At 41.9% G+C, this 144,179-nt stretch overlaps 4 protein-coding genes across 7 annotated transcripts in view; 2 read left to right on the top strand and 2 right to left on the bottom strand.

Annotated features, from left to right (window-relative positions):
- The first annotated feature begins 1,334 nt into the window (after positions 1-1,334).
- RNF32 (ring finger protein 32) lies at positions 1,335-21,916 on the top strand. 4 transcript variants are annotated; one of them, XM_083406726.1, is made up of 9 exons: positions 1,335-1,512; positions 4,811-4,891; positions 5,439-5,709; positions 8,214-8,356; positions 9,238-9,270; positions 10,437-10,561; positions 11,952-12,060; positions 18,268-18,435; positions 21,264-21,916. In XM_083406726.1, exons 2-9 carry the CDS (start codon positions 4,868-4,870, stop codon positions 21,501-21,503), a joined length of 1,113 nt encoding a protein of 370 aa, XP_083262852.1. In that variant the 5' UTR covers positions 1,335-1,512; positions 4,811-4,867; the 3' UTR covers positions 21,504-21,916. The 4 variants fall into 4 exon arrangements, with proteins under 4 accessions (XP_083262852.1, XP_083262853.1, XP_083262851.1 ...); XM_083406727.1 differs by having other exon boundaries at positions 1,499-1,812; XM_083406725.1 differs by lacking the exon at positions 1,335-1,512 and having other exon boundaries at positions 4,798-4,891.
- Positions 21,917-23,450: 1,534 nt separating this feature from the next.
- Positions 23,451-83,569, bottom strand: LMBR1 (limb development membrane protein 1). The gene is made up of 17 exons (XM_083406614.1): positions 83,005-83,569; positions 68,147-68,219; positions 64,635-64,674; positions 63,246-63,385; positions 57,788-57,891; positions 47,477-47,603; positions 47,026-47,094; positions 44,885-44,949; positions 43,183-43,255; positions 38,891-38,971; positions 37,693-37,769; positions 37,048-37,125; positions 36,083-36,156; positions 35,734-35,824; positions 33,645-33,711; positions 28,631-28,792; positions 23,451-27,213 (listed from the first exon to the last, which is right to left on the bottom strand). The coding sequence occupies exons 1-17, from the start codon at positions 83,065-83,067 to the stop codon at positions 27,128-27,130; spliced, it is 1,470 nt and encodes a 489-aa protein (XP_083262740.1). The 5' UTR covers positions 83,068-83,569; the 3' UTR covers positions 23,451-27,127.
- Positions 83,570-103,199: 19,630 nt separating this feature from the next.
- On the top strand, positions 103,200-120,189 carry NOM1 (nucleolar protein with MIF4G domain 1). Its single transcript, XM_083406263.1, has 11 exons — positions 103,200-104,280; positions 104,893-105,017; positions 105,683-105,878; positions 107,569-107,892; positions 108,588-108,698; positions 109,035-109,202; positions 110,379-110,500; positions 116,390-116,522; positions 117,812-117,943; positions 118,541-118,650; positions 119,751-120,189. Exons 1-11 carry the CDS (start codon positions 103,333-103,335, stop codon positions 119,926-119,928), a joined length of 2,547 nt encoding a protein of 848 aa, XP_083262389.1. The 5' UTR covers positions 103,200-103,332; the 3' UTR covers positions 119,929-120,189.
- Positions 120,190-139,329: 19,140 nt separating this feature from the next.
- The window catches only part of MNX1 (motor neuron and pancreas homeobox 1), a 10,922-nt gene continuing 6,072 nt past the window's right edge, over positions 139,330-144,179 (bottom strand). Inside the window, exon 3 of the mRNA XM_083406703.1 lies at positions 139,330-140,577. Within this exon, the coding sequence (XP_083262829.1) occupies positions 140,203-140,577 (375 nt within the window). The 3' untranslated portion in view covers positions 139,330-140,202. The remainder of the gene's footprint in view (positions 140,578-144,179) is intronic.

Here is a 144,179-nt window from a genome sequence, read left to right as displayed (position 1 = left end):
GAATAAAGCAAATAACAGTTTCATAATAACCCTGCTTTGAAGTTCCATCTGCAACATGTATACCAATGTTGCAGGCCATGGCCCTCTTGTTGTACTGCTGGCCACACAGCTAATCTGTCTATTTAGCTAGCAGGGTTGCATGTCTACACTTAGTTGTCACAGGCATGCCATTTAAGCCAGGAGTATCAAAGGGTGTGGCCTGCAAGCTCAACCCAACTCTCCCTTTGGTCCAGTGAACATATGAGGGGCTCATCTTCACACTAATGATATATGGGATTGTGTGCATGAGCAGGGAAGAATATAAAGCAGTGTGATGCTCTCTTTTGGTTACTGTATTTTTATTCTCTTTATTCTACACATTTGGATAATGTGCTTTATGTGCTTTTTATTTTGTTTCCTTGGCACTGGTCACTTACTGCAGCAATCAAGGTTTGATTTGAATTTATATCCCATACTTTCAACATCAACCCATGTTCCCATGGCAAACAGCAAAATAGTAAGAAAGCAAAAGTACAATTTTAAATAGTAGTAATGAAAATATAATGCATACAAATTATCACAGCGAACAACCTGGTTAAATAGAGTAAAATTAAATTGTCCTAAGTGCCATAACTCAATGGCAGGGGACCTGCTTTGCATGCACAAAGTCCCAGGTTCAACCCAAGAGACCCCAGTTGAAAACCCTGAAGGATGTCACAGCCAGTCGGTGTAGACTTTCGAGAGGACCCAGTGCAGTATAACACAGAATCAGTCTGCAATGAAGTTTTATATTCGGAATGAAATCAGTTTTTCAAGAAGCGCTTTTCAGAGGCAAAAAATGTGCCATGGCTCTCGATCGTGGGTAGACTACATAGAAAAAACAAAGACTGTCTCCACGGAGTCTTGGAGGATGCGCGTGCATACAGCCTTAGTATAAGGCAGAATCCTATGTTCCTTAAAATGCTTACTTTGGTAACTCTTAAAAACCTGAGGAAACAGAAATAGGGAGCGTCTACAAAGCAGGTGCTCACTATTGGCTACTCCGAACTAGGAGAATGAGGGGTCTCGTAGACCGACCACCCTCCATCTCTCCTCCAATCGAACCACGTTCTACTGCGGTCTCCTAACAAAATAAGCAGCAGCAGCATTTAATGTAAACCACGCGCCGGATCCACCTGAGCCGCCCACCGCCAGAGGTGCGTACGCGCCTGCGCCTTCCCTCTTCCTCGCCGCTTTGCGTCTTCTCCCGCGCGCCGCGGACGTTCGTTTCGTCGGAGGCGCGCGCGCGCGCTGAAACCTCCAATCACAACGAATCTCTCTCGCTCGCGCTCAACTGTCTCCGTCGCCGGTGGGCCCCCGCGCGCGCGCGCGCCGCGCTCTTCGCTAAAACACACGCGCGCGGGCACAGAGTCTGTTTGGGCGAGCCTGGTCGCTTAGCAACGGGGCGCGTGGCCGAGCCTGAGGGGGGAAAAGAGCGGTTGACCAGGTCGGAGTGTTGGAAGGGGCGAGGGAGAGAAACGTCGCGGGAGGCAGGCAAGCTGGGGGGGGGGGGGAATCTGGAGCGGGGGCAACTACTGTTAATCTGTTTATTACATCATTCATATCCAAGAGTTTGCTGCTTTCCTCCTCCCTCCTGACCCTTTTTCCTTTTCTTTTATGTAGCACAAGCCTGAGGGCAGGGACTTTTCTTTGGCCGTTTGTAAGCCGCTCTGGAGCCTTCCCTCCACAAATTAGTTAAATAAAATAAAACCAACATTTCGCTTTTCTTCCAAGAATGCTTCAAGTAGCGCACGTCGTCCTCTTTCCTCATTATCCTAACGAAAAGCCTGTGAGGTAACTTCAGTAGATTGGTCACCATCAGTGAGCTGCTTGGCTGATGGTGGAAGTTTGATACAGTCTCCCTTGCCCTGAGTGGACACTCTTAACCAGGGGTCAGCAAACTTTTTCAGCAGGGGGCCGGTCCACTGTCCCTCAGACCTTGGGGGGGGCGGACTATATATTTTTTTGGGGGGGGGGGGAGAACGAATTCCTATGCCCCACAAATAAGCCAGAGATGCATTTTAAATAAAAGGACACATTCTACCCATGTAAAAACACACTGATTCCTGGACTGTCCGCAGGCCGGATTTCAAAGGTGATTGGGCCAGATTCGGCCCCTGGGCCTTAGTTTGCCTACCCATGCCAACTTGAATAAAATACAGTATTCCGGGGGGCAGTTAATCCCTGCCCTGCATAATCGATCACTTGAAACGATGCATGCACAAACCATTCGAAAGGCAATTCCCATCAACTTTGGGGGGGAGCAAAGGGCCCTTGACCCCTAGGAGTTTGCTCCTATGACACCACTGGACTCTTTGTAAAGTTTTTCTGTTTCATTTATGCTATGCGTTTCATGCTCAAAGTGCTTTACAATAATTTTAAACTGGGATGCGAAAATATGTAGCCCTCTATTTTTATTTATTGAATTTATATACCGCCCTTTACCTGTGGGTCTTGGGGCAGTTCACAGAATAAAATCAAGATATAAAACCACAAAATACATAATAAAAATCAAAACAACAAGCCAGTAGCCCCCCCCCTCCAAAAAAAAACACACATTTTATAAGGGCATAGCAACTCCCCTCACCATTAGCTGAGGTGGTGTCCAACTACACCTAGAGAGATCCCCGATTTAAAATGACAAGATACCAAATCAGGGGTGAGACTCACCTTTTGGAATCACAGCAAGGGACCTGTGAGAATGATCAGTAAAAACATTATTTTTTGAAAGTTGGTTGGCGTTGAATTCCAACAACAACCAGAGGGAGCCCTGATTTAAAACAACCAGCTGTTAAACCAGGGGTGGATAACTTTTTGCATTCATGGTCAGCGCTCCAGAGGCTGTGTGTCAAAATGCACAGGGCCAATTCTTGATTTATTTTTAAAAGGACAAATTTAGAAGTACAGGTCACAACACAGATTGGCATAACAGTGACCTTTCCTTAAATGGAGAGATTCTAGATCTAGAGGACTGGATTTTTTAATAATAATAAACCTTTTAGCACCACAGTATTAGAGCTGGGGCCCTATGGGATCAGTGAGTAAAAACATTTAAATTTAATTTTTAATTTTTAAAAGATGGAAAAGTTGGGAGGAGCATGCAAAACCTTCTGGCATTATTATATCCAAGTGAGGAACCCAGAGGAAGAATCAGTTTTATAAAAAGCAAATCAAACTTTTATTTGGTATCACAGTAAAATGAAGAGTCCCCTGCACCAAAGAAGTTATATACTGTATTCCAAAGTTTGCTATAGAAGAGGAAGATGGCAAAGGAAGATTACACATCCATTTCAGATGTCCTTATTTAGGCTTAGCTTCAGTAGGAAGATGTAGATTAAAGGGCTGTGATGAAAAATATGAACAGGTAGAAGTAGTATAGAGCACAGCTCGGAAACCTATTGCCCTATAGATGTTGTGGACTACAATTCTCATGTCCCCTGACTAGAGGCCTTTTAGACGTGAGGATGATGGGAGTGAGAGTACACCAATATTTAGAAGGCCACTGGCTTCCCAGCATTCATCTGGACAGAGCCTGGCCCAGCCAGTCTGGCAGGTGCATAATGCAATACTAGTTACCTGCCAGACAATGTTTTTGCTGGTCAGTTTAGTGAAAGTTAGAGGAGAGCTACATTGTACTTGAGCTTTTGAAAAATCAGGATAAAATTAAATTCTTGTTAATGCATCTTATGTGTTCATAAGATTAAGAGGTTGTATATAGAGAGAAGTGGAGGGGGGTGATTGAAGTAGGAATCATAAATAAAGCACAGTGTTATGGGGTGTTGGGTGCCAGTAGAGGGAAAACCACAATGGACACAATCACACAATCCACTAACAGTCTGTTCTGAAGTCCCCCTAAAAGAAATGATGCCTAGCTTAGTTACAACAAACTCACATCCCGTTGCTTTCAAAGGGATTTAGTTGCAATTATCTTTTACTAGATTTTGTCTAATTAAATGTTGCTGCTCAGTCCTGTCCATGCTTTGGAGCACGTCCTGTTGATTTAAAGTAATAATTACTTCAAGTAACTATGCTTGGAATTATATCCTTAAGATAGTAATGTGGTTGAATATTTACAGATAATTCGCAAAAAAAGGTAAGATTTTTGGTTATAGCAAAGATTAGCAAATGGGGAGGCCAAGGTTTCTGATTAATAAGAAGATACCATAAGTGAGTGTAGAGGTAGTACTGGGAGACAATTAGAAACAGAAGATGACCAAGAAAGAAGATTTTTATATTGTGGAAGAATAAAGGAACTAGTAGCTCATCTAGTCAGTTATGCTTTGAATATTATTAAAGAAGTCAAGAGGAAATCTTAAGTTAATAAATTGTTTTTTATGTAATAGAAAATGTAGACTATTTGAAACATTTTAGAAGAAAGCAGCTTTCTTCAGGTTTTGGTCAACCATCTAGGATGGCCAAGCAACAATGAAAAATAATGTTAAACCTGTGACATGGAAACTGTTGGAACAATTGAAGAACTGAGAAATGTATTTTATAAGAGCTCACTTAAGTCTTTGAGAGATCAGCTCTTCCAAATATATTCCTGAAGACTTTTTGTCTACCACATATGTCACCAGAAATAGGCATGCCTGTTTTATAGCATTCAGCTGTGACGCTGAAACTGACTCATGGCATAATAGACTGGCCCCACCTGTCTCATAGAGCAACTTCAACATGTGCCAGTGTGCTACATACACATTATATTTTGGGTTATCATTCCAATTACTTCTCCAGTGTTTGTATTTGTTGTTTTAGGACACAATTTTGACAGTCTGTTCTATCAAATGTTTAGATCAGTGAAGCATCCTTCCATACTGAAGATAACGAAATCATCATTGCCTCCAGTTCCATGATGCAAACAAAGTATAGCAAGGTGCATGAATTGTATGGTTGTAAAACATGCTAAAAATTGTAACTTTTACAATAAGGTATTATAAATAGGCCCATTTGATGTATGTAGAATATTATCTACTGACATGGGGTTTTTTTAATGTGTAGTTGCTTTGGAAGGCAAGAGTAGCCTAAGGTTTGGTTTTTAATTACATCGAAACAAAATATGTTTAGGCATGTCAAACTTTTATAGTTCATAATGAGTTTATTGCACATAATAATTATGGGTTCAGTAATTAAAAGTTTAAAAATTGCTGCTATTTTATTTAATATAAATGATAAATCAAAGATTTCTTTTGCCTTTATATAAGTAAAAGTTAGGATGTGTCAAACATCAATCTTATGTTTCATATTATGGTAATTGTATATTAGTAAGACTTCAAGCATGGGAGTTGTAAGAGTATAAAGCCTCTGTCAAGCGAAAAAACCATCATTGGCTAAGGGCTGAATTTCTTTTGTTGTTTAATATGCAGTACATAACGTACACATACAGAAGTAATTTATAATAATAATTATGAAACTTTATTTAGGGGAGTTCCTCCAAACGAGACTCTGTAGCACTTACCGCCGTGGCATTACAAGATCACATTTTACATAATCTTCAGCTGCAGAATCTTTCATTAGCAGATCCTTTTAAGTCAAAGACACAGAGTAAAAAGAATTCATACAAACCTGTGAAGAAGGAGACAGTCAGAGCAGTAGTTGATACTGGACTAAAGAAAACAAGCAGGCACCAACAAAAAAATGAAGATCCAGAAAAGGAGTATGTTCTTGATCCTTGTCCTCAGCCTCTCACGTTAGGTAAATTATGTTACAATGTGTTATTTGACAGAATATTAATTAAATTATAATAAGTATTTTTTTTCCATATTGCAACAAAGCAGAAGAAGACTCCTACTTGTCCTTACAAGTAGACCCATGTAGTCTGCACTGTTTGGAAGCTTATGAGCAGGGCACAAAGACAGCCTGACCTGGTTTGCCTAAGCATCTACTATTCAGAGAAAATACTGTCTCTGAACATGGAGGTTCTAAATATGATAAGTAGAAGGAAACTTTTAAAGACCAAGGCTAATTCATTTCAAGATTTAGGGTAAAAAAAGAAAAAAATGCTAGGGATTTGAAAACCTAATTTGTGAATTGATATGGCTATGATTACCTTCAGTTGAAATGTAATAAATTACAGTGGTTGAGGGGGAAAACCGCATAAGGTGCTGACTATATCTTTGATAATTGTGTTCACTCATTATGTTTGCTAACACAAAGAGGTATCTCACGAAGGCTAGGACTTATTTGCATGCATAATATACTGTGTGACTTCATTCTTTAAAATAGTAGCTCTGGCTTTGGGTTAAGGGGCAATGTCTGTAAAAGAATGTATTGTTTCCTCCTCACCCATATATGTAAATTGCCACTGTGATAAAGAATAGCAAAAGACAATCCTTCCAGAATAAATAACTTTTTGAAAGAGAGTTCTTTATATCAGTGAACTGAAAATACAGTGCAATTAAACTGTATTAGCACCATCTAGAGTTGCATTATTACTGCAGGTGGGATAAGCACTTGGGCAACTATTGCTTTTTCAAAAGGCAGTTACTAGTCTGGGCATAAAACTTTTACTTAACCTTTACCTACCCCTTGCTCAAAACTTTACAAGTTATGTTTTCATAATGATTTTAGGGCAAACCCATGAATAATGCCTGTAGTTAAACACTTCAAATCAAGAAGCAGACGTGTCTCATAATAAAAACACATGGATGCAGAAGCTTAGAATCCTGCCTCAGGAAACAGGAGTTGCACAGGCAACACATAATATTGCCATGAGATAACATGTTATATTATCTGGCAATCAGGAAGGCCTGCCCAGCTCAAATGTCTACACTTTTCTGACTCCTAAAGTTTCTAGCACACTCTTATTAACCCAATAATAGAAAAGCATTTAGCCTTTCTTTCCCTTTCAATCCCTTCCCCCGGCACTTAAAAAATGTGACTCAAGCATTTCCAGAGGTTTAAAACTCTAATCCTGCAAGCACATTAGATACTTACAGGTATGTTTAGAAGTCTGCAACTGGAAGCTCATTAAGATATGTAGGTATGCAATCACATAACTCTCTGGGCAAAGGGACTTCATAGTTCAGCCCTGCCAAAAATTGTTAAGATCTTGGTTTCCGTACATCATCCTACATCTTGGACCTCTTCTGCAGCTTTCTTTCTGCTAATATCTCAACTGCATTTTTAAAAAAGCATCTTACATTTGTTTGTATATTTAAAGCACTTGCACCCCACCTTTAAGCTGCACAGCAAATAAAAAGCCATCAGAATTGGGAGGGATCTAGATTGGACATGCACACAAATCTCTGGCGCAGTCATACTGTATAGGCCCAAATTGGGCTTGCTGCCGCTATTGTGCAATATACGAGGAAAGTCAATTCATAAATGACAAAGGATTTCTCAGAAACATTAAAGCCTGCTACATCTTTCAGAACTGCAAAAAGGATTAATAACTGCCTTCAAATAACACTTCATTGAACTGGCTTGATGACCAAGATACTAGGTGGAAGGGTGAATCACACCTTCTGCTGGTTCAAACAAATAAGCCTCCAAGTTCCAAGAAATTTACAATCAGTTGATCAGTCTGCATTTGTTTAATTGTTCAATGCACTTTCTGTGAGTCATAACATGGAATGGTTTCCGTGCTATTGTAGGTAAATACAAATATACATACAGGGATGGGATCTGAAGTCTACAAACTAAGATGTTCTGACCATCTAATTTTGATTCAGGATTTTGTTTGTTGGCACCCTGCACTGCACATATTCTCTCAGTAACTTCAGTTGAAGAGTTTTCAGAGGTTTTGCTTGCCTAAAAAAACTATAGTTTACCTGTTGCGTGCTGCTTTCAGATGGCACATCTGCCACTCTGAATAAGTGAGACTTAAGGGTTCATAAAACAAATCAATTAATTTTTCATTTAAATGTAGATTTTAATATTCAGATTAGTAATAAATTTAGTATGTGCACATGCACAAAGCATTAATTTTTGGTGGTTTCTTGTGGGACTAAAGCCAGCCTGCACACTGTCTGAAAGAACTCTATCCAACAAAATTCCATTTTAAAAAGGGACAAATAAAGTTTAATTCACTGATTGCCTATTATTCTATTACTTTCATTGAATCCATTATTTTCAAACCTGTGCTGGCATGGTATATGGATGTATGTTTGTATACACAGAAGGAGGAAAGCTTCCATGAGGAAAAAGCTTTAATGTGTGTCAATGTCATTACCATTTTTGGGACTTTGTGTCTATAGCTCAGCAACTTGGGTTGGTGGAACCTCCTGCCATGCCACTAACCATTGAGGAATGGGAACATGTGAAACAACGATCCATAAAACAAGGAGATTCAGTTCAACCTTGTGCCATATGCAGAGAAGAGTTTGCACTTCAGCCACAGGTATTTTGTCTTTCTTAACATTAAGTCAGCTTATCCTTTGAATATGTTGAAATATGGACTGAAATCACAGTCAAAGATAGCAAAACTTAAATTATATCATTTTGCCACTGCACAGGGTCTTTTTGTATCAATGTGTGTTGATAGAATGTATGCTGAAGTTGGGCATAGGAAAAGTTGGACCACTTACCAACGTTTCTGTGAGAATGGAATAGTTTGCTACTCCTGAGCAAGCATTGAATTCCACTTCCCCAAGTAGTCTTCGGTCAACAAAGAGCTGGAACATGCTTTTTAATACAGAGTACCTTGTGTAGCTACTATAAATAGCTCAGGTTTAGGCCTTGTGAAGTAGCTCAAAAATTGCACAATTTTTGTAAACCACGAGCGGGGGGGGGGGGGGGGAGGGAGAAGCAGGCCACAGGAGTTGAAAAACTTTGGAAGAAGATCCTTAAGTTTATTTATTACAGTCAATAATAAAAACTTATTATTATTACCACCACCACCACCACCATTTCCTGAGCAGAGTTCATGATCATTTTTAGGAATTTTGATTGCACTAAGGTAGAATTCCTTAATTGCTTGCAATCACGCTTTTAAGGGAAAGCCAATATAGGTTAGGAAACAACTTTTCCAAGTAGTTACTGCAACTTTTTGTTCTTGGTCTGAAGTTGCAGATTGTTATTCTAGCCAAATCCCCCAAATTGTTAATGTAAGTTTTGCTAGATAAAGAATTACAAATTGTGATTCAGCCCTAAATATTCTATTTCTTCAAGGAAAGCTATTTATCTGACATGCCTTTGGCAATTTTCACTAGTTATACGAAGAGTAGTATATATTTTTTGAATTTTTAAGTTTCACAAGATGTTTTTATTCTCTCCTAACAGGTGCTGCTGTCATGTTCTCATGTGTTTCACAAAGTAAGTAAACCCTACGTTTATTAAAAGTGAAATATGCATCAAAACAGTCTTGTACATTGTAGAACTAATGTGAATTTAAAGTGTTGAAGTCGGGCTTTTATTTCTAAGATTCACAAGTTGAAATAATTTGAGGATATACTGTTCGGAGATAGTTGCTCTTTCTTGTAACACTAAGCCAAGCCGTGGTTTAGCAGGAATACATGAACTCCTGGAGAAAAGATTCTGGCTGTTTTGCTCCTCCTCTGTTCCTGCTGCTTCTGCTTCTGTAAGCTTAGCTGCAGTTCAACATAGTGTGTTGCCCAAACCCAGACTCATGATTTGTCTCCTTAACACAACAATGGCATGTTGTAAATCATGAGCCTATCTTGGTTTACAGCGCATAGCTTGTCTGAAGCAAGATAAACCATGAGCCCAGGTTCAGATGATGTGCTGAATTAAACCATGGCTTAGTTCTCCATGGTAGGACTGGAGAATGAACAAAAAAAATGTGATCTCCAAGAGAGCACACTGAGCCATAGTTTGGCTTAGATTTATATGTGAGATGGATCAGTGTCCTTTATCTTATTATGAAATGTTATCATTCATATATATAAAGGCAAACGTACCACAATTGCATGTAGTTATGCACTCTTGAGGTTCTAGTTATGTCAGTGGACCTAGAGTTGCATTCCATTTAATAGTTAAGTGTATCAGAATCAACAATGTAAAAGATTTAACTGTGTATAAGAATAAACAATTTGCAACATTTAACTATGCATGGCTCTTTTATTTACTCTAGCTGCTTCATATTTATTTTATTACAATAGTTTTATTAATATTATGATATTCCTCTTAAAGAGCCAACACTGTTTATAAAAATAAATCTGGAATTGGCAGTTTAGTAGTGCTCTAATGGCAAAAAGTGCCTAGACAACATGGAAGTATAGGAAGAACAGAAACGGATCAGGAATTGTAGGAACTCCTCTCCTCATTCCAATTCCATTACTTTGAAATAACCTATTTCCAGAATTTTAGCATCATGTACATTCGCTTTCCCCTGCTGCTAGTTCCTATGCAAGCTTTGCATAAATTGTACCCACAAACTCGTATGTATAAAGATGGTGGGGTGGTGGGGGAGAACACATTTCAAGCAGATTTAAAGGTAAAACTGAATGTTATTTTTCTAGGCATGCCTGAAAGCTTTTGAAAGATTTGCAGGTAAAAAGACCTGTCCAATGTGTAGAAAGATCCAGTATCAGACCCGAGTAATTCATGATGGAGCACGCCTATTTAAAATAAAGTGTGCTACAAGGTAAGGATGACTGGCAAATGACAAAACTGTTTTCACTGAGAAACATTTATTGGAAGATCTGCACACACAGAAGACACTCCACAGTGATGGGTGCAATGTTATACCAGAGCTAGAGAATGATACTTTAACTTTTTTATTTACATTTTAATGGTTAACATTTAATTTTTACAATTTAATCGTCTCATATTTAAGCAGAGATGCAAAGCTTCTATGGAAATTTTCACTTTGAGCCAAATCCCAAGTTAATTTTAGAGTAAGGTTGATTTTGCTAAGAAAATGTGTAATCATTTGCCAGGCTCATTCCAGACCATGTGGTTCATGCAAGTGCCTCTACTGGCGCAGTGGAATAGTAGTTAGAAATTATCATTCTTGGGAAATCTTGCTTCTGATCAGGCATGTCCCACCCAAGTCTGTTCCGGGTGCCTAATTCAGCCTGCCGGTTGGTTTAATCAACAACTTCAATCCTAAAAAAAGCTGAACAACTTTGGTCGGCCCCCACTTCATCAAATCTGGCCCTCTTTGAAAAAAGTTTGGACACCACTGCTTTTGATGGTAGATGTATGCGAAACCAAATGACCTGCTAGCAAGATTTTAAAGATAAAAGAAAGACCATAAAAATGTTTCTACTTATAGAAAATCTTTCTAACTTGTAGTAGCAGTAATTGGTGTGAAATAGTAAAAAATGGAAGTGTCTAGTCAGGAGCTCGCAGTCAGGGTTATGTTTTGCTGCTGTAGGAGAGCCTGTCATGTTCTAGTAGTGGTGGAAGACGAAAAACAATAAGTGGTGCAAATGCATTCTGGATGCATGGTGGCCACATAAATTTGCTTAGCAGTTTTGGCTCCATTTAATAGAGAGCCATTCCTCTAAAGTAGCCACCACTGACAGAAATGAGCTCTTTTTTCATCCTGTTTGTTAGTCCCAAGATTTTTATTATTATGTTTTTGGTACCCCTGCCCATACGGGCCAGTCTTGACAGACTCTAGGGTTGTGCGCCCATCTCACTCAAGAGGCCGGGGGCCAGCGCTGTCCAGAGACACTTCCGGGTCACGTGGCCAGCGTGACATCGCTGCTCTGGCGAGCCAGAGCCACACACGGAAACGCCGTTTACCTTCCCGCTAGTAAGCGGTCCCTATTTATCTACTTGCACCCGGGAGTGCTTTTGAACTGCTAGGTTGGCAGGCGCTGGGACCGAACGACGGGAGCGCACCCCGCCGCGGGGATTCGAACCGCCGACCTTTCGATCGGCAAGCCCTAGGCGCTAAGGCTTTTACCCACAGTGCCACCCGCGTCCCAAGATAGGAGCCACCAAAGCTCGCAAAGCCCTATTTCTAGCCTTCATTCTGGGTGTTTTAATCTGGGTGTTTTAATCTGTATCTTTTCTTGCTACAGAATTCAAGCTTTTTGGCGGGGGCATATTGTTAGGAAATGGTATAAAAAGCTAAGAAAAACAGTGCCTCCAAAAGATGCCAAATTAAGAAAGAAATTCTTTGAAGAAAAGGTATGTGTAGCATTTTTTAATTCTTCACAATGTTCCCCAGATTCCTCAACCTCAAATTATAGTGCTATAAAAACAAAACAAGTCCAGCATTTATTAATAAGTTAATACTTTATACATCAGAAACCTAATACACCATGATAACGTTTAAAAAGTATATAATGACTCTGGGTTTTTCCTGGAGATTCTCTTCTGCATGCATTTTATGTTTAGTCAAACTTGCAGGTAGGTGTTCTGTTGTTTTTTCTCCTATACAGTACATGGTGGAAGAGCTGGATAGCTACAGTGCTTCTGATTTAATCTCAGTTTTAGTTTAGACCTTTACCTATGGGATAGTGAGAAGGAAGGTCTCCACTTTGTGTAGCAGTTCACTACACAAAAATATGTTGGGGACACTACCATGTGGAATAATTTCAAATGCCTTTCATAGTTCAATAGCTGAAAACAAAAATGTTTTTCAAATAATTTCAAATAGTTATTCTTAGTTCTGCGGGAATCTTACACTTCGTAGTTTTGTGGAATTTTCTTATTATATTCTCAAAGGATTAATTGTTAGACAAAGTCATGTTTCATACATAAACTGTATCCAATGCCCTTCTAATGATATGATTCAGTTCCCAAAAATCATTCACATATTATCTATTTTTATGGATATCTCTTCTATGTAGAATAACAACAGCGTTCATTCCAGCGTTAGAGACACAAAGTAATTGCAGGTATTAAGAGCATATGTATAAGGAAATAATGATTATGACAGTAAGAAACCATGTCCTCTCACCCATCATGCTCTCTGTCTTTCTGACCTTTCAGGTTCAATCATGTTGCTTTTCAATGCAGCAAAATCACTCCGAGTTGACTTTACTGCATCAGTTACAATCTAAGATGCGTGGTTTGAATCTTCCCACACCTAGTTAAAAAAATTGCTTCAATGCTTTACTGTGTCACAGTAATTACTAGCTCTCACCATGTGAGGGCATATTTAAACAATATATTTGCCTCTCAAAACTGATATGGGGAAATCACCTCAAGGTGACTTTATCACATCAAAACGTAACATGTTAATCAAGCTTCAGTCTTAATCTTAAAATGCAATCTGTACAACTTGAAAATATGCACTTATGGAATTAAAGGTAGAAAGCTAAATATAAAGAAGAGTTGGCTGAGCCACAGCTTGCATAATCGTAGTCGCTGGCCGTGATCTAGAGCAGTGCTTCTCAACCTGTTTTAACTGATGCCCCATTTTAGCTAATACAGTGGTACCTCGGGTTACACATGCTTCAGGTTACAGACTCTACTAACCCAGAAATGGTACCTCAGGTTAAGAACTTTGCTTCACGATGAGAACACAAATCGTGCTCCGGCGGCGCAGCAGCAGCAAGAGGCCCCATTAGCTAAAGTGGTGCTTCAGGTTAAGAAAAGTTTCAGGTTAAGAACGGAGCTCCGGAACGAATTAAGTACTTAACCCGAGGTACCACTGTACAGAAATCCCACCACTAACTTCAAACCCAACTTCCCTAATTATTTTATTTTAACGTTCAAATGGATGGAAATTTCCTGCTGTTCAGTTTTTTACTTATATTGTACATATTTTTTGGGAAATACACCCACACACAGAATATCTTCATACGCCCCTGGAGATGGGATGCCTCCTGGCTGAGAAATACTGAACTACACAGCTCACATACAAGGAAGCTTTCATATTAATTTCAACAAAAACACGACAATAGGTGTTCAGGCCCCTCAGACCCTCCATAAAGTAAACTTTGCCTTTTCCTTCTACAGATTTTCTTCTGTTTTCATTATTTAAAAAAATCTGATCAGTCATACCAACTCTTTCTTAGTTGCCGTATCCTTGCTACTTCTTTCTAACACGGGCACACTACTAAAACCACTCAGATGCCTTGTACATAAGAGGCAGCTTCATTATATTAACAGTGTTACATTGTAACTGTTAACTCTTTAATTCGTTTTTCTTAGTCTCTATTTTTTCCTCAGTCCTAGTACATATTTTTCCTCCTCTCTCTGCACTGCCAGGAAGTTCTCAGGAAGTTGCAAATAGCCATGGAAGGAACGGCAGTTGATCCATGAGCCCCTTGGGGGGGGGAAGGCCTGCTCTAATACCTAGTCTTATTAAAAGGACCAGAATGCAGGACAGTATTTTATACCCTCAATGTGGTCTACACACTGTCCTTGAGCAAAGAGTAAGAAGGCATCCGTTTCCCCCCTCTATCCTGGTCTAGAGCAGAATTCAGTTGACAAGAGAAAATGAAGGAGTGTTCCAGCAACAGTCCTGAGACTAGGAAAGTTGGCATTTGTGTAATTTGTTTTCTTCTGTATATATGAACAGTTCTTTTCTCATGGACTTAATGCTATGCCAAGAGTGGGGTATGAAACACCTGCAACTCACTTTGCTCCATCCATTCAGGTTGCTAGGTTTGATGGACAGATAGGTAGTAATAACCAATCATCCTTGTCTGCAGAAAATAACACATTCGCATTCAGTTCTCCTTATGGAAAACCATTGTTCCTAATCATGTGCTGCCCTCCACTTTTGAATCAGACATTCCACACTACTTTTCAGAGTTATCCAGCCTTGTTGTTCACATGAAATATACAGTGGTGCCTCGCAAGACGAAATTAATTCGTTCTGCGAGTCTCTTCGTCTAGCGGTTTTTTCGTCTTGCAGAGCAACCCTATTAGCGGCTTAGCAGATTAGCGCTATTAGCGGTTTAGCGGCTATTAGCGGCTATTAAAGGCTTAAGGGATTAGCGGATTAGCTGCTAAAAGGCTATTAGCGGTTTAGCGGCTTAGAAAAAGGGGGTGGGGAGCGGAAAAAAATCTCAAGACTTGCAAGACATTTTCGTCTTGCGAAGCAAGCCCATAGGGAAATTCATCCTGCGAAGTGCATCGAAAAGCGGAAAACCCTTTCGTCTAGCGGGTTTTCCGTCTTGCGAGGCATTCGTCTTGCGGGGCACCACTGTACTTTTTAATATGTGTACACTTCAAGGTCTCATGGGCACTCAACTTGATCCTGAAAAATATAAGGATGGAAAAATATAGAGCCATAGCTGCTTGCACCAGTATGAACTTTATCCAGTTAGGTATGGATATAATGGTCACATGGACAATTGGTGTAATAAACTTAGCTATTTATATATTATTAATATATTTAATATTAAATTTAAGGGATTTGAACCCCACTTTCCACTATACAATATGTCTCAAAGCTATGAACAAGCCTTGTGCCCCCTTATGCTCTTCTCTCTTTGTGTCAACATGCAAGCATACCAGAAAGTCATCGGTAAATTATATTTTCCTTTCTGTCAGAAAATCTATGGTTAATGGCTTTAGTTAATGGCTTCAGAGCAAGCTAGGATATCAAGCTGCATTTTGAAGTTGGCTTCATATTTTGGCTTTTTCCAAAGCAGTTAACTGTAGTTTTCTGATTTGAAAGTGACATAGAAAATGGAGAGAGAAACAATAATTAACTGATGACTTCCTGGTATGTTTGCTTGCTCACAAAAGTGGGGGAGTGAAGTGGCTGTATTTGGGGACACAAGACTTGTTCATATATCTGCTACTTATGCAAAGATACAATAATTTAAACACAGGTACTGCCTCCTGCCAACCAGCCCCTCCCAGTCCCTTACCACTTAATCTGTTCCATGAAATCATGATGTTGCCATTGTTGGATACATTCCTGCAGGACCAAAAGAGCATGTGTCCTTATCAGCATCATCTGTGTTGCTCACATTACTTATCTACAAGTACCTACTGATAGATTCAGCAACTTCGAAGATAAAAAACATAGCCTGCAGAAACAACAAGATGGCTTTCATAGTTAAAGAGAAACTTGGTTTATTCATATGTTTTATCATTTATAATTCAAGCACCCAGGAAGATGCACACAGATTTCCATTCGATATATACAAAAAATACTGTAGTATTTTACTAGCAAGTGAAAGCTATGGCTGATTCTGCACGCTGTTAATCACTGTAGGTTCAAAGCTATATAGTACACTTACATGAGAAGTAAGTCCCATCCAAATCAGTGGGGCTTAATTCTGAGTAAACATATAGGATTGCACTGTAAATATCAGTTTCTTAAGGCACTTAGTCTGCAATCCTCTGCACATTTACCTAGAAGTCAGTCCTTGCATGCCTTAGTTTTGAGTAAACATGCATAAGATTGTAATGTCACCCTGTGATCCTCCAAAACTGGTGTTTCTAGATTGCAAAAAAGCATTTTAATATGGAAGTCTTACCTTTTCAAAAGTTAAAGAACCACACAGTTAAAAATGCTACAAAAAGATGGCTGAGTAAAATGTATTAAAATATATATAGACTTCCTTTGGCAGTAGCACACAAAAGAAGGATCAGGTTTTGTACTGGTAAAGAAATTCTACAGTTAGAGCTTGTGTTTAAAATGTCACTGCTAAGTAGAATGTATTTTATTTGTCTGACTGTGGCACAGTAGCCTTTTTATTAATCCATTCAAGATTTTACTAATAAACATCAAAGGGGTTGCAAAAGGTTACTGCAACCAAGCTATGCTAATTTTTAACACCAATGTATACACAGAGTGAAGTGTTGCCTAGAATTCAATGTGCTTGGTAGTGAATTTCTTTGATCCTTATCTAGAACTCTGCTTGTATATGTCATCTAATTGAAGTAAGATATTTTATTGCTGTAATTAAATCTTTTCAAATGCATTGCATTATCTTAAACTTAGCTAAAAATGCCGACAATTGTTTAAGAAGCTAGGTATATTATTTGTAAAACAGTGCAGCTGGTTCTAGTATCCTCCTTCCCCACCATGTGACTTCTTCCCAAAGATTTTAATTTAAATCTCACCAAACAGCATAATGGTCCATGAGTTTGTTTAGCCATTTGACTTCCTTTATCACATAGAGATGGCAAACATTCTGTTGCTAACTTGATGTGGCTCCAGGCAGCAAGGCTATGAGGATTTTAAACCAGTAAAAGCTTATCAACTGATTCATTGATATGCTGTAAATTCCAGTCTTTTCATTTTACTTTAAAGTCAACACATTAGTAAGCAATTTGCTGACATAAAGATGGATTGCTTTAAAAGGGTTCCCCTTGGGTGGACAAAGTTCACCTCAATGCTTTTGTGTGCATCTTTAATTTAATCTCGTTCTTGGGCGTTGCCTAAAACTTGTGACTGATGGTGCTTTACATATTGATAAAAATATTTAGAATGCCTCCACTCTTTGTCATGTTGTTCAAGTTGAAGGGCAGAGAGGTCACAAAGCAGATACAAAATTAATTTCTTAAATATAGCATTCTTTTCCAAACAGCTTTTCTGGGAAATAAAGATATCCCAGTTTTTTCAACAGGATATTTTCCTTTTATCCATTAATTAACTACCTTTCCTTTGAAGAAAACATATAACTGCTTGGATCCTAAGTTGCTTATCCATTCATGTAAATGAAAGGCGTGGTTTCTGCCACCTCTCCTTCTGTTTTCAGCCCACAACACCATATCACAAACCATTCCCAAAAGTTCCCCAGCCCCCAGGAGGGGAAGTGCCGGGGTGAAGGAGACGTGGGAACACTCTATTCAGTCAAGAAAGGAAAACATTAGGATCCCCCAAAATTTATTTTTTAATACAATTTACATTACAAATTTATATTTTTGGCGTCTGTTGAACACCTTCCCTTTTCAACAAGCCTTTTAACTATAGATTTTTTATCAGTATCACATTTGAAATTGTTTTCATAAATGTTTTTATTGCTGAACACTTTGGGATGTTTCATGGGAAGCACTTCATAAATAAAAATAGATGAATTGCAAACCCTGACTTTGGTCTTAGTGACAGGAAGAAAAAACTGCCCTATGCTTCTCAGATGAAGGGCAGTATGGAAATTGAATAAATTAAATAAATAAATAAAATTATTTAGGAAACTTCATTCAGTGTCAAATAGCCAGGCTCAGTTTTAGGTAGAAAACAGCCAAAGGGTCCTAATCCTGATTGAGAGCACCTTCTGGATTGTGGCCCCGCATCCTGGGTGAGAAGCAGATGCAAAGCTAGTAGTGTGCATAGGGAATAGGATTCATTATTTAAGCCATAAGGGTGTGTCTTAGTTCCCTGCAATGGAGGCAACCCTGGCACTGATGCCTCATATACTCTTCAGATCTGCTTCCAACCTATTACAATGGGAGTAAAATCTTTGTCTTACCTTTCAGTTTTCAGAGATCTGCCAACGATTATTGAATTCATACGATACCCGCATAGATGAACTCTTCTCCGAGATTGATTCTAATGTAGCTGAAAGCCAAAACGTGTTTCAGCAGCTAGACAAGAAGCTGGGCCCAGGCATAGATGAAGTTGAATGGGAAAAGATACAGATGCAGGTTGGTTTCAGAGACAAACATGTGCATTACTTCAACCTAGCTAAAAGACTGACTCTGCCTCCTGTGCTTTGTGTTAATTGACTGGTAGCAGCCTTTTTTGTACCTATTATTTGTCCTCCCTTTTCCGGTGGTGTGCATGTGCTACTCCCATGTGGGAGGATTGGCTGGCTGGGCTACTTCTGCATCATTATCTGTGAGCTTAGGAGTTGAACAAAGTGGTGGACTACTTTTTCTGATCCAAGTCCAAAACTGCTTCCACTATACACCACTGCACACAGAATTATCAGTGTGCCCTGTTCAGACAGCTAAGCCAGCTATTGGTGGTTGCCAATGCCAACTCGTTCTTGAAGCTTTAACATAATCTACCTTAGAGTTCTACCACCTGTCCAGCACAAAGCGTAGTTACCTGATTTGCTGCATTAACCCTTCATCCTATTCAGTGTTGGCATCTTAGTGATCTAACCCATTGAGCAAGTTCAGGGAACCATTTTCAGTGCCAGGGCTTGATCAGAACTCACCCGCCCTCCATGGGCTATTTTTGAGGGACCTATCCATCTTACATCATATGATCAGGCAATTCAGATTTCAAGCCAGGAACACGTTCAGGTTAATCTCCGATTTTAAGAGCTGTAGTGCTTAGCACCATAACTTGGAAATAAAGAGACCTCTGTGATCATATAAGGTCAGTTGACAGATCAGTATGTGTGCTCAGAATGGGCCAAATTCAGACGCATGAACGTACCTTAAGGACCTCTTGAACCCTTATACCCCAGCTTGATCAGAGAGATCATCTCAAGGAGCAGTTACCGTATTGGCCTGAATATAAGCCGCACCCGAATATAAGCCACACCTTTAAAAGTCGGGGGGGGGGGGACACAATACCCGGATATAAGCTGCTCCCTTAAAATTCTGTGGGCACTCACACCTGTTCAGTTTTACCGTATGTCTATTTCAGCAGCGATATCATAAAAGCCAATTTTTGTAAGGTTGTGAATTTAAGCCACATTTTAACTTTTCATGGTCAGAATGGGGGGGGGGGGAGTGAGGCTTATATTCAGGCCAATACGGTAGTTGCTGTCCATGTTTCAGAGGCCCAACCAATCTCTGCTAAAAATTAGGTATTTTGTGTCACTGCTACCATGCTATGGCACACTTTCCAGCAGAGATTCGACAGGTATCGTTGCTTGTGACTTTAGACCTTATTATGCCTACAGGTATTTGCAGCTGATTAATTTGATTAGCAAGTCACTTTAAGGATTTTAAAATGTGTTTTATATTTTATAGTTGAGCACCAGGATATTTTATACGATGGTACAGAAATACTTTTATAAATGCAGAAATTAGGCTTGTGGGCCAGAGATTCTTTACCCGATCTTAATAGTCACAACCCACTAGGGCTGTGCAATAAATTGCCATCTCAAATACTGGTATTGAAATGGTATCGTGATAAGTGTTCCAACAAGGCAATATACCAAGAACAAAAGGTGGAGACTTGACAGCTTCCCAGAGGGTAGCTCAGCTGATATTTTGCAGGCATCAGCTCTCCTGCTTTGTTTGCTCTCTCACTCTTCACTCTTTCCAAACCCCTCACACAAACCAGCAAACTCTTTAAGCTTAACCAGTATCTTCCACACCATCTCTCTCTCTCTGCTTTGTTCTCACTCAACCTCACTGAGAAATAAGGAGAGTGGCTGGCTGTTGGTAACCCCTTGCAAACACACAAACCAACTCTTTAAGCCTAACTTCCTGCTCTCGCCCAAGAGGTCTGCTAATTATGCAGAGCCTGCTAACAGTCCAGGAGGAACACACACACCCTCCAGGCTAGACAATCAAAGATCCAGCAGCAAAGTAGACAGAATGTAAAAAAAGAACTGGAAAGCTCTTCTTTCTTCCCTCACACTCACCCCCCACTGGTGAAAAAAAGATGGGGTAGAGTTTTCATTTTTATTTTCTGGTGGTGTTTATGTTGTTGGTTTCCCCTAAGTAGCTTTCCTCCATATTAAAAAGGAAGATTTTAAAATTTGATTTAAAGGAGACAGTCTTTGCTTGCTTGCCCTCCCTCCCTCTCTTTAATAAAAAGGGAGAGATTGGTAGTATGGGGGTTTTGGGGGAGCCCTTCTGTGGAGGGGGATGGAGGGGAGAAGATTAGCTGCCTGCCTTATGCCGAAATGGAAGGTTGGGTACCATGTGAGAATGATGGGGAGTGTGTCTGTAAGCAATGCAAGCAAATGAGTGTCTGCTCACAAGCAAGCCCTACTGAATTCAATGAAACTTACTCCCAGGAAAGTAGAAATTGGGCTTATGCATGCATAGATTCCACTTAGACCTTCGAGTGGGGAAGAAGATGCAACTTGACTAGTAAATCACTTAAACTACTCTTAAATAAGTTGAAAATATATTAAATATATTCTATGGGAGTTTATTTATTTTTATTAAATCTACTTCCTTACATTTTATCATGATATTTAGCTGATGCTGTATCGTGATGTTGAAAACCAGATATTGCCCTACCCTACAAACCCACTAGAACTCTTTCCTACATTTAAATATTTATTTTCTCCATCTTTCATCAGTGAAACATTTTGAGTATTTTTTTATTTGACCAGAAATGACTGACAGACTTTAGTGCTGCAAAAGTTGGTGTAGTCTAGTATAATTCCAGTTTCAACTGTTCTGTCAGCTTAAGAGCTGTTGCAAAAGTGAAGATTTCAAAGCCAATTTTCTTTCTCTTTTTTTCGCGTTCTTTTGGACTTTTTTGTGTATGAATACAAAGTGCTGCTATTAAGCCAGTTCAGTGTTTTCTATGCTTACCATTTTCTTTGTTTCAGGCGTTCCGGCAAGACATAGTTGACTGCCCAATTTGCATTATGCCGCTCATCTACCCCACTCACCTGCAGGACGGAATTGCCCAAGCCAGCTACCCATCATGCTCCAGCAAGACTGTTCTGCTCTCCTGTTCACACATGTTTCATAGTACCTGTGTTCAAGCATTTGAAGACTTCTCCTTGGGAGAAAGACCCATATGTCCTTTATGCCGCTCCCATTATCAGAAGAAAATACTTAACTAATGTTTTAATATAATTGTTCAAGGTAACTGAAAAAAGGCATTGGGTTGTATCCAATGCTGGTCATATTCCTTGGAACAGACCCGTTGAAATTTAAGTCCATTAATTTTAATGGGTCCACTTTGAGTAGGCCTTAGTTGAATGTGTATTATAGAAATATTAATATATTTCAAGTATATATTAATTACTTATCATTTTCAGCAAAAGCTGCCTCACAAGTTTTTCCTTTGTGCATATGTTTATGTCTATAACCAAAGATTGCTGTCACTGGCCTTCTGGCAAGTCAGAGTGGGATGGGCTTTTATAGTATTGGATACAGCATATCTTCCCATAATCGGGAAAGGGGTGGAAGAGATGTCAGATTTATGGGGGAAGGATTTACCAGGCCTTAATTAAAACATAGCCATTGATTTACATCCCTTTCATCCAGTTTCTCGAAACCAGAGACTGAAGGCAGAGGACATTGCAAGTGTGGTAGCAGTAGCAACTAGGCCACCATGTTCAATCTTGTCCCTCACAGACTCCCAAGCAGGAGAGAGGTTTCAATCCCTGCCAAGGAGTAAGCACTGAAACTGGGAAGAAAGGCTCAAACCCTCAAATCTGTAAGCAACCTGGGGGAGTCATTTCATGTGTTTCACTAGTCGGATGTAAATACATGCGAGCTCCATCTCCTCACCATTCCTATTTTTAGAACGGGGTTCTGAAACATACAAGAAACCTCCCTGCTGCAATTGCTCTTCATGAGTCATTCCCATTGTTCCACATTGCAGGCAGTCACATTACAGAACCACCATCTTAATCCCTGAAGAGAGCTTTTCTCTCCCATAAAGTCAGTTCCTCACAAAACAGAAATAATATTATATTACTTGTACCCTACCCATCTGATGGGTTGCCCCAGCCACTCTGGATGGGTTTCAGCAAAATATAAAAGAACCCACAAGGTTGAAGAATTGTTGTGTTTATCCACAGGATAGCCACTTGAAGGATAGTTAACAGGAAGGTAACTTTTGTTTGTGGGTTCTACGGAGTTCCAAATGGGAAGAATAACAAGCTCACCAAGAGATGGGAATAGGAGGCAAGCAAGTAAATAGACAATTGAGGCAGTTCTCAATAGCCTAGAAATGCTTTGTGTGAAGCCAGCAAGCTCCCCCCCCCCCGCCCAATTTCTGGCAATACTTGCAAGATTTGACCATCCTTGCCCAGGTGAGTGAGGCACAAGCCAAATACACTCAAAGGAATTTTATTCCCTACACTCACCATGATTTGAGTATGACAACAGGCTAGAGACGGGCTAAAAAAGACAGCACCAGTATAAAGGCAATGAGGAAATGCTAGAAGAGAATTCCAACTCACTTGGAGATAGAACCAGTGTCGTTCTGCTTAGTTCCTTTCTGACTACTCAAGAAGGAACCTCTTGTGTAAAGAGGTTCCTTCTTGAGTAGTCAGAAAGGAACTAAGTAGGAATACACTGGTTTTATCTCCTTACACTATACATCAAAAAGGTATTGTACAGGAGTGAGGAGAGAAGCCAGCACTCCTAGTCTTCCAGTGCTTTCTACAAGATTCTGCTTGTGGTCAGCTTTCAAATCATGGGATGTATGTCTTCCCCTACCTGGATGTGCTTTTATCCATCCTCTATTTAAAAAGTGTTCCAGGGCACATTAATGGTACACCCCAAATATCTGTAAAGGTGGCGTATCTTATTGTCCATAAACTTCACCCATACATACAAACAACTACATACATTGCTACCCACTCCCCATTTCTTCTGAAGAAAGTTCACAAGTTCCCTAAGAGGAAAACAGAAAAATCTCAGTGCAGAGGCAGAACATCTGTGAGATGTTCTCAATACCAGGCTGTACACAATGTCAAAGTGTTTTAAGTGAACAGAAGACAAGGTGCGCCATTATGAAGCTTGAGCTGAATGAAACACCTCTGAACGAAGTAAGCTGTAGAAGAACATATTGTCAAATCCTTTAATTGACACTGTAAAACAGGCAACTGTGTAAAAGAGATTGGAGAAAGGGGTGAAGGTAAACGTCACATTACAATCTGTAAACAAAGTGTCCTAGTGAAGCCAACTTCTACATAACCCCTCTATGTCTGCTTGACATTAGCTTAAAAAGCTAGAGAGTAAAGATGTGCTCAGACTTTGCAACAACAATTCTGTCACGCTGTGTTAACAGAGTGTACCAGTGGAGGAGAAAGCCAAACAATGGCGCACTTAAGACACTTAACTTGCATACATTTTTGGTCTGATTTGATATACATCTAGCTCATACAAGAAAAGCATATTTGTGCTTTAGCCTCATAACGAGGCAGATGGTTTATGACTGAAGTAGAGGTATTTGTACCTTAAAAAAAGGTACAAAACACTTGACTACACAAGTCAAACCACTAGGAATACATTACTAGTATCCATCAAAGAATTACTAATACCATCTACTTAAACACATTTAAGCCTTTATAACTTTAAGTATTTATGTGTAATTTTTATCACTATATTTGAAAGTAGAACTTCCTCTGTAAAATAATTTTCAACTGAGGGATAAAATGACAATTTTAACAATTTCACATGGACAAAGTCAAGGAACAGGAGACCACCACATATATTTATAATGGGGGGGGGGGGGAGTGCTGAATCTGTCCCCCTTCTAGTGACTCTTATTTCACATGCATCTCCAGGGTGGTGCATTGTGGATTTTTGTGTAAGTTTGGAAGTGGGAGGCAGCAACAGCCAGGTTATACTTCAATTTCACAGGGTGAGATGGCCTGTATTATTATTGTATCACCAGGAAACAATGATTTGCTGCAGTGGCACTGGTCACATTACTAGATAGGTCCCTCCTATTTTCCTGCCAAAGGCATTAAAACTTTACCGAGGGCAGTTTAGACTTTGGCCTAATTTCATGCACGTGGCTGGGAAGGGGTGGGGAATGGAAGGGGAGGAAGAGGTCCTACCCATCACTGGCCTATTTAGCACCACAAATATTGTCCCAAATGTGGCCCTTGAGAGGGAAAGAAAGTACCCCACCCCTGATTGAGATGCAAACCAGTACATAGGATAAGTTGCACACCTGATCCTAAGAAATTACAAGAATTGAGATGGAGCCTTCACTAATCAAATGACTTTTGGGGATGGGGGCAGGTTTCATACCATGTACCATTAATGCAAACCACCCCAGGATAACCAAAGGCAACATTTTCAGGGAAGCATTTCCTCTTGCACAGCTTCTGATTTGAATGGGGCTGTACAGTAGAGCACTTACAGGTGAACTAACCCAAGTTTATTAAGGTACTTATGGAAGATTCCTCATGCCATCTGCATTTATTGTCTTTGATGTTTAATTTGCAAATTTGTCTAAGTCAACTCTCTACCTATGAAGAACATGGATTAAAATTCTCAGTAATTTGGTATAAACTTTGTCCAAAGCATGATAGCCACAGAATCACAAATACTTTCAAATTCAGTTCGATCCATCTATATGTTGACTGCAGTAGCTATGGTAATAAGCATACTGTTGATGTACCTTTACTATACAGAATCCACTTTTTTTTTTTCTGTAGGCATATTGAAACGATTATGTTTCAATGTGGTGTTGAGTGGAGGTGCCAAGCACACTAAAAATCCTAAAACCAATTACTACCATTTCAAAATGAGATACAAGGTATCAATATCTAAACTCTTGGGCCTGGCTCAGATAATAAAATGCTGTGAATGTGAATGGAAAAACAAGTCAGAAAGCAGAAGTTCATTGCAACTTCCCTTGCTAACAGCTTCCAAACAAGCTTATCCACAAGTTGGCTGGTTCAGAAGCCATTAATTTTCCCATTTGCATGTGATGTGAAGTTATAGTTAAATCATAACTACAGCTTCCTGGCTTCTTTCCCCACTTATGTGCAGGGTGCTGTATGTCATGCACAGCACTTGTGCATATCCTGGCTTAATCTGATTACCCTAACAATGTCACTGAGTGAGTCGATTTCTCTACATCTTCCATTGTGGCAAAAAGCCCCCAGTTTACAATTTATTCCAGTTCCCAGAAACAGTTTTATGAAAATAAGTTCTGTCCTGCATCTGTTCTATTTGTCATTTCCACTGACAATATTAGAAAAAATTCTATAATGTATTTACTATAAATGCTACCTTCCAAAATTCAATGCAAGATTAATTTTCATAAGAAATCATATGAAACTTAGAATAGTGTCTATTATCCAGGAACTCTACACTGATTTCAAACAGTGTAGAAAATGCTTGTGAGCCCCAATGAATCTAGTAACATTCTGAACTTTTTTAAAAAGCAGGATAATTTGCAGAATTATTTCAGCATTGTACAACACATCAAAATCCAGTTTTGGACTTAATGAGATTAATATAATACTGATATTTTCAAAGTGAGGTAAAACATTAAAGTTGTGAAGATCCAGTTAACCTTATGGGATCTAACTTATAAAATGTGCTCATCTATGAATGGCCAGTGTCACTTCATCATCCAAGAACTACAAACCTTCAGCAAAGTTTCATAAAATGTCATGCTAGCCTTTACAATCTACCTACCTCTACTCACAGTATGTATGCTAACTTCCTTCAGATTCATATGTTACACACAAGATTTGCTAAAGTGTAACAATATCAATGAAAATTGCATGCCTTAATTGGAATCTATATTTTCATATTTAAAAAACTGGAGTTTATAATCTGCTACCTGATTACTCCATGTTTTTTAAAAAGATAGATCAACAAAGGAAATAATGAAAAAATGGTCTATTCTAATGAACTAGAATGCACTGCACACTTAACCCAGGGCATCTAGAGTGGGATAATTGTTTTAACACTTGTGGAAGTTGTGTGCTATTGTATCCTTTTCTCACTGCTTATGCATATAAGGCGACACATTACACAGAAGGGAATGAACAGAATTCTCTGTGCGTTTAATGGAGTTGTGTGGTTGCCCTAAAATGCATGATTATGTACACAACAATCAGAGGTCTGTGAAATTACAATTTAGCATTGCAACCTAGGGTTACGTTATTGTGTAATTCATGAGTCTCAGTGGAAGTTACCTTTAGTGATAACTGTAGGCCAGTTTGTTATGTAGAACCAGGAACTGCTGGTATCTTAAGACACAATGACCGTGAAAACTCATCAGACGGGCAATGAATGTCCTGATCCTGGATCTTACCATATTCTCTATAAGTTGTCCGTTTTCATAATGCAATTTTACTGAAAAAGCAGCAATTCTAGTAAAGGATTTGCCATTTTCAACTAGCAAGGCTCATCTCAGACACCCAGCCTAATTCTTCAGCAAAAGGTTTATGCTCGGGAGATTCTTGGCCTAATATGTTGATAGATCAATATGGAGGTGTATCCAAAGAGGAATGGAGTTTTCCTTTCCACTTCCAGGTTTCAAGACAATTCTGCGCCAGCTGACACAGTAATTTAACATGGATCAATCTGAGCAAGAAGAGAGGACAGTCTGATACACCCAGCTTTCTTGGGTGCATTTTTTTGTTTTGTTATCAACTTGGACCCAATATACAAACAAGAAAAAGCAATACAAAAACAAGTGCTATGAAGTGACAGGAATGTCATGAAGTCAAAAGGGCTCGGTTCCACCACCTGCTTTTCACAGTGTTTTCTGGTGCCCGTTTACAGATGGCTTTGCAGCCTCAGAGTCTCTTGCATTGTGTGAGAGGTGAAGCTTGTCTAAACCTGCAAAACATTTCAAAAGATAGTCCATTTAAATTTCTTTTTCACTTCTGACAAGTATAGGTGTTTTCAAAATCACATTAGGCTTCGTTCCAGTACATAAATAAATTGAAGATTTTTGTCTGTGGAGACCTGTGGAAAACATGAGAAACTAGACAGGATTATAAATGGCACAAGAACAGCATCTGTGCAACTTAACTGCCCCTTGCAACTGTCTAGTAGAACTTGCAAACACTGTAAAGTCATAATAGGAAGTATTTCCTCTCCCCAGGTCTAAATATTTGGTTGCTGACGGGAGAAGCAGAATGTCATGGCATCATTATACAAATTTAAATTCTATCAGTCATGACAGAGGGGGAGGGGAGCTGTATGTGAACTTTCCATCACATCTCACTTTCTACATGGCTTGTCTATTGATTTCTAATGTGAAGTTGAATTCATACATCTGCAATTTCATTATTACTAAATTTTCAAGTAACAAAATAAGCCTCAAAAACTGTAGAACAATAAACTACATCATGCAGTTTGAAAAGGACAACAGAGCAGAACATTCATCTGCTCAAAACATCTCTGTCCATGAGTCTCTGGTGGTCTTCTAATGTTGCAATTCCTTAATTTCCACCTCAGAGCTTTCCAGCTTTTGCATCATTATCCAAAGCAAACCAATTGGCATGTCAAAACCTGATAAGAAATATCCTGTGCCCACTCTCAGTGTTAGTGGATTTGATTGTGTCAACACATTCCTTAGTTACATCTTATCTGAACTACTGTGATGTGCTGTTCATGACACTGACTGAACAGTGAAAGTTCTACTGCTTCAGAATATTGCAGCCAGGCTATTGACCAAGGCAAGCTGTAGGTGGCATGCAACTCCCATATTACAAGAGCTTCATTTGGTACCAGTCTGCTCCCAGGGAAAATTCAAAAGTACTGGCTGTTAAATCATGAGAACTACTCGGCCTCAAATTGTGTAGGGTTTTGCAGATCACAACTAACATAATAAAAATTTTATTATTTTTATAAATTATTATTATTATTATAACATTCTGATGGTAGATAAAGCTTTTATTCAAACAGGCTTTTGGCTTCATAAGCTGGCTTGCTATGGACACTTAAGCATGCAAAACAATTGGTTCAACTAGTTCTAGTTGTTTTTATTTTTACGTTTGCTTCATTATAAGTTGTCTTGAGACCACTTGACAGAAAGATGGCATAAAAGCAAACAAATAGTTTTCTTAAAAGGAATAAACTAGGTGAACTCAACACAGAACCACTCACCACGTATGTCTTTTTATACCACATGAAGGAAGCTGGAAACCCACACCAGGCAAATTACTCTCCCTGTAACTCTAGAATTCAAATTAAATTAAATTCAAATTATGCACAATATGGCTATCAAACGAAAGAGAGCAAATGTTACCTAATGCTTTGAGAAGCTCCTCTCTAACTGCAGAGGTGAACTTTCTAACCAGACACAGGGTTGTCACAATGGCAAAGAGGATATTGTAGGATAGCACAATGTAGAAATTTCCTAACCAGTTAAACCTTCCAAAGTCTCCAAGGAGATCAAACCTGGTAATACCTGCAGGGGGGGAGAGAATGTGACATAATTCAGAAAAGCGAATGAGGGTGATATCTAAGATTGAAAAATGACCGCCAAGTACTTTAATCGACATAAATTAAAAAATTGTCCAGTAGCACCTTAGAGACCAACTAAGTTTGTTCTGGTATAAGCTTTCTTTTTTTTTTTTTTTTTTTGAAATAATTTTTATTAACAGGCCAATCACATCACATTGTTCAAATCACATTAATTCCAAATTATACAGCCAAATTTTAAAATTTTTTGGGGGTACCCATACATCAAGCTCAGCACGAGTCCAAAATTCCAGATGACTCCAGACATCACTTATTTGCTGCTTTTATTAAACAGTTCCATCCAGTTCGATTCGGATAGATCTTTATTACTTTCTTTCTCTTCTTGTTGTTATCATTTATTCCTTTCTTTGCGATCTCTGATGGTTTTCACAAACAGATTGAAGATTTGGCGTCTCTGTGTGGGTTTTGTGCTCTTCCAAGCGACGACCTCTGTTAGTCTTCGGTCGGTCAATTATTTTTCCTCAGGCTAGCCCAATAAATCAGACATTATCAGGGGCTCTGTCAGGTCAAACTTGCATTCCAGCCTTCTTTCTTTTTCAAAGTCCTGAATCTCCTCCCCTCCTGTCTGTTCTCCTGCCAGCCTGTCTTTGCGAGACGCCATGTTTTTTTAACTGCGTCATAGGAATTTTCCTCCTTCTCGCCTTTCAATCTTCTCGTATTGTAGTCATTTCCCCCACACAGTTTTAAAGTTCTGTTTATGTTTTTTAAAACGCGACGATCTTATTTCTTTCTAGGGTGGAGGATTATTATAGTCATATCATGCAAAGGAGTTTAAGAGAGTTTTTTCCTCCACCCCCCCCCCTTCGTTCCAGCCTTACGTTCTCATGGTGGTAATTCATCAAGAGATTTACTTATCCATCCGTCACTCCCGATCACAGAGATGCATTAGTCAGCAGTCCTTATCTTCGAGCCTTACTTGATATATGTGCTTCAGCCTTCTTCCGATCCGTTATTGCCAATTAGTTCCAATTATAATTCCAGGCTGAAGCAACCAGCACGCGCTGATTGGAATCGGCGTCGGGAAGATCTGATTCCATCGAGGGCTTTTGCCAAGTGTTCCACACCCCCGTCTCTCGGATCAGGGGGTGCATTATGAACACCGCTGGCAGGGCAGCCCCCCCCATACCCTTGGGGGGGGTAGGAAGGCTGCCTACTTCCCATAGCAGCCCCTTAATACCTCGTATGGGTCAGAGAGATGTTATTGTCGGCCATCTTCCAACGCGCCACCTAGTGGCCCCCCCTGTTCTGGTATAAGCTTTCGTGTGCATGCACACTTCTTCAGATACACTGAAACAGAAGTCACCAGACCCTTATGTATAGTGGGAGGGCAGGGTGGGGGTTTTCTCAGAAGGGTAGTAGGATATGGGTGACTGGCTCAATGAGTATGATAAATCTGTTGACTGTTTACGACTGCAATTAGTCCTACAGGAAAAAGCAAGGGATAGGATGCAGATGACCAAAAATAGCTTTAGCATATGTAATGAGACAAGAATCCAATATCTCTATTCAGACCAGGTCTCTCCATAGTTTAGTAATAAGTTGTAAATCAGCAATTTCTCTTTCAAGTCTGTTTCTGAAATTCTTTTGTAATAAGACAGCTGCTTTGAGATCCTGTATTGAATGTCCTGGGAGATTGAAGTGTTCTTCTAGTGGCTTCTCTGTCTTGTGATTCCTGATGTCAGATTTATGTCCATTTATCCTTTGGCGTAGGGTTTGGCCCGTTTGTCCAATATAGAGAGCTGAAGGGCACTGCTGGCATTTGATAGCTTACACAATGTTAGAAGGTGAGCAATTAAATAGGCCTGAGATGGTATGTTTGATGTTGCTGGGCCTAGTGATGGTGTTGTCTGGGTGTATGTGGCAGCAAAATTGGCATCTGGGTTTATTGCAGGTTCTGGTACCAGTGTCCATGTAAAGTCTGGTTGCTGTGTTATTGTGGGTGAGGAATTGTTTAAGATTGGGTGGCTGTCTGTAGGCAAGGAAAGGTCTTCCTCCCAGAGAGAAAGAGAACTGTCATTGTCTAGGAGAGGTTGTAAATCTCTGATGATGCCTTGAACTGTTTTAACTTGGGAGCTGTATATCATTACTAGTGGTGTTCTGTTATTTTCTCTTTTGGGTCTGCCTTGCAGCAAGTTCTCTCTGGGTATCAGTCTGGCTTTGTTGATCTGTTGTTTAACTTCATCAGGCAGATATTTTAGTTCCAAAAAGCTTTGCTGTAGATCTCTTAGGTGACAATCCATGTCTGTAGAGTTGGAACAGATGTGGCTGTAACGTAGAGCCTGGCTATATACAATTGATTGTTTGGGATGGTAACTGGAATTATGTAGATATGTTTGTTGGTCAGTTGGTTTTCGGTATAAGGTGGTGTCTATGTACCCATCCTGTATTTTTATAGAAGTGTCCAGAAAATGTATTTCTTGCAGAGATTGGTTCATTCTAAGGTTGATGGTGGGGTGAAAGTCACTGAATGTTCTAATACAGATAATTTTACTTTCCCATTTGCCATTCCCATTATGACAAGAGCCCTCCTCATTTTATCACCCAGAAGCCTGCTTTACTCATACTATGAAAAGCTTCACAGCATCCAATGTGGTGCGTTTTGAGATTCTGCAAAGCACCACATGACTCACTGTACCCTAATGCACTCCACTAATCCTGTTTGGACAGCTGTGTATGTGCATTTTGTTAGCTGTGTTTTAACTGTTCATCTTTGCAGTTTTAGCCTTCCTTTTATCTCTATGGCAAACAATATAAGAATTTCATTTGTGTCCCTCAGCAGGGAACTACGAAGTCTTGCCTTTAATTTGCTTTTTGTGTAGCAGCAATGACACATCCTCTTGTGTGCAAGTGCGCACACTCATTTTTTCCCTGATTATATTTTCTATAAGAAGGTCATCTTCATGCCAGTTGACAATGAATATAAGGTTTCCCACCCCCCTAGAAAGCCTCAGCAGCAAAAGATTACAGACCTATTTTTACCCCTCACATTTTTTAAGGCTGAAACACCTAATGGCTGCAATTACTCACTTCATTATTTAAATGAATGTGTACTGAAAGTTAAGAAAAATTGCTAAATTGATGAGACTTTCAACAGCAGTTTGTGTAACAGCACAGGGGGCTTGCTCCATTAAAGGGAAAATATGGCTCTAGGCATGATCAAACATTTGAGGGTTCTTCAAGTAGCTCTTTCTAGATTATTGATGCTACTTTCCTTTGGTTTCCCTCATTTTCTCTACTTATCTAGCAAGTGAGTATCATCAGTAGTTATGACGGAAAAGCTCATATTTGCTAACTATTCATAGAGGTCTTATTTATTTATTTGTATTCTGCACTTGAAATGGTCTTCAGAAACCTCAGAATCTAAACATTAAAAGAACAATATGGTACCAGGCAAGTCTCCTGGAGGAGGATATTCCAAACGAGGGCAGTGTGGTCCCACAACTAAAACTGCTCTTGTCCTGCACCTCAGAAGGCCAGGAAATTCGGAGCGGAAGCTCACAAATGATCGTTTCTGTCACTGCACTGCAGCCATGAAGGGCTTTAAAGGGCACCAAGATTCTGAACTGAGCTCAGAAAGAAGACTGAGAACCACTGCAGCCAGTCTAGCACAGGGGACTATGATCCTACCACCCACCCCAGTTAGCCTTGCAGCTGTAACCTGAGCTACTTGCAATTTCCAGACTGTCTGCAAAAGGCAGCACAATGTACCTATGGCCCTAGTATATTAGTTTTGTTATCTGTGGCTGCAGCTGTTTTCCTATTATCGCAATGACAAGGTCATTTGTGTTATGAAACAGTCTGTGTGGCTTTTCAACAAGACCACCTCATTGAGGTTTGTGGCTATGAAGAAACCTGAATCTGGATTTTCCACAACCAACCCCAGACCTATCCATTGTGCTACACTGGCCTCCAAACTGCATGACTGCATTATTGGACAAACCTGATGGTCTACATTCCATTTGACTTCAGGACTAGTTTTAGCACGGAAACTAGCTTGGTTGCCCTGACGCCTGAAGGACACAGGGGTATGGCCTTGTTAATACTGCTAGACTTCTCAGCATCTTTTGATACCCTCAATCAAGGGCAGGCTACTCAGCCTCAGAACTGGGGCACTTTGAATCAGTTGCTCCATTCCTATCACAGAGGCAGATTTCAGGTGCTGGTGGGAAACTACCACTGAGCTCTGTGAAATGTAGACTACAGCTGTGTTTTAGGTTTTTGCTGTCCTGTCCTTTTACTCCTAATAATTATGCCTTGGTTTATTTTTAATCTTTGCTAGCCACACGTGGAGGACAATTTGCTTGAAACCAGGCCATAAAGTCTGTGCACACATCGACACACACAAATCCCAGGGTTTGTCGGTATAAGATTCTTACTGTCTATATTTCCTCCTTGCACTACACAGAAGGCAAGGATGTGCTACTAAGCAAATATATGCTGACTTTTCCCAGGATCTTTCCTCTTAACTCTGTCTCTATAGGGCCTACCACCCAAGTCACAGGCTTACAAGGAAACTTAGGCATTGCTGCTTGTGTTTCTGGAACCCCAGCAGTAGTGCTCAAAGTATGGCGCTGACATGGGAAGAATGATCAGAGTCTGCACTGGCTTAAGAGCTCCAGCAAAGTATGTTCAGAAAGCTGTTTCATAAGACACTCAAGTTGTACCTAGATTTTCTTTCCTGAAAATATGATTGAAACCATTTACTGATCTGTAGGCAATGACACCAAACTACACACACCTCAATAAAGAGTTCTCTAAAAAACAGAAATAAGACTTACCCAGTGTCCTTGACATAACTGGCAAAGCTGAACTGAGGACTAAGATCGAAACGCAGTTCCCAATTATCTGTTTGAACAAAACAAAAAAAAGTATTTCAATAGGATTGATGAGCTCTAAGTCTACCAAGTAAGGCACTGAAAACACACCTCAGGTTCTTCTAATTTGATTTTAAAGTCTGCCCATCCCTAAGGTTAATGTTTCCTCTGCATTTCTCCAATATTGCTCAAGTCTCCTCTAAAAAAAATTATATAGACCACAGGGACTTTAGATATTGGCATATACTGTATCATACAAACACAAAGAAAGCATAAAGGTAAAGGTACCCCTGCCCATACGGGCCAGTCTTGACAGACTCTAGGGTTGTGCGCCCATCTCACTCAAAGAGGCCAAGGGCCAGCGCTGTCCGGAGACACTTCCGGGTCACGTGGCCAGCGTGACATCGCTGCTCGGGCGAGCCAGAGCCGCACACGGAAACGCCGTTTACCTTCCCGCTAGTAAGCGGTCCCTATTTATCTACTTGCACCCAGGGGTGCTTTCGAACTGCTAGGTTGGCAGGCGCTGGGACCGAACAGCGGGAGCGCACCCCGCCGCGGGGATTCGAACCGCCGACCTTTCGATCGGCAAGCCCTAGGCACTGAGGCTTTAACCCACAGCGCCACCCGTGTCCCCTTCAAAGAAAGCATACTAAGCCCCTATTTCTGCCACAGATGCTTTTTAATATAACAGTGAATGTTATGTTGGCTTCCCAGATACAGAGATTCCAGCCTCTGTGCATCCAGAACGGCATTTGGGCTCTGTGCTGAAATGAGCAGCAGGCTGGACTTGCTGCTGTTTTTGGTCCCAAAGGAATCTTTGGGTTCTTTGCTGGTAAGAACCATTGCAGATCAAGAGATAAAACCGTAATGGGCATCCTTCTGTGTGCTGAAGCAGGGGGGCTGAAAGAACACTACAGGTATGCAAATCACTGTATAGTTTATGGCATTTAAGGCCACTTCTATAAACACTTGCTTACATGTTCAAGATTTAGGGGGTAATTCAACACAGCATCCAGGAGACTGTTCCATCAATGCAAATATTTCTCCTTGCCCAGCAGAAGCATATCCCTTCTCCTTCACACTGTTCTTGGAGTCTCCTGAGTCTCCAGAGCAGATTTGAGGGAGTCACAGGGGGAATGAGGGGGAAAAGCCTCACTGAACTAGAGGGAGTCCTTGCACTGGCTTCCGTTTATGCAGTGGGTAGTTGAATCTGACACTCACACATTAATCATGGATTACATAAATATGTGAGGAGCATTTTTCTAACATGCTGTATGTGAAGGGGCTGAGCATATATACTGGGATTCCTCAACATTTTTATTCAAGGATCATCTATAGTTGTTTACTTTCCCACTTTCAAGAATTGCTTGCAAGATGAAAGCAAATATTTTCCCCCTCCTCCAATTCTTTGAATACAAAAAAGAAAGGAGAGAAGAAAGGAGATCTCAAAAATTCAGAAGTTAATGGCCAGTAGGTTTTCAGTTTAAATAATTTTGATCTGTTTGTGGGAATGACTTTTTAAAAATGTGTACACCCCAGCACTAGTTCTTCTAAAGCCACTATAAAGTTCTGGAAAAGTCAAAGTAGCCTCAGAATAAAAAGTGTTGCTGAATAAAACTACTTCCGAATTAGTTATTCAATTTGAATTAATTTGACTGCATTACTTGTAAGCAACCAAATTCTTTGCATTTCAAAGAAGCTCCTAAAGTACAGTTTGGACAAAGTTACTCATTAGCAATACAAGGGGGGGAGGGAACCCTTCAACAGATTTTCTATGGCTAGTTAACAAGCTTGGCCATTCCAGCACTTTACAAGTGAATGGACGCCATCCAAACTAAACAGGACAAGGCTTTTCCTTCCTTCCCCTCCCCCTCAAGACCATTCAGGGCCTGAAAAAAAATCTTCTAGTCTGTTTACGCAACTTACAAACACTAATCACCACAAATGAGCCATTCAGAGCAATTACCATCTGTGGGAGTCAGGTTTGCCTTGGGTGGAAGAAATGGGCAAGCAAGAGGAGGGAGACATCACCACCTCAGACTTTTTAACCTACCTTTGTCATCGTTGTGTCATCCTTTCTGGGAGTGAAATCTCCAAAAAAGCGTAAGCTATAGAAGCCAACAACCGAAGAGACCATTAGATAGCTGTGAGAATCAAGGAATAAAAGAACCACTAAAGAATGCCGGTTTCAGACTCCTAGAAGACTTAAGCACCACAAAGGGAAGGGGGGCAGAGAGAGAAAGAGAGAGAGAAAAAAATAACAACCACTTTTGAGTGCATGGGAATGGCCGGCCTGTCGTTTTCTCTCTTCTAGGCAAGTGTCTTAGTAAATTAACAGCGTCCCAGAAAATTAGACAGAATACTTGTTAACAGACAAGAACGCCTACTGAAAGAAAGGATACAAAATCAAAATGATCTCGAGTGCTGCTCCCACAAAACCAAATGTGGACAGAGAGGCATTTCCTATGCCAGGCCCCTGCAAGATTTAAGAAACAAAAGTATTACACAGAGAGCACTATTATTTTTCTGCCCATAAAATCTCAAGTGCATTGGACAGAAGTACTAAAAATGAAGAGTTAGGAAGCATCATTTTCTGATAATCTTCTTACTGAGCTAATCCCTAGCCATTAATAATTGCACACTATCAAGGCTGAAAACATGAGCCAGACATTTCAAAACATAATTATTTTCCATCCAGATGAGCTACGTTAGAATGCCAGTGTGCACATTCAGAACAAATATTGAAATGCACAAATAATTTGACCCAAATAAAGGGAAACCAGGGGAATTGTAAAGCAGCTTGCCTTACTGGCTACTGCAGTCTCAACAGTAAATGCAACTCTTTCTAAATCATGCTCCATGTGTAAATAGAGTAACACAGAAAAGTCACAATATAACTAAGATGTATATTAAAAAGGGTGACTGTACACAACTGGAGCTTTGTTCAGTCTTGCTGCTGATGTGGTCCCTGTTGCTTTAGATACATGCCACTTTAAACTGCTTTCCCCACCAGCGGTGGTGTTAATGGTGACATCTAACAGCTCTGTGCATTATTAACCTGTACACATATGCTGCTGCTTCCAACACTGATTATTGAGATTGTTCCTTTTATTCTATTTAGATATGTTCCAAATGCCAAACAATGTGCGAAGCACACTTCACAATATGAAAACTTGAGGTTGCGTGACTGCTATTAAACTCAAAGTCAGGGACAGAATTCATACTTCTGAACACAGGTCTGCAATTCTATACCCATTTTCCTGAAGCCCACTGAATTCAATGGGACTTTTCCAAGTAGGCATCTATTAGATTGTGCTGTCAATGTGCCTTTTGCTGGTGTTAATATCACAAAAGAATAACACTTTACCCTTGACCCCTTTGGCATTGCAGTTTCATCAACCAGCAGGCAAAGAATATTGCAAGCAACCAAGAGGACGGAGATTGCCTTAAAAAGAAAAAGAAACATCAAGTCATGAGGGTTCAAAAATATTTGCTGTATTTCACACTGATTACCATTTCTGAGGAATCCCCCTCTGTATTGGAGGAGAAAACTGGGTGCTAATGGCTTAGGGCAGTGGTTTCCACAGGGTGTGGCAGGAGAGGGTGGCAAGTGTGGCAGGAAGATTCAAGGACAATCAAAGAAACATTTAAACATTTCAGTGTAGTATAGTATCATATCACATCAGTATAACTGTTTTATACTCTCTGGATGTCCCACAATCGTATTATAAAGTAATTGTGTTCTATGTTTTAAATCAAGCACGAAAAGAAGTTGTTTCTTTTTGTTTTCCGATGTACTTCTTATCAATAAAAAATTGGTGTGGCACAAGCAAATTTTTATTCTGGAAGTGTGTCCCAGGCCCAGAGAAAAAAGTTTGAGAACCACTGGCTTAGGGAGACAAAAACAGCTTCTTCTTATTTTTGTTACTCAGCTCACACACGTACATGAAAAAGATCACTAATCTCAAAAGGACAGATGGGTTTTAAGCAATGGAAGGAAATTACAGCTTACAGTTTCAATTAGCAGCAGGATCATTACAGCTGGATACACAAGATTCCTCTCCCAAGCTGAAGCCTTTTTCCGTCGTTCTTTTAAGAGAAAAATCAGCAAACTTGCTATATTAAGGTGTTTAGAGACAAACATCTTTTCCTATTCTGAAAGTAGAAGTTCTCTAAGATATAGATCCACCACACTTAACTAAAAGCAGCCCCGATTAATATTGTAAGCAAGACTACTGTGGAATTCCAAGGACAACTTCCTAGCCTACCAATTTGTAGGCCATTTATATTGCCCTGTCAGGCAATAAGTGGCACACACATTACTCCACGTACTATTTAATTGTCCCTAACCATGACCAAGCAAAGTATTGGAAGGATTCATTTTGGGGACATCAACCACCTACTCATCTTTCTGGAATGTTTTCCCCAACAATCTGGCTTCACATATGAGAAGCGCTTGGAACATTCAAACATTTGGCTCCCTGTATGGAGTCTGCAATGGTACCCTTTTTAATGCAGATTACATCACATGCAAAAAGCTTATCAAAAAGAGCTAACATCCCATTGACAGAAGAATGTATATGTAATTTATTTCCTCTTTTAATATATTTTTCCAAAAGCGTAATCAACCCATGGAATTTGTTACAAGGTATGGCAATTCTCACCAACTCAGGTGGCTTTAAAAAGTGATTAGACGAATGCGTGGGAGGATAAGGTTTATGATGGCTCCAGGACCAGAAACAGAATGCATCTGAAGACCAGCTGGTTAAGCACAGCAGCAGGAAAGGGCTACTGCACTCATGACCTATTTGTGGGTTTCCCTAGAGGCATCTATGAGAATCGGGGTGCTGGACTACACAGCTCTTTGGTCTAATCCAGTAGGGCTCTTATTTCCTTATCTTGTGTGACTATATTCATCCATCAGATGGGATACTTAATTTTAAAAAAACAACTAAAAGCTATTAAGTATATATTTACTGTGTCCCATCAGGGGAAAAGACAGGGCATAAATAAATCAAAACCCATTTACAGGACTGCAGGGTTTCCTGCCATGAAGTGTGATGTTAACTAAACCTATTTACACAAGAGATCGTCTTGGTAATAACACCTGATATGATAAGCACACACATTTCTAACACCACCCAGAAATAGTTTTAAACTGAACTAACACACACACACAGGGAACCACAGAAAAGGCCTGATGTAATTACCCAATTTTGTCTTCATACTCTTCACATTACTTAGTTCCTGCTTCAGCTGCTTTGTGTTGTACTCCACCGGTGAAGACATCCCTGTTCAAGAAGAAAGACATGGCCACTTGGTTAAGGCTACTAAAACAAACCTGGCTGGATTATAATGGTGCAAAAGAAGCAATTGCGTCAGGGCCCATGCCAATAGGGGCCCAAGACTATGAGCTGAAGCTGCTAGGAAAGTTATGAAGCAAAATGTGCAAGCAACCTTCTAAATGATTTCTGTGAGAAGACTCACATTGGCTGCTGCCAGCTATGTTTTTAGCCAATGAGTTAAATCAGAACTGTGACTGATGAGTTGTTTGAATCCCAGACTATCGGAATCCCTGGGATCCTAAAGAGTTGTTATTTTCCTTCCTCTTTCCTGCTTTTTTCTTCTTTTCTAGTCCTTGGCATTTCCATTGCCCTTCCTTTCTTTGCAGAAACCAGGACGCACCTTTCCTGTGGTCCATCTGCAAAAATATAAATTGTCCTCTGCTTCCACATGGAAAAAGGCAAACACCTCTTTAACCATTTTACATCGGGACCAGAACCATAGATCACAGGTGGAGCATAATGCTTGTATGCATGGAGTCCCAGGTTCAACCTTTGGCATCACCAGTAATGAGGATAACAGCACAGCTAGGAAAGTCCTCAAAGAGCAGCTGCCCCTTGGAGCAGAGAAGAGTGAGCTAAATAATGGGCTACCCTGTATAAAGGAAGCTTTATTTGTCAATACAGGTGTTTGGATGCTCACCAAATCTCGCTGCATCTGCAGTAATTTTCACATCAGTGTTAATGGGAAATACATCAAATCTTTAATATTTACACTGACGCATAAATGACAGGTCTTACAACTTCCTCCGAGATGATAACAAGGCAACACTAATCCCAATATTTTGCCAAAGAGCAAGGCAACATTTTAGAGCAATCACATCAGAACCCTGAAAGACAGCACAAACTATTCAAAGCACTACAGCCTCTCAACTTCATTTCAAACAAGCACAAAAGTTTAATGTCTGCATTGTCTAGCCAATAAATCAAACTGGTAGACAGAACATGTCCAGGCTAGTCATGAAAAATTAGAAGGGATTCTCCAAGAAAACCACAAAGCAGCTCATTTAAGGTCAATTTAACAGTATTATTTTGTTTTTCTTCCAGCCCCAACATAATATTTCAGTACCTCAAAGGAAATTGTAGGAGTATCTATTTGCATTCCCTGTAGGTGATTGGCAGTTCAACACCAATTAGTTCAAAATTACACTGTTACTAGTACGCAATAAAAACAACACCTTTCATCTTTCTTACATAGGTCAGAATACCTTCAGAGCCAATAACTTTGATCAAATAAGCATTTTTGATCCTGCCCCACCCGTCTCCTTGGATTCAGGAAAACTAATAGCTAAAGGCAACTTTTCCCTTTTAATATAAAGAAAGTCCTAGCTTTATTCTTTTGGTGTAGGAATGATGTGGGTATTGAAATACAATATGCTAGAAACACTTCTGCCAACCAGTCTCTTTCGCAACAAGAAAGTTTAGGCAGATCATCCATTGCAGGGATGATTTCCTCACCACCAAAAAAAAAGCATATGGGGAAAATAAAGTTATATAAAATTCACATTTTATAAATTATAAGTGTTTTTAATGACTGGCATGATCTTAAAAAGGCATTTTTAAAAGACACAAGATTAATAATAATTTACGCTTTTTCAGTTTGATTCCTAGAAGCATTCCGCTAAGCCACAACCGAAGTAAAAATATTGCTGATTCAGATCCCCCCGTCTAGGAAATTATGAAGATTATAGCTACCAAAGTTTCTCATTCTTTCCAGGATGAGGGGCAGGTTCCATAGCCCTTCATTATGCTAGTACCTGAGTTTCTGCCAAAATGTGATTAACATCTGTTCTATGTGTGTCCACACTTGCAAACAGGTGCTCAATACTTCCTTGTTCAGTATTTGTTAGTTCTCACTAGCATACAAAGACACGGTTCTTCAACAGGTGTGTTTGTTTTTCTTGGATAGATGAGTGGGACAAGCGAAGGTCCACAGCACCACTGTTTTGACTGCCCCACAGACAAAGGAAGATTCTGAAAAGGTTCCATGTTTAGCCCAGGGAATTTTTATGTACAATGCTTTATTACACACAAACCAACTAACCTATTCAAGAAACCGAGGAGAACATTTCCTGTTTTGTGGTTGCAGTTCCAACACCTCTGATCCAGTGTGGTGTAGTGGTTAAGAGCGGTAGTCACGTAATCTGGGTAACCGGGTTCGCGTCTCCGCTCCTCCACATGCAGCTGCTGGGTGACCTTGGGCCAGTCACAGTCTCTCAGCCCCACTCACCTCACAGAGTGTTTGTTGTGGGGGAGGAAGGGAAAGGAGAATGTTAGCCGCTTTGAGACTCCTTAAAGGGAGTGAAAGGCGGGATATCAAATCCAAACTCTTCTTCTTCTTCTTCTACACTGTTGCAACTGTGGATAAACAGGAACTGCAGCTTCCTACTCCAAAGCTGTTCTTTGGGATTCTTCAGGGAGAGGGGATTTTCATCAGGACTGGCATGGGAGAAAGGCTTAACTTCCCTTCCTCTCAAAGTCCTGATTAGTCATAGGGGCAGTATCTCCAGCAATTGCTGGGTGAAATGCAGGAAGCATACGAAGCTTTCTTCTACCCAATGAGACAATTGGTCCATCCAGCTCATTACTGTTTAGACTGACTGGTGGCAACTCTCCAGTTTCAGGCAGTCCTACCTGGAGATACCAGTCTGGTATCATGGGACACCAGGGACTGTCTGCATGTGGAGCAGACGCTTCACCACCAAGCTATGGTCCTTCTCAATGGTTGGCTAACTAGCTGACCCCCTGATCAGGAGCACTCAGCACTGCAACGTTTTGTAGCAGGCCCATCTGTCCACAAAAAACTTGAAAATAGTCAAACTAAAGGAAATGTGACTATAGTAACAACACGTATTCCAAAGCTTCTCAGCTATAAGTAAAACATCTAAGCAACTGAAATGCATGTTTTAGTCTTCCCATCTGATTCCCTGAAAGGACAGAATTCAAAACCGATTGTGTCAAAACACGATTTCTCTTAAGGAAAGAAAGGGGGGGGGGGGACCATGACCATTCCATGAACACCAAGGAAACAATAATGAAATACACAGCAACAATAATTGTGCCGTTCCATCATAACATCACGCTCGGTAGTTAGGGAAAAAATAATTACTCCACTGTAGCTTCAAAGAAATTCGCTGACATTTGTGCTAAAGGTAACATATAAACCAGTTCAATGAAACAGATGCTCTGCTCTAAAAATCTCAAGGTAGTCTTTGAAATTCCAACTATAATTCTCTGTATTTTAGATGTTTATAAAAATAAATCAATTCTCTATGGTTACATTATGACATGCAATGCCCTTGAGCTCATTTGAAGGTTCTAGCAGGACAGCACAGCTATCATATACCCTTGGCCAAAGAACGGTGCATTCATTCTTATCTGAGATAGTCATCCTCTTCCACTGAACTTGCAGCTTCAGGAAGGATGCACATGGAGCAGTGAGGGAGGAAGGGCCCAGTCAACCCTGGCGACCAATGGAGTGACAGATGTCACAGCCAGATCACCCTCAAAACAATGTCACTTCATTGAAATTGTCATCCTATTTTTGTTTCTTGTTTTTTTCTTCTTATGACCTTCATTTCTATACTGCCTATACTGCCAGAACATCCAGCAGCTTGTGCATACCCTCTGATGGAAAAGGACAATGTGGCATTTCTTTCTGTGAGTTCCCTGTAACGTTTTATGCATAGCATGTAAAGAAATGGTTGGCATCCATCTGTTTCGAGAGGCAAAGGAGTGTGCCTCCAGTGGTTCTGAAGTCAAATCGCTGCATTAGCAGCACCAAAGGGACCTCTCCAGGGTGCAAGCCTGGGCTGTGTGTATGGGGGTCCTGGGCTGCCCAGATGACAAGACACACACCCCCTCTTGGCCTTGCTGATGTGGTCCAAAGGAAAGCAGAGTGCATTTGGCACCAGCTTGGCTGCTGCAGCTTCCGGAAGGAGGCATACAAGGAAATGTATTCTTGGTTTTGCCTTTATTTAAAATGGCTGCCCACACCACAATCCATTCAGAGCGCTTCCTGTCCTTAAGCAAAGGCAGGTTTGGATCGAAAACAAATGTGGCAGCTGGTAAAGCTTATCATTTCTGTAGAAATGACAAAATATTGCCTCTTTATACAACCAGATACAAGACGAACCACCGTGCGTATCAAACATACCTACCATTTAGCCTCCTCATGATAGCTTCTTCTTCCAAGGTGATGATATATATCTGTTCATCCAAGTCTTCAAGGATCTAAGTCAGAAATTTAGACACTAGATAAATATGCATTACAGGTAGTCCATACACAATTCACCATGTGCAAAACCTAGAGGGAATAGGAGCCTAGGCATGAGGACAACCTATACCGCTGGGCCAAGTGTGAACTGGCCCTCAGCTGACCAAAATGGCAACGTTTATTTTTATAACAATGCTTCTGGCATTCTCCTAGATTTTTCTCTTGGTTCCCAAACACAGTGGATAATTTTACATTTGTGCATATAGAATTGATCCTATGTGATGAGCAAAATTCTTCAAGTTGTTTACACATGGAGAAGGTTTGTTAAAAAACGTTCAGTTGACGACACAGGTCAAGACCACAATTCTGAAAATGCACAAGTACAGATTTATTTATGTGTAGGACCCAGGTTACAACACAAAAGCATTTTCCTATAACAAAGACTATGAAACAAAAACTTCAAGTTTGTTCAGACCTAATATTTTTCACCTGGCCTGGGATAGCTCAGTCAGTAGCACATGAGAATCTTAATCTCAGGGTTGTGGCTTTGAGCCCCATATTGAACAAAGGATCCCTGCATTGTAGGGGGTGGGACAGGATGACCCTCAAGGTCCCGTCCAATTCTATGAATCTGTGATTCTGACAGAACTTGGTCAAACACAGACTTTTTAGGTAAAGCTACTTTCTAGTTTGGGATTCAGGTCCCAAGCACCATATTTTTGGGCCCGTTACAAACATGTTAACATGTGCCTTCTCCACACACTTGCCATGATCCCATACATACAATTTCATGTTATCATAAAAGAAATTTTTCTAATTCTGAAATTAAATTGTATACATTTCTGAAATTGCACCAGGGTGCACACTGAGGTTTCTCTGCCATGCCCCAAACACTCCTCATTTCTGCTATTTTGTTAGAACACAAATTCCAACCTCAATGAAAGTTCTACAAAGCTTGCTGACTATTTTGTAAAAAAAATGGTCCTAACAAAGGGAGTAATGTTTTGCTTTTTTTATCCTATTGTACCAACACAGCAGCAAACGTTTTACGAATAAATTGATTCATTTCACAGCTTTATCTTTCTGCACTTTTTATTTGCAAAACCATAGATTGTTTTCCAAAAAAATCAATTTCTCATTAGATCCCTTGACCAACAAAATAGGCAGGCGCCATAACTGCAGCTTTTGATGAGTGCAAGCTTGCTTACACTTATTTCAGTGTCTGACAGAGAGCCTGGCAGTGTGCAAAAAGTATGGAGGGCTACACACACTTCACTGAAAACTAACTGCAGTTGTTTGTTGCAAATATCCTTTAGTAAGGTAAGTGATGATACTTTACACTCTTTTCCAAGTGGACTTGGAATATTTATTTTCAGGTGGAAATGTCTCTGAAATATCTGTAGGATATGTGTGAAACAGACATTTAGAAGTTTCCTCCAGTTTATGGGAGCCTAGTTAAGTATTTTATGACTGAACAAAATCTAGAACATATAGGTTTATTTGATTACAATTTAGCCTCATTATCCCCTCATGGTAATGGGGTTACAGTCTGGCCAGACCAGGCTCCTACTTGATCTCAACCCACCCACCTCCATGCTTGGGACCTGTTTGGATTTGCTTATTCCATCAAAGCAGGTAACACCTACCGTTGGCTTCACAAGCAACTGACCCATCACTGTAAACATTCGTGAAAGTCCCACTGGTGTGCATACTGTGGAGGAAAACGCAACACAGTTCTAGTCTCCATTAAACAGAATCTGAAATAATTAATGTACGCAAAGGGCAATTGTAGTTAGCAAGAGAAACTCCATTCTGCCCAATAATTTCGTAATTTCTTGCCATGCAGCATAGGCATTGGCTGTTTTCAAGCAACTCTAGTAGGAGTATGGAGTTAGCCTTAATAGTTGTCCGAATTATGGACAAATACATTTCCTTTTTCCATTTTATTATTCTGTCTTATTCTCATATCACTGAAATTTAAAACTGAGAATGATTCAAAAATGAGTTGTTTTGTCCAATTTATGGGAAACTACCTCCACCCTGTTACTGGTCAATATCCTGCCAATATTCTGCCACCAATAATGAATTTCCTGGGAGCATCTTGTAGAAGTTTTATCGTTCAAGTAAAAAGTTAAATTAGATTCAGTTTGTAAGCTTGTATTTCTATGCTGCAAGTTGCCCAGCCAGCAATGTCACTGAGTGACAACATAAATATACTTAGCAGATAAGTAAATAAATATCCCTCCCCTTTTAACAAATGCATCTGCACTCTGAGCATATACTGGGATAGAAACAGAGGTCAGTGGCAGAGCATATGCTTTGCCATGCAGAAGGCCTTGCTTCAAACCCCAGCATCTCCAGCTAAAAGTATATCAGGTAGCATAACATCATAAGAGGAGGCTGCTGAATCAGACCAATGGCCCATGTAGCCCAGTATCCTGTTCTTACAGTGGTCAAGATGCCTACAGGAAATCTGTAAGGAGGACCTGAGCACCATTCGTGGAGGCAGAGCACGGCCTCTGTCATGGCTAAAAGCCACTGAGGGACTTCTCTTCTATGAATCTGTCTAACCCCCTTTTAAAGCCATATAGATGGTGTGAAAGATCGCTGTCTGAGACGTGAAAAGCTGTTGCCAGTCAAGAAGAAGAAGAAGAGAAGAGTTTGGATTTGATATCCCGCTTTATCACTACCCTAAGGAGTCTCAAGGGGACGCGGGTGGCGCTGTGGTCTAAACCACAGAGCCTAGGGCTTGCCGATCAGAAGGTTGGCAGTTCGAATCCCCGCGACGGGGTGAGCTCCCGTTGTTCGGTCCCTGCTCCTGCCAACCTAGCAGTTCAAAAGCATGTGCAAGTAGATAAATAGGTACCGCTTCGGCGGGAAGGTAAACAGCATTTCCGTGCACTGCTCTGGTTCACCAGAAGCGGCTCAGTCATGCTGGTCACATGACCCGGAAGCTGTCTGCAGACAAATGCCAGCTCCCTTGGCCTATAGAGCGAGATGAGCATGCAACCCCAGTGTCGTCTGCGACTGGACCTAATGGTCAGGGGTACCTTTACCTTTACTAAGGAGTCTCAAAGTGGCTAACAATCTCCTTTTCCCTTCCTGCCCCACAACAAACACTCTGTGAGGTGAGTGAGGCTGAGAGACTTCAGAGAGAAGTGTGACTAGCCCAAGGTCACCCAGCAGCTGCATGTGGAGGAGCGGGGAATTGAACCTGGTTCACCAGATTACGAGTCCACTGCTCTTAACCACTACACCACACTGGCTCAGAGTAGACCATTCTGAGCTTGGTGAAGTTTGACCTGGCATAAGACAGGCTCCGCTGTTTCTGTATATTTCATTGGGGGCACCCAAGCTACTGTACGCAGCTTTGTCCTGAGATGTTTATTTGTTGCTCAGGTTCAGGCAACTGGCAAGCATGCTGTCTCCTTTTGTTCATACGCTGCAGACTACAATTGTAACTTTTCATGACACCTTGCTAGCTCTCAAATATGCGGTCTCCAATTTCCCTTCTGTATAATGGACAAAACTCAAAACAGAGGGATGTAAGAAACAAGTCTTTACATTTTTTTTACATACGAAAAGGAGCTGTTATGAATGCCAAGATATGGTTTTTCCAGCACTGAAGTTTTCACAACTAGTGAGTGGATTTATAAACAAATGTTGTTAATACTAGTCTAACAAAAACAAATAGCCAGGGGTGAAAGGATAAAGGCGTTGATACTAAAACGTCAAGAATAATTACATATGCATTACTTCCTCTTCTGGTATATACTGCAAGACTTACGTAGAAGTAATAAACATCCCATCAGTGATATACAGGAATATAAATAAGGGAGGTAGAATTCCCAAAGATCTGAAAATAAAAAAGGTAAAATGGATTCAGCTTGTACACTATTTTGTCTCATTTGGGCAATAACTTGGGGAAAAGTATGCCAATCACCGTGCAATCATTCTGCTGCTGTCTCAGTAAACAATTATACTACCACGCTTACAAATTTTTGGACCACAAACATTTACTTTAACACTTTTACAGTGGATGACTGAAGACATGGACAAATCTATCCTATGAATGCATATATCTGTCAAGTTGCCTTAACCTCGATTAAGACTCTTGCTGAGCAGAGAAATGCAACTCCTCATACCTTCTGTTCACCGCAGTGGTTAGAACCTAGAACTGCAAGTTATTCATATCAATGTTTTGAAAACAACAGAATATGTTATAAAGATGTCCGTACCATACAAAGACTCCATACTCGCAGCATCATTGTCTATGAGAGCTGAAGCCACCCAAACGATTCCAAGGATAAGCAGTGCAAGAAGAATGAGCATAACGAGGGTTTCCAAAATGCGTGCTTTGATCCCCTGTAACAAAAAATGACTTGCAGTTAAAACACACACAAATATATATTGACCCACACACAGCTGATCACCATATATTTCCTTCCATAAGCGACTTTTGAGAGCCTAAACTAGACTTTCTTCTTCTAAAGCCGCAGACAACAGTTTACAGTTACTAACTGGCATCACAGTTTTTAACAATTTTATTCCATAAATCTTAATATTTTCACAGGAGCGTTTTCAAATGACAAACTGCTTTTATTAAGTCACTCAGCTGAGAAAGGATATTGGTCAAATGTTATCTACAGTTCCAGTCAAGAGAATGGAAAACCAAGTATGGTATGTAATCCAGCCGGCATTAGTTTGCTCAAGTACAATGTGCCAATCCAAATACAGTCTTCCACCATAATGGTTTCTGCTCTGTTCCTTGCAATGTGAACACCCTCAAGAGCACAGCACAGCACTACACATACTTGAGATGCAATACCAGTTCCTTCGCATCTAGGTTATTGGAGATGGCTGGGTTTGATATAAACATGGCCCAACACACATCAGCTTCTCCTGGGCCAGACACCCAGATCCTCACTTTAAAGTTCCAGCAGTGCAGAGGGCTACTTTCAATTCAGCAAGGGAAGGTTGCAAGTTTTAAAAGCTTAGCTTCATTTTCATAAAAGCACTTCAAAAATCCTTCTATACTTCCAAATCCAATTTCCCTATGTCTATCTCATTTCTTTTCACGATTACAGCCATCCTGCAGAGGCACATAAAGGAACTGATAATTAATTCTTCTAAAAAGCAGAATATGCCTGTAAAGTAACTTTTCAGCTCATGTATGAATGGCAGCTGACTTTACAGTCTTGAAGCAATGAGAGACTAGGAAGCCACAAAGCATAATTACTAAGAAAGAAGCCCTCTCTCCTCCCCTAATAAATCTGTATTAAAGAGGATTACTATTATGTCAATTGAAACACATTAAGACATGCCTCAATAAGTGTGTTTACAACTTATACCTAGAGGGTAGTTTCTCTCCATTCATGAAGTATATGTTTTCTGATGACAGTTCCCTGTTGACTCTAGATCAAACTTTTGACTTAAAATTTTCAGATTTTTGTACTTTTGGAAAATTCCAGGAATAAGTAGAAGCAGAAAACACACCAGGCTACCACACACATACAATTATATGGATTGACTATCAAATATTAAGTATTATTGACTCAGAATCAAATGAAAAAATATCAAGTCTTGTCAAGACAGTGTGTATTAGACTACAGATAAAATTTCTTTTAATTGTGAGAAAAGCCTGACTTGTTAGGTTGGTATAATAGATTTGGAGCTTTCTGCAGTCATGCTTGAGGCTTACATTAATATGCATTTGTAGCTAGTGTCCTCATTAAATTAGTGAAAATCACAGAAGCTGCCTTTGTTGTTACAATTATTCACTATTGGGACATGAGAGTCAAGAAACTTGAATAAGAGTTAACAGACCTAAATGGAAGGGGAGCAACACAATTTTTGAATATACTCAGGGTAAAAGATGCATGGATGGATGACATACAGAAGCCTCATACTGTCTAACGAAAATTGTTCTCTCTCATTCATTAAAAGTAAATGAACTTGGTAGGCTGGTGGAAACCTACATATCCTACAATGCTTGCCCCAAAGTGCTATCTATCAGCAGTAATATATACATATATTAAAGGAAGCAAAACATCAAATAAGAACACTAGACTAAGAGTCATTTTAAAATAATATATTTGCATACATATTTATTTTAAAATATTTTGATACCACCTTTCACGTCAAGTATTGAAGTGGTGTAGTAGAACAATTATCAAAATTTTAAAATACAAGGAGAAAATGCAAATAAAAACTAGGAAAGAAATATTATGACAAGCAGCAGCCAAGGTCGGGGAACAAAACTGTGTTTTTTAAATACAAATAGGATTGCACTGGGAAACAGGGAGAATAAGCTCCTTCTGGTATCCTGGCTCCAAACTGTTTAAGGCTTTATAGCTCAATACCAAAACCTTAAACATTATTAGGTGACAAAAGTCAAACTGATTAAAAAGGTCAATTAAAATTTTCAAAGATCTTAAACTTAAGCTGTCTATTTCAACAAACTGAATCAGCAATGCAGGAGTTCAAGTACACTAAATTATCAATGAAGTTAAAACAGCCATATTCCTTTAAAAAAAGTAGAGGAGGGGCCTGAACAATAAGCTGACATGTTTCTACAGAACTCAGGATTTAACACACAATTCTGGCAGAACATCTTGGCCTCTTGCAATGTATGTTAGCATTACTTTTTATTGGCACTGCCCTCTATGCAACTGGCAAATCTGAGAAACACCCATGAAACAGACCCAACCAGAACTTTTGACACCTGCTTAATTCTTTTTCTAGGAGCTGTACTTAGGAAGAAAATATTGATAAAAATATTCTTTTCTAATGCTAGCACAATAATTTAGCATTCCAATACCACTCCAGGACTTTAAAAAAATAAAAAAATGAGGCAAAAATGAATGAGGAAAAAATATGTAAATTCATTTGTTTCATATAATTTATTCTTGTCAGCAAAGGAATGGGCAGGGTTGTTGCCCATCATCTGTACTGATTACAACCCTGAAGTCACCAATGCTGCTGCAGTTTTAATTAGCAACCATAGTATCAAATGTCCTATATTGTGGCTTTTATAGTTCGAGGATTTTCAAATTTATGTTTAATAATAGACTTAGCCACTAGCTGCAAAGAAAGCCCTAAGCCAGCGAGGATGCCACTTTAAACAAAACACCTATGGTAGTATGTTTTAAATGAATTTTAAAGAAAATATTAACTTAAGATTTTAGCACATGTCAAAACATTGGATAGCCTTTGATGTCACTGATTAAATAACTTTTGCTTCTAGTTCTGGTAATGAAAAATCAAATGGGGTGTAATATAGTGCAGCACAATTCGGCTGCATACCAGTAAACATTTCGCTGAGATCAGAGCACTAAAATTTCAGTCTGTGATGAATGATTTTTATAGACAAATAAATATGAGAGTAAATGCCAAATAAACACACACTCCTAACCACATTCCATTATTCTGCTTGGAAAGCCAATATTCAGAGTAGCTTGTGCTTATCCCAAACTTCAGGTATTTAAGCAGGCATAGAGTGGGCTTCTGTCATATAAAGGAACTCTCTTCTCATTAACAATTTTTCTGGGAAGCTATACAGAAAACCCTGCTTGGGAAAAAGGCAAGAGTTTAATCAAGAGATGATTCCCCCGTGAAGAGCTGCCCTTGTCTTTAATAGCATTACCAAGAAATAAAAGGGATTAAAGTTATTCCAGAATTTTTTTGGAGGCATAAAATGTTTTTAACAACAAATGCGCTAAGTGATGCACTACAAATATTCCATCACAGTTAAGATAATTCTGCACTTACTTCTTAAAACATGTAAAAGTCTGTTAAGATACCTGGCAAGAAAGCCAAGATCTAAAGCATTTGTACTAAACAATATTCAAAGATGATGCCAAATAAGATTGTCTCTCTGCCAAAAAAATCAAACATTAAACCTATATATAAAGCTGCTCCATCAATTTCTAAACCTGCTATTCTTGGCAGAGCTGAAATTTCAAATAACGTAGTTTATGAACTCCAAAATCTATCAGGAATGATCCTCTGAACTAAGGAGTCACAACGTATCAGTCATCTACAGCCAGCACTAATTTGCTTTTTTCCTGTTTAAAAAACATATAGGACCTAAAATCACCACAAAGGTGTAAATTACTTAACTGAAGTTTTATAGATTTTTTCCCCTCTGCGTATTATCTGTACAGTGCTATGCAGTCTCTTGTTGCAAATTATTTCTCACTGCTGAAAATTTAGGAAACGATTTTGAAGAACTACAGAAATGCTTAACATAACTTGAAGCACTGAGCTGTCATAAATAAAGTCTTTTGGGCAGTGGTCTCTCACTCATATCTATACACAAAATAAGGCTAAGCCTGTTTTATTTTTAAACAGTTTTCTTATTACAACTGTTCTATGCTAGAGACGGAGAGGTGGAAGTGGTGATGGGGTTACTACTTGACACACAACAGCTGGTGAAATATTGCTCTATTTTTTGTAACAAACACCAAGATCAAAACATTATGCAAGTTAAATTTCCTTGAAAGGTTCCCAGCAGGAGCCTTCCTTTTTGTTTTTCGCAGTGCTTGATTTCCTTTCACCCACAAAAAAAAAACGGCTCACCAAGAACATCCATGTGCCACTAACACTAAGCAGCACTTCCTTAATCACTTATTTCCAACAATTTATGGATGATCAGTGGCAAAAAAACGAGCAAAAATAATGAAAGAACGCAATGAAGCGTCCTTGAGACATAGGGGCTTAGACTTCCTACTCATTTCTCTGTCTCTTTAACATTGGGGGCCTGATACAAATTAGCCACTGAGGGGGGGAAAGTCATCTGGTCATAAAATACAGTACAGGGTCACTTTTATGTAAGTTTGCCAAAAGGGACATAAACCAGGACAATTTCAAACTGTGACACAGGATAGAAGTATATTAAAACAATCTTTGTTCCTCCTCTATTGTGCTGTCATGTTGCTCAGCTTTATAGATATTCTGAGCACCAACACTGGCCTCTTCACTTCCACCTGGCCTACCTAATTAATTAAGCAAGGAAGTTACCTCAAAATTTTCTACCATTTGCTTTTATTATCAAGCACTCTCTTTTGATGTTCTCAGAGTTAACTTCTTAATCCACAGACTTTTTGTGCTGTGTTTCAAACATGAAGATGTCTGGATACTTTGCATAATTGGTCAGGATGTTGCTGTCGCTCATGGTAAATTTTATGCCATAACTTCAAGGGCAAAACACACACACACACACACACACACACACAAACCCAAGGTGAAAGTATGCTATGGTGTGTGTTTTTTATTCATGTTTCAAATTTCACATTTCAGTAAAATACAAATGGTGCCCCCTCAGAAGCACTTCTTACTATGATAATGCATTTGATGATATGTCAAGAAGCATCACTATGGCTAGGTTATGAACACATATAAACAGCATTTATCTTTCAATTGAGAATAAACACAGATTGAACTTATGGCCTTTGTGTACACATTGTGTGCACTGCTCCCCTGGGTTCCTTTGGGAGGAAAGGAGAGACAGAAATTTAATAAAATACATACATACACTGACAGCTGAGATTTCAACATATAGGCCGAAATCCAAATAGCTCCTTAAGCCAATGCAAAAGGTTTATCGTGGACCGTGGAAATTTAAGAATTACTTTCCTTTCCAACAACCTGCATCCCCATGCCGTATCCCCTATAATAGCAAACTCAGGGGGCTGAGTGGCAATACAATCGAACCAAATGAGGTTACTGAGAAATAAGAGGGAGAAATCAGCTTAATTGGGTGAACTTCAAGCAACTTTGAAGTCTAAAACTTTTTTTTTTAAATTCAGAGAGGGGAGCCTATTCTGTTCTATTCTGATCACATGTCGTAGGCAGGAGCAACGATTTGTGAGATGTCAGCTCGCTCTGCTCAGTTTTTCGGACTCGCCAAGCTGTAGCAGGTGTTAACTGTGTCCTTCTGTAAAACATCTAAACAGAACTATATACCTCCCACCCCAGCTCAAAACAAAGATACATAGAAAAATGTAGAAGTAAATGAAGAACACATATTTTAAACAAAAAACTGAACTGCACACCCAAGAGGGGAGGGCCCTAGTTAAACCCTCATCACCTATCGTCCTATTTATGTAAGTTGACGAGGGGTTAACTTGCTTGGGACATACCACAATGGTTCCCAACTGAACGGGTCCCAATTGCAGTGCTAGTGATCAAAGCACCTGATGCAAAACTGTGCAGCCGCATCAGAGGAAGACCACTTGTAAGCTCCTTACAAGTTATAGTATTCTAGAAGTTATATTGCAATATTTTGTTGCTGATAAACTTGTCACAAACTGTTTTAAAAACTCATGAGTTTTTGTGTTCGTAGGTGGGGGGTGCTATCTTGAAAAGAACATGTCTAAAGGTCCTTGTTATCAAGAACTAATTCCACAGTTCTTTGGCTCACAGGCTCAGAAGGCAATGGTGTTTGTTTTGTTTTGTTTTGTTTATGCATTCATGTATGTATTATAGGTAAAGGTAAAAGACCCCTAGACGGTTAAGTCCAGTTGAATTTGACCTTGGGGCACGGCACTCATCTCGCTTCAGACTGAGGGAGTCGGCCTTTGTCCGCAGACAGCTTTTCCAGGTCATGTGGCCAGCATGACTAAACCGCTTCTGGTGCATGGAACACCATGATGAGTGCCAGATCACACAGAAACGCCATTTACCTTCCTGTTGCAGCAGTACCTCTTTATCTACTCATGCTGGTGTGCTTCCAAACTACTAGGTTGGCAGGAGCTGGGACAAAGCCATGGGAGCTCACCCCGTCATGTGGATTCAAACTGCCAACCTTACAATCAGCAAGCCCAAGAGGATTGGTGGTTTAGAACACAGCAGCACCTGCGTCACTATTACATTTATATCTCAAGGTGGTGTAATAGTTCTCCCCACTCCATTTTATCTTCACAACAATCCTATGAAGTTAGGCTGAGAGACTGTGACTGGCCCAATGTCACTCGCTGAGCTTCTTGGTCAAGTGGGGATTTGAACCCTTGTCTCCCTAGTCTGACATTCTCCCTAATCTGACATTCTAACCACTACACCACACTAGCTCCAAAGAGCCATGAGGGGAAAGAAGGACATTCCCATTGCTGTTTTGGAAATGCTTGCGGAAGAGCTTCCTCAGACCATCACACAGCGCTGCAACAATTCTCATGCTTCTGCTTGCGCAAGCAGAAGAACATCCTTGATTTAGCTTCCTTTTTCTGACACAGTGCTCAAGTGCATGGCATAAAATAGTCCTTTCACAAGTAGAAGATACCTTCCACATAGGAAAGCATAGCTTGGCTCTAACACAATGACACCGAGAAGCTGCCAATTCACATAATAGGTAAATTATTTCAAAAAGAACCAGCTGAAGCACCAGCTGCATATTAACAACAACAAAAAGTCCAGCAGCAGATGAACAAAATCTCCTTGGGTAAAATATAAATCAAGAATTAAAATATAGGAAATTAATTACATTGCCTTTCTTATGTGCTTTTAATGCTTTGTGTATCACAATGAGTGAATAAGTGAAAAAGGAGATTCTAAAAGTAAGCCTAGGTGAAATAATTTGGGTAACTAAAACAATTATGTTTGTTTACTATCAAGGCAATAATGAACTCCAAGACATTTAACAAGGATGTAAGTACTGAAAACCAGCTTTCAGAGTGAAGACGGATCTATCTAGATTTACAATTTAAAGAATATGGAGAAAACTGCAGACCCAATAAAAAAATGTAACAGTGGACTAAGGGAAAAGGCCATTTAAGCCCCTTTTAAAAAGCAGTGAGTTAATCCCCTTAGGCCTAAAATATCCTGTCTGAATTAACAGAATGGTTTAATTAAAACCCTAGACAGAGAATCGTGTTTAGTTTGATTTTCAGAACACTGCATCCATCCGTGGTGAGTGGCCAATTTCCGTATCTGTATCTCTGTGTAATATGGAAGTGGTTTAAAAAAAACAACTTTTGCCCAAGGGAATCAATGGGAGCCTTCCAGAGAAAACCATATGCCATAGAGAATGAATGCCATCAATTAGAACAGAATAACTCACAATAAATTTGCAAGCAACAGAGAGTGGTAGTGATGAGGATTTATCTTTTTTAAACAAACAGAAAATATTAGTCTAGTTGTTATAAACATTACTAAGGCCTACTTATCATTATCAAAATATGTCATACTTTATTATACAATATATTACACTGGGGTAGGGGGTTAAGTTCTAGCCGTCAAGCCATCAGCTGGTACCCAAAAAGAAACAGAAGACTTTCTTTCATAACTGCAAATTTAACACTGTCTATTCCTTAACTGTAGTAATAGGTTCAGGAAGGTAGCTGTGTTGGTCTGACGCGGTCAAAATATATATTAAAAATGTCCAATGGCACCTTAGAGACCAACTAAGTTTGTTCCTGGGTACAAGCTTTCGTGTGCATGCACACTTCTTCAGATAAACAGTAATAGTAGTAATAGGGTTAGGAAAAGGTAGCAGAATTACATATTCCCATCAGCCTTAATCAAAAGCAGTATAGCTATGGTCCAGAGACAAAGCCATGGTGAACACTATCCAAGACTTGTTTCCAAAATCAGCACAGAGATAACAACAATCATGTCAAAAGAAGAGGGACTGAGGGGAGAGAGTATGTGTTTCTAAAGAAAATGCACATTCCTTAGCTGGATCCCAGCTCCATAATGATGATTAGGGGATTGGTATCATTACATCTGTGGAGGCCTCAGATATCAGATACAGATTGTAGTCCTACCTAATGGGAGAAGCTCAGGACTTGTTCGGGGGGAGGATAAATGGCTTTTCAAATGCTATAAAAATACTCACCATAAAGTAATATCAAACATCAATTCACATGCTTTGAATTAGATAGTTCAGAATTCACTCACTTCATCACCTACATCCTCATAGAAACTTGCACCTACTTCCATTAACAAATGGTTTGGGAGCACCTAATCTTGCTCCCTGAAATTTGCCATTTTAAAGGAAGGTGTAAATAGATACAAGGAAAAGGTGAAGAGTTTTAATTGTTTATATTCAGGCTGCTACATTTAATCAATTTATCCAGAAGCACATTTACACAGATCTTTTTTTTAGCTCTACTTTATTTACATTTTTTATATAGTGAAAAACAAATTCATTATTTTGGAAAAACCTATTTCCATTACATTTATTGAGGAGTATGATTGTGTGTGTAAGAAAGTTTCATAAACATAAACACACACACAATGGATACAAAAATTCCTCTGCAAGCATGGTATGTACATTTTCATACACCACCACCTGTGAAGCAATGCAGGTATCAGATATTCAGTGAAGGGCGACAGCTCAATGGCAGAACATCTGTTTTGCATCATGAAGGCCCCAGGTTCAATTCTCCAGGTACAGGTGAGAAAGACTCCTGTCTAAAAACCTGGAGAGCCACAGTCAGACATGTTGACACTACTGACCGAGTTTGACCAATGGCCTGACTAGCAGATTCCAGGATCAGTGGGATATCTGAACCATTTTCATGCTCATATGCTGTCATATGCATTCTGTCTGGGCTTCAAAATATAAATCTGTCTGAACAGGAATACAAAGGAGACTTCTAGATTGTATCTATGGGGATTCCACATGAAGAGGAAAGGGTTTATCCAGATGGCAGAGGTGGAGGATAACCTGCAGAAGGAAACTAAGACTAAGAAGGAGACCATACCAAACAATGGGAGGAGTTAGCAGTCAGGAGCTGTTCTATTTAGCTGATTGCAGTCTCTGGGTGCTTGAGACCAGGACTTGTAAATAGGGGGGGGGGGTCTGAAGTGTGTTTTGAGGGGAAGGCCAGAGTGCTGTCACAGTGAGCCTGGTGCAAAATTTTACTCAATTTTTTAAGTGTCAGCCCAAGGGTGGACCTATCTTTTTGTGGCCCTGAAGCTTGAACAGTTATGGGGGCCCATTTGCAACCAGCAATGTCTGGGTAACCACTGTTATTTTCTTCAATGGGGTTGTTCCACAACAGATCACTGTACTGTTACAGCATCTGGTCCACTGACTCTCAAACTTTGGGATTGCTGAAATATATACAACCAAAAATTAATCAATTTAAGTCGTGTGACTCAATTTGGATCTACTAGACCCAAAATTGTAAAGCAATGGGACTAAGGTCGCTTCTGGGCCCCTTCAAGATTCATAACGTAGTTCAGATATAAATTCCCTAAATAAATCTCTCACTCACTCATTTGTTATACTCCTTCAAAAATATTATTTGTGTACTGTGTTATTTGTTTTATTGTAATAGCAAGGTTATCAAACCTAATATATTAAGAGGACTAGCCTGAATGCATACCAGCCAAGAGTTTTGTTGCTACTATAAAATATGTTTAAGTTCCTATTACTCAGGTTTATACATAATTATTGCCAACGCCAATTACTATCATCATTTAACACACATCAATTTGTTTTAGCATAGATTCTAAAAGCTGGCCATTAGTTTTGTATATATAGCATTGCTGGCTGCTCATAGTATTTTAACCATCACATTCACATATATTTAATATCCACGCACCTTTTTTAAGCCAGCAAAGCCTTCTGACTCCAGAAAGAAGAAAGCAAAGGGCATCAGTACAAACAAACAAAGGTTGGAAAAGAGAGAAACAAGATTCCATAAGCCTAGAGAAAAACAAAATGTATGTGTTACTTGTGAAAACTGCAGAACCTTTAAAGTATAACACAAAATGAGTTCTATCATTTATTCCACAGCACCCTCACTGAAGTGATGAAACATGCTCAGTTATTTCTAATGATTTCAAGTTTACTATAGCTGAAAGTGGGTGGGGAAATTAGCAAAAAAGGGGGGTTATTATCCTGCAAAACCCCTTCCCCAAGCTGTCAATGTGGGAGACATGTAAAACAGGGCACCATTGCCCTGATTTGATTTGGTTTCTCAAATGTCTTGTAGCTGAATCTGATTGGCTATATGGCAGCGTGACATCAGTACACTGGTTGTATGATCCCTGGCTGGCTATAATGCACAGATATCCTGCTTTTTTAGAAATACAGTATGCCAAAGCGGCTACCCAGAGTCAGCCAAAATGAGCAAAATGGTAAGGGAAAAGGCCATGTTTGTGAAATCTTCGGAATAAACATGTTGGTTCTGTGAAATTTATTCATACCAAAAGTGTTTGTCCACAATTCAGCTCACTGCTGAACTTTATACTCATATGCTTATGAAAGACTACTATATCATTTAATTATTACCTTCCAGTGTTAACAGCAGAACCCAAATATAATGGTCACTGACACTTTCACTACTCTGAATTACAGTGGTACCTATAGTTACCAACTTAATTCGTTCTGGAGGTCCATTCTTAACCTGAAACTGTTCTTAACTAGAGGCGTGCTTTCGCTAATGGGGCCTCTTGCGGCCGCTGCGCCGCTGGCACACAATTTCCGTTCTCATCCTGGGGCAAAGTTCTCAACTCGAGGTAACTCTTCCAGGTTAGCCGAGTTTGTAACCTGAAGCGTTTGTAACCTGAGGCGTTTGTAACTCGAGGTACCACTGTACTTAGTATGAAAACTAGATTCCTCTTCTGGGAGGAAACCAATTTTCTAGATCCATTTCAATCAGGGTTTTGGCCTGGTTTTGGCACAGAAACTGCTTGTATGATAGCCTCTGTCATGAGGAGAGATGGGGAAATATGCCCCTGTTAAGTTTCCTTGACCTCTGATCCTGGCCTGGCCGTACTGGCTGCCAATCGGTTTCTAGACCCAATTCAAAGTGCTGGTTTTGACCTATTTGCTTTTAACAGCTTAGGACCGCAATACCTCAAGGACTGCATCCCTCATATGAACTGCCCCAGACCCTGCAATCATCATGTGAGGCCCTTCTTCATGTGCCCCCTTCCGAGAGAGGTCTGCAGGGTGGCAACATGAGAACGGCCCTTTTCTGCAGCGGCTCCCCATTTGTGCAACGCTCTCCCCAGGGAGGCTCTGGCTCACCTGGTGCCTTCATGACATACAGTGGTGCCTCGCAAGACGAAAATAATCCGTTCCGTGAGTCTCTTCGTCTAGCGGTTTTTTTGTCTTGCGAAGCAACCCCATTAGCGGATTAGTGCTATTAGCAGTTTAGCGGCTATTAGCGGCTATTAAAGGCTTAAGGGATTAGCAGATTAGCTGCTAAAAGGCTATTAGCAGCTTAGTGCCTTAGAAAAAGGGGGTGGGGAGCGGAAAAAAATCGCAGCAACTCGCAAGACATTTTCGTCTTGCGAAGCAAGCCCATAGGAAATTCGTTTTGCGAAGCACCTCCAAAACGGAAAACCCTTTCGTCTAGCGGGTTTTCCGTCTTCGGAGGCATTCGTCTTGCGGGGCACCACTGTATCTTTAGGCACTGCACAAAAATGTTCCTATAAAACCTGGCATTTGGCAGATTAAGCAATCTTGGGCTTTTAAAATGTGTTTTTACGGGGCGATTTCTTTTGATATTATGTAATCCATTTCATGTTTTCGCTTTGTGTATTTATGTTGTGCACTGCCCTGTGACTGTATATAAAATAAATAAAATAAAATAATAGATTAGCATCTGAAGTGGCTCAGTTGCATGCCACATGTTGTCTAGCTCTCTAAAAATTACTGCAGGCAGTGCAACACAAAACTCAACGTCATCCATTCAAAGTTTGGTCCTCTTTTCTTTAGAAGAGCCTATGAGGCGAGCAGCTTGTGCAAGATCTCCGTCAAGGGGAGCAGGGAATCAAACTACACCCTGAAAATATGTCTGGAATGTTTTGCTATGCACACCTAATTGTTCTCCTATACTCACTTTGTCCACAAATATTTGTGTGCCAAAAATTGCTTTTACATGTATGAAGAAGCATAGGCCCATTACTGCCGGTAACTCTTTTAACCCCCAAAGAGAGGATATCACAAAGGAGGAACAAAAGGTTGTGCGGGGAGGGGGTAAACTGGCTGGGTGCGCAAAACATGGGGTGAGCAACCACACCCTAAGCATTAATGCGGCTGATGACAAACTACAATGTATGAAGGATTTTATGAGCAACCCACACAAACCTTGCCAGCTTAACTGATACAATCTAAATGTTAAAGCATTTAAGTGAAAGAAAACTGCAATTAAGCAAGCATGTTACCACTTCTGATAAAGCCTCACCCTTGCCGACAGTACTTGTGGAATAGAATGCAATCCTGCATGGTGTGGAGGTGGAATTTTCACAATATTCTATCCCCATCTGCTGGACGCATATGAGATAACAACAACCTCACATTTGTCATGTTCATTTTATGCATTACTTAAGTTCTAATATCTCAAGGGTCTTGAAATTGAGCTAAATTTATCTGGTGTTAGACATACTTTAAAATTACTGTTTTCACTTTAAAAGGTTATCTACCTTGGCTTTCAGAATCATTACAAATGAATAACGGAACTACAATCACTAGCCTATTCCAGTTAGTTCAGTTGGTTACGAGTGTGGTGCTCATAATGCCAGTGTTGTGGGTTCAATTCCCATATGTTCCACCTGCATATTCCTGCATTGCAGAGGGCTGGGCTGGGTGATCACTGGGGTCCCTTCCGAGTCTACAATTCTAGGATTCTAAGTGTAATAAACCTGGCATTCCCTAGGTGTTTGTATCAAGCACAATGCATTTTCAAAGTTTTCAAAAGATTTCTGAATTCAATTAGTCATCCTTTATAAAGGAATCTACCACAGGAGCAGACTGTAAAATTGTATGCTTACATGTAGATTACAGATGTTACTATGCAAAATAAGATAAAGAAACTTCATGTAGGAGCTTCTGGTTTTAAACTACCATGTGTACCCCCCGGGTACCAGATCAGGGCAGAAGATACACAAATATATTTTCATTAATTCAATTTCTCTATGAAGGACTCAAGGTACATAACACATTCTAGTGCAAGAATTAAAAATATTAAGTATCTAAAACAATCCATGCTGGTGCTTAATAAAAAATACCACAAATTAACTTCATCAGAATGACTGAGGACCCCCAAGCACACAAATTCAGCAGCTAACTAAAGTTAATACAGTGGTACCTCAGTTTAAGAACAATTTGGTTTACAAACCGGAAATAGTGTCTTGGTTTGAGAACTTTACCTCAGTCTAAGAACGGAATCCGAACAGTGAAGAGCACCGGCGGCAGGAGGACTCATTAGGGAAAGCGCACCTCGGTTTCAGAACGGTTTTGGTTTAAGAACGGACTTCCAGAACAGATTAAGTTCATAAACCGAGGTACCACTGTATAACTTTGTATATGACATCCAATATCACACTGAGATTCTAAGCTGCTGACTAAGCAGTATATTCCACCTGTTCAATTAACCTCCCCCTCAAAAAAAATATATGGTGACTTCAAGGTCATTATTTCACAGACCCTTTATTCACACGTCACTAATTTATTTATTCAATTTATATTCCATTTTGCCTTCAAGGAGCTCAAAGTGGCACATAAGCTTTTTCTCACCGCCCCCTCACAAGGCAGGTGAGATAGTGTGTGGTGAGCTTCATAGCTAAGTGGGGATTTGATCCTGAGTTTCCCAAATCCTAATCTAACTGCTACACCACGCTAGCTTTCTCATCTTCAAGGCAAAGAAACGGGATAATTCCTGTCTTCCAAGAGCCAAGAATCTTGCTTCTGCACTGCAAACTGAAGTGCCAAAAAGAATGGCAGCCTTTATGCACACATTCCCACACATCAGTCACTCAAAGCAGAGTTACCATTGATGATCTTCATTTATCTCATGCCCCCTTAAATCAATTTATTGTACAGTTGGATATGTGGGTTCTCATATGCAGCTTGTTGCTATTGGCATGCTGGAGGAAGACCAGGAGCTCCCTGGGGCAAACATCACAGAGGAGCAGCCTGTCAATGAATTGTGAGGCAAAGCAGGGGCATCTGGGCCCTCAGAAGGCACAACAACCCAACCTCCTCCTCCTCAAGACAGAGGAAGCCCCTTCACAGAACTGGGGGGGCAAGCGGCTTAGGGAGCACAGGCACCCAACACTACAAGTTCCGTCGGCCACCCAACACCGTAGTACACTCCTGAAGAACAAGAACTCCTCAGGAGTAAAAGAATACTCCTGAACAAGCTACTCTTCCCAAACAAACAAATTCCTCAGGCAACATGGATGGTCTGAAGCTGTGCTCTGGTGGGGCTCTGAAGGCTCAAGTCTTTGCACCAGCTATCCTTGTCTACCTATTTGCTGGGCCTCCCTCTGTTTTGATTTTAGACTACCTTTGAACCATGTTACCCCTGGGTTTGAATCTATGACCGTCATCAGACTGCAATTCACATACCGTTCACTGCTGACTCTCAGCTACACTGCTTGCGTTATCACCTGTGGAACGCCAGTTGTGTGTGCTTCAGAATACTAATCTGAATATTGGATAGAAGTAGAGCAGGACATCTCTGACCTCATAAAAAGAAACCCTATAATGAAAACAAAGCAGCCACTCTTCCCAAGTTTCATTCTTCCCACACAGAACCAGAATGACAACTAATTGGGGATGCCGCCACATCCCACAAGTCTAGTATAGATAATTGAGGAGTGTCTAAAAGAAAGCATTCAACCCCTTCTGAAAAATAGTTAAGTTGATCTATCCAATGGAAGTCCTGTTTGTTTGTTTGGTTGTTGTTGTTTTAACTGGGCTTACAGTCACTATCTCCCAAGACCTCAGGGTGGAAAAGAAAACGCTAATTATTGTACCGTGTCCCTTGCCACCAAAAGCCAGTTTGACTAAAAGCATCTTGCATCAATTGCAGAAGATGCACAAGTTCAGGATTTGGAGAGCCCTTATGAAAAAAGAGCATTCTAAAGATGAAAAGCAGGTAAGATTACCTGCCCTGTTTACTGGATGCCCCTACTTAGGATAGACAATATTTCCTAAGGTAATCTGTGTACCCTAATGGTTCTGATTTGATGCATAGCTGGTACACTTAAGATAATTTTGTGTTTCAAATTCAAGTACCAATATTAAAATTATATAATACAAACCATGAATTAGAGATCCATTTAACCACTGAATATAGTAGCTATGTGGAAAAGAGAGCAGGATTTCATTGCTGATTATTGAGAAAGGTAGAAGAAGGACAGCACCAGCTGAAACTGCAAGAGTAAATGTACTCAAGAATAGCCTGAAAATCAAAAAGAAGCATTATTGTTACTGCTAATACAGCAGTTCAGACACAAACTGTTAAGTTAATGAAAACAGCTTCAAAAGAGCTTCAATGCATAACTGCCACTGCTTTGCAGGCACCAGAGCTAATATTCAACATGCAAAGTTTAATTGTTTTAAAAAATAGAATGGAGACCTATCAAATTTTAGCTGCTATTATTATTAATTTCTATATGGCTTACACATACCAAAATGGCCTCTAAGCAGTTCAATTAGCACACCATCCGCTCACTTCCTTATCTTTCCTTATACCTCACAAAACACTATTCCTGAATGTGTTAAAGAAAACCAAGCAAGTCAAATTAGTCAAGGTTAATGAAAGTGCTCCCTCTGCTGTAAAAGTCTAATACTGCTGAAGTGATGAAAAGCTCTGCATGGGAGCAAATTCAAACAAATTTTGGTTTGCAGATGAATACTAAAAGGCAAACACACACATATGCCACAAACCAAAGAACAGCACAACTAGATTGGCATGCATAAGGAGGCTCTGGGCTGTGAATTGTCAGATTGCAGCTCCCATATCATATGGAAAGCCGGTTATGATAATGATACTTTTGTAAGAGTTCTTATAAAAAGCTATTCAAAAAGTCAAAATTCTCAATGGACACCTAAGTTTTAAAGAAAATTTAAATACTGGGAATGCAGATTCTATTCTCAGTTTTTGCTTTCATCAGGCTATTTGATTCATAAACACTGTATCCATTATCAAAAACTAAGAGCTAAAAAGCCATGCAAGCAGTTTATTTTTAGTTTTGTGCTTGGAGAGCATAAGAGTATTCTTCTTCTACAACAGAAAAACACTTATTTGGCCTCATTCATTCATTGTACTAAACCATGGTTTATTAAAATAAATTCAAACCATGACTTAGTGTCATGTAAGAATCCTGACCAGAAGCGTAACTATGGTTTGTTCAGTGATTTGAAACCATGGATTGTTTTTGGTTCACCAAACATTGGCCTGATGTTACGTGTGAACCCAGAATCCTTCTTTAACCACAGTTTGTTTGCCCATCCAACTCTAGAAAAACTACAACAGCATGGGGCAAGAACAGCTGGAAAACAAATAAAACTTTGGAAAAACAATCCATGATTCATTTGATTGTCTGTGGGTTTAGTGTTATGTACAAGCCAGACCCATATTTGCATAGCACCCTAAAGGTAATGAAAGCCTAAATAAGATATACATATACATACAAACGTATACATACGAAATTCTATTGACAATAGCATCTTCATCCTCTTGCTCATCTGAAAAATAATGCATATTTGTATTACATTTTATTTCCAAGACAATTGTTGCCTGCTTTTTACTTCTTTTCCAACATTTTTATATATATAAAAAAGTTAAAGTGATCAAAATGCACAGATTACAAATAAGTGAACCCTTGTTTAGACTGCCCTAGTCTTTGCCTTAAAGACAGATGCCTACACAGCAAGATAGTGCAATCTTTGCGCTGTCATAGTACAATGCTCCTAAATACAAGCTTTTTTCCTCCACTAATCTCGAATTCAGCATTTGAGTCTGCATCACAGTTTACAAAACCTATTGTTCTTGACTGACTGCCTTTGGACAGTCAATGAGGCAGCAAATGGGGAAGTCACTCATTCTTCCTCTATGGCTGTTTTTAACTTTTACATAGGCAAGAGACACATCTCGGTGGCAAAATGCACAGTCCATGTTATCCAGTGCATAAACAAAACAAACATCTCTCCCTTCACCCTCAAATGAGACCCAGAAATGTCAACAGAGGAAGCACAAGTGACTTAAGTTTCCTCCCTTGCTTGCTTTGGTAGAATGTCCTAAGGCCATCTTATGCTTATTTTATTTGCAAACACTTATATACCATCAATATTAAGAAAAAAAATACCATGGCACTGCAAAGCATAACAACAATAAAATTCCATTAATAAAGAGAAGTGAAATCTCAAAGCACTTTGAAACCATAGGTTAAAATTTTATTTGTAGATGGGAGTGAACATAATTTTGGGGGAAATTAGAAAACAGTCGTACCTCAGCTCCCAAACGCCTTGGGAGTCGAATGTTCCAGCTCCCGAAATATCGAAAACCAGAAGTGAGTGTTCCGGTTTTCAAACGTTCTTTTGGAAGCCAAACATCCGATGGGGCTTCCGTGGCTTCCGATCGGCTGCAGGAGTGTCCTGCAGCCAATCAGAAGCCGCACTTCAGAAGTCAAACATTTCGGAAGTCAAACAGACTTCTGGAACGGATTCTGTTCAACTTTCGAGGTATGACTGTATGTACAATTCTTAATTTGTTATCACACTTTCTTTACTTCTTAGCACTTTGGCTTTACTTTAACAATGTTAAAGAAAATGGAAAATGGAAATTGTGCTTCCTCTGTGTTCTACCATGAATTGGAATTTACAGATTGGACTAGCAGACATTCTCTGAATAGGATGACTCCCCCCCTCTGGCCTTGATAGGCAGGGTCTTCAAGACTGTTGCCTCCTCAAGACTGTTGTCTCATCTTGCAGGGGGAGAATTCGCCCTGCTCTCCAGACCTAACTGGCAGAAAAGAAACAACCCCTCAACCCCAAAATAAAACAACTCAGGGTAGATAGGAAATGAGAAACCGATTGAAAAGAGGTTTAATTTGAAAAGTTCCAACGGTAAGGTGCAAGACAATATGAAACCGTATTAGTTATTGGGATTTGTATTAAGAAATTTTATATATATGATTTGACAAATCAGTGCAAAATTTCATGTTTAAGGAGAAAAAAAGGAAAAATACAGTTTTGGAATTTTGAAACTTTAGAAAGCTCCATTAAAATATTGTCAGAATAGAAATGAAAAAGTAATAAAAATATTATGCAAGGTTTTTTTTAAATCAAACTTCATATTTTTTTATCATACTTCATATTTGTACTTTATAAAAGTACTGTATTTCATAAATGTTTAAATAAAAAAGAGAAATGTCAAAGTTTAAAGGAATTCATTTTCCTAAAGCTACATTTATAAATATACACAATGTTAGAGATGAAAGTGAAGAAAAATGTCAAGATGGCTTGATGGTGCAAGCCACTAGAAGCTTACTCTTACCCAAGTATAGTTTTTGATGGATAAGAAATGACCAACCAGATGCCTGTGGGAAGTCTGCAAGCTGGACATGAGCGCAACAGCCTTCTGCCCACCTGCAATTCCAAGCAACTGATAGTTGGTGGAATAATGCCTCTGACAGTGGAAGTAGAACATAGCCATCATGGCCAGAAGCCTTGGATAGTCTTGCCGTCAATTAATTTGTCTATAATAACATAAAGGTAAAGGTACCCCTGCCCGTACGGGCCAGTCTTGACAGACTCTAGGGTTGTGCGCCCATCTCACTCAAGAGGCCGGGGGCCAGCGCTGTCCGCAGACACTTCCGGGTCACGTGGCCAGCGTGACGAAGCTGCTCCGGCGAACGGGCACCAGAGCAGCACACGGAACGCGGTTTACCTTCCCGCTGGTAAGCGGTCCCTATTTATCTACTTGCACCCGGGGGTGCTTTCGAACTGCTAGGTTGGCAGGCGCTGGGACCGAGCAACGGGAGCGCACCCTGCCGCGGGGATTCGAACCGCCGACCTTTCGATCGGCAAGTCCTAGGCGCTGAGGCTTTTACCCACAGTGCCACCCGCGTCCCCTATAATAACATAACTGAGTACAAATAAATTTGGATGTTAAGTTTATTTATGTGTTATTAATTTTTCAATTTGCAGATTTAACAAGGAATTGGGGGAAAATATCATGAAAAGATGGGGAATAAAGTAAAGAAGAAGAAAAACAGGGAAAATAGTACTAACAGTAATAGTAAACCATAACATATTGGATACACTGACCATCAATACGTGGATCTTACATTAAAAATACAAGTTAATATAAGCCCTCCAGTTAAACTTTAATCTCAAACCCTTAAATAGTATATCGTTTACTGACATAGTAATGGTAAGCTAAATTAGCAATCCTGAACCCATATTTATTTAGACTGCAACCATACTGCTACTTGTACCACTAGGATCCCTGTCATGCAACTGTTAATAAGATTGCACGTAGACTCATTGTTAAAACCATGTTTATAGAAGACAATCTTACTCTGCTACGAGTGATCGCCAAAGAAGAAGATTGCCACCATGCAGTCTGTAGACATTTGGTAGCTAGGTGGCAGCATGGCACAGACAATGAGCTTTCTTTCTGGCAATTGCAGTAAGGTGCTTTCCAAGACTGTTAACACACATCTACCTGGGCAGGTTTTGCCCCACTAGGTTATTGGCCCATTTTACATGTTACATTACTTACTTATATTGTTGATTATTTTTTAGATTGTATGGATAGTTTAGTACTTATTTGTTCTTATACATATTAACAGTTTAGTATTGGAATTTTAGATGGTAAACCACTTGGAGATTCTTTTATCAGAAGCAATATATAAATTATTTAAATAAATAAACTTCACCTTCTATTAACCAACTTGCAAAATTATAAATGAAGAAAACAGGCACAAGTTAAGAGCTAAAGTCCTAACAAGTTGGGAAACTTACACTGAAAGAAATAAAGGTTGGGCAAATACAACGAAGAGATCATGTAAAATAGTACGGCTCTCTGGTCAAACACAAACTTTCCCCTCATCACCCAAAACACCTTTTTGGCACTGTGCCCCAATATCATCAAGAGCATCTCATCTATTTCCCATTTTGATTGCAGTCTACATATGACTATAAAAACAGTTACCTCCTTTCCTCTTGTATCTTCTGATAATGAAGTAGGAAACAATATAGAGAATAGCAAACAGAAGAAAACAGATCTGAAAAAGAAAGTTACAGAGTGAAGAGATTCACATCATATAACAAGCAGCAATTTAGTTTTCAAAAATACTAAAGTGACACAACCTATAATAAATAGAAAGAAAACATTATACCAAAAGTATAATTACTAATATGCAATGCTTATGTTATTTTGGCTATTTTTGTAGCTTTTCCAAAGTACCAATTTTACTGCTGCAAGGGCCACACATAAGAAAATTCACCACTGTATCTTCTTAACTAGTCAAGATATATTAAAAAGGCCAGATTGCAAAGGAATTAATCCATCATTTTTCAGGAACAATGTGTATTAATACTGCCAGTCTTATTGTCCAGTGAGCATGCCAGCAAACTTCTGTTTTGCTTGCACAACACATTTGAAGATCTAATCTGGCAACTGACCCAGAACACCAGTAGGATGCAATAATGGCACTCCAGCACTCCTGCAACACACAAAGTCTGCTAATTCATTGCACAAGTCTAGGTATTTTTTTTACTGGATCACGCTTGTGAGAAAATAAACTATGCATTAAAATGGTGTTGAACTTTATACTAATCATTTGTATTTCTTTCAACCACTGACATGTAGACAACTACTGTACCCAGAATATAATACAGGAAAACAAAGCCAGAAATGTTAGAAATAAAGTAGGAACAAAATGAATGGGAAGTTAATTAAAGGTTTTAAACCATTTCACTTCCTGTAGTAGCCCCACAATCTGACACTAAAAACCCAACTATTCAAATTCATAATTTATGGGATGCCAATCCCCAATTCAACCGATAATTGACTAAGGCTTGCAATCCTATGCACACTTACCTACCAGCGAGCAAATACTCCAGAATGTGGGGCTGCGCAAAACATCTCATGTCAAAGGACAAAGTATAAAGTTTGCAATCTGTGCTACATGGAAAACAACTACTACTGTATGTCTTCCTTCTTACAATGACTGGCAACTGAACAGAGTGATCAGTGGAAATCAGTGGCAATGTATCTTTCTAACCTGATTTATTCTTTTATATCCTGTCAGACCTTGAACTTTTTCATTTAAAAAAATCTTACAATCATCACCATACTAATAGAAACTAGTGTTGGCAATGTGGTGCCCTCCAGCTGTTGTGGACTGCAACTCCCAGCCTCAGACAACAGGGTCAACAATGAGGCATGATGGGAGTTGTAGCTCACAGAACCTGAAGGGTACCAGATGGCTGCCCCTGGAATCAAGTGTCTAGAAAGAAAGAACGGCTGCAGTGGTTGAATAGGATATTCTACGCTGCAACATTCTGTTGCAGGTCCCATTTGACTCTTACCATAACTGAAACATTCCGATACAAAATGTGATGAAAAATGCAACATGAAAGTTAGTATTTCCTCTAATAATGAATGTCTGTGCAATGTAATGTTGCCCATGGATAGCAAATGGCCAAAGTATTGCACTCCTCACATACACAAATTCCATTTTACTATTAATCATGTTTAGTAGTCAGTCTGTTGGTTTAGGAATAACACCAAACCATGGTTTGGCATTACGTATATAAGAAGAGTAGTTAATAATAATACTAAAAGTACAAAGGCACAACTGTGCCTTAAATGTCTGAGTAGAAAAGCAGAATAGAGATTAATAAAACAACAAAAATAACTCTTCATAAAAATATATTTAAACTTTAAAGTTGAGTTTCACGTTAAATACTGACTGAAAGGCATCATGCACTTTGAAGAAGAATGAACTCAGGATGAAAGGGAGAAATGAGCTAAGAGGAAGGCACGTTTGGCAAATCCTCGCCGTGATCAATTGCTACCTGGATCCAGAGCTGGTCTCCACAGTTGCCTATGGACACACTGTTAAGACCATATTCATGGAAGACAATCTTACTCAGCTATGAGTGATCGCCAAAGAAGAAGATTGACTATATATTTGGATGGAAGTAGAATATTCCCTTCCCCCCATGCATATGTCAGGACTTAATCTGAGCAGGATTGTACCTGAACAGTATATTAATTTGCAATTTCTTTGGACTCTGGCTTTATTCACTGTGCTTTCACTCGAATTAGCTATCTCTAAATGCCAATAACCAGTTATATCAAATGACTGGACACATCAGCACTCTCCAGGCCAGCGCTTGTCAGCATATAGTACCCCATTCCTGGTTCAGCTCATCTTACCCAGCACTTGTCATTAAAACCCTGCAGAGTGCTTCTATTATCCTTCATTCTCAGGGTTTCAGGAAGGAGATAATGAAAAAACTAGAGGGTTGTTTATGCAAAGACTATTTTAAAATACATTATCTACAATTAATTGGCTAACACTTACGTTCTCATGCAAAAACACTTACGGCCTGCTTTGCCAAGTTCAATTTGACTGGAAGCAGGGTCATATTTAATTCTGAAACAGTACTTCCAACCCACAGCGAGAGATCTATTATTCCAAATTAAATCAGTGTGATTTAAAGCCAGAATAAAGGTAGTTCACATTTTTTAAGAGAACACCTAACGCCATGCAGGGATTTGCACATGCAATCAATTTCTGACTTCCAACTGCAGCTGCCCATAATTTCATCACAGTGATCTTCACAGTGTATTTTTAGGATAGAGTAGGAAATGGGTCTATAAACAATTTGTCAGGTGATGCTAGAGGATAATCAAAAGTATATCCTTTCCTCACCTCTTCCCAGTGGCGTAGCGTGGGTTGTCAGCACCCGGGGCAAGGCAAGTAATTTGCACCCCTAACCCGTGGATTTGCGCCCCCTAACCCTACCCCCCAGATGTTGCGCCCGGTGCGGCAGGCCCCCCTTGCACCCCCCCACGCTATGCCACTGCCTCTTCCTCATGCTAAACCTCATCCAGTGATCTACAACTAACCAACATGGTTGGTACCCATGTGTCTAGAGAGACAATGGAAGAGTGTGCCTTTGGGGATGAAGTCAAACCATTGGAGGGTTACAGCATCTGCTGTGGCTATAGAGACCGATACAGGAGGGACATGTTTTGTTACAGCGGGGGCAGATGAAGGCACTAGGAACTAGAGTGGTTGGATGAATCGCCTAGAATGAAACATTATACATAAGAGATGGCAGCTGCCAGCATATCCTATAGATAGTTAATTTCACTTGCACAGGATCTTTCTGCTGTTTGGCTAGTGGTTGAGACTCCAACAACCAAAATACAAAATGATACAAGTGAAATTAACTGTCATTAGAATGCACTGGCAGCTGCCATGTCGTTTTACATACAATGTTTCATTCTAGTGATTTAACCACTCTCCATTCCTAGAAGTTTACACACAATATATTCTGTAATAGGGCAAAGAAAGGTTGGCAATGTTATTATCACATTCCAAGCATATTGTGTCCAAGGACCAACATTTCTCATGGCTATCACTTGCAAAAGTAACTGAATTTAAGCTCTAGAACTTCTTAGTGATCAGATGCTGTACTTAAAAGGTTGGTTTTTTTTTTAAAAAAAAAAAGGTCCAAAATCTGGGGCAGGGGGAGATTTTACAGCCCTAAATCATTCCTTAGATTCCCCCAACCCCAACTCAAGAGATGGTTCTACAATAGCAAAATACTACATACAAAAAAAAGGTCAAATGATGCAGGTCTGACAAGAAGCTATAATAACTCATAGCAAGCAAATAAACACCAAAAAGTGAGAGGCAGTCCACATTAATGCCCTGAAGTATATTAACTCTTGAATAAAAGCAGCAGGAAATGAAGAAGAGTTTGGATTTGATATCCCACTTTATCACTACCCAAAGGAGTCTCAAAGCAGCTAACATTCTCCTTTCCCTTCCTCCCCCACAACAAACACTCTGTGAGGTGAGTGGGGCTGAGAGACTTCAAAGAAGTGTGACTGGCCCAAGGTCACCCAGCAGCTGCATGTGGAGGAGCAGAGACGCGAACCCGGTTTCCCAGATTACGAGTCTATCGCTCTTAACCACTACACCACACTGGCGGTGCCATTTGTGCACCATCTTCAAACTGCTGATACAGAACTGCATGTAAACCTGGAAAGGCCATAGTGCAGCCTTTTTCAACCTTGGGTCCCCAGGTGTTGTTGAACTACAATTCCCATCACTCCTAGCCAGCATGGTTAGTGGTCAGGGAAAATGGAAGTTTATCAAAAAATGCTGAATGTGTACACAAATACATGGAATTGACAGCAATGCCTTCCTTAAACTATCTTTCTTAGTGGTACTACTGTTGAGTCTGCAAAGCATTACAACTGTAAACCACAGTAAAAGGTTTAGAACAATTTAGAACAGTTTTCCAAATTGAAAGCAGTGAATATAATTACAACTAGCAATCTTCTATACAGCAGGTGGCAACAGGCTGATTCTAATGCAAGAGTGTTCACATAAGGAAATGCTTATGTCCTTCAGGGCCATTTGGCAACTAAACAAAGTACTAATAGCTACACGCAGATCCAACTCAAGCATCATAAATAAAGATATGCCACTCACAGACTTCTGCAAAGAATATCAAATCAAAATTTATTTTTTATTTGCATTCCTTGGTGCCTCAGAAATGCTTTAACAAAGAATGGAAATGGGAGTGGGGGCATAATATTGTCAGTTGCCTTTGCCCATGAGCTGCTTTGATTACAATTAAAGAGGTGAACAGAGCATCAACAATTTATTCCACATGACAATAGTTATCCATCTTCCTTAGGGAAATGGTGAGCCTGGAAGACCTTAAGAATGATGGTATCATTCAAGAATTTCTCAGTCCAACCCATCTGTAGTATAACAACAATGATGGCCTATCATATAGGGTTGTCCTAAGGATTACTGAGAAGGATATTGACAAGCTGAAATGTGTGCAGGGGAGGGCGACAAAGTTGGTCAAGGGTCTGGAAACCAAGCCTTATGAGGAATGGTTGAAGGAGTTGGATATGTTTAGCTTGGAAAAGAAGAGACTGAGAAGAGATATGATAGCCATCTTCAAACATCTAAAGGGCTGTCACATGGAAGATGGAGCATGCTTTTTTCTCCTGCTCTGAAGGCTAGGACCCAAACCAATGTATTCAAGTTACAAGAAAGAAGATTCTGACTAAACATCAGGAAGAACTTTCTGATAGTAAGAGCTGTTCAAAAGTGGAACAGGCTCCCATGAGAGGCGGTGGACTCTCCTTCCTTGCAGGTTTTTAATTAGAGGTTGGGTTGGATGAATCTAGCTGAGATTCTTGCACTGCATGGGGTTGGATTCAATAACCCTTGAGATCCCTTCCAACTATGATTCTATGAAATGTGGCTTCTGAGTGTGGAAGCATTCTTTACTTCAATTTTCAATGCCTGGAAGCCAAAGTTTACTTGGCATAACAACATAAAGAAGTCAAGTCTGTTAACCCTGCTAGATCATCCTCCCATAGCAATGTCCTCAGAAAACCCAGGTCCATCACACTGATCTCTGAAATTCTTGCCACTATAGAGGAAGGAACAAGAGGCTAGATAATATCAATCTATCTCACTGCTTCAGAAAAGAATGTTGAAAGGACTGTACTTTCCATACTCTCAAGCCTTAGCTGATTATTATTGGTTTTAAAAATGAAGTTCCCAATTAAAACAGAAGGGCAGTATGATAAATCCACAACAATATCAAGTTCACTTCTGCTGCTTTTTGTAACACACCTTTAATAAGGGTGAGGAACTTCTTGCCAATGGGCCAAATTTGGGTACTATATTTCCTAATTTGATCCACGAGGCCGGTTTTCCCAAACTATGCGCATCTGCCCCACACCTGACATCTTATGTGATGTCAAGTGTGGGGCACCTAATGGTGTGTCTGAATCATCTGTACAACAGAGTTCCCCTTGCAAAGCCCCTTGCACTGATGTTCCCAGGCACCTGACAACCAGTTAGCTATCAGACACTTTGGAAGCACTGCAGAAGGGACAACCCACCTGTCCAGTCAGGAATGAGGATGGAGAAAGATCTGGTCAGTTGGGTCAAAAGGTTCCTTGCCCATGCTAGAAGGTAAAAAAGGTGTATGTTCTTCTTCTACATTGACTGTTCTAGGCATAGGCATGTAGAAGAAAATTTGAAAATAAAGAAGTTGTTGGCACATGTTAATATGTTTTTAGCTTAAGTTGATCTTATTTATATTTTAAATTGTTTGGAATACATGTTTGAAACTTTTGAGAACTTAATGTGTTTTACTGTTTGTAAACCACTTAGAGATTCTATTTATAATCAAGCAGTATATAAATCTTGTTAAATAAAATAAATAAAATTCCAAGGTGGCACTTTTACAATAAACTATATAAATAAAACTCAATATATCAAATTATTCATGATATTCTTTAGTATAGAACTACATCCACAGACCTGCATATTCATGGAAGCTAAGAGTTATAACTCATAAAAATTTATCCCAATGTATTGATTTTTCATACTTTTGATATGACAGATTTATAATACTCTACAAAAGCATTGAATTAGAACCAGTACTTTCCTCCCCTTAGAATAAATAAGAAACTAGCATTAAGTTTTTATGAACAAAATATAAGCACAAACAGAAGGATTTGGAGTTACTAAAAACATATTATTCTGTTTACAGCAAAATATTACTTCCTAACACAACTGGATAAAAGCAAAAATCAACAACCAACAATCAAAAACCAAGCAGATCACTCCCTCTTCTCATAGGCTAATGTGACGGGAGAGCAATCCTGCTTAATGCTGGGTTCCTGCTTAATGCTTCAAAGGCTCCCAACAACCAGCTGGCTGTCAAGCACTTTGGCAGCTGCTCAAAGCAGGCTTTGATCAAGCCCAATTTTTATCAGTATGATGTCAGGTCAGGTACAGGGCAGGTGAATGTGACTTGCCCAAAATGGACTTGGGAGCCAAATGGGGAAGCCTGGTGGGCCAACACTGACCTGAAGGCTGGAGGTTCCTCATCCCTGATTTAAAGCATTCGGATTTGGACCATGAGATGCAAGTTCATATGCCCACTCGGCCATAAGTTGCACTGGTGACATTAGGACAAAGGCTCGCCTGGCACCTTTGTTGTGTATCATTAAGCGCCAGGCAAAAACATTCCTCTTCTCTCAGGCCTTTGGCCACGTAAACAATCTATGGCCTTTTAAACTGGGAGGTGTGTTGTTTCTATTTGTTACTATGATACATATTTCATTTTTTTATGGTAAAGCACCCATGTGATTCTCAGAATAAGGGTGGTATAGAAATTTAATTCATTCAGTGGTTTTCAACCAGGGTGCCATGGCACCCTGGAGTGCCTTGAATGATGGTCAGGGCTGCCACGGGCAACACTAGCCTCTGTCCCTCTTTCCTTCTCTCCCTCCTCTGATGCCCTCTCACATCTCTGCCTATCCCAAGCTTGCGCAGCTGTTTACTGCAGCAGCCCTGGCTATAAGCTCTGCAAAGGAATGGTGCCTGTAGGAGGCAGCTCTCTTTAGGGTGGGGTGAGGGCAGCTCAGAGACCAGAGAGAGCAGCAGCAGCTGCCTGGAGGACTCCCAAAGAGAAGAGAGGGGCATCAGGAGGCTGAGGGAACACTCCACAGGGAGGATGTTTGAAAAGGGATGAGAGGCTGCCAGCTCTGCAGGCAAGGGATGACATAAATGTACTCCTGAGCCCCACAAAAAAAATATTTGCAAAAAAAGAATAAATGCTGAAAAACTTGATGTTTCCCAAAGACCATAGAACAAGTTTATTAGCTGAGCAGGCATCTGGTTTCTGGGGAACCATTCAAATTCTTGCCTGGCCAACAGAATTCCCACATCCAACCTCAAAACATTAGGACTATATTACATTGCTACATTCACTGACAATACTGAATAATAATTTTAAATTATCAAATTTCAACAATCCATGGATTAGTCTATGAAGCCTCCTCATTTGGGCAAACATGCCCATATAACCAGCATTTGACAACAAACGTGACACAGTTTCAGTGTAGGCGGTTTAAAAGCCCTTTTGCAAACAGCCCACACCGCTCTTTGAAGTCCCAACAACTGGGGCTACAAAGTGCATCACCTGCTGTTATAGTGATTATAGTAACCCCACCTGCCTGCCAAATTTGGCCCAGCAGGCATGGGGAGGCATGGTCCCCCAGGATTCACTCAACTTCCAACTACCAAAATCCAAAAATAAATGCGGATTTATAAGTGTGTGAAACAGGCACTGCAATACTAACATGCCTGCTATTGTGGCTTCAAGTAACCAGAGGAAAAATTTAACAATGATGACTGAGCAGTTCAAACCCACTCTGGTCAACATTCACACAGAAAGAGAATACATTTCACCTTGAACTCAGCTGAATAAATTTCTATCCATTTTTAGCTTCTCAGGAAAACAACTGTCTGTGATGCAAGTCCTACAGGTCAAATAAAGGACCAATTGTACTGTTCTTTAGAAGATTCTCAGCAACATGCCAGGTAGGCCAATTAATCAAGAGTTATAGTGAGAAGAGAAAAAGCCTTCAATCCTAACATTATCACATTCTTGTAACATTAACACATTCACGTTGATACCTGGCTTCCATTCATGGTTTGTCTGGAAAGAAAACAAATCTGTGAGCCCAGGTTCACACTTCACAACAAGCCAGGTTCTGTATTGGTTTGGGCATGTTTCCTCTCCCACATTGGCACAGTAAAGAGCAGTGTAGGAGAAGAGCACTTGTGCACATTAATTTATTTTAAACTATGGTCTAACAGTAGGAACAAACCCAGCCAAAGAAAAAATAGCATCTCCAATGAGACATTGAAAAATTACTTAAAAGACAGATATTGATTGGTAGTTTGTGTGGAAAAACTAAGAACAAATGGCAGCAGCCAAATAACAAATATATGTGATTAAGTACCCACATTTCCCCTTAATTTTTAGAAGCCACATACAACACTGGATCCAATCTAACTGTAAGCACACAACCTGATAGCTCAGCCAGTAGAGCATAAGACTCTTAATTTCAGGGTTGTGGGTTTGAGCCATGCATTGGGCAAAATATTATTGCATCGCAGGGGTTTGGACTAGATGACCCTTGTGGTCAATTCCAACTCTACAATTCTGGGGTTCTATTATCAGAAAATCATATCTACCTTCAGCAGAGAAATGGGAGTGAGTAGGAGCAGGTGAAACCAAGTCTATGCCCCCCCCCCCTTCATCTCTTAGAACACTTATCAATGTAACTGTTGACTTTTCTACTGCAGTTACTGTATCTGGAATGAAGGAGGGGCCATAAATACAACCCTTCACCTGTGAACAGAACAAAATTAATATTCATGGAAGAGGGATTTCTCACTTCCCCTACCAAATGAACTCTGGGAAGGGATTGAGAGAAACCATGAATTAACAACCATAAATTACCTTTCTCTCAATGCAGCATATTCTATTTAACACACCCACATGGAAAAAATACCCAGAGGATCCAATTTATACCAGGGAATTTCACTCAATACAGCAGAATGAATGCCATTTACTTAGACAGTAAACAAGCACTGAGGATGAAAAAACAGTATTTAATAATTGTTTCAATTATTTTCCAGATTTTCCAGAAAACTAATTAAGGATTTATATTTAGGTTTTTCATGAAACAATAGCACCACGAGTAGTCCTTTAAACTTCTGCATGAAAACCCTAAATTCTACACACAAATCACCAAAACTGTAAATTTAATATCATTCACATTTGTTCAACTAGGTTCTCCTTAGAACTGTTACCATGGTCTGGGAGCTTCTGGAGGGATATACAGTGGTAGCTCAGGTTACATTCGCTTCAGGTTACAGACTCTGCTAACCCAGAAATAGTACCTCAGGTTAAGAACTTTGCTTTAGGATGAGAACAGAAATCGTGCTCCGGCAGCGCGGCAGCAGGAGGAGGCCCCATTAGCTAAAGTGGTGCTTCAGGTTAAGAACAGTTTCAGGTTAAGAACAGACCTCCAGAATGAATTAAGTACTTAACCTGAGGTACTACTGTATATGCATTTATCATTGAGAGGGTCATAGGAGTCTGGTGCAAGGCAACCAGAAATGTTATGTCTTTTGATCACTGGCCATCAATCAACATATTAAAACTGAAGCAATAAAGCTGCTGGCACCTTTGTAAAGCTAAGCAGGGTCTGATATGGTTTCAATTGGATGGGGATTGCAAGTTGAGAGTCCTGCATTGCAGGGGGTGGACTAGATGACCCTCAGGATCCCTTCCAACTCTACAATTCTAGAACTCTTTTCTTTCCATTGAGTTGTGATCTCAATGAATCAGTCAACAAACTTTCTAAACTGCAAGTCATCTCATTACTGGAAAATGTATCGTGCATTATTTATAAACATGTAGCCTTTAAAAATGCTAAGTTGGCATATTTGGTGCATCTCAACCATCATTTACCCTGAATGCTATCACTTCAAAGACTGAAAAGGATGTTATAAAAAAAAAATTCCACACTGGAGTTTTATAATTCAATAGAAAGGAAGTGAAGGTACCCATGGTGCAATTTCACTTCCAGAAAGTCCATTTTCTCATATATTGCTAAGAAAATGTTACAATTTGTTTGATGTTTATCTGTATTTTGAGTCTGATTAATCTATTATTCAGAGTCTCAATGAAGCAAGGGACTAGGTGAGGCAAGCTATCTGAAGCTGAATCCAAACAAAGATGGCATGATGACATGGGTACAAGAAACTGACTACTGTATTATTCTTTGGTAATTTTGTTGTACGTTTGTGCTGTCTGAAGAGCAAAAGGATGGTATGACTGCCAAGTCCACTTTCACAAACTAAATTTGTAGCTATTCAAAATGCAAACTAGGTTCCTAGCACCAGGAGAATTGGACCAACAGTAAAAAGATACTGCTGAGAATTATGAAAAAAGCAGAAGGCTAACTTAAAGTATTAGTTATTATGCAACTTTTGTACAACACAGAAGTGTTGCTGTGCTATGTGTGGGCTGCAATTTCTGAGAAGGGCTTAAAATTCACTTTACTGAAAATATCAGCTTACAACTGAAGAGAAAAAAAAGGTTTTATAAAAGACCAAAGCTGAAAATAACAAATCCTCAGAAATGAGAATAGACCCTCAGTTGTTCACACCTTAATAATAATAATAATAATAATAATAATATTTTTTTTAATACCCCGCCCTCCCCAGCCAAGGCCGGGCTCAGAGCGGCTTACAAGCAATAATAAAAATAAGATGAATGATTACAACTTAAAAACAAAAATAAAATACAACATTAAAATAATGGAACATTAATATATTAAAATGTAGCCTCATTGCAGGAGGAGAAGGAAAAGAACAAATAGCATTGATCTAATAAAACAAGCAAAACAAGAAGGGTCACTATAATCAAAACCAACAAGCTAAACAATCTGGTCTGCTCCTACTCTGAAAGGCAGGATTCTCCATGCATTAAATGAACAATGTGTCCCAGGCCACAGGAACCAGCCTGATTCCGGGAATAGTGTAGTGTAAAAAAGCAATTAAGGAAGTATGCCAGGTTACAAAAAGCTTCCAAGAACACTAATTTTATCTAACCTGTTACAGTTTTTTCAATAAAAAATTAGAGGCCAAAACTGAAAACACAGTTTGGGGGAAGTATACCATAACATTCCTAGAGAAAGACTATATATTCTATTTCTGCTTAAGAACAGCATTTAACACAGGCTGAGCAACTATAAAATCCATTACCAAAAGTATTGTGTAGAGGAGATGATGTAGTCCTGTGACACTGAGGTGTTAACCACATATTCCCTCATTCTGATGCATGCCATGCTCAGTCTGGAGAAAGTGTGAAAGACGTGTGTAAGGAAAGAAGGAACGCAACAAGCTACCCCATACTTGCCTATGGAATTTACAAAGCAGCATGGTGGTTTTAAGTACTGTCTTTATCTAACATTAAAATCAGCCGAAGGAGAGAGAAATGTAAAATATTACACTGGGGGGTATTGAATAATGGGATGGAGGGCATGCCTTACAGCACAACAATTTAAGGTGGCATCAGGCATTAAATAAGCAGGAGTACAATTTACTCACACATCCAACTTTTCAGTATTAAATTGGCACATCACTTCATGGGGAGACGTGCAGATTCACTTTTGTATTTGTGGGGGTGGGGAGATGTTATAGAACCAAAGTGGACAACTCCGAAGAGGCCATACAGACAGTTATGTATCTCTGAATGTACCCAGCATGAAACTATGCAAAGCTGGGGAGGCGGACAACAGGTTGGGGAAGAATGCTGTGAGAATAGTATTTAGTATGATGTGGGGAAAAGCAAAACATTAGTGGGTACAGAGTCACAAAGTACATAGCACTTACGAGGCAGTTGGCTAATACAGGACTGATGTGGAGAGGCTAGACAAATGATGTACTCTTGTACTTGACTGGCACAGGTTCAACAGTGTGTGTCAGCATTAGAAAGATTCGGCCATGAGGTTGGTAACCTTAAACCCATTACCCTAACCTACTTCACAGGGTTGTTATGAAGTATAGTGGGCTGGGGAATCCATGCACTTTTTGAGCTCCTTTGGGGGCAAAGTGAGGTACAACTTTTCCCCCCAAAAGATGATGGGAGTCAATTGCAAACAACATGACCTCTAGAGATTCATCTATAAATGTGTGGGGAATCTTTTTCAGCATGAGGGCTATATTCCCCCATTGGCAACCTTATGGGAGTGGCATGCCAGTTTAGGTGGGACTAGAGACAGAACTGGGTGGATAGGCATGACCACACACAAAAAGTAGGGTGTTTCTTTACGCACATACATCTCTCCACGCTTTACTCTGGCAATTAAGAAACATTATCCCAGTTCAAGAACACATTCCAGTCAGTAAAAAGCTGATGAGAAGCATGACCTGTGGAAAGTCCCAGTGGCCAAGCAATGAGGCCTGGAGGGTCACATTTGCACCCGAGGCCTGAGGCTTCCCATCTGTTCTAAAAGATGGAAATACAGTGGTACCTCGGGTTAAGAACTTAATTCATTCTGGAGGCCCGTTCATAACCTGAAACTGTTCTTGACCTGAGGTACCACTTTAGCTAATGGGGCCTCCTGCTGCCGCCGCACAGTTTCTGTTCTCATCCTGAAGCAAACTTCTTAACCCGAGGTACTATTTCTGGGTTAGCGACGTCTGTAACCTGAAGTGTCTGTAACCCGAGGCACTACTGTATATGCAACAATCCTGCACACCTGCTCAGTACATGATATGCAAAAGTAGTACATGGTATTTATAGAAGGGCTGTGGTGACACCATAAACTTCCAGGCTTGGGTTAAGGTTTGGATTATGATCTGGAGCTAGGAAGCACTTTATATGCAAATCAGAATGGCATAAGCTTCTTTGTAGAATGTACTCCCACATTCAGCACAGGAGGTAAAAGCAGTGGATAGCTGGATACATCAAAAACACATCACTTGTGCAAAAGGTGATGGACTGAACTTTGAATGCTTCAGTTTTACTCAGAAATTAGTACTAACGAAACTAATGAAACCACTGAGAAGTTTTATTACAATCAAGCAGTAAGTATACACTTACGGGTACTGAGAATCAGAACTAGAGAGTACACCTACAGTGTGTGTGATACAGTCAATACAGCTGCCGTACTTGGTATGGGCTGTGTTTGGGGAGAGGGTTATATGAGAATGAGGAAGACAGCCTCCTGCAGGAATGTATGATACATACCACTTATACTGGCTGTAAAGGTTTTTTCTCTACCCTGTATACCTATACTGTGGGCAGTCATACGAGCATAAGCTTTTCCAAGTGAAAAGATCTTCGTGAACTAAGTGTCAGTCAGTCAACACTTTATATGCTGAAATGAAAGGTCACTGCAAGAGCGTCCCATGAATACATTTGACCCACATAACTTATGCCCAATAGAGTGCAAAAGTATCCCATGAACACATTTGACCCACATTACCTTGTTTGTTTATTATATTTCAGACATGTTTGTCTACGTATTTATTATATTTCTAAACTGTTCTTCACCTGAAAGGGATCCCGGTATTATATACAGCAAGTAATAAATACAGTAACACAATGCTGTTTTAAAGTCACAGACCATAAAACCAACTTACAGCAAGTACCTGACATAAGCAAAACCCAGAACTCTGTCTACAGAGACATCCCAGACTCTTAAGAACAATGATGCTGCTAAAGGGTGGTAAAGTGCTATTTATTATTGTACCACCTCTGCCTATGGTGGGAACAAAAGAATTATAGAAATAAATAAATAAAATAATAATAATAATAATAATAGACACCCTGCTCAGGTGTAGAAACTCTTCAGGCCAATCCACCTTGGAGACAGAGACATGGCCACACACTTCCAAAGCTGCACAAAAGTGCAACGCGGTTAATGGTCTCATTACATTTTTGCCTTCGCAACTACTGTACTACATAATGCTTAAAAGCCTGGCTTTAGTCCCTAAGCAGCGACAGTAGGGACAACACGCACACAAATAGGGAAAAACGTGGAAGAGTTTCTTTAAACTGAAAGGCGAAGCGTGACTTGCGGAAGGCGAGAGAGGAGGGTGCAACTTAATCACAAGGGAAGTCCTTTTTTAAAAAACAGCAGCACCAGCATCTACTAACTGCCCGGGCGCATAAAACGCAGGTGCAAAACACACGAGCCCGCTCGGCGCCGCTTGCAAAGCGAGAGCGCAGCGCCGTCTCCCCGCACGCGGGGGCGGTGTAGGCGGGCCTTCGTGAGGGGGGGATGGGGGCAGAGCAAATGGGGTCGACACGTTAGAACCGTGGGGGGCGGAGGGAGGGCGAGGGGGCCGTCGAGGGAGGCGGTGCCAGCAGCCCCGAAAGGGCCCTCGGTTCCCGGCGGCTACGCACCGTGTACTCCCGCACTTGGCTGTGGAAGTTCTGCTCGCGGATGGTCACCTCGTCGGCGTCCATCCTCTCATCGCCGCCTCGCAGCCCCCTCAGGCAATGGCGGCCGCCGCCCCAGCTCCTCCTGCTTCCAGGGCGACGGGCGGGGGACCATGGCAGGGGGCGGCGGCGGATGCCCCTGACACCTGGGGGGGGGGTGAGCGGGTGAGGGAAAGAGGGCGGAGGGGGCGGGAGTGAGGCGCGGGCACGACGCGACACTTAACGACGCGCGCCGCCGCCGCCTCCTCGCTCCCTCGGGGTCTGTCACACACCGTCCTGCGGCTGAGGGGGGCGGATCGGACAACCTCTCTGAGGGGGTACCTCGCTCAAGGGTGACGCTGCGCTTGCGCGGACAAGGCGGGGGCCCGCCCGCGCGAAGGGCGGGCAGGGGGCAGGGCCTCCGCGACCGCGGCGCTCGAGGAGGAGGGCGGGGCTTAAGCGGCGAGGGTGTGGCTACCGCCGCCTCTTCTGCGTTGCAAGGAGAGAGGCGCGCGAGCAAAAGCTGCGAAGAGCGCCCGCGCGCGCCTCGAGGGCGGAGCTTGCCAGCGGGAGTGGGCAAGGCTGTGGAGTTGTTGGCTTAGGAAGAGATATTGGGTAGAGGTGGAGCCAAAGATGCAAAGTGAGGCGGGGCTTAGGCAAAGGTTTGCGGGGTTCGAAATAGGCGGAGCCAGTGTGGCTATTCCACGAGGAGGCGCAGGCGCTGATGTTCTTAAAAGCGGAAAGCCCACAGCGCAGCAGGTGTATGCTTATTCCCAGTACTGTACAGGAAATTTCTGTTTGTCTGGACTAGATGACTCTTCGGGTCCCCTTCCAACTCTATAATTTTATGATTCTGAGGTGAGGCGACGGCCTCTTGTGGCAGGATCCACAGGTAGCACAAGATTCCCCCCTCCCCGATGTTCTAGCTTTCCATGTACAGTGGTACCTCAGGTTACATATGCTTCAGGTTGCAGATTCCACTAACCCAGAAATATTACCTCGGGTTAAGAACTTTGCTTCAGGATAAGAACAGAAATTGTGCAGCGGCAGCAGGACGCCCCATTAGCTAAAGTGGTGCTTCAGGTTAAGATCAGTCTCAGGTTAAGAACAGACCTCCAGAACGAATTAAGTTCTTAACCCGAGGTACCACTGTATATGAAATTTATATCCAAAAGAACACTCGGGTATTTCCCCCATCTTGCAGGCTAAAATGGTACAGTCCAGTAAGTGGTGCTTCTACTGTTTAGTGTGAGTCACTTAGTCTGAACCAGAGTCCAAAAAACTGTTCCATCTTTAAGTAACAGCAATGACACATCCGTAGGAATGACACATCTGAAGAAGGGTAACATAAGAACTCTCTTTTGACCCCTCTGCATTCTTAACGTGTTGATTGCCGTGCGTCTATCAAGTTCTGTCAGCTGGTGTCCCTAATAAATCAACCACATTCCTTATGACTGAATAGTTGGCCCCTATGGAACCGAAAAGCAAAATGAAAACAGTATTTTTCATTCTCATTATTTGAAAGCAACTTGGTGATATTCAAGGGGCTTGCAGTTTGGCACATTTACAGAGATTAGGAAGGAAGACTCCTTTATGGCTGCAAGATAGAGAGGATGAACCAAGCTGCTCCCTCTTTCTAGTTTAAGATGCACAAGGTCCTAAGTTTCAACCCCAACATATCCAGGTAAGGTGGGAATATCCCATGTCTGAAACCCTGAAGAGCTGCTACCAGTCAGTGTTGACAATATTGAGGTAAATGGACCAAGGATCTGTCTTGTTATACAGCAGTTTCCTATGTTCCTAATTACTTTGGCTTTGATTTTCAGTTACTAGATAACCATCCAACAAGAATTATTAATTAAGAATCTCACAATTGGTCTGTGATCATTTTTACATTTAGCAGATAGATGACGCTGGTTCCTATTTAGCTGTACATTTGTAATAGCATTACTTACTTAAAGAGACTGTAAGTACTGACATCATTTCCATTACACATCACCAGTATTTTGATAGATTTGATAGTCACTGCTGAGGGCTATTTAACAAATGATTTGAAACAGTTCATTTAGCTCATATTTGTTACACTTTGCTACCATGGATGTGTTAATGTTAAAACTGTCAAAACGTGATATTTAACTCAGTAATAGAATCATTGTTCCTAGGGTAACAATTCATTGTCCCAAACTATCTATACCTATCTATTTTAATTCATTCTCACTTATTGGTCACTTATAAATCTTCAAGTTCACTTTTGCTAGATGTATGCATCTAGAATAAATACCATCTGCCAAAATTGCATTAAAAATTGTATATTCTTGTATTTAAAATGTATATTCTTATTTCTTAGAACAGCCTGATTTCTGTGTGCTATTCATTGTGTTCTCATGCTTTACCAGCCCAGCCCAGGGAATCAACCAATCTGCATGGATGGATATTGTACAAATGTGAGGATTTGGGCTTCATCATCTCTGCAAATATACATGTTTACATCACTAGTGGAAGAAGCATCTGAATCAGCACTACAACAAATATTCCAACAAAATCAGGAAAGGCTGAAAAAGTTGGATATCTTCAGCCTGGAGAAAAGCAGCTTTGCTGGCGTTCTTGCTTGAGTAGCAGTGGATGTCTTTTGTTCCTTTGGCTGGTAAATGGGGCCAGAATGTCCTTTCCATTTTCTTGTGCAGTCCCAGGGCAAGTGACAACTGAGGCTAAACATTCATTCATGCAGAGATTGTGAAAGCAACCTCCCTGTGTCTGCTGCTTTGGACAATGGATGGTGGCAGACTGGTCTCCTGCTTGCAGTGATGTTCTTTCTGGAAGGCAGCCTCCCAGGAACCATAGGTCCCCTGACGTGTTCAGTTTGTTCTCATTAAATGCATGTGGAACGCCCTCCCATCAGATGTCAAAGCGATAAACAACTACCTGACATTCAGAAGACCTCTTAAGGCAGCCCTGTTCAGGGAAGTTTTTAATATGTGACATTTTAGTGTATTTTTCATCTTTGTTGGAAGCCGCCCAGAGTGGCTGGGGAAACCCAGCCAGATGGGCGGGGTACAAATAATATATTATTATTATTATTATTATTATGTTCTGGATCTGTACACACATGAATTAAACATGGCCTGGAGATACAGTGGTACCTCGGGTTAAGTACTTAATTCGTTCCAGAGGTCCGTACTTAACCTGAAACTGTTCTCAACCTGAATCACCACTTTAGCTAATGGGGCCTCCTGCTGCTGCCACGCTGCCGGAGCACGATTTCTGTTCTCATCCTGAAGCAAAGTTCTTAACCTGAAGCACTATTTCTGGGTTAGCGGAGTCTGTAACCTGAAGCGGATGTAACCTGAGGTACCACTGTACTCTGCTAATTGTAACTGCAATGTTCTAAAGAGATCTAAGCTTGAATCCAACCATGTGCAGAGTTCTGCTCACATAAGGAAACTTCTTCTCCTGTTCCCTTAACCACCACCCCCCTCAGCGCTTTGGAACAGATTCTGAGAGTGGGGAGGGAAGAGGAGGTAGAAGTGCCAATACCATTCCCCACAGTCACCATGACATGCACAGGAAGTACAGCAAAATGTGAGGTTTTTAGTATGTGTCATGAAACAGGATTTCTTTTCTTTTTTTTCAGAACTGTTCTGGATTTCCATTGCATGCCATGGTTCTCCTGCTCCCTATCAATAACAGCCACAATAGAAATACATTATGATATAAATCACAGATAACATCCTTTTGAAAGTGCAAAGGGGAGTGATCTAAGGAAGTGCAGTCACTGTGAATTACTGGGCAGATCTGTTGAAAACATTTGACCAATAATTTATGAGCTTGGGGTATTTCTTGACATGTTTTTAATGTGGGAGTATGGATTTTTCAGAGTGAGCCATTCTGGGAAGTGTCCGTCTTGAATCACTCTAATTTCCGGGTTATTGGATGTATTCCATTCGAACAGTTTAAAGTTCGTGGAAAGCTAACTTTGTGTACAGGTTTTATTTCATAGTTGACCAATGTGCTTTTAATATCCATTGCAGGGGCAAGGATGAGGCGAAGGAAGGGGCAATATGTCTTGCTAGGTTGGCCCTGCCAGGTAACACTCATTAGGCAAAATAGACTGGGGTGTGGTGGGAAATTGTATAGTAACTATTAAGTTTCAGGAACATGGAAGGCATTATGGAGGAGGATGTTGAGTGTGAGGCCGGACAGTGGGTTACCTTGGGCCATTCACTATCTCTCAGCCTAGACCACAAGCTGGTTGTGAAGCTAAAAGAGGGAGTGGGAGAACCAGGTATCACACTTTGAGCTCTTTAGAGAAGGGGGAGATAGAAGTGTAATCAATAAGTAAAACTTGCCTCAAGCCATAGATGTGGGACCTTTCAAACACCCATTAGAGATGGAACCCATATGTAATATTTCCATATTAAATGTGTCCCTGTGTGTACTCCTATGGTCATACAAAAGGCTGCTGAAGAGGTCAGAGACCATCTTGGTCAGGCATGGGGAACTTCAGCCCTCCAGATGTTTTGGGACTACAACTCCCACCATCCCTGACCACTGGTCCTGTTAGCTAGGAATGATGGGAGTTGTAGTCCCAAAACATCTGGAGGGCTGAGTTTGCCTATGCCTGATCTTGGTTGTGAGTCCTGGAAAAGCTACTCCCTGCTCCCTTCTCAAGAAAGAAGATTCCACCTAAACATGAGGAAGAACTTCCTGACAGTAAGAGCTGTTCGACAGTGGAATTTGCTGCCAAGGAATGTGGTGGAGTCTCCTTCTTTGGAGGTCTTTAAGCAGAGGCTTGACAACCATATCTCAGGAGTGCTCTGATGGTGTTTTGATCGATTGACTGACTGCATTTATATCCCATCTTTTTCTTCAAAGAGCTAAAAATGACATACATGCTTCTCCCCCTCCCTATTTAATCCCTACAACAGCCCTGTGAGTCAGGTTGGGCTGAGAGGCAATGGCTGGCCCAAGGTCATCCAGCAAGCTTCATGGCGGAGTGGTGATTTGAACCCTGGTCTACCCGGCCCTAATCTGACACTTTCACTACTGCACCACACTGGCTCCGATAAGTCATTTTTTACTTCAGGGCAGTATTTTTAAATACATCACTGCTGTCTTCACCAACTAGATACCCTCCAGATGCGCTGGCAGGGCCTGATGGGAAACTAGAAGGCACCAGGTTGACAAAGCCCACGTAACTATATTCTTGACGTCAGCCCCTTAGGAAGAATTATCTCCCAATTATACATAAAAGATGACCAAATAGGAAACACCTTAAATTTATATCAAATTATAATCGAGTTATTCTCCACTATCCTAATTATGTGCATTAAATATTTTTTATAGGGCAATAATTTCAGAGTCTCATGTTTTGTGGGCAGCTGCTAAAGTGGTAATTGCATTTTAACTTGAGAAAGACAGATCAATCAATCTCTGGTCTCAGTTCAAAAAAAGAATGTTTGCAACTGTCATTTAAGTCATTCATTCATCCTTTTGCAATATGTTTGAGTGGCGCTTCCCATTGACACCCCTAAGCTGCTTGCTTTCGGTGGGCGAGTTAATAGATAACGCAGGTAACTATGGCATAGCAATCTACCTACATGGGTAACATGCAACCTAAAAGTACCATCACACTGACACTTGACCTTATGTCTGTCTTTTAAGTATCTCTATGGGATCACTACAGATGGTGACAGCAGTCACGAAATTAAAAGACGCCTGCTTCTTGAGAGAAAAGCAATGACAAACCTAGACAGCATCTTAAAAAGCAGAGACATCACGTTGCCAACAAAGGTCCGTATAGTTAAAGCTATGGTTTTCCCAGCAGTGATGTACGGAAGTGAGAGCTGGACCATAAAGAAGGCTGATCGCCGAAGAATTGATGCTTTTGAATTATGGTGCTGGAGGAGACTCTTGAGAGTCCCATGGACTGCAAGAAGATCAAACCGCTCCATTGTGAAGGAAATCAGCCCTGAGTGCTCACTGGAAGGACAGATCGTGAAGCTGAGGCTCCAATACTTTGGCCACCTTATGAGAAGAGAAGACTCCCTGGAAAAGACCCTGATGTTGGAAAAGATGGAGGGCACAAGGAGAAGGGGACGACAGAGGACGAGATGGTTGGGCAGTGTTCTCGAAGCTACCAGCATGAGTCTGACCAAACTGCGGGAGGCAGTGGAAGACAGGAGTGCCTGGTGTGCTCTGGTCCATGGGGTCACGAAGAGTCGGACACGACTAAACAACAACAACATGGGATCGGGATTGCTCATATTGCTCCCAATGGGACAGAAGCAGGCTGTCTTTTTTTATTGCACTCCATACCCCTGATTTGGGGATCTGCAGGAGCCTTGATGCAGACACAAAGCTCTTGCCCCGTGGCTTTCCTTTTCATTTAAATGTAGGGAGGAGCGCCTTGCATAAGTCCAGATAAGAAGACTGGAAAACAGCCCAGTGTTTGAAACGCTACAGATAGCTCCAGGTGAGCAACTTGCTCCTCCAAAGGCTGGAGGTGATCTAAGGTGACTTGTGAGTCTTGAACTCAGGTCCACCCCTTTTCAGGTTTAGCTTCCTCTTATTATTATTTATTGACTTTATATACCGCCCTGTACCCAGAGGTCTCAGGGCAGTTCACATAAAAGATCAACATAAAAACCACAATATATATAATCAAAAATAACACACACACACACACACACACACACACACCCCGCAAAAAAAAAGAGCCACATTTTAAAAGGGCTTTGTTCACTTTGCCTTGTGCTGTGTTTTGTAAGGAGGTTTCCGGAATTGCACATGCTGTCTTATTGTCACATCTGCCAGAAGCCACCTGCCTGAACAGCTAAAAGGCTCCTGAGAGACCACTGGGACATTGCTGCTGCCTTGAGCTGGCACCCCCAAACTTGGCCCTCCAGCTGTTTTGGGACTACAACTCCCATCATCCCTAGCTAACAGGACGAGTGGTCAGGGATGATTGGAATTGTAGTCCCAAAACAGCTGGAGGGCCGAGTTTGGGGATGCCTGACCTTGAGTGTTGGAACCTTTAGGCTCTTAAAGGGCCACCCACCTGGACTGGAGGAGAGTGCTGCTTCTTGCCAATGTCCCCTGTCTGCTGCACTCTCTGAGCCACTGGGTATGGTAGCATGGGAGGTACTTGGCTCCTTGATGCTCAGGGGAAGGAGCTTCTGAGGGGTCTTCGGCAGCTCTGGTCCAACTCTGGCTCTGTGTCCTGCACCAGATCCGTCTCTTCAGCCAAAAGCACTGCAATCTCAGACGCAATTACACAAAGCAGGATAAAAGAATTGCTGTTGTCCTTTGCTTCCATCCCTTAAATTTTGTATTTAGATTTAGTTTCTGAATCACCAGTAACTGAGCTAAATAAACAGTTCAATGATCTACCAAGCTGCTCACTTCTACAGATTAGTCTTTGTGTGGCAATTGACCTGGGTGATCATCAATGCAGCACAGGATCAGCAAACTCATGTGTGATCTCGTCTTCCATAAACTGGAAAACTGGGAGAGGGCGGTTCCCTCCAAAGGAACCGCAGATTTTGCAAGAGTTTGTTTCTCTCAAGGCGAAAACAAGTGTGACTTACCCGTCTATGTATTCCACAAACACACCACCACCTTTTAAATGCAGTTCCCATCAGAACTGCTCCATATAACACTGGTGGCCTTTTATACTGGTAACCCCATCCCTATTGGCATTTGACCAGCACTTGAGGACACATCTGTTTAGATAACTGTTCTCCTAACCTGAACCTCCTGATGAAATAATTTTAATAGCTGTTTTAACTGCTATGCTATTTTAATGGCCTCATTTTATTTTAAAATGTTTTGCTGGAATTGTTTTATTGGGTATTTCAATTATATTTTTATACTTGTAAACCACTTAGAAGCCATTCTGGCATGTAAGCAGTATATAAATTAATAAATACTATTAACGGTATACATTCGGCACTGGTACGCCAGTGGCTTATCCACCTGGGTCACTGATTTGCTAATATGGCAACACTATCATCAAATGGTCTGGGCTTCACATCACATGTAGTAAGTGTTCCCCATCATGCTTAAATACACTTGCCAAATGAGTTTATTTAAACATGATGGGGGGGTGGAACATTTGCACAGGTAAATGATTTAATTAAAGACCATGTAACAACTGTTTCATTCCCAAAATTACATGCTGCTCACACAATTAGATATTGCACTCAGAAATCATAACATTTAACTATAATATATTTCTCCCAATGGGTTTACATAATCCCTTTTTGCCATTTTCTCTTTGACAAGAAGCCATACACTTTTATTAAAGGCTTTTCCCTCCCAAAAATGTTAGAAATCTTAAGGGCCATAAATCATCTTAATTCTTACAATTAATAAAGGCAAGATTTATTCTTAAATCATGAATGCTCCTTTCTAATTAAATTCAAATGAGTTTAATACCTCTCCAAAGTGTTCGGATAATAAGTAGTCCCTTTTTTTGGACCTTAACATCCTTGATCCCTGTCAATAATTAGATTGGGTGGCTTATAAAGCACAATACTTGGCATTTTTAAAAATCTTTATCTTCCTCTTCTGTCTCATTAACAAAAATGAATAGGTTCACTCTTCTGGCAGAGGAAACCATGGGGATTCAATGTTGCTCAAGGACATGACAGATTCTAGGGATATTGAATTACGTCCTTCTGTCCTCCTTGGAATAGCCACTGATGAACAGGAGACCTAGATTTCCAAACTCATAATTATTTCTCAACCAGAAAACTCAAATTGTATGATGAAGAAAAATTATGCAGAAGTATAAACTGAGGTCATTTTCAGTATTTGTTCCAAAAAAATTAATTCTTGGCAGGATGTTGCAAATGGTCAGAGCCTGCATGAGACATTTTGCTGTTTCAAGCAGCTATGGTGCAGCCATAGGGATGCTCTAAGTAGTGGGTTTCCTACCATGAGCAGGTGCTTGAATTGGATTACCTTTGAGGTCCCTTCAACTCTGTGATTCTAGGAGTAGCTTGGGGGTCTCACTATTGAGGGTCTTCTCGTGGTATTCATAGCATGAATGCTTTTAAAACATGGTCCGTTCAGACATGTGCTGGAGCAGATGATTCAACTTTAACCGCTAAACAAAATGCAAACTGCTTTAAAGCTGTTGGTGTTTCTTAAGATGTTTACAATCCCTGCATCGCAAGCCCTGCACTCACAGCTTTCTCTTCTGAAAGGTACAACTTTCTGCCAGGGCACATTTTGTGACTTTGCTAAAGGCAAAGGACAGGCTTGTGTGCCTCTTGTCAGATAGCTCTAAAAGTAGATCTGAATCACATTCTGACTCATTCCAAAGCACTCAGAAGAGCTATTGAAGGAGAAAGAGATGTGATGTGATTGTTGACCTCCTAGAAGTAGCTCAACAGCCTGGCTGTTTTCAGTGCCCTCACCAGCGTTAGGGGTAAAAATATATTTATGAGCGCAGCATAATTTAATATTTGTATGTTTCTTATTTTGCTCATTACTGTGTGTGGTACTTTATTGATCATTGCCAGCCCTGCTGCTGTTTCAGAATGCAGAAAGTAATTATGTGAGCAGCAAATCTAACTGATCAGTTCTTAGTATTGATAGTCAGGAGAACTTGACCCAAAATGAGGATAACAGCGGTTAGGACTGAGATTACCCAAAGTAAAAGGGGGAGGTTAAAATTCCACACCCAAAAACAATCTTCAGAATTTTATCTTCTGAACTATAGTTCTAAAATTCTGATTCAAGGATAACCCTGCTCAAACCATCAAGGTCTCCTACTTCAAATGCAGCTTTAGAGAAAGCTGGTCCAAAAAGATGGGAATCCTATCATATACTGATAGAGGAGATGATGGTACCATATTCCAAACCTCAGTACAGTTCCTTGTAATGACCTGGAAGATGTGGCGCTGGGAGGCCCATATAGTGTGGAATAAATTAGGACCCCAGTCCTGGAAGGAGCAACATCAGCTCTTCGGGAACAACTTCCTCTCCTGAAGCTATTACAGTCACTTACAGCCACTCCAGCAGACTGCCTCAATGGAAGAGAGGGGAAGCAGGACTCATTCCATCATCATGCTCATGCTTTCATCCCAGCTAGTCAACATAAGGAGTACTATTTAACACACACACACACACACACACACACACCCGTCCCCCATCCATCCCTGTCCCTTTTTCCTTTTCCACTGCATAGTTTTATATTATAAGTCTGTGGGCAGGGACTGTCTTGTTTAACTGTATGTAAGACACTCTGGGAGCCTTTTGGCTGAAGAGCAGGATACTGGCGCAATAAATAAACTATTGAGGAACTGACACTCTCCGCTGAAAACATGCCATGTGTTTAAAGCACATGGCTTCTGCCAAAGAATCCTGGGAACCACAGTTTCCCTCCTGCACAGAGCTACAATTCCCCTTTAAAAACAATATTTCATCCTGCTCCCATTAGCTTTCCTTTCCCATTTACCCCCAGCTACTAATCTCCATTGCCTGCTACAGCATATTCCTTGCTCTGAGCAACACCAGACTGTTCAGTCCCTTCTTCATTTTTTAGAGTGTAGGATTGATAAACAATACAAAATGGAATAGCTTAGGTTGCGTTCTTCAAACCTTCCAGTCCTGTTACCAAAGTCACGCAGTGCAATCCTAAGCCTTCAGAGGGGCTTCCTCCCAAAGACGTGTGCACAGGATCGCGCTCTTTGTATCTTCCCCATGATGAATCCATACTGAGAATCCCAAGCAGTAGATATTTGTAAGCCAGAGGATGCTCCACGAGGCTGTGAGCTGCCTGTTCTAGAACTGTAAGTTCTGGGCCCGCAGCAGAGCATCCGTCACGCAATTGACAATGATTTCTCTACATGATCTCAGTTTAATCTGCATATGTTTATTGAAAGATGAGATTTAATGGGTGAGTCTAACCTTGCTGCCTAATTATGTTATTGCTGCTTTAATATTTCTCTTTAGAAAGTCTCCTGAAGGGAATTGGGCATCTCCCCAGAAGGGAAAAGGTTTTGTCTTAACCGACCGGAAACATTTATACTGATGTCAGGAAGAATTATGGGTATGGGTAAGGTAAAATAAAGTCATTAAAAGTGAAAAATTTTGTTTATATGTAAATACATAAGCTACATTAACCAAAGCATTATGCTAATTATTTCTTGGCAACGATGCTAACCTTTTGCAGAATAGACATGGGTACAAGAATGCCATACATTAACTGCCATTCCAATTAAAGTGTGCATTCAGAAACGCAGGTGCCCCTTAGGGCTAAACCACATGTTACATACTGCAGCTGTGTGTGTCTGTAACATAACCACAATGGCTAGTTCTTCACTGCAATGGACCTTCAGGACAGAGTGGTGACATGACACACACACACACACACACCAGTGCTTTTCTGCTTGTGGGGATCCCAGTCCCATGATTGTGATGGAAGCCCAAGCCTGGAACCCCAGCAGGAGATGGCAGGGGGCCAGCAGGGGGTGGGATAGTGAATGAAGCACCCTACCCTGTTACTTCTTAGAATCATAGAAGAATAAGAGTTGGAGCTCATCTGGGTCTGCAATGCAGGAGGCAACTACATCATCCCCAAGAGATGCTCATCCAGCCTCTGCTTAAATATCCCCAGCAAGGAAGGGCCCAGAGGCTCCCGCGACAGCATGTTCCACTCTCAAACAGAACATACTACGAAGAGATTTCTTCTAAGAATTAGCCAAAATCTGTTTCGGTGCAATTTTCACCCATTGGTTCTAGTCCTGCCCACTGCAGCAGGACTAGAGAGCACATCTGTTCCATTTTCCAGTTACTGTAGTCAGTGGAGGCTACACACTCTGATCACAGTTGGTGGAGGGAGGGAAGTTCCACCCACCTCAGGATCCTACCCATCTATTGAACTTTGTGTCCCTGTTCAGGTATTGTAACCACCCTCACAGTCTGAGGATCACTGCTTACGCAGTCTTACCAGCCATGCATAAACCATCAGTCCAGTTGAACTTAACAGGGCTTTATAACAAATACACCTGCCAATTTCAGGATACATGAAGGCAGCCTTCCCCAATCTAGTGTTCTCCAGATGTCATTGGACTATAACTTCCATCATCCCTGAGAATTGGATAAGAGTCCAACAACTTCTGGACGGCACAATGTTGGGGAAGGTTGCATTTCGGCAACCAGCAAAGGCCACAAAATGGCAGTGGCCAAGGATGGAACCAAATGGATAAGTGAGATCAGAAGTTTAAGCCATGAAGCCATTGAATTCCCAGACTCAGACCCCAACACAGGAGCCCCTCAAGCCACTGACCCCTTAAACCTTTGCCCTAACTCCCAATATGCACCTTGAAAACCCAATTCTCATGAGGAACTTGCCCCTTTTTCACCACAAGCCTTGCCATCTCTTGGCAATAACAAGGCAAAGCTTTATTGAGAAACGATTGAGAGCAAGGTTGCAGGCCAGAGGACTGCCCCTTTAAAGGTTCACACTGTTCAGCAAAAGTGTGGAATCTGGGAAAGTTGATTTGGCTGAGAAGGATAAAGGGGCTCAGCTGAGCTTGAGATTTCCTTACAGCAAATTGGCAAACAAGGAGCTATCCAAGGTCCTGCGACTCCAGCCTGATACTAGCTTCCTTGCTGACGAAATCACACCCAAATGTCTATTGTGCCCTGTGGTCAAGGCAGGACACAGCTTCTGATGACAAGTCTTCAAAAGATGCCTAAGAACATCAAATATGTGTTTACAGAGCAAATATAGAGGATTTACAGTAATTCCCATTTGTTTTTTAAAAAAACCCTACATCCTCTTCTGTTTACATGAGCCATCAAATACGTATCTAGTCCAAATGAAGAGATTAAAACCTATAAATAGGGAAGGGGGGGGTCACTGAGTTCATGGTGGTGACTTCAAGCTGACTTTCTGCAGGGATCAGTGGTAAGTTCCCCATGGAAAACTTGGGCATTTCTACATGTCCCGCATCTGACATCACATATGATGTCAGGTGTGGGACAGATGGGTGTGGTTTGCGAAACAGCCTTACAGGGCCCAGTTTGGCCTGCTGGATGCAGGTTCCCCCAGCCCTGATACAAATGAAGAATGCGGTCTTTGTAGCTTTGGGAGTTAATTCACTGCTGTTTCTTCTACTTTGACTTTCTCTTCTCCCCACTGTGATCATATATAGTAACAGCTGCGTGAAAATGACAGGCATGGTTGTGGTTTAATGGGAATAACGACTGACATCAAGGGCTAGATCAGAAGGGACTGACATTTTTTTGAAGTTAAAAATAAAGCCATTAATTTAACAAATATAGAGAAAGGACAGAGGCAAAAGGAAATGTCCCCTTGTTAAATATTTACCACTTGAGCTTTGATGAAAACCACCCTATAAATGACAATATAATACAAGTAAGTGTTCCCAAGGTTAGGTCAACTTTCACGTTGAAGTTAAGTCTCTCATAGAGGGAAGAATTACATTTCTTGGCATGGACGCATTAATTATATAAATTTCATAAAGGAAATGCAAAGTCCTATAATGTGTGGCATTGATTAATGATGCTCTTCTGATTTATGGCTGTGTATTTTTGAACTGTGATATTTAACAAGCAGCTAATTTAAAAGCTAGGTTTCTGTCACAACTTTTTACGATGCTTCCAGCAATCCTATTGGTAGCTTGAAAATTATTGTGTTAACACTTTGGAAGGCCAATTTCTAAACCGACAGTTTTCCCACTGAGAAAATAAAATTATTGTGTATCGTGGTACCTCGGATTAAGAACTTAATTCGTTCCGGAGGTCTGTTCTTAACCTGAACCTGTTTTAACCTGAAGCACCACTTTAGCCAATGGGGCCTCCTGCTGCTGCTGCGCCGCCGGAGCATGATTTCTGTTCTCATCCTGAAGCAAAGTTCTTAACCCAAGGTACTATTTCTGGGTTAGCGGAGTGTGTAACCTGAAGCGTATGTAACCCGAGGTACCACTGAATTAGGAAATTGTGTTATATCTGTTTCTTCTGTCCCTTGCATATTTCACAGGAAGTATCTCCCCCTGCTATGATCTTGACTGTTCTTTAAGCTTTGGCATACAGGCCAAGCGTATGGCTGAACTTAAATGTTACACTGAATACATAGCTACCACCAAAACCAGCAGCTGTACAGCTGCCTCCTACATGCCCAACAATAATGCTCATCAGAACTTATCTATGTTGTGAAATCATGAAACTCTGCATTACCCTACCCTTCTTTGCATCATTGGCTAGTCCCGGCAGGAAGAAAATATACAATGCAATCCTATGTCACTGCGCTTAAAGGAGCAGAGGGTCTGCCACCCATCCACAGCCCTGCTGAGAATGCTGACTAGGGATGAAGGTGAGGAGGGGGCAGGCAGATCACTGCACCAACCTGGAGCTGGCACAGCAACTGGGCCCACATTGGGTTTGATGCCCTCACATGATGGCAGTAGGATTGGCTTAGAATCCAACAGATCCAGGGCCAGCTCAGTCATTATCCCCCACCCTACTGGAATACCCCCATTTGGGGGCTGTTGGCTTGCTGCTTCTTGCAAGGAATGCGCTGGCAGCACTTCTACCTTCTGCTGAATCCAATCACACCCAGCCTATTGCAAAGAGGGTTGGCATTGCTTTTCCAGTTCTGTTAGATGTTATATAGGCAAAGGAGCCAGTGTGAGAGCCAGTGTGGTGTAGTGGTTAAGAGCGGTAGTCTTGTAATCTGGGGAACCAGGTTCGCGTCTCCGCTCCTCCACATGCAGCTGCTGGGTGACCTTGGGCCAGTCACACTTCTCTGAAGTCTCTCAGCCTCACTCACCTCACAGAGTGTTTGTTGTGGGGGAGGAAGGGAAAGGAGAATGTGAGCCGCTTTGAGACTCCTTAAAGGGAGTGAAAGGCGGGATATCAAATCCAAACTCCTCTTCTTCTTCTTCTTCTTCTTCATCTTCTTCTTCAAAGGGAAGCAAGAGACAGTTACCACTTTCAGTGGCAGCTATGCTATTTGCATAAGAGCTGAGGGTTTTGTTGTCGTTTAAAAAAAACATGAAAATAAGTTCTGGATGCATGTGGAGAAGTGTCTTATATGAATTAACATCCACATTATTGTATTCTATTTTTATTGCATGAAATTTATATACTGCTTGATTTTTTAAAAAACTAAACAAAACCTCACAGCAGCTATAATGGTTATCAATGTCTCCATGCTTTTTCAGAAGTTTCATATATTTGTACATCATCACAGACGTACTGTAGATGTATGAGATACATTTGGCCATTAATGCTAATTTTCAGGTCTTTGAAAGCCATTCATCTTTGAAAGCATGACATCAAGTTTAAAAGCCCTCCTTTATTTGAAAGGTTAAGCCTATTAAACACTTAGTGTGTGGGGGGGGGGTTGTAGAAAAACAGTGTATATTTAAAAGTCAGCACACTGCTGCCACAAAGAATTAAGTTATAGCAATTTTTCATGCTGTAGTTTTAAAAATTATTTTATTTACACAGTCATTTCAAAGCTATGTGCAATAAGAACAGCAAAGAAGCCGATATATTTAAAAGAAAACTAAAACAATACAAAACAGGGAATCATGGCAAGGACTCATTTATCCAGCTGGAAAAGCCTGCCAGAACAAAAATGTATTCAACTGTTTACCGCAAAGTGCAGATAGCGAGCACCTGTCATATCTTGACAGGAATGAAATTCCACAGAACAGGGGCAGCCAGGTTAAATCTCTGCTCCAAGTTACTGTGGAACAGGCTTCTGTGATATTTGGCACTTGCAGGAAAAAAGTTACTGCAGATCCCAGGGATCTACTGGGCATATATATATACACACATACATACTGTCATTCAGGTGGTTTCTCATGTAATCTGGTCCTGAGCTATGTAGGGTCTTACATGTAAGTATGAACACCTTGAATATGGCCCAGTTGCAGATTGGCAGCTAAGTGTTATATGCTGCTGATAGTTTGCCCCAAGCAAGCTAGCCACTGCATTCTGCCCTTGGACCAACCCCGAGGATAGCCCCACATATAGCACATTGCAATAACTCAACTGCAAAGTTACCATTGTATGCACAACTGCGGTTAAGCTATCCTGATCCAAAAACAGCCAAAGCTGTCTTACCTGTACGTTTCAGAGTACCAGTACGTTTCCAAGCACAATTCAAAGTGTTGGTGCTGACCTTTAAAGCCCTAAACGGCCTTGGTTCTGTATACCTGAAGGAGCATCTCCACCCCATCATCCAACCCAGACACTGAGGTCCAGTGCCGAGGGCCTTCTGGCGGTTCCCTCGCTGCAAGAAGCGAGGTTACAGGGAACCAGGCAGAGGGCCTTCTCAGTAGTGATGCCTGTGCTGTGGAACTCCCTCCCAGCAGATGTCAAGGCAATAAACAACTATTTTACTTTTAAAAGACAACTGAAGGCGGCCCTGTTTAGGGAAGTTTTTAATGTCTCATGCTGTATTGTTTTTAATATTTGGTTGGAAGCAGCCCAGAGTGGCTGAGGAAATCCAGCCAGATGGGTGGGGTGTAAATAAATTATTATTATTATTATTATTATTATTATTATTATTATTATTATTATACCAAACACAGTTGGTACATTCTCAGTTTATCAGCACCTTTCTTTACTATGTATGACGGGCTTTGTTTTCTCTCTTTCCCCCAAAGTTTCTCCAATTCACACTGGTGCAAAAGGCTTACTGCATACCTGGAAACCACGGAGCAGGCGCTGCAAAAGTGAGGATGCACCAATGCAGGGTGGAGACCAAAGGTGGACAAAGTACCCCAGAGGTACTACCCCTCTCCTATCACCCCATACACCTTGATGCTAGCAACTGAATATCCTCTGCAAAATACTAACCAAACGCCAGTTTCATAGGAGTTTTCCTATGCATGAGTAAAGTGCAATTTAACCTTGGAATCTTCATGGGGATAAATATATAGTTAGAAATATAACCTCTAAATACTTTGACAGATCAGCAGGACCTCCTGTGCCAACGAAGGAGAAATATCCATTAGGCATAAAGGACTTTTGTCTTGGAAGCGGAAAGCTGTAGTTCTGAGGCTCGTGCCACCTAAGATACATGATGTAATGACTGAAAATGGAGAAATGCATCGAAGGTAACAAACCATCTTCTGAAAATTAATGAGTTATTACGTTTTCCAGCCAGAGCTGGATGCAAATGCTCAGTACTTAGGAGGACGAGAAATGACGGCCTTGGGACTGCAGCCCGGGGACAGCAAGTCCAGGCTAGCTAGGCACTGCGGAGGATACAAATAAGTCAAAGCTGGCAAATTGGTTTCTTGCTGGCAATTATCAGTAATATGGCTGAAGGTTGGCCAGCTGCAGCGACTCAGTTTCCTTTTCACCTTTAGGGTAAGAACAAAGCAAGAAAATAAAAGGATCCTGGCTCCGTCTTCTCTCCTCACCCTCCCAGTGTACTCTCTCCCACACGCACCTGCCTTTTGCTTGGCTGCGCTTTTATAAATCACTGTACTTTATCAAACACTGTGGTTGATGCTGTGGGAGATACTGATGACCTAGTTCCCTAAATGCCCCCCCTACCATGCACAACTCTTACGAGGAAGCACAAGGAATAGTGCTGAGAGAAGGGTTGTAAATGGGCCTACACAGGTTTGTAAAAGCTAAAGGGACCCCTGACCATCAGGTCCAGTCGTGGCCGACTCTGGGGTTGCGGCGCTCATCTCGCTTTATTGGCCGAGGGAGGCGGCGTACAGCTTCTGGGTCATGTGGCCAGCATGACTAAGCCGCCTCTGGTGAACCAGAGCACAGAAACGCTGTTTACCTTCCCGCCAGAATGGTACCTATTTATCTACTTGCATTTTGACGTGCTTTCGAACTGCTAGGTTGGCAGGAACAGGAACCAAGCAACGGGAGCTCACCCCGTCACAGGGATTCAAACCGCTGACCTTCTGATCGGCAAGTCCTAGGCTCTGTGGTTTAACCCACAGTGCCACCCGCGTCCCTGCACAGGTTTGTAAGCCACCTCAAATATTCTAAGGGAAAGGGTAGAAATGTTTTCAATAAGCAAATCCATTCCTATTGAATCCAGGTAAGAATTTATGAATAAAGCATGTATTAGAAATATGCATACCCAAGGAAGTGCGCCTAGCACTTACACTGACCATTATGTGGGATAACCAGCCTCATATAGCCAACATGCTTAAGTCTAAAGCATGAAGTAGCTAACCATAGAGTAAGCTGTCCAGCTAGCCTTAGTTCACCTTGAGAGGGACTGGGCAATCAAGCCTGTTCTTCATCCTCCAATGTACCTGAGCTCAGCATATGAAGAAGTTTGAGCTGCTTGCTCCAAACTCTGACTACATGGCTCTCACAAGCCGCTTTGGAGTTCCTATACCGATAATTTATGAACTTTCATCACTGTAACTAAGCCATGTTTTACTGCTTGTGCAGCTTTTTCTCAATGCTGTATGGAAAGGCACAGGAATCTGATCATTGGAGAGTTGTAAGTAAACCATTTTTATCTTACCAAATATGTGGTCTTTTTCTATGCTAGAGAAAGAGGGAAGTTTTGGAACTCACAAGGGCATATTTTAAAGGTCTAACAGTCTATATTTCCAAGCTTTACTTTGCTGCATATATTGTGATTTTAAATCTCTGCTGGGGTTCTGTCACCAAAGAGTACTTGCCCCAAACCTGGATGTTGGCATCCAGGAATTCTTCTTTTATATACCCATTTTTTCTTTGCCACCAACACATTAAAGCCCTGAATAGCCAAATATCTGAAAGAACACTATCTCCCATTTCAACCCATCCAGTCTTCTAAATAGCAGTTTCAAAACTTTGGGGTAATCTTCCAACCAAGGTGTACATCACCTCTATACTCCTTTAAGAGAAAAGTCGTTGGCCTTGGATTGTAGTCTTTGCTATTTTATGTATTTTTTATACTGTGTTTATTTTGTATTGATGTTGAATTGGCTTGAGAATATGCAATGATGTGTTTAAATATGTTCTACAGCACCCTATGAACATATTGTCAAGGATGATATAAAGATGCTTAAGTAAATAAACAAACAAACAGTTGCCCTGGCACCCCAGAAGGAAAAGGAAAGGACACTCTAGCCCATGGGTAGGCAAACTAAGGCCCAGGGACCTGATCCGGCCCAATCGCCTTCTAAATCCAGCCTGCAGGCGGTCCGGGAATCAGCGTATTTTTACATGAGTAGAATGTGTGCTTTTATTTAAAATGCATCTCTGGGTTATTTGTGGGGCACAGGAATTCGTTCACCCCCCCCCCAAAAAAAATATAGTCTAGCCCCCCACAAGGTCTGAGGGACAGTGGACCGGCCCCCTGCTGAAAAAGTTTGCTGGCCCCTGCTCTAGCGCCATCCATGAGCCAACGTAACAAAAGCCACCAAGTGCTACCCAAGTAATAACATTCAATCATTTAATATAGAAGCACCAACCAATACTTTCAAATTCCCTGCCTGTCGATATCAGGCAGGTGCCTTCACTGTATTATTTTTGGCATCTGCTGACGACATTTAGACAAGCCTACTACCCAGATGACTAAAAAGTTTGTACGAGTTTTAATTTAACATTTTTATTATTCTACTGTGGTTTTAAATTAGGGTTGTGATTGGTTTAGTGATAATTTCGTTGACTTATCTTTTCTGTAAACTGGTTTGAGGGGTTTTTCCACGATCAAATGGTATGTAAATTTTATGAAAGAAATAATAAACAAACAAACGCCAGAAAGGGAACATCTGCCTGACCTGAACCCGATCTATTAATGCTTATAGCTCAGCAATTCTTTGCAGCCTTGAGGAGCTGATCTCCATACTCTTCCTTTTCTAGGACCTGTCTTTTTAGTCCGAAGGCTGGGCCTCTTTCTTATTCGTTATTAGTAATTGCTTTGGGAGGCTGAAAATTTTGCCATTTGTTGATATTATCTCATATGCAATGGATTGCTGAATTCTGTTTGCTTTCAGTTTATAGTCACAGCAGGGCAACGTGGCCATTGTTGAGAGTTACAGCAGGCAGATGAACAACGAAATGAAAACCGTCCGAAAAATAATAACTCTCTGAAAACCGAGGTAGGTGGGTGGGAAATAGTCACAAATAGGGAATTCCTGTATGGCTTTTGCGAAGAGGATCCGTTCCCAGAGGGAACTACATTTCCCAGCGTTCCTTGCGGAGGACGAGTTGCAACGAAGGTCCAGCAGGTGGCGCTGCCGTTTCTAAGGCCCAAAACAGCCGCCGTGCCAAGATGGCGGCGCCCATGAGGCGCAACGCTTGAGGCGTGAGAGAGAGAGGCCTAGCTTGTGTACACCGGCAGAGGCCATGAAGCGAGCGGCCCCAAATGGCCAGGCGCGCAGCAAGAGGCGAGGGCGGCAGAAGCAGAAGGCCGGGAATCTGCAGAAACTGGGTCTGGCGGTGCGGGAGTTCGTGGCGGCTGCCGGGGGACCCGAGGGCGGCCTCGGCCTCCCCTCGACTCCTCTGCAGGAGCCGCCGGCGTCGAGCAGCCGCAAGAACCGCCGGGAGCTGCGTCGAGAGAAGCGCAGGTTGAAACGGAGCCGCCGGCGGCGTCTCCTGAACGGAGGTGAGGCGGTGAAAAATCCCCGGCCGCCTCCTTCGGCAACGCCAGCTGGGAAGAAAGAGCAGCCGCCGGAGAAGAAGGAGAAGAAGAAGCGGGTTTCCTTGCCGGCCCCGGAGTCAGAGAAGCGCCTCCTCCCCGCCACCGCCGAGGCCCCCCGAAAGAAACCCAGGAAGGCCTCTCCTTCGGCCTCGGCCCTGGCGCGCAAGCGAGCCTTGCTGGCGGCCAACGAGGAGGAGGAGCGGGAGATCCGGCGGCTGGAGAGGCAGCTGGGGCTCGGCAAGCGTCGGAAGAAAAAGAAGCAGCAGCCGCTGGAAGGGCTGGCGGAGGAGGCGGCCGCCCTTCCTCTCAGCTTCGCCAGGGACGGGCTGGGTTACGTGCTGGGAGCCCTGGAGACAGGGACCCCCTTCTCCGGCCTGTACGAGAGCAGCGAGGGGGAAGGAGAGGAAGAAGGAAAGGGGCCGGAGGAAGAGGGAGGAGAGGGGTTTGAGGAAGAGGGGCTAGGGGGAGATGAGGAGGTGGGCCTGGAAGAAGAGGCCGAGGAGGATTTCGCTCTGGAAGGAGACCCAAGAAGCTCAGAAGAATCCAGTGGCGAAGGAGAAAGCGAGAATGAAGAGGAAGAAACCAGATCCCCTGACCTAAGGAGCCCAGAATCTGGAGCCAAGGAACCCACCTCTCCTGGAGAGCAGGATGAGGTCTGTTAAAAAAAAATATTGGAGGATGTTTAGGGGGTCTGTGTGTACCCATACTTAATGAGATTGACATGGGTCATAGCTCAGTGGAAGTATATCTGCTTTACAATCAGAAGGTACTTGGTTAACTTCCCGGCATCTCCAGGTCAGGCTGAAAGAAACACCTGGAGGCCTGCTGCTATATGGACCAATGTTCAAACTTGGTATCAGGCAACTCCCTGTGTTTCCTAAGACATACCTTTAACAAGTGCACAGCAACACGCTTTCTCCTTGGACATCAGCAGCTAATCTGAGCTTCCCAATGAAACGTCTATAAGTTAGCAAACCTACATTTGTCACAGTCACCGTTTCCATTTTTAGGGACAGATGCCAATGTTAAAATGTGAAGATTTTTACCGCGTTGGCTACCGCATTGTCACAGAGCATTTGTTTCCCGCCTTTCGCAATATCAGTGTGCCAAACGTTCACATTGATGGCTTACATTATAGTAAAATATACAGAACAGGTTCCTTTTCATTCATAAACCACATGAGATCTCAATATTCAACCATTTTCTCAAATATTAAATTATTTAATTAATACATCGTCTATTTTTTTTCCTTTTCCTTCTTAAAGAATCCTTGCCAAGATGCTACAAAGTATATTCCCCCACATATGCGAAGGTCTGAAGAGACAATAGATGCCCCCAAAAGGGAAGAATTGGAAAGGCTGAGGAAAACACTGAAGGGCCTAATTAATAGGTAGTATTTGTTGTTATTATTATTATTATTATTATTATTAGTCTATAGCACCTTTCATCCGAGGATCACAAGGCAGTTTACAATGTAAAAATGCAGAAATATATAACATAGTAACAAACAAAAACAATACCCCTCAAACACAGTTTAAAAGGCCACAGATTGTTTTATTAGCCAAAGACCAGTGAGAAGAGGAATGTTTTTGCTTCGTGCCTAAAGGTATTTAATGAAGGCAAGCCTTCTTGGGGAGAGTATTTCACAAATGGGGAGCCACCTCAGAAACTTCCCGGCATCTCCAGACAGGAAGAAGTATCTCAGATGATGATTACAGGACAGTTTGTATGGGGAGTATTGAAATTTTCCTTACAGGAATCAGCCAAGACAGCACATTTAAGGACTTCTAACTTGCCCTACTGCAATTTTTATTTGTTGCTCCAAGTATTATTGGCATCACTTTGTGTTCAGTTAGGGAAACAAAGGCAGGAAATAAAGCAATTAAATTGAGCTGAATGGCCTATCAGTTTTTTTCAAATAGGCAAAAGTGTTTTTATAAATATATACTTTAAACACCCATTTTGAAATACATTTCATATGACTCGATGTGAAAATGAAACAGAACATTAAAGCTAATGTTTACCTTTATTTCCATATGATTTATTTTCCGCTAGGTTGAGTGAACCAAATTTAGCCTCTATAAGTGGACAGTTGGAGGAGCTCTACATGGTGAACAGTAGAAAAGATATGAATGAAACGTTGACAGATATCCTTATCAGTGCTTGCGTTACAGAATCAGCAATGCCTTCCAGGCTGGTGATGGAACATGTGCTTTTAGTTAGCATCCTTCATCGGACAGTGGGAATTGAGGTAAATTTTCTGAATCTTCCCCAGTGTTTAGTAGCACAGTAATAAAGGAACTTTTCTACTATGCCTTTCCTTTGGGTTCTACTAATAATTTCAAGACACTTTGGTCATTTTAGATTTTATGATACTTGGGGTTTTTTAAACAATGTCATACCAGGTGCTGTTAAGCAGAATGGTAGAATATAAATAAAATCATTATTTCAGAAAATATTCATATTCAAGGATCTTTGCATTCTGACCACAGAGAAAAGCAACTTCTGCAAATTTCACTCTGTGTGTTCTGCAGTAATGATTTGTTTGCCATAGTTCTATTAAAACTAATAGGTGGTTTGACACTGATTTCTAGGAGCCTGGAGTGCATGTTCTGATTTCCAGCCATTTCTGAAAAGGGGCATTTGTTATGAAGGACCACAGCTAATCACATAATTGTACTTCTCTGTGGCCTTACTTTTTACAGTTCTGCCCACCTCCCCCCACAAAAACTCACACATGTGTACACACACACACACACACCTGCAACTTCAGGAATATGCTTCATGCATCTGATGGACTAAAGTCAAGGAAAGCTTATGTCAAGGAAACAAATTTGTTGGTCTTTAAGGTGCCCCAAGGCTCTTTGTTGTTTTTGCTGCACAGTAGTAGTATAGCTACTTATTGAAAAAGGGGCATTTGTTTAAACAAAGGAGCACTTCAGTTCTTCTGTAATCAGTCAATACCCACAATTAATTGAATAAAAATTGTAGAAAGAGGGGTTCATTAGTATCTGAGTTGAATCACAACAGGTGCTGTTGGCAGTCTGAAAGTCAGCACAGTGGCATGGCTAAAATGTTGAACTAGGGATGGTGAGACCTGAGGTCAAATGCCCTGACAGGTCATAGGGGTGTGTGACTTGCATTAAAGGTAAAGGATCCCTGACAGTTAAGTCCAGTCGCGAACAACTCTGGGGTTGCATCTCTCAACTCGCTTTACTGGCCAAGGGAGCCGATGTTTGTCCGCAGACAGTTTTTTCCAGGTCATGTGGCCAGCATGACAAAGCTGCTTCCAGCGCATGGAAACACCGTTTACCTTCCTACCTATTTATCTACTTGCACTTTGACGTGCTTTCAAACTGCTAAGTTGGCAGGAGCTGGGACCAAACAATGGGAGCTCACCCCGTCACGGGGATTCGAACCGCTGACCTTCCGATCGGCAAGCCCAAGGCTCAGTGGTTTACACCACATTATCAGTGTGCAAATTTTCTGCAGTCATACATTCATTTCAATAACTGGCCTGCCCTGTGTACAGGAGCATCACCATCCACTGCAATCTAAGGCTGTTTTCATAGTGGTGCTTAAGTGGACTTCTGTTCTTCTCTATGAATTATATTGAACAGCTACACTTGTTCTTTCTTAATCACCTTGATATAGCTCATTAGCATTTGCAAGGGTGTCCTGCCAAACTAAAATTCATTCAGATATCACTTGTGAAATAATCTTGAGTGAAAGGACTTGTCTGTGTAATGCAGCCTAATGCAGTGATTAGTAATCTTATGCTAGCACAGCAGCTAATATTATATATTATTATATATGACTTTTAAATTGCTGGTCAGCAAATTTTAGGACCACAACATTAGTTATACATTGTTGGCTTTCTGTTTTAAAGTGTTTAAATGGTCGGCAGCTCATGGATCATGTTTGTGTGTTAAATGTTCCAGGTTGGTGCTCACTTTTTGGAAACTGTGGTGCGGCAATTTGATGAAGTCTACAAAAGTGAAGCTGAAGGGAAAGAATGCGAGAACCTCCTTATCTTAATTGCTCATTTGTATAACTTTTATGTAGTGCATTCACTGCTGATCTTCGGCATCTTAAAGAAGCTTGTTAGCACTTTTTCTGAAAAGGATATTGAACTAATTCTGCTGCTGCTGAAAAATGTAGGCTTTTCCTTGAGGAAAGATGATGCTTTGGCCCTAAAAGAACTTATCACGGAGGCCCAGAAAAAAGCAAACGCAGTAGGAAAGCAATTCCAGGACCAGTCAAGGGTATGAATGCCTTTTCAAAGTACCTTTTTGGGGTAACTTTTTCATCAAAATGTGGTAGCCCATGCTTTCTGGGATGGAAAGAATCTGTCAGCAGATCAAGGCGCAAGGCATTTTTGACAATTTTTTCTTCATCCTCTAGAGTAGATTTGGGGGGCACTGTGGGGGAAGGAATCCCTAAAAATCCTCTTCAACCAGGCCTTTGGCTGATTAACATGCAATACTCTTTTAAATGTGTCGTGGGAAGGGGGGTTGTTGATTTGGTTTTTGTTCTTACATTTGTTATGTATTTTGTGTTTTTTTATGTTGCGAACTGCGCCGAGATCTGCAGATGAAGGGCAGTATACAAATTTAATAAATAATAGTAATAATCACCTCCCTCTCCCTGTTCCATCAGCAGGCAGAAAGCACTGAATACCACCCTAAAACAGAGTTTGGTAGGAACATTAGTATCCCTATATTTTCCCAACAACACTTGCACTATTCTATGGTGTGTTGGGCATTCTCTGGAAAACTTACAAACTAGAGCTTCTTCAGTTCTTCATAAATCAGTCAAACATTTGATTTTGCTTGACACATTTAAAAATTGGTCTTAGGGGTGGGTATAAAACTTCGGTTCTAGTCCATTTTTCATACTACAGATCTTTGCCACTTTAGGTACTGGAACAATAATGCAGACTTACTCTCTTTCTCTAAAGGTTTGTTTCATGTTGGAGACCATGCTGGCACTAAGAAACAATGACATGAGAAAAATCCCTGGGTACGATCCAGAGCCGGTTGAGAAACTAAGAAAGCTGCAGAGGACACTGGTAAACTCCATGAAAAACCATATTGCTATGTTTCTTTCATACGCTGTGAACAGAGTTGAGCATTAGCAAAAGCTGCTAACAACATCCTGGGCCTTAGGAGCTCCTTATATAGAACAGTTGACTGCAAGAAGGTTTGGTTTTCAGTATGAGCATTGGCTGCTGAGTTTACCAGTGGTTCAAAAAGAGGAACACTTTCAGTTCAAGTAAACCGCAGCCTGGGTTTCCATCATATCTGCTGCCAGATATAACTGGAGGACATCTAATTAGGCTGACAACTAGGTATAAAACTCTTTATTTTAAAAAATCTTCTGACACAGCGTTCTTCCTTTCTGTAAGACTCATAATAGCAGTTCTGGAAAAGAAGCTCAACTTCGAGTGTCATTGGAATCTCTCCTAACTGCTGAACAAGTTGGCCGGTGGTGGATTGTTGGGTCGTCATGGAGCGGAGCGCCAATGATTGACAGCACCAGCAACCAAATGCAACCAATACTAACTGTAGGAAAGGTAAGTGTGATCCTCCCTATTAACGTCGTTCTGGAAGTGTGTCGTAAGACAGTCTCCCAAAGAAGAGTCTTGCTCTAGGGATTCTTAATGAGCATAAATGAAGGTATTTGTGGTGGTTGTGCTTAGAAATTTATTCCTTTCAAAATCTGTTCAAAGGTACAGACATACATCATTTTATTCGTATGCCGCATTTCCATAATTAAAATCAAGCTCAAGGGGGCTTCATGGCAGAAAACTGGTGCTGGGCTGCAAGCAAGTTCCAGATCAAATCCTTGTTGATGCTTTTTCTTCAAAATAATAATAATGCAGTGGTACCGTGGTTTATGTGGGACGTGGGTGGCGCTGTGGGTAAAAGCCTCAGCGCCTAGGGCTTGCCGATCGAAAGGTCGGCGGTTCGAATCCCCGCGGCGGGGTGCGCTCCCATTGTTTGGTCCCAGCGCCTGCCAACCTAGCAGTTTGAAAGCACTCCCGGGTGCAAGTAGATAAATAGGGACCGCTTACTAGCGGGAAGGTAAACGGCGTTTCCGTGTGCGGCTCTGGCTCGCCAGAGCAGTGATGTCACACTGGCCACGTGACCCGGAAGTGTCTTCGGACAGCGCTGGCCCTTGGCCTCTTGAGTGAGATGGGCGCACAACCCTAGAGTCTGTCAAGACTGGCCCGTACGGGCAGGGGTACCTTTACCTTACCGTGGTTTATGAACTTAATCCGTACCAGAAGTCCATTCTTAAACCAAAGCATTCTTAAATCAAGGCGTGCTTTCCCATAGCAGCGGGGGACTCAATTTACAAACTGAACACACTCAACAGGAAACGGCACATGTTCTGCTTCCAAGTAAAAGTTCACAAACCAAAACACCTACTTCCAGGTTTGCAGTGTTCTTAATCCAAGTTGTTCATAAACTAAGCTGTCCTTAAACCAAGGTACCACTGTACCCATTTTAATCACACTTTTCAAAAAGTATGAATAACATACTATGTAGTTTGGCCCTGAGGATTACATTTTGAAAATACCTGGGTTTCCTCACTTCCTGAGAAAGTTATGTAGCTTGAAAGCCAAACATTTGACTTTGCTTATATTCCTGATGAAGATGTTACCCGACTGTTTGAAATTATGAAATTCATCCGCGATATTAAGAGTTTGTGAAATGTTAAGTTTTCAACCCTTTCCCCTACTCAGGTGAGTTCGAAGATTCTGGAGCTTGCTCGTAAGCAAAGAATGAACACAGATATTAGGAGGAATATATTTTGTATCTTGATGACTAGCGAAGACTTTTTGGATGCCTTTGAAAAACTTTTAAAGTAAGTAGTCGCCAGGGTAGGATGATTTCAGAAACTTAAGCCACTCTTTGGATGTGAAATACCTTTCTTGTGAATAAGAACTGACAAAGCCTTAGCTGGAGCAAGTGTAAATTCTGCCTGGTGCAAACCCGAAACAATTAGAAACATTCTTACAATGCATTGCATGTTTATTCAGAAGTAAAATATTCAATGGAGCTTACTTTCAAGTAATTGTGCATAGGATTGAAACCTAAGATACAATCCCATTTTTGAAAAAGAGCTTGCTTGATAGAGGGAGAAAATAATTTTTTTGCACCTTTTTGTGAATTTAGGCCTGTTAACTGAAATCAGATGGCCGGTCCTGATGGTTTGCTTAAAGTGTTGCCTGATGGATGTAAAAAAACCACCTTAATGTTCCTTTAATGGCTGTGGATGTTCTCCTGAATGGGCAATCTATCTGCAGGGGGTGGGATCTCAAGCTAGTGCTCTGCAGGGTGAAGGGGACAGCACGAAAGTGAGAGGCTGAATTTGAAGAGGAGAGTTTAGGCTTGGGTTAGCTAAACTGGAGCAGCCTTGTGTGTGGCTGCGCTGACAGCTTTCTGAGGTCTGATGGAGCAGCAGCAGACATGCTGTCTGCCTGTTTCCCGTAAGCTATTTTTGTAAACTTTAAATTAAAAGATTTTTTAAAAATCACAGATTTCTCTCATCCAAAGGCAGGTACCCACACTTGCTGGGTCAAGGATTCTTTATCCTTAATCAAGAAAGGCTACCAGATGCCTCTAGCAGGCTCCACTTGCTCAGCAGTTTGAATATAAATAAATAAATTTCTAAGTACATATCTGTGCAAGAGAGGCACCTGTCCCTCAAGCCTTGAAGAAGACTCAAGTACTTGATAGTGAGGACAAATAGGTTTCTCGGTAAGACAAGCTGATTCTTGGACCCTGTCAAAATGAAATGAAACCCTATTATGCCGCTCCTGGAAACTTTTGCCATGCGCAAAGCAGAGAGTGCATTAACACTGGGGTCTGGAATATGAGCTGTTATGACAAACTGGGACCTAGTATAAATCGAACCAACATGGAAAGAACAAGACTCTCAAGGAATGTGAGGCAATCCTGAAAGTGAGCCTGGAGGTTGCATGGCAGGAGATGAGGGTCTTGAGTAATCATCAGCTGCAATGGGTCAAGGTTGACCCTGAAATCCAACTTCTTAGCTCTTAGTTGTGGGTGTGATGACTGAGCAGCTGAGGTCTGAGTCTGCTCAGGAGCCTGTCAGCAGTGATGAGAATAAGCTGGAAGAAACTTTTAGTAAAGCTGCTGGGGAAAAGCTCTGCCAGAGTTGAGCAAGAGAAAATGCTCTCCACACTGGAAGTGAGTGCTTTGCAGAGAAACTAGCTGGAGCCTTCAGCCATGAGCAAGAACAACCTCTTCTTGAGCCTCTCTTCTCTGTGCCATGAAAGTTTAAGTGGGTTGGACCAGGCCCTTAAATTTGCACACCCCAGAGGCAACACCATACAGTGGGAATAATTCAGAAGCCTGAAAGTCAGGGAAGTAAACAGATGGAGAAGCTTAGTAAAGGTAAAGGGACTCCTGATCATTGGGTCCAGTCGTGACCGACTCTGGGGTTGCGGCACTCATCTCACTTTATTGGCCGAGAGAGCCGGCGTACAACTTCCGGGTCATGTGGCCAGCATGACTAAGCCGCCTCTGGTGAACCAGAGCACAGAAACGCTGTTTACTTTCCCGCCGGAGCAGTACCTATTTATCTACTTGCACTTTGACGTGCTTTCGAACTGCTAGGTTGGCAGGAGCAGGGACCGAGCAACGGCAGCTCACCCCATCGCGGGGATTCAAACCGCCGGCCTTCTGATCGGCAAGTCCTAGGCTCTGTGGTTTAACCCACAGCGCCACCCGCGTCCCTCATGGAGAAGCTTATCTGCCTCTATTAGAGGTCCTGTCCACTACCACTGGGGGCATGGGAGGAGAGGAAGATTTCATGGCAGCTCCCTGGAGTGAAGTCAGTCTTAGCGGAATATGCTCCTAGATAAAGACATATTGTAATGGAACAGGACCAGTGCATGTGTAGTAAAAAGCGGAAGGGGTAACAAATCTGCAGGAGATTCATGAGCCTGGCACATTACAATTCCTGCTGAACAACTCAGGGGTTTCTTGGCAAAGAACTATTCGCTGCGAGACTGTTTGACATTCACATGTTCCTTATGGAAGCATGCTTAGAAATGGCTTGCCAAGCAGACGTAAAAGCTACAGACATTGAATGCTATGGAGCCCTTGGGCAAGGTGTGTTGTGTCAGTAGAGTGGTGCGTTTGGAATCAGCTGTTTTAGTATCTTCCCTACTTCAGGGATTTGGGGTGCCTAGGTAGCAATGCCTTACAAATGTTAGCTGCCAAGCTGCTTGTTCGATTCGGGTGTGGAGGCAGGTATCACATTTTGGTGATTGAATGCACTGACAAATTAGGTAAATAGCAGGAGTAAACCTCACCCTGCTTTTGTTGCTGAAATGCCATTCATCTCAGAAGTCTTCCTAATGTAATGGAGGACAGAGGAGGAACGGCTTATGATTAAGGATATTCTGATTCATGTTCTGAGAAACTGGGAGCCAAACGAGTGCCTGTGTAGGAATGCTCTGGGGGCCTTGTTACTGGTTGGAATTTGTTTTTTGTCTAGAGAAGTAAATATAATTGATGCGGAAATATTCTGTTATGGAAATAACTAATCATGGTTCACTTGTATGTTTTTGGCTACTTGCTACTCCAGTTCTCTGTTCCCAAGAGAACTTTCAGCCAGGAGCTATTTAATGGTAGCTGAACCACTTTTGAGAGAGGGGATGGTATGAGTTTGTCCATCTATCTGATTACTGTAAATGGTCTGTCGTTATGGCTTTCCCTAAAGTGTCCCCTGATGGGATCTGACAAAAGAGCCTTAATGTTCCTATAATGGCTATGAATGTTCTCTTGAATGGGCAATCTACCTGCAGGGGGTGGGGTCCAAAACCAGGACTCCACAGGGTGTATACATATGAGGGAGGGTGGGAGAGAAAAGGTCATTTGAATTTAGAGATGAGACCTGCCATTTTTAGCTAGAGTTGTCTAAATTGAGATAAAGCCTCAGAAGGAGGTGCTCTCTGGGATCTGATGCAACATTTGTAGGTTTGCTGCCCGGTGGACTGCCTGTTACTATCCAATATGCTTTGTTTGCATATTAACTAAAATATATACTACAGTGGTGCCTCACAAGACGAAAAGAATCCGTTCCGCGAGTCTCTTCGTCTTGCGGTTTTTTTCGTCTTGCAAAGCAAGCCCATTAGCGGATTAGCGCTATTAGCGGATTAGCTGCTAAAAGGCTATTAGCGACTATTAAAGGCTTAAGGGATTAGCGGATTAGCTGCTGAAAGGCTATTAGCGGCTTAGATCAGCTGTTAAGCGGCTTAGCGAACAGCTGTTAAGCGGTTTAGGGGCTTGGGAAAAAGGGGGGGAGGGGGAAAAAAACCCCAGGAATCGCAAGACATTTTCGTCTTGCGAAGCAAGCCCATGGCAAATTCGTTTTGCGAAGCACCTCCAAAACAGAAAACCCTTTCGTCTAGCGGGTTTTCCGTCTTGCGAGGCATTCGTCTTGCGGGGCACCACTGTATAAGGACACAACACAAGTCTCCAGTGCTCTTTCATATGTAATGTTGCTCCCAGAGTTAATCACTGCTCAAGAAAGCGGCAAGAATCCTCCATCTGAACAAGTAGGCAGCAACATTATTTAAGATTCTGATGCAGGAGTGGACCCTACGTCTGAAAAGATGAGAAACAGTTGCCACTCAGAAAAGCAAAAGATCTCTTTAAAGTGTGTGTAAGAGAGAGGCTGCTTTTTGCCTTAAATTAGGCAAATGGCACACTTAGCAAGTGAAGGAATCCTTTTCTGTTTAAACCCAATCAGAGAAAGCCCAAACAAGGAAGCACTTGAAAGAGTGAATATGGAAGCTCAATCAAGTTTCTTAGTTGGAGAGCGCCTAGTAGGAACACATTTCTATGCACCCTTCTTGTGTGCTTGTGAGGTTTCTCGAAAATTTAAGTCCCATTAACCAACTCAGCTGCAGGTGGCTTAAATTAAACTCCAATTTCTTTTACAAAAACATTATTACTGTAAGCAAGCATATATGGCACAAATGTAACGGGAGGTCCCATAGACCCCACTATCTAAAATTAAATTCAGCTATGAATCATTGTTGTGTATGAAATGTGAGGTACTCACTTCATGGATTTCAGTGGGCCTTCAGCTGCATCTTCAGGTTAAAGGCCACCTGTCATAAACATTTGAACAATGGTACTAAATCCTGCAGAATAAATATATGAGAACCTTAGTGTTTTGGCATCCGCATATCTCCCTATGTTCATTCTCAGCTCTTAGGTCAGGAATTGCCAATATTTTTTACTCTGTGGACACATCTGCAAACTGAAGAAACTTGTGGGCACCACATACACACCTCAACCAAGCACAATTTATTATATTGGCTACAAAAGAATGCTTCTTTCAAGCATAATTTCAGTGGGGCAGCGGTTGTGACAGGGAGGGTCTCATGTGACAGGGAGAGCACCATTGGTGACCCTTGCCGCTAGCTACAGAAATTAGTTGCATTACTTCTGATCCTCTTGACTAATAACATCTTGTGGGGCGATCGGTGGCATTGTTTGCTACAAATTGCACATTATTGTTCCATTGACTTCACTGAAAAGTGGCTTGGTGTAAAATGAAGCATTTGATCTATACCTTAGCAAAATCAGGCCATCCCAGCCATGTAGTTCATCTCCGACTGGGTAACTATAGATGAAAGCCTCATTTTGAAAGGATGCAAATTTTGTGCTTGACACTCTCTGCATTATAATATTAAGCATTTTTCATTTTAATTGGCTTTAGTGCTGCCAAGCATTTGACAGCTCTGGAATCTAAATCAGACTTATTTGACAGAACAGGTACAGCACAAGTTAAGACTATTCCTTGCCAACAGCGTCTTAATTCTCTGCGTGGTCCAGCTCTGTGAGTAAGGAGGCCGTTCAATCCTGGCAGACTTTCTGCTGAGACAGCCAGTGGGAACTCATTAATGCTGATTATATTTTTGTAATTAGGTTGGTTGAAATCCCCAACACCCTCAATTAGGAATTGGAAAAACTTGAGAGGGTAGTTTTTCCTTCGGTCACCCACTAGCAATTTCTTAATTCAGAATAGCTTGGCCTCCCCTTGGCCTGGTGCTCTCTTGATGCTTTGGACTACAGCTGTCATCAGGCCCAGGAAGGACAGCTGGTAGTAGATAACCCAGATTTTTGTAACCCAGAGGCCAAACATAGAATTGTAGAGTTGCTAGGGACCCTGAGCATCATCCAGTCTAAGCCCCTGCAATGCAGGAATTTGCAATTGTCCTATACGAGGATCAAACCTGCAGCCTTGTTGTTAGCAGCACCACACTCTAACCAACTGAGCTATCTCCATATTGTCATACTGAGAGATTCCCTCTCCCAATTCTTTTGAACACCACTGCATTCAAAGATGGACCGTAGTCCTACCAACCCTTCCTATCAAGACTTTTCTCTTTATAAAAAAATTAGTAATCGTTCCACAACTGTATATTATGCAAAGCACGCAGTTAAGAATGCTTTCTTTTCCAGAAACCCATGGTATGGATCTTGTTGTCCATATATTCTTGAAATCATTATGCAGAATACACTGCAATGAAGAAACTGGTTTGGCATAAACTATTTAGATCCTTTTTCTTTTCTTTTTTTAACTTGATGCGTAATGGATTGAGTTCGAGTCAGGAATGAATTGGGTGGCAGTAACTCTTCCATTTTATGGTAGTTCAGCCTAAACATTCAGGAAATGGAATTTACATAATGGCAATTGATGTTTTAGGCTTAGGCTGAAAGATCAGCAGGAGAGAGAGATTGTCCATGTCCTCATAGACTGTTGCCTGCAAGAGAAGACTTATAACCCCTTCTATGCATATTTGTCTGCCAAGTTTTGCGAATATGAAAAGCGATTCCAGGTAAGCTAAGAACTTGTCTTTCTCTTTACTGGTTGCACCTTTTAAATTTCTGGGAATGAAAGCGGTGTTATCAAATGGTAATATATGGTAGTTAAATACACGACTGCTAAATGTAATAGCTGCATTTATGTAGGAAATACGTTTCGGGTGGGGGGGGGGAGCCATAACCCTTTCATATGTAAAGCCAAACAACAGCATTGTCTCAGAAAGGAACCACAGCTTCGTGATGGATTGTATGGGAAATATTTCAGAGTCATTCCCTGCCATATCCATTTAAATGATTTGGGGCACATGAAAGTAGACACACACACACACACACACACACACACAGAGAGAGAGAGAGAGAGAGAGAGAGAGAGAGTGCAAATACACATTCTGGGACCAGTGTGCTCCAGTGTTTAAATTAATCCTCAATTCTGTATTTAGTAAGGGACGGTCTCTCATGACAAGGGCACCATAAGGCAGGAACCTGTAGCTGGAGGCATAAGAGATGCTGTCTGCCCTTTCACACAAATTACCCCCCCCCCGCCCTCTTTCTCCTTGAAGCAACTCCAAGGGAAGGAATGACTGATGATGCAAGCGTCAGGGAGAGGACAAATCCATTCTCTAGCAAAGCATGGTCTGCATGATCTCTCCTCCTTTCCAAGGAGGCCAGACCAGAAGAAAAAGCAAAAAAAAAAGGGGGGGGAGATAAAAAGGGAGGATCTCTCTCCTGTACCCTACTCTCTTCCACTTCTGATCCTCCAACTGGTTTACGTCTAAAAGTTTCCCTCTGGAGTCAGAGGCTATCACCATTTGGCCTGTCAGAATGTACTGCACATAACTTACAATGCTGCAACAAGTAATTAACTGCACAAAGTGACCCTGCCTTATATATTGATGGTTTGGGGCAGGAGGTCAGCTGGTGAAGCTAGCACCGTATCCTATTACCTGCCATAATACCATGGGGAGAAGGTGGGTAGCTTTGATTGCAGTGGAGGAGAATGAACTGTGCCAACCCCTGAGCTGGGATACGGCTGTGCCAGTTTCTGGGACATGTCCAGGAAATAAAGGGGCTTAGATTTAGTGCCCCTGTGCCCACCCCAGCGTGCCCCACTTTACCTCTAAGCATTCTGAAGGCAGGGCAGCGTCCTCCAGTGATATAAATGTCAACCTGCTAGTGTTACCTTCGTCTCTGCCAGCAGAGCAGCACCCCATAGATTGCCTTTTGAGGCCCCTCAGCCAGCTTACCTGTGAGAGTAGGATTGTTAATAAACAGCCTTTTCTCTTTTTATTTTTTTTTAAACCAGATGACATTCCAGTTCAGTATGTGGGATAAAATAAGAGATTTGGGAAACCTGTCCACTACTGCTTTATCAAATTTAGTTAATCTCTTGGCTCATCTGTTGAAGACGAAGTCTCTGTCCCTCACTGTTTTCAAGGTAAGCAAAACTCTTCTTTTTTTAAAAAAAAAACTTTACTTTTACATCTCCTGTTAGACTCATGCATAATGTGCATGTTCTTTGGTATGTAATGTCACCTAACAAGCGAGGCAAATCAAATGGTTATTCTATGGGGGGAAATCTAGGTTTGCAACAGTATCCATGCAGGGGTACCCAGGGTGATGCTGTTTGACCACATCTGCCATCATCCCCAACCAGCATGGCCAGTGGTTAGAGATGATGGGAACTGTAGTTTGACAACAGCTGGCAAGTGCCCTCTTAGCTGCCTTTGAGGTTGTTAAGATTTAAGCAAGTTGCTTTTGATCTCATGTTTCATGAAATCTTTCCCACTTCTTTGTTAATTGGCTAGTATGTGCAATAAACCGATGTCTTTTTGCATTGAATTCACAATTAAGCTTTAGATCCCATTGTATATTCAAACAGGTGAGGTGAGCTCTCTGGAATTATTAATGACTGTTCTTTTGGTAATAGTCTACAGGAGATTTATTTAATACTAATAACATTAGCATTTTCATGTCAGCTTAATAGCTTGAGAGTGTCTTAAGAGTTTTTGACATTTCATTGCTTTTTAACTAGGTAATTGAATTCAGTGAATTAGACAAGCCAAAAGTCCACTTCTTACGACAAGTACTGTCTGCACTGTTCTTGAAAACAGATCCAGAAGAACTAAACCACATCTTTGGAAAGTAAGTCATCCCAGGGGTTGAATTTGTCAAACCATCATTTTAATGATAAAAGGGGTTCTGTCTCAGGTAGTGTTAGAAACTGAGATATGAAAGCTGGGAGCTAAATGGCACCTTATACCTAGGAGATGAGCGCAACAACAGAATGTCTAGGTGCACTTTTTAAAAACAAGAATACAAAGCTGAAAGTGAATGAACTGCAGCTAAAATATGTTCATTTTTCACATGGTTTGGTCCTTCCCCTGCCCGCCCCCCAATATTCTTAAGAGGGTCTCTTCAGTCTTCAAAGAGTAGCTGGAAGTGGGGAATCAGGAAAAGGTCCTCCTTTCCTTCCACTCTGCAGTTTTAATCTGAAATGTTAGGTGCAGTCCTGCTCCCAGAGCTTAGAAAACTGCTTGCGCTAATGAAATTCCCTGTCACAAAATGCACCTTGAACAATGGGAGTTTCAAACACTGGTCTGAGGTAAAGGTAAAGGGACCCCTCACCATTAGGTCCAGTTGTGGCCGACCCTGGGGTTGCGGCACTCATCTCGCTTTATTGGCCGAGGGAGCCGGCGTACAGCTTCCGGGTCATGTGGCCAACATGACTAAGCCGCTTCTGGCGAACCAGAGCAGCACACGGAAACGCCGTTTACCTTCCCACCGGAGCGGTACCTATTTATCTACTTGCACTTTGACGTGCTTTCGAACTGCTAGGTTGGCAGGAGCAGGGACCGAACAACGGGAGCTCACCCCGTCGCAGGGATTCGAACCGCCAGCCTTCTGATCAGCAAGTCCTAGGCTCTGTGGTTTAACCCACAGCGCCACCCGCATCCCCTGGTCTCAGGTAGAATTTGTCAAACCATCACCTTACTGTCAAAAAGGGGTTCTGTCTTTTCTCCCCATTACTGTAGTTTAACTGGAACTAGAAGCTGGAACATTTCAGTTCTTCTGCAGAGCCCTAATGTGGTTTTCCTTATGGTGTCACCAGCCTAGCCATACAGTGCTCCAGAGTATTTTGTAAGCCTCTATCCTGCTTGCCTGGCTGTACCCTATTAGTGATGTAACATTGCCCTAAAGAAAACACTGGGTTGGTTAACTTGCAGTTCTTTGTGTTTTTCCAGGTTGGCTGACAACCCAAAATTGGGAATGCTGCATGAAGGCTTGAAGCTTTTCCTCACCCATTTCTTGCTGAAGAATAATCAAGCTCACAAAAATGTTGAAGAAGCCACTTTGCTAAAAGAGAGAATTGAACTCGTGACTAGGACTTTGAAAGCAAAAGAATCTAAATTAAAATTATAGCGTTAGGTCTAATAATTTTTATCTATGGGAAATGCAGACTTAATGGGGGCAGGGGAATAACTTGAATTGGGTGGTCTTTCATAAACAGCAGACCTCATGTTCTGATCAGTTCCTTCACAATAATGTGGAGCTGGATTAGGTTTGATATTCAAACTGGCTAGTATTTATTATCCTTCTGTTAAAAGACAAAACACAGTCACTAGTGAAGACTTAATAATCTATACAGTGTATTTTTGAAAATAAATGTTTTGTACCCTTGCATTTTAATGTAGCGTTTGAACTTCTTTTTAAAAATTCAACAGCGTATGCGAGTGGTATTGTATTGCCACATCATGTTTATAGTGCTAATTTAAATTTTTCATTCTCATGCCAGTCTGTTGTCACTCACCCAATTCATTCTACTAAAATTTTGGTAGCTAATGCAAACAGTACATTGAATGTCTCTCTGACAGTCCATTCACTATTGTTACTGAAATCAGTGCAGAAACTAACATTGTTACTCCATGGTACCCACTCCAAATACTTTGGAAGTCCCCCCCCACTTGAAAGTTCCTTTCTATGTAGTCAAACCCTTTTTATACGTACAAAAAACCCCATTACTTTACCCATTACTTTCCCTTACTGAATTCCATAGTAGCCAAATGTAAGATGAGGGCAAATGTCTGCTGTCACCTTCTGGATTACATTTGCTTAAACTGAAATTTTTGCTAGGGCGTCACAGTGCTCAGGTCCATTTGCTGCATTTTCTTCTGCCTGTGCTTACACAGAAGCTGATCAAGTGAAGCTTCTTAAGGACAAAAATCAAAATGGCAGCCACACATTCCTCATGCAGCAAAAGCAACAGAAACTTGTGCCTCCTTAAATACTATGAAATTCATTGTGTGTGCAAAACAAAAGCTTTTTGCTGCAGTAGCTTTATTAGTTTTAAAGTGCCACTAATTATTGATTTTGGTTACTGTCCACAAATCTATGACCTCATCAAATCAAGCTGAGTAAAATAATAATAAGCAAGCCAAGTGGATTTTTTACTTTACAGCAGGGGTTCTTAACCTGTGGACCATGGATCTCGAGGGGTCCATATACCAGGTGCAAAAAAAATGACTTTTCCATTGGGATTAAATAAATTGTATACAGAATTTTATGTGCATATGCATTTTTCTGGGGTCCATAGCTTTCATCAGATTCTCAAAAGGGGTTTGTGACCCAAAAAGAACCAATGCCTCACAATGTCACTTAAGTTTCACAAGTCTGTATCTTGCCTGACCTTCCAAACACAGGATAAGAAAAGGCAATACATCGGTATTGTATTTGTGAAAGAATCGCTCAACCAGTTCATTTGGTAAATTGAATGTCCATGTAACAAAAATTAGGTCTTCACTTGTCTTGTGTATACTATGAAACAAGTGTGTAGAACTTCTAACCCCCTAGTTACCATTCAACTGCAACTCATCTCTTTCAATGAGGCATGCCAAAGTGTGGAATAATCTTGGAATACAATAAAAACCATCTACAAAACAACTGCATATAAAAACAATTAAAACAATTGCATATATAAAACAATTTCAAATAAATTCAGATACTGACAAGGTAAGATTCGGTACTTAGAAGTCTTGTTGAAGGAAAGGTCTTGTTAAAGAAGAAAGTATTCAGCAGGCACCAAAAATAAAAGATGGAATTAAATACAGAACTGCAGTATGACTTCAGTTTTATATTTCCTATTGTGGGAGAGAGAGAAGGGTTGTTTTGGGTTGTAACTGTCATCCCTGACCATCAACCATGCTGCCTGGGACCCGTGGGACTTGTTCTCCAACAACATATGGAGAACATCAGGTTGGCTCTCCCTAGGGATAAGAATTCCCTGTGGCCAAGGGAAATGTGGCTTCAAATTCCTGTATGTTTGTAAAGCTTGCTATGTGTCCCTGGACCCATCAGTCTATTCTATCTCAGAGACTTATTGTAAGAATAATGAGGAACTAACTACTTCCAGCGTTGAGTCCATACGCACTACACATTTAAAGCAGTATCATACCATCCTAAATAGCTATGGCTTCTCCCAAATAATCCTGGGAACTGTATTTTGTCAAGGGTGCCAAAAGTTTTCAGTACACCCTTATTCCCATCTCAGAGCTCCTCAGAGTGGTTTAACAGCCAATCTCTCTTCCCAGGGTATTTATTGTGGGACAGCCAGCCTCACATAACCAACATGCTTAAGTCTAATTAATGCATGAAGGGGTTAAAACCATAAAGTAAGCAGTCCTGCCAGGCTTAGCTCACCTTGGGAGGGACTAGGTAGTCAAGCCTTTATTCACTCTCCCATCTAAAAGAGAAGCTCAAGGTGTGAGGAGAACTTCACTGGCTGCTGCAACTCAAGACTGCATGGCTCTTACAAGACACTCTTCAGTTCCTATACCAGGGGTCGGCAACCTACAGCCCGGGGGCCAGATACGGCCCCCCCAGGCTCATAAATCCGGCCCGCGAACCCTGCCACCCACTTGGTCAGTCCCCGCACACTGCAAACGCCTCGCCGCGTGGTGACTGACTTCCATGACGCTGACACAGCTTCTGTGTGGGCAGCAACACTGGCACAGCTTTGGATTGGCTGCAGGAAGTTTCTGCAGCCAATCTGAAGCGCGGACGCCTCTGGGCAGGTGCCACTGCTAGCATGGCTTCAGATTGGCTGCAGGAAGTTCCTGCCACCAATCCGAAGCCTCGCTGCCTGCGCGCTGAGGTAAACCCAGCGCGGCCATGGACAGGGAGGCCGGCGGGCGGGTGGCAGGTCTGGGCCGTGCCATGGGCATCGTGATGGGCACGTCGTGGGGCTTCAGCTGGAGCTTGGCACGCCTGCTGGCCCTGCGGCTGGCACCCAGCTCAGAGCTGCTGCTGGTGGCCCGCTCAGCGGCCGCGCTGGACCAGCTGGAGGGTGAGCTACACTCCACCTGCCCAGTGTGGGGCCAGCAGGCACGGCCTGCCCACCGACCTGGCCTCCGACGACAGGCCGCAGCAGTACACACCGCCTGGGAGCTCCGTGGAGACTGGCTGATGGAGCAGCTGCTGCTTGCCAACAATGCCAGTGAGTGGGCAGCACCAAGACACATGTGCAGAGTGCATTCCTCCTCCAGGTCCTGAGACAGCTATGGGACCAGCTTGCAGGGTATTTATATTTTTCAAAATATAATCCAGCCCCCCACAAGGTCTGAGGGACAGTGGACCAGCCCTCTGATGAAAAAGTTTGCTGACCCCTGTCCTTTACCAATAATTTAGGAACTTTCACCACTGTAACTAAGGCCCAGTGATGGCCAAACTTGGCCCTCCAGCTGTTTTAGGACTTCAACTCCCATCATCCCTAGCTAACAGGACCAGTGCTCAGGGATGATGGGAATTGTTCTCCCAAAACAGCTGGAGGGCCAAGTTTGGCCATCACTGAACTAAGCCAAGTTTTACTGCCTCAGCAACTTTTTCTGAATCCTGCATGGGAAGGCACATGAATCTGACCATTGGAGAGTTTGTAAGTAAACCATTTTTAACTTACCCAAAGTGTGGTCTTTTTTCTATGCTAGGGGAAGGGGATAACTTTGGAAGGAATTCACAAGGGCATATTTTAAAGGTCTATCATCCTATATTCCCTTGCTTTACTTTGTTACATATTCTATATCTATCTATCTATCTGTCTATTAGGTTTATATACCGCCCTTCATCATAAAATCTCAGGGTGGTTCCCAGAATAAAATATTTTGTGATTTTAAATCTGCTGGGGTTTCCTCACCAAAGAGTACTTGCCCCAAACTGGATCTTGGCATCCAGGAATTATCCTTCCTATACTTTATTTTTTACTTGCACCAACACTTATTATTGTCTTTGACCGTGGAGGCAGATCATAGCTATTGTGGCTAGTAGCCATTGGTAGCATTATCTTCCACGAAATAAAAGGTTCCAAATGTTTGCTTTCTGATGTTGTGCCACCATGCATTTATTTGCCTTGATACCTTAGACACAAGTGAATGGAGACTCAGGCTGAAGCACAACAGTTGTCCTCCTCTGTGAAACCAACCTTTCGGGAAGCAAGGGCCATATTTTATGCTACCCATTTTAATTCAAATAATAAGTGTCCAGGATGTAAGCATAATGTTTGATTAAAGACATAGTGCAGCTGTCAGTTGTACATTCCACACAGAGCTATTGTCGTGGATTGTAGCTTTTTTTTTAAAGTCGGGGCAATGAGATGTTAAACCCACTATTCTGGTTTTTGGATCAGCGTTAACAGGAGAACACAAAGAAGTCTGTTTTGTAGCTTGAGAGAAAGTGTTACGTGGATAAATCACACACAATCCCCTTTGGCAGAGCTTTAACGCTGCAGCACCTGAAAAGAGCTGAGTTTCTGCAGAACTCTTTAGCATTATATTTTTTTCCATTGTGCTGCATGAAGGGGGAGGATGAGTTTGATATCAGCACTTCTCCACAAATGTGCAAGTGCGTCGGCGTGACAGCCAGGCTTTGCCTTGGCAACTTAATATTGTCCTCGAAACATCTGGAATCGTTTGATTTGCATTGTTCAAGAGAACTTGATCTCTTAAACTGTCAGAGGCTGGGGGTCCAAACAGTGCCAATCAAATGCATAGTGTCAGGGAAGATGCATGTGTTAAGTTTAACGCTAACATTCCCTATACCTCAATCCCACACTGGATTCCAGAATGTATATAGTTCTTTCCGCAAAAGCCCTCATTCGTGACATGGTATCTGAATGGACTTTGCCACAACTCTGCAACTGCTTTCTGTATAGAAATAAAGCTGAGGGCTGAAAGCATTTATTCTTTTTACAAAATGCCAAAAGTGCTTAGTAACGGAAGGCTACAATTAGATAACTCGCTAATAGGTACATTAAAAAACCGGGATGCACACAGCAGAAATGATGGCCTCTGGCTTAGATGGGGGAACCCCTGGCCTTCCCAGCATTGTTGGACTATAATTCCCATCATCCCTGGTCATTGACCAACGCTGGTGAGAGTTGAGAGTCCAACAAGTTCTGGAGGGGCACAGATCCCACACCACCAGACTTGGTTCATCTTTGATCTGATCCTGCAAAGTTCTTCCATATGTTCTTAAGTCCAAAATAGCAGAGGTCACTAGAGCCCAGCATGAATAATGGCTGCACTGTTGACTTCAGACCACAAGCTGGACCCTTACCACTGCGTGGCATATTTTTTCTAAGAGGCCTTTAACAGTCTCCCAGTTTGTATGGTTTGTGATCAAGCATTTGCCCTGAGCCCACAGAGAACAAAGGTGTTGGTGTTTTGTTTTTGATTTTAATATAGTATTGTTGATTTACAGGGTCCCAAAGAGGGTGTGGCCTGGTTTCTAAAAGGTGGCTTTGAAATGGTGTTCCTATTATTGCACTTGACTGCATTTTCGTTTTTGTTTTTGTGGTGTAAAACAAACCAAGCAACATCTGGCAAGTGGGGAGGCCGTGGTCTAAAATCACATTATTATTGTTCAGTGTTGTGACATCAGATAGGTTTGTGAATATTTCAAATACAGATGCAACCACCCTTTTTGCCCCAATAGATGGGGCTTACAATTTGTAGGGGACTCTTTTACCAGCTGTCACTTCTCACAATTTCAGATCTCCTAAACCTAAAGGCCCTTCTTTCCCATAAAGCTTAATTTACCTCTCACCCCAGAGGCATATGAATCACACCTGCTTCTATAAAAACAGTTACTCTGCCACCAAAACCTGCTAGAATCTGCATTCTCACTTAAGTGAAACAGCAAGTATGCCACAGTAGCCTCCCACAAGCATCGATCTGGGTGCTTACCCAAGACTTGCCAACTTTTCAGTAAGCTTCTGCTACAATGCCTTAAATGCCATTTTCATTTACAGAAACTAGCAGGTGATGTTTGTTTCTATTAAGTGAACAGCTTTGCCCGCTAATTCCTGCAGATAAAGTGCTGTGTTAAAAAAGGAGCATGCAGTTAGCCCAGGTACAGCAGACCTTTGGCCCTCCAGTTGTTGTTGGACTACAACCAGTGGCGTAGCGTGGGGGGTGCAGGGGGTGCCGGCCGCACCGGGCGCAACATCTGGGGGTTAGGGTTAGGGGGCGCAAATCCACGGGTTAGGGGGCACAAATTACTTGCCTTGCCCCGGGTGCTGACAACCCACGCTACGCCACTGACTACAACTCCCATCATCCCTGACCATTGGCCATGCTGACTGGGACTGATGGGAGTTGGAGTGCAGCAATGTCTGGAGGGCCGAAGGTTCCCTGCCTTTGCCCTAGCCTGTCCACAGAAAATATCTGCACTGTGAATAGCTCATGTTTTGAGTCATACTGAAAAAACGTAAATAAAATATAAATTTTATTTACTCTAGCTGGCTCTACTCTACTCTGGCTGCTCTAGCTGATAACCAAACTGACTTACTTTATCAGCAAAATAGATGGTTAGAAGGACTGATGTACCATAATGACCACAGCTCCAGCCCAGCATCAAAACTTGGTTATACTTTGGGTCTGTGATAGTCAGTGACAGGTTGTGGACAGGGTGGACCTGCAAGTAATGTAATTTCCTTTGGTTTGGGAAGGAAAGCTTGTTCTCAAGTTCAAATGCTGTCTGATCTCCATATTGGAAGACATGGAAAGATTTTGCTGTATGCACAAAAGAAGTTCATAGAAACCTGGTTGCTTGTCCCTTGGTCTTCAGTCATCACTAGCAATGAATGGGTATTTGTTTGTTGGCATCCTTCTGTCTTGAGAGACAATGGATTGCACTTCCAGGGATGAAGTCATACCATTGGAGAATCACAGCGCCTGCTGTGGCTGCAGAGACCAGTAACTCATAACTGCTGCCTCCTGTGGTGTTTTTGTGGTGTTAGCAGCACCAAAGCAACCTCTATGGGGTGCAAGCCTGGGCAGTGTGTCTGGAGGTCCTGGGCTGCCCAGATGACAAGACCTTGACCTCAACCTTGCTGATGTAGTCCAAAGGAAAGCAGAGTAATGCATTTGGCACCAGCTAGGCTGCAGAAGTTGCCAGAAGGAGGCGTACAAGGCACCACCTTAGGGACTCTACTCCGGATTGGTGTAGTGTTTACTCCTTAGTTTTTTCTTCTCCCAAAGATGTCCTGCAATGCAGCGGTTATGGGTTTTTCCTCAGAGTTTACTCCTGAAGCCTTCCTGGTAATCACAAATATGGGAAGTGTTATTGCACTCAAGTTCTGCTTCACATTTCCTAGAGACAGCTAACTGGCCACTGAGAGAGAGAGCATGCTGGATCCAGTGGCCTGATTTAGCAGGACTTTTATTAAGTTCTCAGCAGACTGGTTAATACTGCTAGACGTGGCTACTTCACCCATTGGTGAGTACACTAGCTGCGTCTTCCAGAGGCCAAAACACAAGAAGAGAAGTGCTTGAATACACATGTCCATCTTGTTAAGAAGGCAGGGCCAACCTAAGAAGCCAACTGAGCAGGCAAATAAATCGGACTTCAACACTAGTGATGATGAGGACAGCATCTACCACTCAACCTGAGGGTAGCAGATTAACTTAGGAGCCACTCCTTGTGACCACAAGTGTGAAAAGTGCTAAGCTAGATGGATCAATGGTCTGATGGTATAGGGCAGCCAGGTGGCTGCTGCCCACATAAACACACAAACACACAGCATGGACCTCCTAGCAGAGCCAGCTGTGTTGGGCATATTCTGGCAGAACGTGTGGCTTTGGATAACTGGCTGCTGACTGGCTGCCACCATTTCCCATATAGCAGCCAAAGGTAACTGTAACTGCATTCGAATTCTTCTTGACCTCCTTGACCAGGAAAGGTCTTGTATCCTGTTACTAATCATTTGAAAAAGTAGCCCACACCACCCATCCAAAGGCCAGCGGGAGTCTAGGGTGAAACTCCATCCATTTTATTGTCTCATGATATAGCCCTGAAGGAATTCATATATCCTGGTAAAAAGAGAAACCAGATGTTCTGCAACTTGGCATCAGCTAACAAGTAAATATGGGATCTGGGGGCTTAGGCCACAATCCTGACCCTGCTTACCTGGGAGTGAGCTGCATTGAATTCTATTGGATTTGCTTCTGAGTAGACATGGTTAAAATTTAAGAAGAGCCCTGCTGGATCAGACTAAAGAGCCATCTAGTCCAGCATTTCCCAAACTTGGGTCTCCAGCTGTTTTTGGACTATAACTTCCATCATGTCTTGCTAGCAGGACCTGTGGTCAGGGATGCTGGGAACTGTAGTAAAAAAAAACAGCTGGTGACCCAAGTTTGGAAAACACTGATCTAGTCAAAGATCCTTATCTCATATTGGCCAAACAGATACCTCTGAGAAGCCCACAAGCAGGACCAGAGAACCACAGCATCACTCTCCCCAGTTGTGATTCCCAGCAACTGGCATACTGCCTCCAACAGTGGAGAGAGCACATAGCCATCCTGGCTAGTAACCATTGACACAGCCATGAGTTTGTCTTTGTTGTTTAGTCGTTTAGTCATGTCTGATTCTTCATGACCCCAGGGACCAGAGCACGCCAGGCACTCCTGTCTTCCACTGCCTCCCGCAGTTTGGTCAAACTCATGCTGGTAGCTTCAAGAACACTATCCAACCATCTCATCCTCTGTTGTCCCCTTCTCCTTGTGCCCTCCATCTTTCCCAACATCAGGGTCTTTTCCAGGGAGTCTTCTCTTCTCATGAGGTGGCCAAAATACTGGCGCCTCAGCTTCAGGATCTGTCCTTCCAGTGAGCACTCAGGGCTGATTTCCTTAAGAATGGATAGGTTTGATCTTCTTGCAGTCCATGGGACTCCCAGGAGTCTCCTCCAGCACCAGAATTCGAAAGCATCAATTCTTCAGCGATCAGCCTTCTAATCCTCTTCAAAAGCATCCTGGTTGGGAGCCATCACTGCTCCTTGTGGGAGCAAATCCCACAGTTAGGACTGCGGTGTTAGGCAGTAGGTGCCAGACAAATGGAGCAGACCTACAGCACGAAACAGGATGGAGCTGGCTCTGTGATGATCCCTTCATTTATGAAGACTGTTTGTTCACAGGGCTTCCAAGACAGCTGGGTCTAGCGCTTATGTGTTAGGGTTTTCTCATCAGTGAACAGTTTTCCTTAGAACACATGGATCCTATTTGGGCTTATTTGTTATAGCCCTTAATCTTTATGAGACTGTTCATTAATGACATCCATGTGGTGGTGTTAAGGGCCACACTACATCCTTGTTCCTACTCACTGCCTCTCCAGCAGAGTGCCAAAAAACTTTTTTTTAAGGCTTTGTTATCTATTGACTCTTTGGATCATGAACATTAAAAACGAAAGTGCAAAGTTACAGGCACGGACTTATGTATGCGTGTTAACGTTACAAGACCAAAGAAGAGATAGAAATGTTGTTGTTCAGCATTTTTATTTAACACTCATAAATCAGCCACAAACTTTTTATAGCCGTGTGTAGCCCGTAAACTGGCTGCTCTAGAGCAGCTCTAAGTGCATGCAGGCTTTTGAGTTGCACAGGTCACTTTGTCATGCCAAATTATAAAGGGGGGAATTTGAAGCTTCTGATCTTAGGCTACAGTTCTCTAACCAATGGGCTTCAATCCCAAGCCTTTAAGGGTTATCAGTATTCTGTGGTGCCTAAAGAGGAAGCCTGTGCAACAGGAAAGCTCACACACTCTCACACCAAGAAAAGGTAAATAAAGGGGCTTTGCTTTCTTCCTGGGCATGCAAGCTCCCCTGTGACCTCTCTGAGCCAGGATCTTTCCCTCATCCAGCTGTTTCCTTGCTGTCTCCAGAAGGGCCTAGCTTGAACCAGTGTTGACTCTGCCCCTTGGCCCCAAGAAGGTAGCCAGCAGGACTCAGCTGGGGGCTATAGCAAGATAAGGACCTTTGTTCCCCTCCAGCTGAGTAAACCCAAATAAGTTGCAAGGGCAGTGCTAAATCTCATATAAACCAGGCCTGTGTTTCAGTTGGGTGGCCACTACTGAACAATCCCAGTCTGAGAGGTTCCCTCCACCCCCCCCCCCCCCCGCTTCTTGTTTGACTTCAAGGCAAGCCGAGGCTACTGAGGGGTTAAATGAACCTTAAGCAAATACGAAAGGGAAATGAATAGATGCAGGTGGTAGAGCGCCCCCTCCCCAGGTGGAGGTGTGCCTCATGCATTAACTTTTGATTAGAGCAGGGGATGCACATGACAAGAGTTTCAAACTACACTGCAGACTAAAGGACTGCTTGGTTAAGCCGCCCACCTTGCAGTACTGTCTGCTATGCTTTGCTCAGCTTTTGGCAGGACCCTATTCCCCTCCCAGAGCTACAATTCCCAGAGTTCCTTGTGAAGAGGGATTGGCTGTTAAGCCACTCTGGGAACTGTAGTTCTACGTGGGGGCATAGAGGTCTCCTAACACCTCTAAGCACCCTTAACAAGATGTCAGGGAAATAAATAACTCTCTGAGATTTAGAAGACAATTGAAGATATAAAGGTAAAGAGACCCCTGACCATTAGGTCCAGTCGCAGACGACTCTGGGGTTGCGGCGCTCATCTCGCTTTATTGGCCGAGGGAGCCGGCATACAGCTTCCAGGTCATGTGGCCAGCATGACTGAGCCGCTTCTGGCGAACCAGAGCAGCGCTGGAAACGCCTTTTACCTTCCCACCGGAGCGGTACCTATTTATCTACTTGCACTGCGTGCTTTCGAACTGCTAGGTTGGCAGGAGCAGGGACCGAGCAACAGGATCTCACCCCATCATGGGGATTCAAACCTCCAACCTTCTGATCAGCAAGCCTAAGAGGCTCAGTGGTTTAAACCACAGCACCACCTGCGTCCCTAATTGAAGGTATAGGGAAGTTTTTAATGTTTCCTGTTGTATTGTGTTGCATTTGTTGGGAGCTACCCAGAGTGGCTGGGGTAGCCCAGGACTCAGCTACTTTAGTAAAACAACAACAACAATGTTTGGAATGCATTATAAACATGCAACACCAGATGGTGCAAGAGAGCAAAAAAAATTCTATGAGATTTTTACATAGCGCTTTTTTCATAATGATTTAATTTCTGACTTATTTATAGTGGGTTTTTTTTCCCTATGTATAGATCCACCCCAGTCAGATGGGTGGCATCTGAATAAATTAGCATTAGCATTAGCATATTACAAACTGCAGCTCCCAGAATTCTTTGGCTGCAGATATGACTATTTAAAGTGGTATCATACTGCTCCAATTGTATAATGCAGCTGTATGGAACCTGCAGCCCTAAAGATACCACTGAACTTCACCAACCCCCCACCACGCCCAACCTGGCTGGGGTAGAGGGGAGTTGGACTCCACCAACATCCAGAGGGCCACAGATTCCCTATCCCTGGCCTCAATATCAAATGCTGGTGGCAGCGAGGAGTCTGTGGATATTCAGGAGAGTAGAACTTCTTGGTGTTTGACACACACAATCAAACTCACAGCAGCAGCTGCAGCCTGCGTACCTTATGCAAAGGCCTCTCATCATCTACAAGCAAGTACCCTCCAACGTACATTTGTTAATAGGATTCCTTGTAATCACTAACTTGTAATCACTTTAATTTCTGGGCCAGAAGTGAAAAGTATGTTCCATGGCTTCCTTCCAGGGATGGAAATCTTATCTAAAAAGCTACACATTCCGTTTTCTAGCAGCACAGCCCCCTTGGTGACCTTTTCTCTCCCCCCCCCCCTCTCTCCTGCATAGTTTGCACACCCACAAACCAAATAAACCTCCTTTTTACATCTTTATCAACCAGGTTCAACTTTTTTTCGTTTGAGGGACGGGGGTAGTATTTGTTTACTTCCCACTTTCTGGAAACACCTGGAGAGCCATGCAATGATTTATGAAGTGAAAGTGTTAAATGAGGCCGCCAGCTGCTAAGACTGACAGCGCTTTATACGATTTTATGAGGTGCCCTATTATGGAAAATGAACTTTAATCCGCCCATAAAAAGTGGGATCTGAAAACCATATTTACACTAGTAATCTGGCATGCTGAAAGCATTCTTGGGACACGCAGGGAAGGCTTTAAAGGGATAAAGGTTATACAAAAGGCACAATACACTGGTAGGCTTTTGCCATTGCAGCCTGTGGCCTGCTGCTACAAGTCTTATTTACAGTCCTGAATCACACGTGAATACACACACCTCTTGAGACACACAGGAGAATTGCATCATAAGAAGACAGCTTGCTGGAACCTTATTTACATTTTAAAACTACATTGGTGTAGCACTTTTTTTTTTGTATTGCGACCCTCAAATCCCTCCCTTATTCCAAGGGGTCCCATCTGACCAGAACAATCCAGGGACAAACACACACACAGATTATATTCTGTTGACTTTGATGCAAGGTTCAAGGTTGACAACTTTCCCCATTGTTCCTTTGCCTGATGTTACAGATGTTAAAACTCCTGGCACTTTTCCCACCCCCTTTTGTTCTATGCCATTAAAAAGTTCATTTGGATCAATAATAATAATAATAATAATAATAATAATAATAATAATAATAATTTTATTATTTATATCCTGCCCATCTGGCTGGGTTTCCCCAGCCACTCTGGGCAGCTTGCAACTCATATTCAGACATAGTAAGATATCAAACATTTAAAACATTTTTTTCATTTTTTAAAATGCATCTAAATGCTGTTAAAGGCACAGGAGCAGAGTCTTTTAAAAAGTTGGCAACTAAAAGTTTCAGAGATTATTAATACCAAACAGAGTGGATATTATACAGGCTTGTAACATATGCAATGGCTAAGGACAGAAAATCAGTCTGTAGAGACTTTCTCTCTACATTTGTATTTGTAAGGTGTTGTTTGTATGGTTAGCAAGCAAAAAAAGAACCTTATTTCTGAGAGGGACGTACTGACACCTCACTGCTTGTGACCATCTGTGTTTATTCACCAGATCTCCTCCTTATTCCACATTCATGATGATTTGTGCTCATTATGCTATCAGGGCAGTCACATACAAGCCCATTTTCAACACTGTTTTTGCCTGCAAAAGCTTCATTTCCCGTGAGAGCACATCCTATAACTTCCTGCTGAGATCCTGTAACTTTTTGTGCCACAAATGCTCTATTTCCCCCCCTATTTCTATAGCAATAATGTGGCTGCATTAGGAAAGCACAGAACAAACTAAATTCAGACACATCCACCTCAGTGCACTATTAAGGTAAAGTAAAGGTACCCCTGCCCGTACGGGCCAGTCTTGACAGACTCTAGGGTTGTGCGCCCATCTCACTCAAAGAGGCCGAGGGCCAGTGCTGTCCGAAGACACTTCCGGGTCACGTGGCCAGCGTGACATCGCTGCTCTGGCGAGCCAGAGCCACACACGGAAACGCCGTTTACCTTCCCGCTAGTAAGCGGTCCCTATTTATCTACTTGCACCCGAGAGTGCTTTCGAACTGCTAGGTTGGCAGGCGCTGGGACCGAACAGCGGGAGCGCACCCCGCCACGGGGATTCGAACCGCCGACCTTACGATCGGCAAGCCCTAGGCGCTGAGGCTTTAACCCACAGCGCCACCCACGTCCCTATTACTATGTGCACTATTACTATGTCAAAAACACATTGCAGAATATATCTGCAATAAAACACCAGTCTGGAGGGTCCCTCAGCAGTAAAGCCAGTATGCTGTAGTGGCTAGAGTGTTGGACTAAGACCTGGAAGACCAGGGTTCGAATCCCCACTCAGCCACGGAGCTCACTGGGTGCTCTCAGTCTAACCTACTTTACAGGGTGGTTGTTGTTGTAGAGATTAAATGACGAGGAGGAGAATCATGTATTGAGTTCTCTTGAGTTCTCTTGGTGTGCGTGCAATAAATAAATAAATTGAATTCAATCACGTCCTTGCAGACTGCCTCTCTGTGTGTGTTTACTCAGGGGGGAGCCCCACTCATTTCAGTGGGGCTTACCCCTAAGTAAGTGTGCATCTTTCGCCTCTTTGGTTTACAACAACTCCGCAAGGGAGTCCACTTTTGTCCCTCTTTTACATCACTGCTGTTATCCATTTTTAAAAGGGATAATTGGACGGGGTTGTAGAAGACAAACAACAACCTGCGGGGTGGGAGAGTTCCCTCATTCACACACCTGGAGTCAATCCGGAGTCACTCCGCTACGTTCAGGGAGGCGGGAACCTCTTTCCGTCGCCTCTTCGGTGGCAGTCGTTTGAACCCAGAAGCGCCTCGTGAAGGATGGCGGGAGACCGAGGCCAGATCGCCGACCGGCAGTAATTCACGGCACGGGCGATGAATGGCGAGCGGGGGCCCAGAGTTAGCATCGATGAGCCGGTGATGATATTTGAATCTGCTATAATTGATTTGGGGAAGCGCCTCGCTGACAAGGAGGAATTGATCATTCAATTTATTAGCCAGATAAATCCCAACGCTGCTAAGGGGCTGGAGCGGGGATGCTTTTGCTGAGTAAGACGTATGATTTAAATATATATATAGAAAATTCAAAAGGGGGCGGGGGAGCCAGCAACCCTGTGCTTGGGAAGCCTGAGGCCGATCCATCAAGAACTTGAGCCGGAATGCCAGGGAAGATTGTTTGGGTTTTGCACAAATCCGAGTTCTTTGTCCAGCAGTTGGCAACGTTGCGCCTTCGAGATGTTTGGGACTACAACTCCCGTCAGCGCCAGCCGACAGATGAGAGTTGTGGCAGCGTTTGGAGGGCGCCACGTTGCCAACGGCTGCCGCTGACCAAGGTGCTGAAGACGCTCGCTCCTTTTGAGATCCACTGCATGCATGTTTGATCGCAAGCAAATTCCTATTGATTTCTATGGCGCTACGAAGGGAGTTTTAGGATCGGAGATTGACCCAAGAGGAGAAAGAAGATGCTTTTAATTAGCCTGAAGTCGTTTACTCCAGAGGCGTTCTACTAACTTCAGCCGTACAGTGGTACCTCGGGTTACATCCGCTTCAGGTTACAGACTCCGCTGACCCAGAAATAGTACCTCGGGTTAAGGACTTTGCTTCAGGATGAGAACAGAAATCGTGCTCCGGCAGCACAGCGGCAGCAGGAGGCCCCATTAGCTAAAGTGGTGCTTCAGGTTAAGAACAGTTTCAGGTTAAGAACGGACCTCTGGAACGAATTAAGTACTTAACCCGAGGTACCACTGTACTTTTCTAGCGGGTTGGGAAGAGTTGGGTTGTTTATTCAGATCAGAGTGCATATTAACTCAGAACAAAGGTTCCACTCTTAACCCCACTTAATGGAAAGCAAGTGCTCTTGAATTCAATAGGACTTACTTCTGAGTAGACATTGTTAGGATTGCACTGGGGCTTCCTCCTTCGAGTGCTTAGGATTGCAAGCTTAATATTACAGTGCAGGGCACCTGGTGCTTCAGAAAGTAAAAGGCAAGTATTTCTATCCCCTTTTCCAGGTTTTCCATTTTTCATTTCCAACTGATGCACAGCAGTCCTCAGCTATGGACTTCTAACCTCACTGAGTTGCTTGGGGGGCTGACCCCTGAGGTGTTGGTGTTGTGAAAAAGTTTGTTGTACTTCTGTAAACCTGAGGATTCCCCCTGCCCATCCCCTGACATTATTCTCTTATTTCTCAATGGCCTCGTTGATTTTGCTTCAAAGCTATTGACGTTTACCACCTAACCCCGCTATTAAAGGGAATGATTTTTAATTATTTACCCAAACGTACCTCTTAAAGAAGGAAAGCAATGACAAACCTAGGCAGCATTTTAAAAAGTAGAGACATCACCTTGTCAACAAAGGTCCGTATAGTTAAAGCTATGGTTTTCCCAGTAGTGATGTATGGAAGTGAGAGCTGGACCATAAAGAAGGCTGATCGCCGAAGAATGGATGCTTTTGCATTATGGTGCTGGAGGAAACTCTTGAGAGTCCCATGGACTGCAAGAAGATCAAACGCATCCATTCTGACGGAAATCAGCCCTGAGTGCTCACTGGAAGGACAGATCGTGAAGCTGAGGCTCCAATACTTTGGCCACCTCATGAGAAGAGAAGACTCACTGGAAAAGACCCTGATGTTGGGAAAGATGGAGGGCACAAGGAGAAGGGGACGACAGAGGACGAGATGGTTAGACAGTGTTCTCGAAGCTACAAACATGAATCTGACCAAACTGCGGGTGGCAGTGGAAGACAGAAGTGCCTGGCGTGCTCTGGTCCAGGGGGTCACGAAGAGTCGGACACGACCGAACGACTAAACAACAACACCTCTTAAAGAATATGAAATATGTTCTGCATACAACTTGTTGCATACAACTAGTACTGCTTGACATTCTGTGTGTGTGTGTGTGAGAGAGAGAGAGAGAGAGAGAGAGAGAGAGAGAGCATGGTGCTGATAACACCAAGGTTACAGGCTCAATCCCCATATGGGACAGCTGCATATTCCTGCATTTTGGGGGGTTGGACTAGATGATCCTCAGGGTCCCTTCCAACTCTGCAATTCTATGTTTCTATTATTCTATATCCAGCATTACACAGTGCAGCAAGATCCTGAATCTACTTCAATATTTCTTTTTCCATTTGGTAAAACAGATAGAAAATGCAAGTTTAGAATGCAGCAGATAGAGCTGGGAAGTGTTTTTATTATTATTATCTGGGCTCAGAAAAAAAATCTGAATGGGGAAGGACAGTCAAGTGTGCTGAAAGCAGTGCAGCATCAGCATCTGGGCATATATTTGATCTTCGCCTGCAGTTCCTGATCCAGCTAGCGAGATGCGCAGAGATCAGTTTTCTCTGCTCCCTTGGCCTCTGGCGTGGGGTGGAATGGCAAGTTTCCTGCTAGTTCAAAATATCCACCCATTAGTTTTACACTCTGTTTTCTCTCCAGGCTGTACAGTGAGCAACACAGTTCAGTGCACAGGAAATATACGCAGTCTGTTGTAATCAGTTGCAGTTAACTTAAAGGCCTGCATACAGCCCTCTAACACTGAAATACTATAAAAACATAGATTTTATGTACAGTGGTACCTCGGGTTACATACGCTTCAGGTTACATATGCTTCAGGTTACACACTCCGCTAACCTAGAAATAGTGCTTCAAGTTAAGAACTTTGCTTCAGGATGAGAACAGAAATCGGGCTCCGGCGGCGCAGCGGCAGCAGGAGGCCCCATTAGCTAAAGTGGTGCTTCAGGTTAAGAACAGTTTCAGGTTAAGTATGGACCTCCGGAACGAATTAAGTACTTAACCCGAGGTACCACTGTATCTCAGAAGTTTGGAGTTCCATTTTCGGTGCACTATCAGTATATGTACGCATTTAATTTGAGGCATTTATGCAATGTTTGATCAGTATTGATCAATGCCCCCATTTTAAAATGCAGTATGAAAGAAAGCAGCATTAAAATCAATGGACCTGATCCAGCTAAAAATCAAACACAAAGGGACTTTTAGTCTGATCCAGCTAGAGTTAAGAATTGTGTGCTTATAATGGGGGAAAGTCCTTACTTAAGGTTATCAGCCTTCTGTGATATGAAGCCGTTTAGCAACCCTCAACCTATGCACTAGGAATGTCATCGCTGGTTGACTTTATACCTGACCTACAGTTCTTAAGGCACAGGTGCATGCACAAAAAACCTGGAAATCCTAATTCTATCCGCTTCATTTTAATTGAGTTGTGAATTGGTTTTGTTCAGCATAAAGCCTAGGAAAAATTTACACACAGAGCCTTAAAGCCAGCTCTTTGGTTCAAGGAATCCATGCAGATCTCAAGTACAAAACCGTTTTATTTTACATAACCTTTGGGACATTGGGAGAAGCCGATTAATAACTTAGCATGCATAAGTAGAGGTATTTCTTTTTAACTCTTTTTATAAATACAATGTACAAAAATAAAGACAATACAGTCCTCCCAAGATTCCAAGCTTCGTGGTCGTAGGTTTCCCAGATTGCTTCTTATAAAGCATAAAAACTCTCAATACTGTCGAAGAGAAGAGGCAAAGTGGTCCAAAGAGCCACAATTCCAGTGTCAGCTTTCAACACGGTGGCACTGGCATAACAGAACAGGGAATCATTAATCAGGGCTGCAGAAAGAAGACGACTCTAGCTTTCGGTACTGCAGTAGTACCTTGGGTTACAGACGCTTCAGGTTTCAGACTCCACTAACCCAGAAATAGTACCTCGGGTTAAGGACTTTGCTTCAGGATGAGAACAGAAATTGTGCTCCGGCAGCGCAGCAGCAGCAGGAGCCCCCATTAGCTAAAGTGGTGCTTCAGGTTAAGAACAGTTTCAGGTTAAGAACAGACTTCCAGAACAGATTAAGAACAGACTTCCAGAACAAATTAAGAACAGACTTCCAGAACAAATTAAGTTCTTAACCCGACGTACCTGTACTGGGTTGGGGGGGGTTGGGGGGTGCCCATCAGCTGTGCCTTGTGAACTGAATTTTTTCACTGAGACACATTACCAGGTCTGGAGGTTGGCTCCAGGACAAAGAGCTGGCGACTTAACATTCCCAACCGACCACTTGAGGACAATGTGGTTTTACACTCCTGATCATTGAGCAATGCTGAGGAGGAGCTAAATGAGTGAACAGTGCAGGGCAAAAATGGGGAGGTCAAGCCACCGGCTGATTAAGCAGGAATGAACTGTCAACCCTATTTTCCTTAAAGGCCCAGAAGCTTCTAGCCAGTGTGGTGTAGTGGTTAAGAGCAGTGAACTCGTAATCTGGTGAACCGGGTTCGCGTCTCCGCTCCTCCACATGCAGCTGCTGGGTGACCTTGGGCCAGTCACACTTCTCTGCAGTCTCTCAGCCCCACTCACCTCACAGAGTGTTTGTTGTGGGGGAGGAAGGAGAATGTTAGCCCCTTTGAGACTCCTTAGGGTAGTGATAAAGCGAGATATAAAATCCAAACTCTTCTTCTTCTATACTATTTATACAACCATGCTGGGCCTTTGATTCTTTTTAAAAATATGTTTTCTTGCTGGCTGTTGGAATTATTTGTTTTAGAGTGGTCGCGGAAGGGAGGTTTTATTTATAATATATTGTAATGTTGTTGTGACTTTAAATACTGTTTGCAAGATAGTGGGGGAGCTGTCAAAGAGCAGCCCATACATTTATTAAAAATCAATTTAAACAATAACAATCGGATTAAGAGAACTCTCATGAGAGCCTGTGGTGTAGTGGTTAAGAGCGGTAGACTCGTAATCTGGTGAACCGGGTTCACGTCTCCACTCCTCCACATGCAGCTGCTGGGTGACCTTGGGCTAGTCACACTTCTCTGAAGTCTCTCAGCCTCACTCACCTCACAGAGTGTTTGTTGTGGGGGAGGAAGGGAAAGGAGAATGTTAGCCGCTTTGAGACTCCTTCGGGTAGTGATAAAGCAGGATATCAAATCCAAACTCTTCTTCTTCTTCATGTGCTAAGTGTCAAGGACTGGCTGGGTGAAGAGGAGTAGTGGAAGTCACCAGCCAAGGATCCCTCAAGGGAACCCTAACCCTCAAGGGAAACCCCAGAGGAGGAAGGCTCAGAACCCAGGGATGCGTGATGGAACACTGAAGAGAGGTCAGAGGGACAATTGGGAAGAGGGGCTGGATGCTGAAGGGACAACAGGGTAAAGTGATCAGGAAGAGCCTGTGACAAGGAGCAGTTCAGACTCCGAGGCTGAAGCAGGGGAGTCAGTCAAGAGACTATTGAAGACTCCAGGGAGTCTCCCTCTCCTGTTGCGCCAACCTCCCCTCCCCATTGGTCCCCAAGAATGCACAGAAAAATGAGGAGAGCAGGAAAGAGGCCACAGGTGTGTAGACGCAGCCTGAGACTGTTTGTGAAACATCTGGGAGAGGAGAAAGAGTGGAAGGCAGAGAACCTTCAGTTCTGCCTACTGTTCCATAGGGGCAAGACCTACTGGGCAGTGTTGCTGAGTTGTATGCCATTTCCTCAAATTGTTAACTGCACAGACATGCTGACCCACGTCTGACTCGAACCCTGACACTAAGCCTGAGCCCATGGGGGGAGGAGGCAGGACACTGAGGAACATGACTGTGTAAACTGGGAAGAGCAGGCTTAGTTGCACATGGAGCGCCATTGGGGCCAGTAAATTCAGTTGCATGGAGGACAATGAGAGCATTTTACTTTAGACCAGCCTTCACCAACCTGCCACCCTCCAGATGCGTTGGACTACAACTCCCATCAGCCCCAGCCAGCATCACCATGGTCTCATATGGCCATGCTGGCTGGGGCTGATGGGAATTGCAGTCCCAAAACACCTGCAGGGCACCAGCTTACACACAGAGCAACAAACACACGTGGGGTTGGGAAAGGATTTTCTCCTGAACCAGTGCAAGGAAGGTGGCTCTTGGCTCTGGGATCCAAGTGTTCAGGGAGCTGAGGTGGGGGGCAATTGTGGGTGGGCTCCCCCATGCCGTCCATGGGGCTGCCTCCCATCCTCATCCCCGTCAGAGCAGTCGGGAGACCCATAGGAGCAGCAGTGTCCGGGCCGATCTTCCTCCTCCCCCTCCTCTTCATCATCCTCTTCCTCATCGTCCTCTTCCTCCCGGTCACTGTCCCTGAGTTCCTGCAAGCGGCGCCCTCCATTGTTTTTCTCTGGGGCCCCCGCAGGCAGCACCTCATCCCCCACTTTGTCCTCCCCAACACTTCCTCCTTTCTGCTTCTCCGCCTCCTGAGCTGCCTGCTCCTTGGCCTTCTTGCTCCGTTTCCACTTCATACGCCGGTTCTGGAACCAGATCTTTACCTGGAGAGAGGAGAGTGGAAATAGCACACAATGGGATCGGGTGACATACATGGGATCAGACCTATAGCATGAAGAACAAGGTCTGTCACAGAATGAGCCAGCAGTAAATCACACCATTCAAAGTTGGAGTCAACTCTTTATTAGCAAAAACACAATCTCCACAGACTTAGTTGAAGATCAGGCCTGACAAGCACAGAGGCTAATTCCCAGTTGCATGAAAATCAGCTGCTGAGACTGAAAGTCCCTGGTACCCTACAGCCATCTAAGTCCTCTCCTCTCCAGGGCTATTCCCACGCAATCAGAGACTATGCCTGCATACAGCCTGTCACTGCTCTGCCTGTTTCAGCCCCATTCTGGTTCTGGGAGACAAATGGGGAGAGGAGCTTGTTGCAGCAGGAGGGAGAGACACCCAGGACTCTTCACCAGCCTGACTCATCTCTGCCTCTTGACCTCCCTCCTCTCCTGCTTCAGCTTCTGCCTCTGATTCTGGATGTCTCTCTGCCAGCTTTGACTGTCTGAAGAATGAATGAAGAATGGCATCTGCATTTACCAAGACAGCATGAGTTTGGGCACTTTACTAATCAAGAGATTAGTGGCAGTAGTGGGATTTAGACACCTCTCAGGTGTCCCAAGTCATTCACAAACATTATGTCAGCAATCCTTACACCAGCCCTGGAAGTAGAGCCATTTTTATCACCCCTGGGCTAAAGCAGAGTGTGGTTTCACAAAGGCCACCTGGAAAATTTATGATAGAACTTAGATCTGAGCCAGGGCATTCCTGGTTCGCAGCGTCCCAGACTCCCAAAGATGGGGTAGGAAGAGCACCACCTCGCACGCTGCAAATGGCACAACCAATCAGTGGCTGTTGTGTGTTTTGACAACAGCTGGCAATAAGAAAAATCAAAAGGCAAAGATCTCTAGCATGATGTGTTGTGGATAGTCACAAGTGTATATAGAAGAAAGAGATCTGGGTCTAAGTCCTTGCTAATCCAGGAAGTTCACTGGGTGACGTTGGGGTAGTCACCACCTCCACGCACAGGGAGAAAATGGAGTAACTCCATATAGGCCACCTTCATCAATTTATGAGAGTGGGAATGAGAAACCTATGAGATACGTGGACCTCCCCCCCCCCCCCCCCAATGTTGCTGGACTCTGATTCCCGTAATCTCCAATTACAGGTTATGTTGGTCATGGCCTGTGCCAGATTTATGTATAAGCTAAACAAGCTGTAGCTTGGGGCCCCAAAAAACATACTTCTTCTTAATTGTACTTCACTATTAATATACTACTTCTTAATTGTATCTCAGTTCAACAATTACTTTGATAAAATACATATTTTGTTATGTGCAAATGGCTTTAGATACCTATTAGGTCCATAAATTACCATATAGCATATATTCAACACAAAAAACAGTGACAATTTGTTGTTGACAAAAGACAGCTGGACATATAAAGGGCCCCATTACCTTCAGTAGCTTAGGGCCTCATCAAACCTAAATCCAGCCCTGGTCGTGGCTGGGGGAGTTGAAGTCCAACAACTGCTAGGGGGGCACAGACTCCCATCCCCCCCCCATAATTTTTATTGTTTTTAATTCCAATAATTAACATATAACTACAGTAACTTGTCCAGTGATACATTATTAAGCTTCATATGCAGTACATAGTACACAAGCAATGTGTTTGTTTATTTATGTATTATCAATTCAAGTAGCCTCCGCACAGAGATTTTTGTGTTGAGGGTGGAAAACAGTATCTTCAGTCTCATTTATAAAGGAAAAGAAAGGAAACCAAATCTCACCAAAAGGGTCTGTCCTTGAAGTGCTTCTAATTAAGTCTTTTGTGGCAAGTAAGACATTCCAATTGAGCCACATTCCAAATACTATTTAACCAGATTTCATTGGGGATTTCTATAGGTTGTTTCCAATATTGGGCTATTGTTAATAGGGCTGCTAGTAACCGGCGGGGGGGAGGGGAGAGAGAGATACTAAATCTCAGCATCTAAGGTTATTGTTTAAATTTGAGTCTAATGATAACAAGGCAAGAGCCAACTTGGGTGAGAGGCGTTGCTATGCAATTGTGGAGATAATGTGAAAACCTGTTTTGCAAAAGGAGTATACCAACGTAACGTACAACTCCACAAATGCATGAAAACATGAGCCTATCTCTCCACAGCGTTTCCAGCACAGCGGGGAGATGCTGTTTTTTATTTTGGCTAGACATGATGGAGCCCAGTGCCAGCAAAACATAATTTTGAGAGAAGCCTTCTGCAGACAGGCAGAAATTGTTCATAGGGATGGGTGGTGCCAAACTGATTCCCATTTATGATCTGCAATTATGACCCCTATGCCTTCCTCCCCCCATAATGTCCAGAGGCCTCCTATATCGCCTGCATGTTGTTCTAAAATAATCCTTTAAATCAAACCCACCTTAGATTTAAAAAAGGAGGGAAGACATAGAGAAACATAGTACGCTACACCGAGTCAGACTATTGGTCCATCTGGTTCAGTTATGTCTACAGTGATTGGCTGCAGCGCTCCAGGATTTTAGATGATGCCAGCGATTGATCTGAGGACCATCTGCATGAAAAGCAGCTGCTCCACCCCTGACTCAAGGCCTTCCCCCCACGAAATAGCACACAGTACAATCCCACACATTCCCCCTAAGAAGTAAACCCTGTAGAATTCAGTGGACTCGGTGCCAGATAAGTGACAATAGGATTGCAGCCTAGATAGATAGACAGATAGATAATTCACTGGTCAACAACAAATTTGTTGTCTGCATTTTTTCAGATGATTTAGGACGAATCTGATGCGCTGAATCCAAAAATCACATTTGTTTTGCTCAATCAGGTCAAGTTTTTGAGCTATGGCCACATGTCATTTTTTTACGTTTTTGTTCACATGTACGCTTGTGTTGGGCATTTTAGAAGAAGTTGGTGGGGGTAAAATGTCACGTCGAATAATTGTTTTGATTGGAAATGATTATTTTAATGACAAGAATAGCACAAAAACCTGACCTGATGGAGAGAAACGGATGCCATTTCCTGATTCAGCAGTGCAAAAATACCCTAAATCAGTTGTAGAAATCTAGACAACATTCAAAAAGTAAAAAATTGTTGCCGAGTGTTACAGTCAAAGACCAGCTCGCATAACACAATAAAAACGGCATTCATAAAGATAAAATATACAATCAGAGCAGATTGCAGCAATAGCTCATAAGTTAAAATTGAGATCTATACATACACCCCTACAACTGAGATTTGGGCTACCATAAAAATTGACCCTGAGGCGCCCCAAAGGGTGACTCCAGCATTTCCCTAGTAAGCTATTTTTTTATAGAGGGTGATCTGTGCCTACAAATCTGGGCGCAGAATCTGGCTCCCAGCCAGGAGCCTTTATTGCATTTCCAAGTTTCCAAAAGGGCCTGGAGCACTGGAATGGCAGGGTGGGGTGCTTTGCAATGTAAACAGAAACGAAACGCTATTCCGCTCCCCCGTGTTAATATTTTGGCTGAAATGAGAAAGGAAAGCCTTAGACTCAAAAGTGGGGACCCGAGCGCTAACTTGGTGGTGAGCTGATTGGACCTCAAGGGGGCGCTTGTTT

Source organism: Podarcis tiliguerta, assembly GCF_965153285.1.
Source record: "Podarcis tiliguerta genome assembly, chromosome: 12".
NCBI lineage: Eukaryota > Metazoa > Chordata > Lepidosauria > Squamata > Lacertidae > Podarcis > Podarcis tiliguerta.
This window is presented reverse-complemented; position numbering and strand designations above follow the sequence as displayed.

Excerpts from the sequence above, each read along its gene's own strand:
- LMBR1 (XM_083406614.1), bottom strand. The coding sequence starts at position 83,067 with ATGGACGCCGACGAGGTGACCATCCGCGAGCAGAACTTCCACAGCCAA. Across the intron at positions 64,675-68,146 it reads AAGATACAAGAGGAAAGGAG|ATGAGCAAGAGGATGAAGAT; the intron begins GTAACTGTTTTT and ends ATTATTTTTCAG. Across the intron at positions 63,386-64,634 it reads GCTATTGTCAATAGAATTTC|GCTATTCTTGAGTACATTTA; the intron begins GTATGTATACGT and ends TTTGATTTTCAG.
- NOM1 (XM_083406263.1), top strand. The coding sequence starts at position 103,333 with ATGAAGCGAGCGGCCCCAAATGGCCAGGCGCGCAGCAAGAGGCGAGGG. Across the intron at positions 109,203-110,378 it reads CAATACTAACTGTAGGAAAG|GTGAGTTCGAAGATTCTGGA; the intron begins GTAAGTGTGATC and ends TCCCCTACTCAG. Across the intron at positions 116,523-117,811 it reads AATATGAAAAGCGATTCCAG|ATGACATTCCAGTTCAGTAT; the intron begins GTAAGCTAAGAA and ends TTTTTAAACCAG.
- RNF32 (XM_083406726.1), top strand. The coding sequence starts at position 4,868 with ATGATGCAAACAAAGTATAGCAAG. Across the intron at positions 5,710-8,213 it reads TCCTCAGCCTCTCACGTTAG|CTCAGCAACTTGGGTTGGTG; the intron begins GTAAATTATGTT and ends TTGTGTCTATAG. Across the intron at positions 9,271-10,436 it reads GTTCTCATGTGTTTCACAAA|GCATGCCTGAAAGCTTTTGA; the intron begins GTAAGTAAACCC and ends TTATTTTTCTAG.